Raw genomic sequence first — 144,179 nt, forward strand, 5'->3', positions numbered from 1 at the left:
CACATCCCTGTGGCTTCTTTCCACATATCGCATTCTTCAATCAGAATTGTAACAGGAAAAGTGATATTTGCCAGTGATCCAGGGTCTGAATTTACATACTTTGATAAAGAAGCAAGTTGTTGTTATCTCCAAATATTTTCATCATCCGCTTCAAAGAAACTTCCTGGCTGTTGTTTTCTTGCCCTTTTAAGTCCTTTTCCCACTCTGTGAAATGCCTTTTCTGCCATGGATTTATATACACAATAGTCATGAACTACAGATAGAAATCTCTGTTTGCACTAAACTCCAAGAACTCCTGGCTTGGCTCACACTTAACTCTCCTTACTCTCTTTGTTCTCCAACTAACGGAAGACATAGATGTTTGGATTGAAGTGATTTGGGCTCAAATTGCAACCAGTGCTTAAGATAAACAAGCAAACAGGAATGTGGTGCAAGTTAATGGCCAAAACAAACGTACAAACGATTTGCTCCATTGCAGAACTTTACAGTGCTTCTAATCTAACTTGGATAGCCCACTTCCCCCCTTCCCAATTTCCCGACTGATCATGCCCCAGTGGCATGGCGAATAACCGCTGAACGTTTTTTAAATTGATAATTGTTCAGATTAATTATAGACACTGTTCTCCTTGATTTGTGGGACTAATTTCTAATTGTATTTTCAGATGGGAGCTCTCTTATTTAGCATTTGCTGCGGAAACCTGGCATGAACTATCATGATTAATAAATTCCACTCCGTGGCCCGCAATTAGGATGGGAATTTCCTCGGAGCTGTTCCCATCGTTACCTTGCCGGACATAGCTTTCAGATACGTAAACAGGGTTTCTGCCCCACTTCTGATGGAGTCACGCTGATAGGACCTGGGCAGCCCTGAGGAAATTCCTGGTCACTGCCTCTCTGGAACTAGCTCATAAAGGAACCAATTTATGAATTTATGCTGTAAGTTGTAGAGTTTTACAGCATAAAAAGAGGCCCTTTGGCTCATCGTGTCAGTGCTGGTCATCAAGCACCTAGCTATTCTACTCCCATTTTCCAGCATTTGATCCTTAGCCTTGTATGCTTTGGCATTTCAAGTGCTCATCTAAATGTTTCCTAGATGTTGTGAGGGTTCCCATCTTCATCACCCTTTAAGGCAGTGAGTTCCAGATTCCCATCACCCTCTGGGTGAAAAGGCTTTCCTTCAAATTCCACTTAAATCTGCTGCCCCTTACCTTAACTCTATACTCCCTAGATTGACCCCACAACTAAGGGGAAATATTTCTTCCGATCTAGCCTATCTAAGCCCCTCATAATTTTGTACACCTCGATCAGATACTCTTCAGTCTTCTCTGCTCGAAGGAAAACAACCCCAGCCTAACAAGCCTCTCTTCATAGCTGAAACGCTCCAGCCCAGGCAACATCCGGGTGAATCTCCTCTGCACGCTTTCGAGTGCAATCACATCCTTCCTATAGTGAGGGAACCAGAACTGCACACAGTGCTCTAGCTGTGGCCTAATGAGCATTTCATACAGCTCCATCATATCCTTCCTGCTCTTAGATCCTATGCCTCGGCTATAATGGCAATCCCACATGCCTTCTTAACCACCTTATCTACCTGTCCTGCTGCCTTCAGGATTTCAACTACTAGGATTCACTAAAGGACGGCATGGTGGCACAGTGGTTAGCACTGCTGCCTCACAGCTCCTGGGACCTGGGTTTGATTCTCGGCTTGGGTCACTGTCTGAATGGAGTTTGCACGTTCTCCTTCGAGCAAAGACTGAAGGGTATCTTGAAGTGTACAAAATTATGTCTGCATGGGTTTCCTCCGGGTACCTTGGTTTCCTCCCACAGTCCAAAGGGCGTGCTGGTCAGGTGCATTGGCCGTGCTAGATTCTCCTTCAGTGTACCCGAATGGGCACCGGAGTGTGGCGACTAGGGGAGTTTCACAATAACTTCATTGCACTCTTGATGTAAGCTTACTTGTGACTCATAAATAAACTTTAATGACCAGTACAGGATACTGCAGGGCCTGGATAGAGTGGGCGTGGAGAGGATGTTTCCACTAGTAAGAAAAAATAGAACCAGAGGGCACAACCTCAGGCTAAAGGGACGATCCCTTAAAACAGAGATGAGGAGGAATTTCTTCAGCCAGAGAGTGATGAATCTGTGGAACTCTTTTCCGCAGAAGGCTGTGGAGCCCAGGTCATTGAGTGTCTTTAAGACAGAGATAGATAGGTTCTTGGTTAATAAGGGGATCAGGGGTTATGGAGAAAAGGCAGGATAATGGGGATGAGAAAAATATCAGCCATGATTGAAGGGCGGAGCAGACTCGATAGGCCGAGTGGCCTAATTCTGCTCCTATGTCTTATGGTCTTATGGACCCTTAAAGTGTCATGGATACCAGCAACTCCCTTGTAATGTCACCCATATTGTAATCCTGGGCAGAGGATGTTTGGAAGACTATTTGTTCAGGGTGACATACTCTAATGATGAGTCACCCATCACCCAATTTTCACCTGGAATCACTGAATAGAAACCAGGCATGGGGACCCCTGGTGAAATTTTCCCAGCTAAACATGTGAACACTAAACCCATGTCGCTCAGCTAGGCAAAAAATAAAATCAAGTAATGATCCTGGGACATCACCGGCCTGTAGACCTCAGGACCATATTGATGCACTGGATCCTTATTTTTCATCCTTAGCCTGTGTTTTGATCCTGTTCAATAATGAGCCAATGGTTCAGTACAGATCTCACCAAGTTAGAGTTATTGGAAATACAGATGGGGAGAGATACAAAACTGGCCCCACTCGCTCCCCATCCGTTATGCACTGTTATGCACGATCTAACCTCTGGATTCTTGACAAAAGTGGAGTTAGCTGTGATTCAAAAAATAAACAGTGTAACATGCTATTTATAGGACAGCTTAATTTTACCAATTGACGGGGGATTTTTGAATGAACTGCATAAACCTTTCAAATATTTCAACAGCCCACAGAACAATGAAAGCTTTTTTATCCGACAGATAACTACGTTTATGGCACTTTCATTCTGAATCGTAGCATTCATGTGAGATGTTACTGAAAAGATCAGTGGTCTAATTTATTACCATGTCGTATACGTCACTTGGCATTCGTGGACAAGATGGTGAATGTATTTGGGCAGTAAGATTATTACTGTGAGACAATGGCCCCATTTAAAATGAGCCCAGGCTCCCTCACGATAAACATTAATCAATTAGATCACTGAGTCATCGAGCACAAGGCACGTCTGTCAAAATACAAGCAACAAAATGTACTCAAATTTTATTAATGGCAGGAACAGCAGAATAAACTTGCCGCAGCAATTAGAATGAATTTGGTATGAGTTGACTTTTCAATGTCTTTAGCAGCTTTGATTATAGCATGGCCTGATAGAATTGACTAAAGTGCTTTCAAAGAGTACTGTCAACCGCAGTTAGGCTTTCTTGGTAGCTTCAGAGATAATGCTCTGGAGTGAATATCATCAGGTCTAGCAACCTGATCTGTATTAAGAGTCTATGTCCTAGCCAGGACCATTTCTGATTTGACTTCCACCATCCAATTTTAGTCGCACCTTGATTACTTCTGGATTTTCAGCATCATCCTCAGTACTGAGCCATATGTCAAGCACCTATTAAGACCTCTCCATACCAGAGGACTCCAGACAAACCTCCTTTCCAGTATATCTCAAAGGTCTTATGTACTCCCTTCAAGGCATTGAGGCCAACTGTAACTTTGATTTGATTTGATTTATTATTGTCACAATGTATTAACGTACAGTGAAAAGTATTGTTTCTTGCGTGCCAAACAGACAAAACATACCATTCATAGAGAAGGAAACGAGAGAGTGCAGAATGTAGTGTTACAGTCATAGCTAGGGTGTAGAGGAAGATCAACTTAATGCAAGGTAAGTCCATTCAAAAGTCTGACGGCAGCAGGGAAGAAGCTGTTCTTGAGTCGGTTGGTACGTGACCTCAGACTTTTGTATCTTTTTCCCGAAGGAAGAAGGTGGAAGAGAGAATGTCTGGGGTGCCTGGGGTCCTTAATTGTGCTGGCTGCTTTGCCGAGGCAACGGGAAGTGTAGACAGAGTCAATGGATGGGAGGCTGGTTTGCGTGATGGATTGGGCTACATTCACGACCTTTTGTAGTTCCTTGCGGTCTTGGGGCAGAGCAGGAGCCATACCAAGTTGTGATACAACCAGAAAGAATGCTTTCTATGGTGCATCTGTAAAAGTTGGTGAGAGTCATAGCTGACATGCCAAATTTCCTCAGTCTTCTGAGAAAGTAGGGGCATTGGTGGGCTTTCTTAACTATAGTGTCAGCATGGGGGGACCAGGACAGGTTGTTGGTGATCTGGACACCTAAAAACCTGAAGCCCTCGACCCTTTCTACTTCATTCCTATTGATGTAGACAGGGGCATGTTCTCCTTTACGCTTCCTGAAGTCGATGACAATCTCCTTCGTTTTGTTGACATTCAGGGAGAGATTATTGTTGCCACACTAGTTCACCAGATTCTCTATCTCATTCCTGTACTCTGTCTCATCATTATTTGAGATCCGGCCCACTATGGTGGTATCGTCAGCAAACTTGAAAATCGATTTGGAGGGAATTTGGCCACACAATCATAGGTGTATAAGGAGTATAGTAGGGGGCTGAGAACACAGCCTTGTGGGGCACCGGTGTTGAGGATTATCGTGGAGGAGGTGTTGTTGCCTATCCTTACTGATTGTGGTCTGTGAATTAGGAAGTTCAGGATCCAGTTGCAGAGGGAGCTGCCAAGGCCCAGGTCATGGAGTTTGGAGATGTGTTTCTTGGGAATAACAGTGTTGAAGGCTGAGCTGTGGTCAGTAAGTAGGAGTCTGACATAGGTGTCCTTGTTATCTAGGTATTCCAGGGTTGAGTGCGGGGCCAGGGAGATGGCGTCTGCTGTGGACCTGTTGCGGCAGTAACTCTTCGACTCTTCCCTTTAGTTGACTCAGCACAGATCCTAGGATCGAACGTGACCTTTGGAGAGCTACCAGTCACTTTCACAATTAAAAGGCTGGTACTTTGCCTCATCAGAGCTGTTGGGAAAATTACTTTCTTGTTCATTTCAAATTGTAGCTTGTAAAAGCCAGGAGAAAAGAATTATTTTGCTGGAAAATGATTGTGCCTCATGAACATATCTTATTAATGTGCAGATTGAACAGTAAATTGAGATGATTGAGAGATATGCCATGAATTAGTGATTATTTATTTGTGTCACAAGTAGGCTTACATTAATACTGCAATGAAGTTACTGTGAAAATCCCCTAGTCGCCACATTCTGGCACCTGTTCGGGTACACTGAGGGAGAATTTAGCACGGCCAATGCACCTAACCAGCACATCTTTCGCACTGTGGGAGGAAACCGGAGCACCCAGAGGAAACCCACGCAGACACGGGGAGAACATGCAGACTCCACACAGACAGTGACCCAAGCCAGGAATCGAACCCAGGTACCTGGCGCTGTGAGGCCATGCTGTGGAGATGCCGGCATTGGACTGGGGTAAACACAGTAAGAAGTCTCACAACACCAGGTTAAAGTCCAACAGGTTTATTTGGTAGCACAAGCCACTAGCTTTCGGAGCGCTGTGGGGCAGCAGTGCTAACCACTGTGCCACCGTACCACCATGAATTGTGGATCTTCAGAACTTGAGCATTGATTTATATTTCCTTGACACAAACAGCATCATGCTTACTTCTCCTATCTGCTCTTCTTCTCTTCTCAATTCAATCTTTCTTTTTGTCTGTTTCTCCTATACCTGATTGACCCTAATTCACTACTTTCTTCTTGTTGTTCCACGTTTTTGTTGGAAAGTTGTGTATGTTGCTTCATCAAGAGATCTAGAGATTTGTATTGTTGAAAAATAACTGTTGATTAATAACACATAACTATTACAGACATATGGATAGGATACAGTCTTGTCAAGGTGCTATCTTCATGCCAACTTCTGCCAGTCTCACTCCTGCCTCTGCTACTCCCATGTGATTCTCGACATCATAATGTGGGTGGTACTGTTTCCCCAGTCCCATATTAACCCTTATAGTCCCTAACACCCTAATATTACAGGGTCTTTTCTTAATTGATTTATTTCATTAGTTAAGGAAACCTGCCACTTGTATCATCATTCACTATGGCTCCAGCTGCCTTACTGCCCCTGAATGCCATTATCCAACCAGTCCCAGTGCGAAGAATATCAAGCTGAAGGAGAAACGTCTCAAAAACCGATTACGCCAGGAGATGCCCTGCTCCAGAAAGATCTGATTTATCATCGTAGTCAGTGTTGTACCTGTTAATTCTCAGATACTTTCAACCAGTTTACTTACTCCAAGGTTTTACCCCGGTGCCCTTATTTGCAAGATGGACAAAGGACAAACACAAGTAAAGGTTCAACAAGTTTATTAATAATAACACTATTAACCCTTAAATTACCCACATAAAACAAGAGGATACCCCAGCAGATTCAAATATACTACCCATAAAGATGGTTTGGTTGAACTGCAGGTCTGATACTCTGAGTCCCTCTGGTCCGTCGTCACGAAGGTGAGTCTCGATGGCAGCTTTTTCCTTCCCTCCTTCTTCGGTCAGTCTTCCGAATGGTCACGGCCGCCTCCCTTGTCGAGTCTTCGCTCCTGTATGACTCGAAGTGTGTCCCTTTATCCACCAGCCTGCTTGCCTTTCCAGAAACTTCTCTGGCTTCCGGCCAATGAGGTCCCAGGAGGGGGTTCCAATACCCAGTGGGTTTCTTGATGTCTGGCTGACAGGACACCAGGGTCCGTCCCCCAGGTGTCCATCTCCATGTTGTTGAACTTGTTATCAGATAAGGTATCTACAGGAACTCTTGGTGACAGAAAGTCTGGCTCGATCTGCACTTCTAACAATAGGCCGATGCATTTCAATGAGGTGCAATGATCTCCTGCTAAGTATCAGTAGAGTGTAACGACCTTTGATGGGTGGTTGATGGGTCAGGCCCAGACACATCTGTGTATTTGTATAATTGGCCTGCCTGAGGTTTGACTGTGTTTGATTTTAATATGCCCAATTCTTTAATTTACGATATCCAATTTTATCAGCCTTAAAATTAGGCCCAGTTTATATCACCACATCAGTTTAACATTTAAGCTGTTATCCAGGTTCAAGTCCCAGTCCAGGATTCGAGCACCAAAATCAACCTTTTACACCTAGCAAATGTTAAAGAGGCAAATATCTCTGGGTGCTTGAACTGACTTATTAATGTTCCTGTCACTTTTTGCTTTAATATTTACATTTTTCATGCAACAACATAATGAATAGAATTCAAAGAAATATAAATATGGGTAACTGAATACTAAAGTTTTCCATAGAGATCTCACGCAAGTACAAACCAATAGCCCAGTAATTGAGATACCGTAATGTCCTCTGCTGGGTAAATTGAAGGGTCGATAACGAGGGGGCATAATTTTAAGGTGAGGGGGCAGGAGGTTTAGAGGGGATCTGAGGAAAACCTTTTTCACCCAGAGGGTGGTGGGAGTCTGGAATGCGCTGCCTGGGAGGGTAGTAGAGGCAGGAAACCTCACAACCTTTAACAAGTACATGGATGAGCACTTGAAATGTCTCAATATTCAAGACTATGGGCCAAGTGCTGGAAAATTTGGTGCAGATTTGGTGTAGTTTTGTCGGTGCAAATTTGATCGGCCAAAGGACCTTATCTATGCTGTATGACTCTGTGACTATGTGATGAATGCATTTTCCTTATTCGAGTCATCTTAACGTGGGGTGGCACAGTGGCACAATGGTTAGCATTGCTGCCTCAAAGAGCCAGGGACCCGGGTTCAATTCTTGGCTTGGGTCACTGTGCCGAGTCTGCACATTCCCCCCGTGTCTGCGTGGGTTCCTTCGGGTGCTTTGGTTTCCTCCCACAGTCCGAACGATGTGTTGATTAGGTGTATTGGCAATGCTAAATTCTCCCTTGGTGTACTCAAACAGGCACCGGAGTGTGGCGACTTGGGGATTTTCACAGTAACTTCATCGCAGTGTTAATGTAAGCCTACTTGTGACTAATAAATACATTTTCAAATGTGGTATCTTTTTAAACCCACATGGCATAGCAAACCTGACAGTAAATTGGGACTTGCATGCTTCAGCACGAAGATAGAACAGGTGAGTTCCAGGTTCAGTGTGGATATCTGCTGTTGGCTGGTCTCAGTCAGTCACAAGGGTAAGCTCTACAACTGGCTTCAGTGTCACTAAAAACTAAGAAGGAAAAGAAACTAAATCCAAGGATCATATTTCTGATCACAGTCTGAGTTCTACGTTCTGAGCAAATATTTTAAAAAAGTAGGGGTGTTATCTTTCAGAGATTCATGGCAATTTAATAGAAATGTTCAAAATAATAAAAGGACAAAAAAATATAGAGTGTCTTTCAAGACAACCGGACATCTCAACGCACTTAACAGTCAATTATGTACTTATGATTATAATATCCTTGGTATTGTTCAACTGATAAAGTCTATTTATTGAGCCTGCAGAGGGATATAAAACACAAATTTTATTGGAACACATCTTACTGCCTTGGCTACATCTTCCATGAGGCTACGCAAGACAGCAAATCATATGATGTTACATCACTTCCTGTGATGATGTACACAGTGTCTGCTTAGCATATTAAACAGTTAAAATTAGAAACATAAAAAAATAGAAAATAGAAGCAGGAGTAGGCCATTCGGCCCCTTGAGCCTGCTCCGCCACTCATGATCATGGCTGATCAAAATTCAGTAACCTGATCCCGCCTTCCCCCATATCCCTTGATCCCTTTAGCCCAAGAGCTATATCTAATTTCTTCTTGAAATCCCACAACATTTTGACCTCAACTCTCTGGGTGAAGAAATTTCTCCTCACCTCAGTTCTAAAAGGTTTACCCCTTATCCTCAAACTATGACCCCTAGTTCTGGACTCCCCCACCATAGGGACCATTCTTTCTGAATCTACCCTCTCTAACCCTGTTAGAATTTTGTAAGTTTCCATGGGGTCCCCTCTCACTAATATAAACTCGAATGAATATAATCCTAACCGACTTAGTCTCACCTCATATGACAGTCCTACCATCCCAGGAATCAGCCTGGTAAACTTTCACTGCACTCCTTCTGTAGCAAGGACATCCTTCCTCAGATAAGGATGCCGCACTCAGCCCATGGGTTACGGCACCTCAAGAGATTATCCAAGTGTTTCTTAGAATGCAAATGAGAATTTCTGTATCTACCATCCTTTCAGACTTGGGTTCTGAAACCCACTACCCTCCTTGCAAAAAAAACTAGTGCTCAACTCTCCTCTAATCTTTCTACCAATTATTTAAATCTAACCCCCCTAGATATTGATCTCTTGGTGAACAGGATGGGTTCTTCTATCCACTCTATATCAGCCCCTCATAACTTTTATGAGGCTCAATCAAATCTTCCCTCAGCCACTTTTATTCCAACCCCTACTTATCAAATCTTTCTCGTTGCTAACATTCTCCATTCCTGGTCATTAATGTGCCTTCTGTAGTTCAGTCACGTCCTTCCTGTAATGTGGAGACCAGAACAATACTCTTGCTGTGGTCTAACTATTTTATCACACAGTTCTAGCATAACCGAGCTGCTTTTATGTGCTGAGCCTGTGCCAGTTAAAGAAAGTATCCTGTATGCCTTCGAGGCCACCTTACCTACCTATCCTGCTACCTTCAGGGTTCTATGGACATGCACTCCAAGGTCCCTTTGTTTTTCTACACATCTCAGAATTCTACCATTGATTTTCCATTGCCATGCCTTGTTAGTCCTCCCTATATTGAGGAGACCAGGGCAAAGGACGATAAGGTATAGGATGAAGAGGTAAGACACTTAGAACAAAGGGCTGGAGAAACCAGCATTGTTAGGCTCTGGAATTCACTTGTAGGATTAATGGTTGAGCCAGAAACAAGGAACAGGACTAGTTTTAACTTCAACATTTTTCTATTTAGGTAAAGGGTGAAATTGCTAGAATCTTTGTCATTCAAAGAGCAATAGGAATGTGGAATGCTTTGTCACAGGTGATAGCCATTCTAAATTGGTTAGAGCGTTCAAAAAGGTATTGGGTTACTTGAAGAATGTAGACATGTGGATGGAATGTAACAAAATGGGATTATTAGAGGAGAAAATAGCAAAAAAAAGGTTTTAGAACCATAGAACCATAGAAAATTACAGCTCAGAAACAGGCCTTTTGGCCCTTCTTGTCTGTGCCGAACCATTTTTTGCCTAGTCCCACTGACCTGCACTTGGACCATATCCCTTGACACCCCTCTCATCCATGAACCCGTCCAAGTTTTTCTTAAATGTTAAAAGTGACCATGCATTTACCACTTTATCCGGCAGCTCATTCCACACTCCCACCACTCTCTGCGTGAAGAGGCCCCCGCTAATATTCCCTTTAAACTTTTCTCCTTTCACCCTTAACCCATGCCCTCTGGTTTTTTTCTCCCCGAGCCTCAGCGGAAAAAACCTGCTTGCATTCACTCTATCTATACACATCAAAATCTTATACACCTCTATCAAATCTCCCCGCAATCTTCTACGCTCCAGGGAATAAAGTCCCAACCTATTCAATCTCTCTCTGTAACTCAGCTTCTCAAGTCCCGGCAACATCCTTGTGAACCTTCTCTGCACTCTTTCAACCTTATTTACATCCTTCCTGTAACTAGGTGACCAAGTCAGCATCTGAAACTGGCCTTAATTCAGTGCAGGCACAATCCTAAGACTCTTACAGTGCAAAAGGAGGCCATTTGGCCCATCAAGCTTGTACCAGCAACAAAACCCACCCAGGGTCTATCCCCATAACCCCACGTTTTTAACCCTGAGAGTCCCTGTGAAAGTAAAGGGCAATTTATCATGAGCAATCAACCTAATCTGCACAAACCGGAGCACAGTAAGAAGTCTCACAACACCAGGTTAAAGTCCAACAGGTTTATTTGGTAGCAAATACCATAAGCTTTCGGAGCGCTGCTCCTTCGTAGGACCAGAGCACCCAGAGGAAACCCACGCAGACATGGGGAGAATGTGTAAACTTCACATAGACAGTCACCAAAGGCTGGAATTGAACTTGGGACCCTGGCGTTGTGAGGCAGCAGTGCTAACCACTGTGCCACTGTGCCGCCCCCAAGGAGCTCAATGGTCGCGTCCTGGCCTGAAAAATATCTAGATTACCACATGAATCAGATGAGGACATGATCCTACATATTGTTAAATAACCCACCCACCATTCGCTAAGTAGAACCACTCAGGAATAGTACTGCAGAACTCCCTGCACTCACGGAATTGTACCCCTTTGTCAATCCACCTTCAGAATAGAAGAAAATCAGAAAAGAAGCAAATAACTAAGGTGTTAATGTTAATTCAGCTGTTGTTCTTGCAAAATAGTTCTCAATGGGACCTTGGTGTAATAATGTGCTCTAACGATTGATTGTGCTGCATTATTTCATTAAACTCCTGAATAGTAACTGCTTTCAAAAGAAACCCACAAATGGTTCAGGATATTTATAATTGAGAGATTCATGTGCTGAAAATCCAAGGAATTTAAATATTATTAATGGTTTGCTCTGAACCAGCTTTGAACATGTGCTGATTCCTCGACATACATCATGGCAATAAAATCAAAGGATTTATTAGTGTCACAGGTAGGCTTACGTTAACACTGCAATGAAGTTACTGTGAAAATCCCGGAGTTGCCACACTCCGGCGCCTGTTCGGGTACACAGGGAGAATTTAGCATGGCCAATTCACCTAATCAGCACACCTTTCGGACTGTGGGAGGAAACCGGAGCACCCAGAGGAAACCCACACAGACACGGGGAGAAATTGCAGACAGACAGTGACCCAAGCCGGGAATCGAACTCGGGCCCCTGGCGCTGTGAGGCAGCAGTGTCACCATGCCACCCAGACTCAATTTTAAAAAAATAAATCCACTGTGTGCTATTGATCAGTTAGTGGGCATTCGACACTCTCAGTGTCTTATTGAATCATAGAATAACACATTCAACCCTTCATGCCTGTCCCAGTTCTATGAAAGATCTATCCAATTTGTCCCATTCCCCTGACTTTACCTCATAACCCTACAAATTTCCTTTCAAGTATTTATCCAATTCCATTTTGGAAGTTGCCATTGAATCTGCTTTCATCACCTTTACAAGCAGTGCATTCCAGAGCACAACAACCCGCTGTGTTTAAAAAAAGTCTCCTCACCTTCCCTTTCGTCAAGTAAAATCTGCGTCCTCTGATTACATAGAACATAGAACATAGAACATTACAGCGCAGAACAGGCCCTTCGGCCCACGATGTTGCACCGACCAGTTAAAAAAAAACTGTGACCCTCCAACCTAAACCAATTTCTTTTCGTCCATGAACCTATCTACGGATCTCTTAAACGCCCCCAAACTAGGCGCATTTACTACTGATGCTGGCAGGGCATTCCAATCCCTCACCACCCTCTGGGTAAAGAACCTACCCCTGACATCGGTTCTATAACTACCCCCCCTCAATTTAAAGCCATGCCCCCTCGTGCTGGATTTCTCCATCAGAGGAAAAAGGCTATCACTATCCACCCTATCTAAACCTCTAATCATCTTATATGTTTCAATAAGATCCCCTCTTAGCCGCCGCCTTTCCAGCGAAAACAATCCCAAATCCCTCAGCCTCTCCTCATAGGATCTCCCCTCCATACCAGGCAACATCCTGGTAAACCTCCTCTGCACCCTCTCCAAAGCCTCCACATCCTTCCTGTAATGTGGGGACCAGAACTGCACACAGTACTCCAAGTGCGGCCGCACCAGAGTTGTGTACAGTTGCAACATAACGCTACGACTCCTAAATTCAATCCCCCTACCAATAAACGCCAAGACACCATATGCCTTCTTAACAACCTTATCTACTTGATTCCCAACTTTCAGGGATCTATGCACACATACACCTAGATCCCTCTGCTCCTCCACACTATTCAAAGTCCTCCCGTTAGCCCTATACTCAACACATCTGTTATTCCTACCAAAGTGAATTACCTCACACTTCTCCGCATTAAACTCCATCCGCCACCTCTCGGCCCAACTTTGCAACCTGTCTAAGTCTTCCTGCAAACTACGACACCCTTCCTCACTGTCTACCACACCACCGACTTTGGTGTCATCAGCAAATTTGCTAATCCACCCAACTATACCCTCATCCAGATCATTAATAAATATTACAAACAGCAGTGGCCCCAAAACAGATCCCTGAGGTACACCACTTGTAACCGCACTCCATGATGAATATTTACTATCAACCACCACCCTCTGTTTCCTATCCGCTAGCCAATTCCTGATCCAATTTCCTAGATCACCCCCAATCCCATACATCTGCATTTTCTGCAGAAGCCTACCATGGTGAACCTTATCAAACGCCTTACTAAAATCCATATATACCACGTCCACTGCCTTGCCCCCATCCACCTCCTTGGTCACTTTCTCAAAAAACTCAATAAGGTTAGTAAGGCACGACCTACCTGCCACAAAACCATGCTGACTATCACCTATCAATTCATTACTCTCCAAATAACTATAAATCCTATCCCTTATAATTTTTTCCAACATCTTGCCGACAACAGAAGTGAGACTCACCGGTCTATAATTCCCGGGGAAGTCTCTGTTCCCCTTCTTAAACAATGGGACAACATTCGCTAACCTCCAATCTTCTGGTACTATACCAGAGGCCAACGACGACCTGAAGATCAGAGCCAGAGGCTCTGCAATCACTTCTCTTGCCTCCCAGAGAATCCTTGGATAAATCCCATCCGGACCAGGGGATTTATCTATTTTCAGACCCTCCAGAATATCCTGCACATCCTCCTTATCAACTGTAATACTGTCTATTCTACTCCCTTGCAACCCAGTGTCCTCCTCAGCTATATTCATGTCCCCTTGCGTGAACACCGAAGAGAAATATTGGTTCAATGCTTCACCAATCTCCTCCGGTTCCACACATAACTTCCCTCTGCCATTTATAACTGGCCCTAAACTTGCCCTAACCAACCTTCTGTTCTTGACATACCTATAGAACGCCTTAGGATTCTCTTTAACCCTATCCGCCAAAGTCTTCTCATGTCCCCTTTTAGCCCTTCTAAGCTCGCTCTTCAACTCCCTCTTAGCCAATCTAAAGCTTTCTAGTGCACTACCCGAGTGCTCACGTCTCATCCGAACATAAGCCTCCTTTTTCTTTTTAACCAACAAAGAAACTTTTTTGGTGCACCACGGTTCCCTAGCCCTACCAATTCCTCCTTGCCTGACAGGGACATACCTATCACAGACTCGCAGTAGCTGCTCCTTGAAAAAACTCCACATGTCGGACGTTCCCAGTCCCTGTAATCTCCTAGTCCAACCTATGTTTCCTAATTCTCTCCTAATAGCCTCATAATTACCCTTCCCCCAGCTAAAACCACTGGCCCGAGGTTCATGCCTATCCCTTTCCATCACTAAGGTGAACGTAACCGAATTGTGGTCACTATCACCAAAATGCACACCAACTTCCAAGTCTAGCACCTGGTCTGGCTCATTTCCCAGCACCAGATCCAATATAGCCTCACCTCTAGTTGGCCTGTCTACATACTGAGTCAAAAAACCTTCCTGCACGCTTTGAACAAAAACTGACCCCTCTAACGAGCTAGAGCTATAACAATTCCAATCAATATTAGTCAAGTTAAAATCCCCCATAACAATTGCCCTATTACTTTCACTCCTAAGCAGGATTGACTCCGCAATCCTTTCCTCAACCTCTCTAGAACTTTTAGGAGGTCTATAAAAGACTCCCAACAGGGTGACCTCTCCTCTCCTATTTCTAATCTCCGCCCATACTACCTCAACAGATAAGTCCTCATCAAACCTCCTCTCTGACACTGTGATACAATCTCTGACCAATAATGCTACCCCTCCCCCTCTTCTACCTCCTTCCCTACTTCGACTAAAACATTTGAACCCCGGGACCTGCAGCATCCATTCCTGCCCCTGCTCTATCCATGTCTCTGAAATAGCCACAACATCGAAGTCCCAGGTACTGATCCACGCTGCAAGTTCACCCACTTTATTGCGAATACTCCTGGCATTGAAGTATACACATTTCAAACCCTGCTCCACCCCACCTCTGCAATGCCGTGCATTGCAGTCCCCATCCATGCATCCCTCACTTTCAGCCCCACTACTCAGGATCCCTCCCCCCCCCCGAATCAGTTTAAACCTCCCTGCATGGCCTTAGCAAATTTACCCCCCAGGATATTGGTCCCCTTCTGATTAAGGTGTAGACCATCCTTCTCATAGAGGTCACACCTTCCCCAGTACGAGCCCCAATTGCTTAAGTACCTGAACCCCTCCCTCCTGCACCATCCCCTCAGCCATGAATTCAAACCTTCCCTCTCCCTATTCCTCTCTAAACTATCCCGTGGTACAGGCAAGAGTCCAGAGATAACCACTCTGTCAGTCTTGGCCTTTAGTTTCCACCCCAACTCCATAAATCCCTGCCTAATATCCCCTTCCCCTATCCTCCCTATGTCGTGTGTCCCCACATGTACAATAACTTGTGGTTTATCTCCCTCCCCCCTAAGAGTCCTGAATACCCTGTCAGACACATCCCGGACCCCAGCCCCTGGTAGGCAACACACCAACCCTGAGTCCCTACCTTTAGTTCCGACCCTCCTATCTGTCCCCTTAATTGTGGAGTCCCCAATCACAAGGCCCAGTCTTTTACAGCCCCTAACCACCTGAGCTTTCTCACTCGGCTCACCCCCAGAGATCTGCTCTCTATGCTCAGTTGATTCCTCCTCAACTGTAGCCTCCAGCACCGAAAACCTATTATGGAGGGGAACCGCCCCAGGGGATTGTCTTCCCGATTGCTTCTTACCCCTCCTCCTGGCATTGACCCAAGCCTCATTTCTAGGAGTTACTATTTCTCTATAACTCCTATCAACTTCCACCTCCGCCTCCCGAATTATGCGGATTACAACCCTTCTGCCACTGGGAAAAGTTTCTCCTTATTTACTCTATCAAAACCTTCCTGACAGAATAATGACAGGCAAACCCTTGCAAAAACGTGTTGGCGTGAACGTGGGTACACGTTCTTCATTCTCACAACTGCAGCCTCAGCCTGGCGCATTGAAACTAATGTTTTTTTCCTTTGCCTGAATCAGAAGAATAAAGGTTCGCAGTTCGAATTCATTCTTTTCAGTTGTTCAAAAAAACATTTTTTCGTTTAACCAGTAAAGCATAGAATGGGCGTCGCTGGCTGGCCAGCATTTATTGCTCGTCCCTAGTAACCCGAGGGTAGTTAAGAATCGAACACATTGCTGTGGCTCTGGAGTCACATGTTGGCCAGAGCAGGTAAGAATGGCAGATTTCCTTCCCTAAAGGACATTAGCGAACCAGATGGGTTTTGACAATTGACAATGGTTTCATGGTCATCAGTAGATACTTAATTACAGATTATTTTTATTGAATTCAAATTCCACCATTTGCCTTGGCAGGATTCGAACCCAGATCCCAAGAACATTAGCTGAGTTTCTGGATTAATAGTCTAGAGATCATCTCCTCCTTCAAACCTTAATCACTTTCTCTTTGATCAGAAAACACCAAGCCCCTTGCAATAGTGCCATTAGTGGGTGAGCTGATTTATCTGATTAGTCAATTGTGCGTTAATGAAGGGGATGAAAGAGTTTTTTTTAAGTTTATTTATTAGTCACAAGTAAGGCTTGCATTAACACTGCAATGAAGTTACTGTGAAATTCCACGAGTCGTCACACTCCAGTGCCTGTTCCGGTCAATGCATCTAACCCGCACGTCTTTCAGACTGTGGGAGGAAACTGGAGCACCCGGAGGAAGCCCACGCAGACACGGGGAGAATGTGCAAACTCCACACGGACAGTGACCCAAGCCAGGAATTGAACCTGGATCCCTGGCGCTGTGAGGCAGCAGTGTTAACCACTGTGCCACCGTGCCGCCCCGGTGTGGAATGCAGACATAGTCAAGAAATACCAGGCCCATCATCTGTAGATCTTCCGAACAGCAAAAGCCTGCAAACTGGATAATGCTGGAGCTGTGAAGTGAGAAACTTGAAGAAATAAATAAGCTCTTGCCTGTAATATAAAAGCTGTTGAAATATTACATAGTGAAAGGTGCGACTTGAAGAAAGAGAGTGATTGGTTATGGCGATATTATTTTGGGTTTGTTATTGGAGGTTGGCAGAAAGTGAGCTTCCATACTTTAGTTTTAAATCGAAGGTGAGCCTATATACTAGGGATCTGCATCAGGTTTAATGACTCACCAAATTTTCCATCGCATGGCTGCGATTGCTGGAAATGTCAGTGAGACTAGGACCTGGATTTCGCTCCCGAGGCGATGGTGCAGAGTCAGGAAATCTCCCAGCAGGTCACATTCACCTCAGGAAAAAGTGCCTCAAATGGCAGGATCTTTGTTCTGTGGGTCGGGTGTGGGGTGAGTTCAGACCAGCCTCCGCCAGATGCAAAGACATGGAGATGGCAAAAGGGGCCACCGAGTGCAATGGCAGACTGGTTAAAAGGCTTACCTTAGTCCTCTGGGACTTGGCCCTAGTTGTTTTGTTAAATGTTAGGCCTTCCAGGCTTCACCCTTCACGCCCACTCACCCCATCCCCCATGCTCATACATGCCAACATACCAAGTCAAGACTCCTCACCCATCGCTCTTCCCCTTTTAGCTTCCGTGTCAAGTCATCCAACATCCACTATGGGCAGGCCTCAGGATCCATGCTGAGATGAAATAAAGTTCTAAACGTCTATTACCCTAATTTATGACAGCCCATTCAATACATTTAAATTCTCTAGAGCACTTAATCCTTTATAAAAACAAACCTATGCATTCATAACCCCACATTTTAGACAGCTAATCTTCTAACAACCTCTTTCAGCTGGGAATCAAATTGCAAACCGACTATGACAATGATAGATTGAGAAAATAAATTAAGCAGTAATAATGCGACAATGGATGGCACGTAGCATTATGTAAACAAACAGCTATTGGGACTGCGAGCACAGAATTCCAGGGATTTGGTGGATTTTATATCCTTGATTTAGAACATAGAACATAGAACAGTACAGCACAGAACAGGCCCTTCGGCCCACGATGTTGTGCCGACCTTCATCTGAAACCAAGATCAAGCTATCCCACTCCCTATCATCCTGGTGTGCTCCATGTGCCTATCCAATAACCGCTTAAATGTTCCTAAAGTGTCTGACTCCACTATCACTGCAGGCAGTCCATTCCACACCCCAACCACTCTCTGCGTAAAGAACCTACCTCTGATATTCTTCCTGTATCACCCACCACGAACCCTATAGTTATGCCCCCTTGTAATAGCTCCATCCACCCGAGGAAATAGTCTTTGAACGTTCACTCTATCTATCCCCTTCATCATTTTATAAACCTCTATTAAGTCTCCCCTCAGCCTCCTCCGCTCCAGAGAGAACAGCCCTAGCTCCCACAACCTTTCCTCATAAGACCTACCCTCCAAACCAGGCAGCATCCTGGTAAATCTCCTCTGCACTCTTTCCAGCGCTTCCACATCCTTCTTATAGTGAGGTGACCAGAACTGCACACAATATTCCAAATGTGGTCTCACCAAGGTCCTGTACAGTTGCAGCATAACCCCACGGCTCTTAAACTCCAACCCCCTGTTAATAAAAGCTAACACACTATAGGCCTTCTTCACAGCTCTATCCACTTGAGTGGCAACCTTTAGAGATCTGTGGATATGAACCCCAAGATCTCTCTGTTCCTCCACATTCTTCAGAACCCTACCTTTGACCCTGTAATCCACATTTAAATTAGTCCTACCAAAATGAATCACCTCACATTTATCAGGGTTAAACTCCATTTGCCATTTTTCAGCCCAGCTTTGCATCCTATCTATGTCTCTTTGCAGCCTACAACAGCCCTCCACCTCATCCACTACTCCACCAATCTTGGTGTCATCAGCAAATTTACTGATCCACCCTTCTGCCCCCTCCTCTAAGTCATTAATAAAAATCACAAAGAGCAGAGGACCAAGCACTGATCCCTGCGGCACTCCGCTAGCAACCTGCCTCCAATCCAAAAATTTTACATCCACCACCACCCTCTGTCTTCGATCAGACAGCCAGTTACCTATCCAATCGGCCAACTTTCCCTCTATCCCACACCTCCTCACTTTCATCATAAGCCGACCATGGGGGACCTTATCAAACGCCTTACTAAAATCCATGTATATGACATCAACTGCCCTACCTTCATCAACACACTTAGTTACCTCCTCAAAAAATTCTATCAAATTTGTGAGGCACGACTTGCCCTTCACGAATCCATGCTGACTATCCCGGATTAATCCGCATCTTTCTAAATGGTCGTAAATCCCATCTCTAAGGACCTTTTCCATCAATTTACCAACCACCGAAGTAAGACTAACCGGTCTATAATTACCAGGGTCATTTCTATTCCCTTTCTTAAACAGAGGAACAACATTCGCCATTCTCCAGTCCTCTGGCACCATCCCCGTGGACAGCGAGGACCCAAAGATCAAAGCCAAAGGCTCTGCAATCTCATCCCTTCCTCCCAAAGAATCCTAGGATACATTTCATCAGGCCCAGGGGACTTATCGACCTTCAGTTTATTCAAAACTGCCAGGACATCCTCCCTCCGAACATCTAGTTCCTCCAGCCTATTAGCCTGTAACACCTTTTCTTACTCAAAAACATGGCCCCTCTTCTTGGTGAACACTGAAGAAAAGTATTCATTCATCACCTCGCCTATCTCTACTGACTCCGTACACAAGTTCCCACTACTGTCCTTGGCCGGCCCTAACCTCACCCTGGTCATTCTTTTATTCCTCACATAAGAGTATCTCTTATATCTCCGATACTTTTTCCCTGCTATTGTTATGTTCCTCAATTTCCTCAATCTTCTTGGCTCCTAGGTTACCATCTGTTTTTGGTGTGAAGCTTGTGTCTTCTCCACTTTTTTTTCACACAGAGGGTGGTGAGTGTCTAGATCAGTGGTTCCCAAACCTTTTTCACTGGGCCGCACTTTCAGAATAAAAATTTGCTCGGGCCACACCGAATTTCTTATTGATAAGAAATACATTCAAAAACGAAAAGAAAACAACTCCTAGCAGTGCTTGATTCATAACATAGAACACAACTACTTTATAATATGATCATGGGACATCCAGAAAGTATAAAACAATCACTTTGGAAAAATATCTAGTCCATGTTTAAATGTTTCTTTGATTGTCCTTGAATCTTCCCGCCACACTTGCCATCCTCTTTATTTCCAACCATTATTCTGTAAATTGAGTTTGTGTCTTTATATGCCCTGTTTGTGAACAGAATTCTCACTCACCTGAAGAAAGGGCTTAAGGCTCTGAAAGCTTGTGTGGCTTTTGCTACCAAATAAACCTGTTGGACTTTAACCTGGTGTTGTTAAACTTTTACTGTGTTTACCTCAGTCCAACGCCAGCGTTTCCACATCTAGAACAAGCTGCCAGAGGTAGTAGTAGAGATGGGTACAGTTTTGTCTTTTTAAAATTGTTTACATGGGTAAGATGGCTATAGAGGGATGTGGGCCAAACGCGGACAACTGAGGTTAGCTTAGTGGTTTAAAAAAAGGGGCGGCATGGACAAGTTGGGCTGAAGGGCCTGTTTTCATGCTGTAAACCTCTATGACTCTATGACTCTGTACTGAAGGCTGGCATAAAATATTGGTGTGGAGATGCTGGTTTTGGATAAGAAGTCTCACAACACCAGGTTAAAGTCCAACAGGTTTATTTGGTAGCACAAGCTTTCAGAGCGTTGCTCCTTCTTCAGGTGAGTGAGGAGTTGTGTTCACAAACAGGGCATATATAGACACAAAGTCAATTTACAAGATAATGGTTGGAATGCGAGTCTTTACAGGTAATCAAGTCTTAAAGGTACAGACAATGTGAGTGGAGAGAGGGTTAAGCACAGGTTAAAGAGGTGTGTATTGTCTCCAGCCAGGACAGTTAGCGAGATTTTGCAAGCCCAGGCAAGTCGTGGGGGTTACAGATAGTGTGACATGAACCCAAGATCCCGGTTGAGGCCATCCTCATGTGTGCAGAACTTGGCTATCAGTTTCTGCTCAGCGATTCTGCGCTGTCGTGTGTCGTGAAGGCCGCCTTGGAGAACGCTTACCCGAAGATCAGAGGCTGAATGCCCGTGACTGCTGGAAGAAATAATGTAGGGAGGAGTTATACAATAAATGGCAGAGTCATCAGGAGTATAGAAACACAGAGGGACCTAGGTGTGCAAGTCCACAAATCCTTGAAGGTGGCAACACAGGTGGAGAAGATGGTGAAGAAGGCATATGGTATGCTTGCCTTTATAGGACGGGGTATAGAGTATAAAAGCTGGAGTCTGATGATGCAGCTGTATAGAACGCTAGTTAGGCCACATTTGGAGTACTGCGTCCAGTTCTGGTCGCCGCACTATCAGAAGGACGTGGAGGCGTTAGAGAGAGGGCAGAGAAGGTTTACCAGGATGTTGCCTGGTATGGAGGGTCTTAGCTATGAGGAGAGATTGGGTAAACTGGGGTTGTTCTCCCTAGAAAGACGGAGAATGAGGGGAGATCTAATAGAGGTGTACAAGATTATGAAGGGGATAGATAGGGTGAACGGTGGGAAGCTTTTTCCCAGATCAGAAGTGACGTCCACGAGGGGTCACGGGCTCAAGGTGAGAGGGGCGAAGTATAACTCAGATATTAGAGGGATGTTTTTTACACAGAGGGTTGTGGGGGCCTGGAATGCGCTGCCAAGTAGGGTGGTGGAGGCAGGCACGCTGACATCGTTTAAGACTTACCTGGATAGTCACATGAGCAGCCTGGGAATGGAGGGATACAAACGATTGGTCCAGTTGGACCAAGGAGCGGCACAGGCTTGGAGGGCCGAAGGGCCTGTTTCCTGTGCTGTACTGTTCTTTGTTCTTTGTGTTCCCCGGCAGGAAGAGAACACTTCTGCCTGGTGACTGTCGAGCAATGTTCATTTATCCATTGTCGTAGCGTCTGCATGGTTTCCCCAATGTACCAGGCCTCGGGACATCCTTTCCTGCAGCGCATCACGTAGACAACGTTGGCCGAGTCGCAAGAGTATGTACCGTGTACCTGGTGGATGGTGTTCTCATGTGAGATAATGGCATCCATGTCTATGATCCGGCACATCTTGCAGAGGTTGCTGTGGCAGGGTTGTGTGGTGTCATGGTCACTGTTCTCCTGAAGGCTGGGTAGTTTGCTGCGGACAATGGTCTGTTTGAGGTTGCACGGTTGTTTGAAGGCAAGTAGTAGGGGTGTGGGGATGGCCTTGGCGAGATGTCTGTCTTCATCGATGACATGTTGAAGGCTCCGGAGAAGATGTCGTAGTTTCTCCGCTCCGGGGACAACGAAGGGTACTCTGTCCGCCGTGTCCCGTGTTTGTCTTCTCAGGAGGTTGGTGCGGCTTTTCGCTGTGATATAAAATAAAATATAAAAATAAAGTATAAATAAAAAATTGATTCAATGCTTCCACCATTTCCTAATTCCAAATGCCAAGAGCCAGCAAAAGAAGACAATGCCTCCGGTGCATAGTTTAGAAAATGACTTCAAAGATGAATTTGAAGTTTACAGATTAAACAATATTGAATTAAGCAAGTCTGCCCAATTGTAATGTGTTAATGGTGAACGGTCGGCCACTACGAATGGAGGTGGGCACAGGAGCCTCTGCCACTGCCACAGGAGAGCAGGCATATCGGTATTTGGGTCCAGCCCGTGGAATTGAAAAGCACATTGGCCAGGCTGGGCACATACCCTGGAGAAGCCCAGAAGACATTTAGCACTGCAGCAGCACCAATAACCTACCAACATCAATCAGCCCAGTTTGCTGTCATAGTGATTAAGGGCCAAAGGCCAATCTCATGGGTGGAGATTGACCCCGTCAGGTCCGATTAAATTGGTTAGAGATCTTCAGCATGAATTAAGGCAATTTTCATGAAATATTAAGGAAATACCAAGACATGTTTTCAAAATGGACTTGGAAAGGTACAGCCTATCAAGGCAAGAATCTACACTGGTCCTGAGTCTATACTCAAGTTCGACAAAACTCATCCAGTGCCCTACACTTTACACAAGGAAGTAGAAACTGAGTTCAATCAGCTGGAGAATTTAGGAATGAAAAGCCTGTGCAGTTTTCTGAGTGGGCAACCCCATCGTCTCTGTTGTTAAGCCGGGCAGTGCTGTCAGGATATGTGGAAGTTATAATCTAACCATCAGCCAGGCAGCAAACCTGGATCGACACCCTATACCAAAAATCAAAGACCTGTATGCCAAGTTAGAATCATGGAATCCCTACAGTGCAGAAGGAGGTCAATTGGCCCATTGAGTCTGCACCGACCACAATCCCACCCAGGCCCTATTCCTGTAACCCCACATATTTACCTTGCTAATCCCCCTGACACGAGGGTCAATTTTAACATAGAGTCATCGAGTCATAGAGGTTTTCAGCATGGAAACAGGCCCTTCGGCCCAACTTGTTCCATGCTGCCCTTTTTTTTAAACCCGTAAGCTAGACCCAATTGCCCGCATTTGGCCCATATCCCTCTATACGCACCATATCCATGTAACTATCTAAATGCTTTTTAAAAGACAAAATTGTACCTTTCTCTACTACTACCTCTGGCAGTTTGTTCCAGACACTCACCACCCTCTGTGTGAAAAAATTGCCCCTCTGGACACTTTTGTATCTCTCCCCTCTCACCTTAAACCTATGCCCTCTAGTTTTAGACTCCCCTACCTTTGGGAAAAATTATTGATTATCTAAATGATCTGTACCCCTCATTATTTTATAGACAACAAAGAACAAAGAACAAAGAACAGTACAGCACAGGAAACAGGCCCTTCGGCCCTCCAAGCCTGTGCCGCTCCTTGGTCCAACTAGACCAATCGTTTGTATCCCTCCATTCCCAGGCTGCTCATGTGACTATCCAGGTAAGTCTTAAACGATGTCAGCGTGCCTGCCTCCACCACCCTACTTGGCAGCGCATTCCAGGCCCCCACCACCCTCTGTGTAAAAAACGTCCCTCTGATGTCTGAGTTATACTTCGCCCCTCTCAGCTTGAGCCCGTGACCCCTCGTGATCGTCACCTCCGACCTGGGAAAAAGCTTCCCACTGTTCACCCTATCTATACCCTTCATAATCTTGTACACCTCTATTAGATCTCCCCTCATTCTCCGTCTTTCCAAGGAGAACAACCCCAGTCTACCCAATCTCTCCTCATAGCGAAGACCCTCCATACCAAGCAACATCCTGGTAAACCTTCTCTGCACTCTCTCTAACGCCTCCACGTCCTTCTGGTAGTGCGGCGACCAGAACTGGACGCAGTACTCCAAATGTGGCCTAACCAGCGTTCTATACAGCTGCATCATCAGACTCCAGCTTTTATACTTTATACCCCGTCCTATAAAGGCAAGCATACCATATGCCTTCTTCACCACCTTCTCCACCTGTGTTGCCACCTTCAAGGATTTGTGGACTTGCACATCTAGGTCCCTCTGTGTTTCTATACTCCTGATGACTCTGCCATTTATTGTATAACTCCTCCCTACATTATTTCTTCCAAAATGCATCACTTCGCATTTATCCGGATTAAACTCCATCTGCCACCTCTCCACCCAATTTTCCAGCCTATTTATATCCTGCTGTATTGCCCGACAATGCTCTTCGCTATCCGCAAGTCCAGCCATCTTCGTGTCATCCGCAAACTTGCTGATTACACCACTTACACCTTCTTCCAAATCATTTATATATATCACAAATAGCAGAGGTCCCAGTACAGAGCCCTGCGGAACACCACTGGTCACAGACCTCCAGCCGGAAAAAGACCCTTCGACCACTACCCTCTGTCTCCTATGGCCAAGCCAGTTCTCCACCCATCTAGCCACTTCTCCTTGTATCCCATGAGCCTTAACCTTCTTAACCAACCTGCCATGTGGGACTTTGTCAAATGCCTTACTGAAATCCATATAGACGATATCCACGGCCCTTCCTTCATCAACCGTTTTTGTCACTTCCTCAAAAAACTCCACCAAATTTGTAAGGCACGACCTCCCTCTTACAAAACCTTGCTGTCTGTCACTAATGAGATTGTTCCGTTCTAAATGCACATACATCCTGTCTCTAAGAATCCTCTCGAACAACTTCCCTACCACGGACGTCAAGCTCACCGGCCTATAATTTCCTGGGTTATCCCTGCTACACTTCTTAAACAACGGGGCCACATTTGCTATTCTCCAATCCTCAGGGACCTCACCCGTGTCCAAAGAAGCGACAAAGATTTCTGTCAGAGGCCCAGCAATTTCATCTCTCGTCTATAAGATCTCCCTTCAGCCTCCTATGTTCCAGAGAAAAAGGTCCAGGAGGCTTATAAGGAGAGTTATAAGCCTCGCCTTATAACTCAATCCATCAAGTCCCGGTAGCATCCTAGTAAATCTTTTCTGCACTCTTTCTAGTTTAATAATATCCTTTCTATAATAGGGTGACCAGATTGCACACAGTATTCCACGTGTGGCCTTACCAATGTCTTGTACAACTTCAACAAGATGTTCCAACTCCTGTTTGCAATGTTCTGACTGATGAAACCAAGCATGCCAAATGCCTTCTTCACCACTCTGTCCACCTGTGACTCCACTTTCAAGGAGCTATGAACATGTACCCCGAGATCTCTTCTGTAACTCTCCCCAACACCCTACCATTAACTGAATAAGTCCTGCCCTGGTTCAATCTACCAAAATGCATCACCTCGCATTTGTCTAAATTAAACTCCATCTGCCATTCGTCAGCCCACTGGCCCAATTGATCAAGGCCCCGTTGCAATTGGAGATAACTTTCTTCACTGTCCACTAAGCCACCAATCTTGGTGTCATCAGCAAACTTACTCACCATGCCTCCTATATTCCAATCCAAATCCTTAATATAAATGACAAATAACAGTGAGCCCAGCACCGATCCCTGAGGCACACCACTGGTCACAGGCATGGCCAATCAACCTAACCCACACATCTTTGGACTGTGGGAGGAAACTGGAGCACCCAGAGGAAACCCACGCAGACACGGGGAAAACATGCAAATCCCACACAAACAGATGACCGAGGACGGAATTGAACACGAGTCCCTGGCTCTGTGGGGCAGCAATGCTAACCACTGTGCCACCATGCCACCCTTGGAGGTCTGGTGGAGGATTAACTTATACAAAAGTCGACCTGAGGCACACTTACGACCAGATGGAGTTAGATGATGTATCTAGGGAATTCGTAACAATCAACGCCCACAAAGGCTTATATCAATGTACCCACTGCCACTCAGAGTATCTTTGGTCTGTGCCACATTCCAATGTACTATGGAAAGCTTGTTACAGGAACTGCCCAAGGTGGTTGTTTTAAAAATCAGAGGTAAGGTTCAAGAGAGAAAAATGCACATTCCAAGTCCATGGCGTAACATTTTTGGGATTCAGGGTCGATGCTCAAGGACTGCATCCTACAGAGGGGAAGGTCTAGGAGATCTAGGGAGAACCAGCCCCCAAAACCACATCAGAACTAAAACCATTGTTGGGGTTGGTGAATTATGATGGACGATTTATTCCCAACGTGTCCACGTTGCTGGCACCTTTACATGCGCTTCTCAGGAAGTGCCAAAGGTGGCTGATGTTTGGAGTGAACAAGTTAAAATCACATTGCAGTCTTCAAGCCTCTTGATCAGTTTTGATCCTGCGAAAGAAATACTGGTGACCTGTGATGGCTTACCCTATGGAATAGGAGCAGCATTATCCCACAGACCTGAGGCTCATGTAGAAAGATCTATTGCTTTTGAGATCATAGATCATAGATCATAAATCCTACAGTGTAGGAGGAGGCCATTTGGCCCATCGAGTCTGCACCGACCACAATCCCACCCCAGCCCTATCCCCACCACCCCATGCGTTTACCCGAGCTAGATCCCCTGACACTAAGGGGTAATTTTAGCCAATCCACCTAACTCACACATCTTTGGACTGTGGGAGGAAACCAGAACACCCAGAGGAAACCCATGCAGACACGGGGATAATGTGCAAATTCCATGCTAACAGTGACCCAAGCTGGGAATCGAACCCAGGTCCCTGGCGCTGTGAGGCAGCAGTGCTAACCACTGTGCCACCATGCCGCCCAAGAATGCGCACAGACGCTGAGAGGGCCGATTCTCAGATCCAAAAGGAAAGTTTGGTTATTATTTATAGGGTGAAAAAGTTTCATCGGTACATTTATGGATGTCACTTTATGATAATTACTGACCATAACCCACTTGTAAGTTTGTTCAGAGGTCAAAAGCATTCCCCCATCGTTTCAGCAAGGGTTTAATGTTGGGCTCTACTGTTCGTGGCATATGACTATATATTCCAACATAAGTCACAATGCTTTAATCTGCCTTCCTTTGCCACCAAATATTCCACTGTCACCAGTGCCCCAAGAAATTGTACTCGCTTTTAACCTTCTGGACATGTTATTGATATCGGTATGACAAATCAAGTTGCGGACCCAAAGCGACCCTATATTATTGAAAGTCAGATGGATGGTACTTCATGGTTGGCATCACGACAAGTCCAAGTAATTTCAATCTTTCCAAATTCGAAAGAATGAGCTGAATTTGCTGGGCGGCATGATGGCACAGTGGTTAGCAGTGCTGCCTCACAGCGCCAGGGACCCGGGTTCAATTCTCGGCTTGGGTCACTGTCTGTGTGGAGTCTGCACCTTCTCCCCGTGTCTGCATGGGTTTCCTCCGGGTGCTCCGATTTCCTCCCACAGTCCAAAGGTGCACAGGTTAGGTGTATTGGTCATGATAAATTGTCCGTTAGTGTCAGGTAGGGTAAACACATGGGGTTATGGGGCTAGGACCTGGGTGGGATTGTGGTCAGTGCAGAGTCAATGAGCCCAATGGCCTCCTTCTGCACTGTAGGATTCTGTGATTCTATGAATTTTGAGGATGGAGTACTGTTTTGGGGAGCCAGGGTGATCGTTCCTGCTCCTGCTCGGACAACACCATTACAAGATTCTAAACAGGCGCCGGAGTGTGGCAACTGGGGGAATTTCACAGTAACTTCATTGCAGTGTTAATGTAAGCCTACTTGTGACTAATAAATAAATAAACTTTAACTTAACTTTAAGATTTGCAGTGTGCACATCCCGGTGGGATGAAAATGAAAATGTTAGCCTGGAGTTATGTGTGGTGGCCCGGTATCAATAAATACATTAAAGATCTCATTAGACACTGCGACCCGTATCAAATGCAGCAAAGATTACCACCCTCGGTTCCTCTGCACCCATGGGAATGGGAAGGTCAGCTGTGGGTGCGACTCCATGTTGATGTTGCAGGCCCCTTCATGGGTAGCATGTTTCTCCTCATTATTGATGCTCACTCAAATGGATGGTCAGTCATGAGATGAAGACCACGACCTCCTTCACCACAATTTATAAATACGGCAGATGTTTGTCACACGTGGATTGCCTGCAGTGCTGCTCTCTGACAACGTGGCAGCATTCACAAGTGAGGAGTTTCAACAATGCATGCAAACCAATGGAGTTCAGCGTGTTAGAACAGCCCCTTACCACTCACCCTCAAATGGGCTAGCTGAAAAGGTTGTCCAGATTTTAAATCTGCTATGAAATAAACGGCCTTCCGTTTACAACTTCGACTGGCCTGTTTTTTACCAAGGTACAGAACTCCTCATGCCCACCACAGGAGTTGCCCCTGCTGAATTGCTCATTCGAAGACATCTTCGGACAAGACCTGATTTAATTTTTCCAAATTTGGCGGGAGGGTGGAGGCTAAACTCTTACTACACGTAAGAGATATCATGACTCCACCAAGGTTGCGAGGGCTTTTCAGGCCCGTGGCTGACACAGGTTCAGTGCCATACATAGCTGACATAGAAAGGAAGAGAATGAAGAAGCATGTCACCCGCCTGAGAAGAGAACCATGCACAGTAGCAACTGACCAGTCTGTCCCTGCCACGCCTGTTGTGTGTCCCCAGCGACCGCAAGTCGAACTGAATCCATCGATCCTGAGGAGGGGCTGGGTGACGTTCCGGGGGGAGCTGGAGAGGTCAGCTGCACTCAAGTACCTTCGCAAAGTGAAGCCTTCCTGCTCTTGTTCAAAGAGAAGCTACTTTGACAGATGAAGCACCTGCTAAAGAATTACAATGCTCTCAAAGAGTTAAATAAGTCTCCAGACAGACTTACTTCATGGGGCTGTGTTAAGTTTCCCCTGTATAATATTGTTAATAGTGTTGTTTGTTATTGGAAAATATTAATTAAGGAATTAAAGGGGGAGGGATATGGTAGTGTGCCCCTTTAAGGGGTGGGTTATCAAGGATCACATGACCCATCGGATCAGAGAATTATAGAATTCCTACAGTGCACTAGGAGGCCATTCGGCCCATCGAGTCTACATTGACCAAAATCCCACCCAGCCCCTATTCCTGTACCTAACCCCCTGACACTAAGGGACAATTTAGCATGGCCAATCGACCTAACTCGCACATCTTTGGAGTGTGGGAGCAAACCGGAGCACTCAGAGGAAACCCACGCAGACACGGGGAGAATGTGCAAACTCCACGCAGACAGTGACCCGAGGCTGGAAACGAACCGGGGTCCCTGGCGCTGTGAGGCAGCAGTGCTAACCACTGTGCCACCGATCGCAATGAGGCGTGTAGTTTGAGAGTGGGAGCACAGGTTTCACGGCAGTTGGAGCTCGGGAGAGGTGAAGTTCTGAAGCATTCTGATCTCTGTCTTGCAAATAGTTACTTTCCCCCCAAATAAACCCCTGTTTGTTTATCTGCCTTGTTGGTTGTCAGCTCCCTGCAGCTATTACACTCATGAATAGGTCCAGTGGCTTGTCTAGTTAAACAATAACTGTTTATGAATGATACATAACTGTATACACACATATACAGGATGCAGTCCTGACCAGGAACAGTTTTCATACCAACCTCCACTCACTCCTACATTCTGCTACTCCCATGTGACCCTCTACATCATAATGGGTGGGTGCTACTGCTTTTCCCCAGTCTTACATTAACCCTTACAATCCGGAACAACCTACAGGGTCAGGAATTCTTTTCTCATGAGGATGCCAGCAAGGGATGAGGGTTCTGTTTTTGCGCTGCATGATCAAGCAGGATGCCAGGCTGAAGCTGCTTCCCAGATCATGGGGAGGGTTGGGTCCGGGGACACGCTTGCTCCTTTTAGTCAGAAATACGTTCAAAGTGAGCTCATGCTTTCGGACTTACCTGGGCCTTCTCTGGGCAGTCAGCTTCTCCCGCCAATTTCCTGCGGCACGGTGGCACAGTGGTTAGCACTGCTGCCTCACAGCGCCAGGGACCCGGGTTCAATTCCCAGCTTGGGTCACTGTCTGTGTGGGGTTTGCACCTTCTCCCTGTGTCTGCATGAGTTTCCCCCCGGTGCTCCGGTTTCCTCCCACAGTCCAAAGATGTGCAGGTTAGGACAATTGGCCATAGTAAATTGCCCCTTAGCGTCAGGGGGGATTGGCAGAGTAAATACGTGGGGTTAAGGGGATAGGGCCTGGATGGGATTGTGGTCAGTGCAGACTTGATGGGCCGAATGGCTTCCTTCTGCACTGTAGGATTCTATGATTCTACCTCAGTGCCAACGGTGTACTAAGGCTGTGACTCTTGAATCTTAAGTAGGCCACAGCCTGCGTTTAATAAGAGGCTCCCCCAGACATGAAGAACTGGCGCAAATAATAGAATAGTCGGGAACGTGGCAGGATTTCACTTTTTGGGAAAGGGTCAGGTGAAGGGTGGGGGTTGGATTAAAATCAAAGCCAGACAATTAGTGAGAGGAGAGAAATGAATTTCAGCACACCAACACATCCGAATGAAGAACTGTTTATTAAATTCTTTCTTACATTATGAATGATGAAAACTTTAAACTTCACCTTATCTCAGAATTATACTGTGATTGAAATGCAGTGGCTTTATCAGTACCTAAGGAAACAAGCCAAGGATTGGAAGAGTTAACATGAGAAGACTGGTTGCTCTGGGTGTTTTGTACCCATTATACACCGAGGGAAGTCAACGTTGACAGAAAGATGATGTCATTGACAGCGGGACTAATTAATACTTAGCTCATATAAAATGCTGCCAGAGTGAGCCGACAGCTGGAACACAAAGTTGCAAGAGTTTATTTTTCTTTGGGAGGAGTCGTAGACAGGGTGTATACTATATATGGATATATGAACATGTAAATATGTTGGTTCTGCAGAACATGGTCAATCTCCAAATGAATTCGCTCATGCGCTGGAAGACGATTGAACAACGCAATTGGCTAAATGGTTGCCTAAGTGACCGAGAGTTTTATGAAAGATTCAAAGCCAATCATTTACTTCATAACCTGAAAGTGACAAAGTTAGCAATTTTGTGTCCTTGGATTTACATTTTCTGAATGGAATTGTATTTTTAACAGCTCAGGCCTGTGTTGTGGGATGTCACTGGGCACTTAAGACATCAAGGGAACTCATATTTGCTGTGGCTGAAAAAAGAGACATGCTGTGGAAGCTTTTCATTTTGCACTCATCAGGATAGAGACAGGAATGTCAAATTTGAAAGGGAGTAACAATGTATACTGCATGGCAAAAGGGTGCTGAGCAACAAACCAGTATCCTTTTCTCATGCATTATAAATTGTTGCTCCCTTTGAAATTTGGTATTCTTGCATCTGTCCTGATCGGTACAAGATGAAAAGCTTCAACAGCATTTTTCAGCAATACTCAAGTTCGGAACCAACAAGCAACTGTTCATATTTGGTTCCTCTACAACATCAATCTAATTTAGAACTTCAACCTCATCATATTTCTGCACTTTATAAATATGTTACCAGGGAGTTCCTTGATAGCTTTCCTCTATAGATGTTTTCTTTATTGCTGTTGAAGGAGATTGTAATGAGATGCTACAGTCCATTGTCTTCACTCTTGATCAGCTTGAGTTCAATGTTTGATTTTGGAATTGGTTCCTATATGCTTCCACTTTTGTAACTACATTCCTGAGAGTTGAAAGCTATGCCTCTATCAGCAAAAGAATGGAAAGGACTGGATAATGAGTACACAAGGTCAAAAACAGAGAGAGAGAGAGAGAGAAGGCCTGGCTCTGGCAAGTCCCTGGATTGTCATAATAATTTCTCTAAATGAATCACTTACTTCAACACAGATGGAAGGATGAAGAGGAAATTAGACACCCATGGATGTAGATTTGGTGAGAGGGTGTGACATGATACTTTATTCAGGTTGTATAAATCCTGATCCTGTCATGGTTTGTTCAACAGATGCTCAGCAAAGTGTTTCGAAAGCGATTTGCAAAGGTGTTTGAGATAGGAAAACAGGTCAGTAGTGGCACAGCCAAGCTAATTAACAGAGAGAGTCCATCAGCTCAATGGTTTCAAGGTGATGTATAGTTTTACAGGCAACAATACTTCCCACAACATTCAAAATGGAAAGGCAGTAAGGCCCAATGGCTCCAATGGTAAGAGTAATAACCAGCATTGTTCGGGATAGCTGACCATTAGAAAACCTTCAGTTTAAAGTTTATGTATTCGTGTCACAAGTAGGCTTACATTAACACTGCAATGAAGTTACTGCAAAAATCCCCTAGTCGCCACACTCCGGGGCCTGTTCGGGTACACTGAGGGAGAATTTAGCATGGCCAATGCACCAAACCAGCACATCCCTCAAGACTGTGGGAGGAAACCGGAGCACCCGAAGGAAACCCACGCAGACACGGGGAGAACGTGCAGGCTCCGCACAGTGGGCAGAATTCTCTGGCCATGCTGGTCTAAAAGCCGGAAATTCCTGCCCACCTGTCAATGGCTACAAACCGTCTACATTGTCTATAGACTGCTCGCTAAAATTTCAGTGGCAGGCTGGATGAATTCCAGACAGTGACCCAAGTGGGGAATTGAACCCAGGTCCCTGGTGTTGTGAGGCAGCAGTGCCAACCATCATGCCACTGTACCTCCTCCTTCCAAGCGGTAGAAAAGATGAACTATATCAAACAGGTAATATGGTATAGTGCTAAGTTTTTTAAGATGACAGAAGGGAGTCTAGGAGGAACAGAAGCTTTGTGGTAGTCCAGAGAGAGAAGGATGCAAAGGCTTCGGAGTAGTAAAGTTTTCTTGTGAATGATCAGGTCAAACAAGAGGACCAATGGAAAGGTTCTTTTATTTCAACGAATTAAATTTACAGAAAAATAGAGGGAGTTTAAAAAATCTAGCTTTCTCTTGAAGACAATGAGTTTATTATCAGGATGGAGGGGGGCGGAAAGAAGGATTAAAATCATTTGACATCATTGCAAAGGAGTGACTACAGGGGCAGCTGGTTATGTTTCTTTTATAAAGGGTTGCTTTCAGACATTCCAGCAGTTCCAAGTCAGACAAAGAAATTAAGTTTATCCAGGTGCTTCAGATAGATCAAGATGCCAAGTGCAATAGCAAGTTGACCATAGACTTGATTGAACCAAGGTTCCCTACCAGATCAGGAAGAAGGTGAGGAAGGAGGAGTCTTCCAGACCATCATCGGAATATCATCAATTATCAACAATTGGACTGGAGACAGGGGGAAGCGTACTTGAAGTCCGCCCCATTTGGTTCGACTGGCTGCAGTGGGCAGATGATCTGTGATATCATTGATAACAATTATGCATCTGTTTGACATAGGGCGGCATGGTAGCACAGTGGTTATCACTGCTAACTCAGAGCACCAGGGACCCAGGTTCGATTCCCGGCTTGGGTCACTGTCTGTGCAGAGTCTGCACGTTCTCCCTGTGTCAGCGTGGGTCTCCACCAGGTGCTCCAGTTTCCTCCCACAGTCAGAGAGACATGCTGGTTAGGTGCATTGGTCATGCTAAAATCTCCTTCAGTGTACCTGAAGGGTGGCGACTAGGGGACTTTTACGGTAACTTCATTGCAGTGTTAATGTAAGCCTACTTGTGACAGTAATAAAATAAACTTTAAATCACCAAATTCATTTTATGAAGGTGCGGGTTATGGTTCCATGAGCCCTCATTCCCATCTGTACATCATTCAGTGGCAATTCTTCATGTTTGGGCTTGGGATGTCAGGGAATTTAAACTAGATTATTTTTCATGTACAGTGACAATTTTTGCTCTTTACTTTCAAAATAACTTGAAGACCAAACTGACAGAATTTCCAAACGTTTTTCTCCCTCGAAGAGTTGTTCCAGACCTTTAGCTGTATAAACTATGGTGCAAATTTGAAGCATGAATTTTCTCTAATGATTGCATTGATACTGGCAGTGTGAACTATAGCATGTCTAAGATAGCGGGAAATAGGAAGCATAAATTGAAAATAGATGACCCCGGAAGAAAAAGACAGAACAAATCTGGCAAACTGTCAGAGTTCCATGTTTTAGTTTCAAGTTTATTTATTAGTGTCACAAGTAGGCTTACATTACCATTGCAATGAAGTTACTGTGAAAATTCCCTAGTCGCCACACTCAGGCACTTGTTCGGGTACAACGATGGAGAATTTAGCAGGGCCGATGCATCTAACCAGCACATCTTTCAGACTGTGGGAGGAAACCAGAGCACCCGGAGGAAACCCACGCAGACACGGGGAGGACGTGCAGGCTCTGCACAGACAGTGACCCAAGCCGGGAATCAAAACCTGGTCCTCGGCGCTGTGAGGCAGCAGTGCTCGTCACCATGCCACCCTAAAGTAAGACTTACCTCTTGATACAAGACAAGGACTAGCTCCAGTAGTTGAGCATTAAGTTAAATGTAGGCTGTATGTTTACTTTGTTCAGAAACTTATTCTTAAGTGTATTACGATCTGCTAACTGAAAATCTATTAATCCTTATCTTCTGCTTTTTGTATTAGATGTTATAGGATGCTTACTATTTACATGCTGCAGACAAAACATATCTGATGATAGCATACAAAATAATTGACTTCTAAATACTGTGCCACAACTGTATTACTGTTATAAAATTTAAATTGCAAAGTCTGGGAGTTGAGACATGGCAAAAAACCCTGCTTAAGCAGAGTTGATGGCTTGTGTTTAAGCTCTTCAAGGCCAGGCTATAGACCTGACTTTATTTTTCAGAATTACCATTTAAACTAAAATTGTGTTTATTCCAAACATCTTTAACGTGACCAGCGGGTGATTTTATGTTTAGCTTTGTCAAGAGAATCAACTTGAGAATAGCTGCTGAGATTAAAAATGTTATTTGAAGTGATAGTACTCAAAGGATTAGACAAGAGATGTGTCACAAAGTCATGATCATGATGATTTCAGTGTACCCATGCTAAGTTGTGACTTGCACACAATCCTTCTGTTATTGATGCACATTTAGAGGGTGTGAAAGGAACGCTGAACATCAAAGCTACATTTCTGGTCTCTTCTGAGCTAACTAGCATCTCGGGTTGCCTCATTACCACAGAGCATTTGAATATGGTTTTGTTTCTACAATTTAACGCATTTAAAGCTGTCTCCCCGTAAGACAATGGGGTTGTTTGTAATTACATAAATGCAGAATATATTAATTTAATAGATACCACGTCAACTCCCCAGCCATAAATGACATGCTGAGTCGCAAAGGCTTAGATCTGACAGTCTGATTAAAAGTGTACTCATGTCACGATCTTTCAGAATAAAAGGCACTTATATGCCTGCTGTTTGGCTGTGCAGATTAGTTTTTACATTTATTTATTGGTAGGCTTACATTAACACTGCAATGAAGTTACTGTGAAAACCCTCTTGGTGCCACACCCCAGCGCCTGTTCGGGTACACTGAGGCAGAATTTTAGCATGGGGACAGTGGGGGGAAACAGGAGCACTCGGAGGAAATACACACAGACACAGGGAGATCGTGCAGACTCTACACAGACAGTGACCCAAGCCGGAAGTCGAACCCGGGTCCCTGGCGCTGTGAGGAAGCAGTGCTAACCATTGTGCCACCAATTAGGGAACATTCTGCAGTTGTATCTGTTTATGTTTCATATCATTGAAGTTTGCCCATTGCTTTTATTTATTTATTAGTCACAAGTAGGCTTACATTAACACTGCAATGAAGTTACTGTGAAAATCCCCTAGTGGCCACACTCCGGTGCCTGTTCAGGTACACTGAGGGAGAATTTAGCATGGCCAATGCACCCAACCATGCAGACACGGGGAGAACATACAAACTCCACACAGACAGTGACCCAAGTCAGGAATCGAACCCAGGTCCATGGCGCTGTGAGGCAGCAGTGCTTGCCACCGTGTCATCCCCTGGATAAAACCTTTTATAAACAAATCACTAGAATTAATTTTAACTACCAGACACTTTTTTTTTGAAAGAAATGCTATTTAAGAAAAATAGCAGGGATAAGAGATGAAGGTTCACATATCTGCCTCTTAATCAATAGCATTTTTGAAATAGATTTAACAGATTAGATTAAAGAAATGCTGTTATTAACCAGCGTGGCTTGATCAAAGAGAGAGTTTTGATTGGCAAAAAAAACAGACAAGTCTGTGCAGGCAAGAAAGGGCATTGCTTCTGTTGTTGACTTATGGTATGGTATGTGGAACTTCTCACTCACCAGCTATTGTTCCATACTGCTGTTGTGTTACTTTTTCCTACACTCCTTGCCAGGTTTGGGTCAGTTTGGGATTTTTTCACTCTTTTTTGCCAGTAACCTCTTATACCCTTGGCATGAATGACCACGGGCTGATTAATGAGTTCCAAGACTTCACCATAGCTGCGGCTCATGTGCCACGAGCACGTTTTTGAAAAGGTGGTCGAGGAGTAATAAACGCTTCCCAATCCGAAGGTAAAAAACATTTTCAATCAAATTCACCCACCACGAGCAGCACGGACTGAGTTCAGATTCCACAATAAAGTGCTGCTACTGGTGATTAGGCCAGGCTGTAAGTCTGGAATTGTTTTAGTTAGTTCCTTGTTAGTTTTTACAGTGTCTTACACTTACTTTAGTCTTCTAGTAATTTTCCATTGCAATTCAGGCTGATTAGCAATGTGTTTAAATATCTTTTAAGAGACTATAATTGCCACAAGAGGATAATCATAGAATCTTGCAGTGCAGAAAGAGACCATTCGGCCCATCGAGCCTGCACCAACGAGAATCCCACGCAGACCCTATTCCTGAATTTACCTGCCTGACACTAAGAGGCAATTTAACATGGCCAATCAACCTAACTCGCACATTTTTGGAGTGTGGGAGGAAACCGGAGCACCCGGAGGAAACCGGAGCACGCAGACACGGGGAGAACGTGCAGACTCCGCACAGAGAGCGACCCCAAGGTCAGAATGGAAGCCAGGTCCCTGAGCTGTGAGGCGACAGTGCTAACCACCGTGCCACCCACAATCTTTTAGGAAAATAGTGTTTCTCACGGCGTGCAATGACATTAGTCCTTAATGCCATAACATCATCTTCCTAATAAAAATAGCCCTATTTTGGAAATGTTAACAAAGGAATACAAGTCTGCTCAAAACACGACAAATACAAAAGGAAAAGCTGTCGGTAATGATGGGGCGGACTATACAGGATTGTCAATATAAAAATTACCACAAATTTGTCGATTTTGAATTGGGTTGAATATTACACACTGTCTCCCTGCACTTACCAACGGAGGACACGGGGCAATGAACGCTGTGTAGGGTCTCTGTAAAAACTCTGCAACAATTCAGTTTTTCCATTGATCAAATATATTTATCGAAACACCTGTTTTAGAGGAAAATATGATACACTTTTTTTTTCTCAACTTAACAAAATAAATTAAATATACATGACTTTCTGTTTAAAATCTATATAGCTTTACAGCAACAGGAAAAAGGCTTATATCTGTGGTTAGTGTCTCTAATCCACACAAGGCACTACCGAGGTCCTATTTGCTAAAATGTCATTGAAACACGATTGTACAGAACTGAACGGGTGCGATTGCAGGTAAGGGCGGGGTGCACACTGGAGTTGACCAGGAGGGCACTGGGGAGCGTTAGCTTCCTGGACTGTGATTACTTTAATGTTCCCTCTCGGTTATGATAGATGGTTCAATGTCTCCACTCTGGGCGATGGTGAAACAGAGCAGTCCGATCTTCCGCTCCAAGGGCTGAGTAAATATTTCACCAAGACAGTTCATATTAGTTCACATTAGAAGCCTTGCCCCGCTGTTCCTTTCCCTTGTACTGGCAGTGACTGGACAATTCCGCGGGGGTTCATTTCAAGGTCTCCACATTGCCGAGCAGATGTCCATTACAGCATAGACTACACAATTCCAAATATCAAGTCAGCCAGGAACTTAATGGAGACAGCATCTTCCTTTAATACATAAAAGTCAAACCTTTGATTTGGCACTGACCAGTGGTGAAGCCTTTATCAAGCAATGGGGGAATTTTTGTGTGTGTGTAAATGATTGTAAATATAATCTTTGTTTATCCCTGTTCAAGTTCCAGGTAATAGTAATTATTTTTGAAATATATATATATAATATATAAATATTATTTGATGTTGTCGATAAGGTTATCTTTATGTCAAGTGAATTTAACTGCATAGGCCAACTTGTTCTCACAGTATTCAAATATACCTCAAGTAGTTTACATTTTCTTAAAAATATAATTTATGGATACAAAGTAATTGCTCAGTACCTGGGAAATTAGTTTGCCTGGGGCCAAGATGCAATGAGTTGTGCCAAGGATGAGTTGCGTTGCATTTCAGGTTTTTCATTCGGGATTGGATTGTGAGATGATTTGAGTTATTGCAGTTTAAAATTTTTTTTATATAGGCTTGAAGTCAATCTTTTTGGTACGAATTGCTTCTCAGACATCACCGTGAATCACTCGCTGTAACCCAGGTTTTGCTCTGGCTTTCCGAGCGCATTCTCGTTTCCCAGGAATTTCTCGACCGGCTCCATGTGGTCTCCCAAATTCCTGGCCGGTTCCCTGCCAGGCAAGTCGGCCTCCAGTCAGTGCGCTCCTGGCACAGTGTGTGGTGTGGGGCTGACAAGATTGAGTTGCTGGAAGCTTCTTGATGCCACCCCCTGCTCCCCCTCCCTTCCCCTCCCCTTCCCCCACCCCGTTGGAAAATGGAGAACACCCGCGGGAACACCGGGCGGGGGGGCTAACACTGGTAGTGGATGTGCTGATGCTGGTGGACCTTGCCCTCAACGTGGGAGTGCGTGTGGGTGTGGATGTCCGTGTAAATCTTTGGGTACATTTTGGGGGCGGGCAGCGGCGGCGCCATTGGGGGGCCTTGCGCCAGCAGGTGCTGCTGAGCCACGTACTCCTCGTAGTTGATGGGCGTGATGCCCTCCTTGTCCGGCCCTTGCGGCACACAGCCCCGGTCCCTCTGCTGCTGCTGCTGCCGGTGCATCGCGGTTGTTGTCGCTGTGGTGGCCGCCGGGCTGGAGCACGGCTTCTTCTTGGCCTGGCACAGCCAAAGCAGGATGGTCCCGAAGATAAAGATGGCGCCGGCGGGGATGCCGATGATCACGGGCCAGGGCAGGCCGCTGCTGGGAGAGGTGGCCGTAGGTGCTTTCGGGGGCTTGGGGTCTGGCACATCAGGCATCCAGAAGACATCAGGGAAGATAAAAGAGAAAAAGGAAGGGGGGGAGGGAGAGAGAAAGAAAGACAAAACAAAATTAAAACCAAGTGACGAAAATCAGGAACAGATGTACCGCAAATTCTTTCTGTCTTCTCCGACTGCCCGTGTTCTTGTCATGAAACTTAATGTTGCCCGTCAAGGCATAAATCAACTGTTAAATTGTTTACAGGTTTTACATTGGGAATGGCTTGAAGAAATCAATGGCTCTTGTCTCTCAAGAGTATACAGGGAACCAACCAAAAAAGGAGGCTAATTACAGGAGGCCTACTTTTATTTCTGGCTTTAACCATGGATTAAAATAACAACAAGAGGGCTGGAAGTTGAATAACGTTCGCACTTGGGTTTTTAGCACATGTACTTTTCTGCAATAAGGCGCAATGTGAACATCATGCTGTCTAAACGTTTCAAAGGGTGGCCCAGTCAAGAAGATCAGCGTGCCCATTCAGTTCACAACCAAATTGAATAATGCCATGCCTATCTGGAGTGGCTCAATCTGTTTTAACTTATCACCAAATTCAACTAGCTTCTCATCAGAGTGGCATTAAAACTCAGTCTCAATCACTAATCACTGAATCTAATTTGGTCTCGTGACAGCAGAGCCTCAATGAAAATAGAAAGAACTCAAGAGGCCAGTATTAATTCTCTATCTGAACCACTTGGGCAGCACGGTGGCACAGTGGTTAGCACTGCTGCCTCACAGCACCCAGGGCCTGGGTTCGATTCCCAGCTTGGGTCACTGTCTGTGCGGAGTCTGCACGTTCTCCCCGTGTCTGCGTGGGTTTCCTCTGGGTGCTCCGGTTTCCTCCCACAGTCCAAAGATGTGCAGGTTAGGTGCATTGGCCATGCTAAATTCTCCCTCAGTGTACCTGAACAGGCGTGGAGTGTGGCGACAAGGGGATTTTCACAGTAACTTCATTGCAGTGTTAATGTAAGCCTACTTATGACACTAATAAATAAACTTAAATTTGAACAAAATAGGCTTGTGCAATAACTGCAGTCAAATTACTGTGAAAATCCCCTAGTTGCCACACTCCGGCACCTGTTAGAGTGGGAGATAATTAGATAATTATGTTTCTACTTTCTGTTGTCCCTACTAGGCTAGTAGATGCATAGATGGCCACCTTTCAAGATTCTACAGACTCTAGAATGGTTCCTGATGTCACCCCATTATTTAAGAAAGAGGAGAGAGAGAAAACAGGAAACTACAGACCTGTTGGCCTAGAAGTATTTGAGGCCAAAATGTTCTCTGATTTCAAGAAGAAATTAGATAGAGCTCTTGGGGTTAAAGGGATCACAGGATTTAGGGGTAAGGGGGGATTCAGGATATTGAATTCGATGATCAGCCATGGTCATAGAATCATAGAATTCTACAGTGCAGAAAGAGGCCATTCGGTCCATCGAGTCTGCACCAACCACAATCCCACCCAGGCCCTATCCACATATCCCTACATATTTACCCCACTAACCCCTTGAACCTGTGCATCCCAGGAAACTAAGGGGCAATTTAGAATGGCCACTCAACCTAGCCCGCACATCTTTGGACTGTGGGAGGAAACCGGAGCACCCGGAGGAAACCCACGCAGACACAGGGAGAATGTGCAAACTCCACACAGACAGCGACCCGAGTCGGGATTCGAACCCAGGTCCCTGGAGCTGTGAAGCAGCAGTGCTAACCACTGTGCTACCGTGCCGCCCCATAATGGTCATAATGGTCACAATGAATGGCAGAGCAGTCTCGAAGGGCCGAATGGCCTACTCCTGCTTCTAGTTTCTATGGTTCTAGGGAAATTGCTAGAATCAATACTGAATGATGTGATAACAGGACATGTGGAAAACAAAGGTTGGATTGGGCAGAGTCAACCTGGATCTATAAAAGGAAAATCATGTTCAACAAATCTATTGGAGTTGTTTTGAGAATGTAACTAGCAGAACTGATGAGGTGATACCTGTGAATGTGATATATTTAGATTTTTAGAAAGCTTTTGATGAGGTTCCACATAACAGGTTAAGATGCAAAATTAGAGCACACGGGATTGAGGGGAATATACTGGTGTGGATTGAAAACTGACAGAAAACAAGGGGTAGGAATAAATGGGGTGTTTTAAGGTTGGCAGACTGTGACTAGTGGGGTACGGCAAGGACCAATGCTTGGGCCCCAACTATTCACAAGCTATATCAATGACTTGGATGTGGGAATTAAATGTGGCATGAAATAACTTAGCCGCCCAAAAAGAGCTGTTGCAGAACCCAGTCTGGATTTCAGAAAAGCCACTGAAATAACCTCATCACTGGAGAACACAGATAAAGAGGCTCAGCTGCAGGGGGCTTCAGGCAGCAAAGTCCTCCAGCTAGGACGAAGGGCCTCGTGTAATCAGTCCTCAATGGAGAGCTTGTGTAAGCCAGGCGGTAAAGGGCCCCCCTCATAGAATCCCTACAGTGCAGAAGGAGGCCATTCAGCCCATCAAGTCTGCACCGACCACAATCCCATCCAGGCCCTATTCCCGTAACCCCATATATTTACGACTGTGGGAGGAAAACCGAGCACCCGGAGGAAACCCACGCAGACACGGGGAGAATGTGCAAACTCCACATGGACAGTGACCCAAGGCCGGAATTGAACTCGGGTCCCTGGCACTGTGAGGCAGCAGTGCTAACCACTGTGCCACCATGCCGTCCCAGCACTGCGTCACCGTGCTGCCCCATGATACTGAAGCTCTGATAACACCACCAGACTGTGAAGGAAAGGCAGTCACAGCCCCAAGAGTATCCAGAGAACATAATCCAGAAAGATGCGGATGCCAGCCAATAGATTGCTGCAAGTATTGTCAAAGGACAAAGCCAAGTTGAAATTTTAGGAACAGGTAAAACCTGTGCTGCCTAGTGAAGAAGCCAAGACCAGTACCTGAGCATACCATGCAGGTATCCCCTCTCCCAGAGATAGGGTTATTACAACTGAATCACATCATCATGACAAAAGTTGCCCCTATAACGGTAGAATTATTGTTAAATGGCCATCCCTTGAAGATGTAAGTGGACACAGGGGCTACTTTCTCAGAAGATTAAGGAAATTTGGCATGTCAGCTATGACTCTCACCAACTTTTACAGGTGCACTCATAGAAAGCATTCTTTCTGGTTGTATCACAGCTTGGTATAGCTCCTGCTCTGCCCAAGACCGCAAGGAACTACAAAAGGTTGTGAATGTAGCCCAATCCATCACACAAACCAGTCTCCCATCCATTGACTCTGTCTACACTTCCCGCTGCCTCGGCAAAGCAGCCAGCATAATCAAGGACCCCACACACCCTGAACATTCTCTCTTCCACCTTCTTCTGTCGGGAGAAAGATACAAAAGTCTGAGGTCACGTACCAACTGACTCAAGAACAGCTTCTTCCCTGCTGCTGTCCGACTTTTGAATGGACCTACCTTGCATTAAGTTGATCTTTCTCTACACCCTAGCTATGACTGTAACACTACATTCTGCACTCTCTCGTTTCCTTCTCTATGAATGATATGCTTTGTCTGTATAACACGCAAGAAACAATACTTTTCACTGTCTGTTAATACATGTGACAATAATAAATCAAATCAAATCAAATCAGTCTCCATTATTGGAAAACAGACATACAAGACCCAAACTGAAAATTCTCAAAATTGTACTTCAATCCTTTCACAGCCTCACTCCTCCCTCTCTCAGTAACATTGTACAGCCTACAACCCTCCAAGATCCCTGTGCCCCCCCCCCCCCCCCCCCAATTATGGCCTCTTGCACACGCACCCTAACCACCCCTAGGTGAGTCTCCCAATCAGGGAGAACCTCCCTCGGTTCCTTCAGGAATGTAGTCATAGCAACTGGATGAGTGGTGGAGGAAGTTGCAAAGGATGCTGGTTCAAATTTCAGTGTCAGTGGTGACCAGATCGGTTTACTTTCCTGCTCCTGGTTCGGATAGAATCCAACATAAATACACTTGCACAATATTGTGCAAACAATGAAGCTCATGCAGCCGTCAGCTATATGCAAGAATCAGAAGAGCTAGCCAGGGGTTGGAGGTCATCAACTGTCCTGGCTAATATTTATCCAGGTGTGTATTGGATCGGCACCTATTACAGAGTAAGTTTCTGCCTAAATTTCCACTAACTAGAGGGAGCTTGCTGCTGCAAATGGGGAAAATTCAGACCATATTATGGCAGGAACATCAGGCGAGGATTGTGTTTATGGGAAGGGCCGGAATTCCAAAGATCCGCTTTCTGAAAGGCTCGGTTGAGGTCTGAAATATACAGGTTGTCTTTATGTCAAGTGAATTTAACTGCATAGGCCAACTTGTTCTCACAGTATTCAAATATACCTCAAGTAGTTTACATTTTCTTAAAAATATAATTTATGGATACAAAGTAATTGCTCAGTACCTGGGAAATTAGTTTGCCTGGGGCCAAGATGCAATGAGGAAAGGGCAAGTGCCCCTTGCTGGTATCTACTTCCAAAAGTAGAACCAACAGACCTTTTCCTAACAGTCCCAGCGACCTCAACCACCCCACATCCCGTGGGAAGCAGGAGTGCCACTCAGTCCCACCTGAAAACCATCATTTGTATGTGGCGGTTGTTGAATGGAAAGCTGGCAGCATTCCTGCTCAGCCAGAGGGTGGAGAATCCAAATTCTGCGATGGGAAGTGGGGGCTCCCAGCTCTCAGGAAGAGCGATTTGATAATGACAGGATGATCTATGAGGTTGCTGATGTTGATTGAGGGATAAATATTAGCCAGGACAGTTGGTGACCTCCAATCCCTGGCTAGCTCTTCTGATTCTTGCATATAGCTGACGGCTGCATGAGCTTCATTGTTTGCACAATATTGTGCAAGTGTATTTATGTTGGATTCTATCCAAACCAGGAGCAGGAAAGTAAACCGATCTGGTCACCACTGACACTGAAATTCGAACCAGCATCCTTTGCAACTTCCTCCACCACTCATCCAGTTGCCATGACTACGTTCCTAAAGGAACTGAGGAGGTTGTCCCTGATTGGAAGATTCACCAGATCTATTAGGAGGCTTGGGGGGTGAGGGGGGGCGGGTGGGGGAGCGGTCACGTGTATGGCAAACTACCTCATTGGACATGAAGTGCTTTGGGACATCCTGAAGTCGTGAGAGGAAGGAAAACTTGCATCTGCTCTTTGATGGCCACCTGAGAAGGTAGACAAGGCCTCAGGTTAAAATCTCACCCATAAGACTACACAGCCCTCCCTTAGACACTGGAGTGTCAGCCGAGACTTTTGTGTTTATGTCCTGGAGTGGAGATGCTTTGGGAAAACCCACAGCCCTTGGTCAGGGGCAGGTGTGCTATCAACTGAGCCACCTAAAGAGGCATTCCTTCTTTCCTTCATGTTGTTAAGTTAGGTTTATTTATTAGTCACAAGTAGGCTTACATTAACACTGCAATGAAGTTATTGTGAAATTCCCCTAATCGCCACACTCTGGGGCCTGTTCGGGTCAATGCATCTAACCAGCACGTCTTTCAGACTGTGGGAGAAAACGGGAGCACCCGGAGGAAACCCACGCAGACAGGGGGAGAACGTGCAAACTCCACACAGAGAGTGACCCAAGCCGGGAAAGAACCCGGGTCCCTGGAGCTGTGGATAATTAATCCACAACTGGCAGTGCAGTGCCAGTTGTGGATTAATTATTCAAGATATGATTTATCACTTTCCTAAGATGCGGGAGGCAGCAATACATTCCAAAGTGATCTGGAGAGTTTGCTCCTCTTTCTGAGAATGGATGGATTTACCATCATGCTTCTACCATAGGTGGCACGGAGGCACAGTGGTTAGCACTGCTGCTTCACAGCGCCAGGGACCCGGGTTCGATTCCCGGCTTGGGTCACTGTCTGTGTGGAGTCTGCGCATTCTCCCCGTGTCTGCGTGGGTTTCCTCCGGGTGCTCCGGTTTCCTCCACAGTCCAAAAGACGTGCTGGTTAGGTGCATTGCACATGCTAAATTCTCCCTCAGTGTACCCAAACAGGTGCCGGAGTGTAGCAACTAGGGGATTTTCACAGTAACTTCATTGCAGTGTTAATGTAAGCCTACTTGTGACAACAATAAATAAATAATATAGGCCAAGTGTCGTGATGGTACATCAGACTGATTCCTGGGATGGTAGAGTTGTTGTATGAGGGGAGATTGGGTCGACTAGACCTGTATTTCCTGGGGGAGAGAAGAATGAGAGCGGATCTCATTCAAATATATAAAATTCTGACAGGGCTGGACAGAGTGAATGCAGCGATGACGTTTCTTCTGGCTGTTGGAGTGGGGCAGGGGTTCTAGAACAAGAGGTCACGGTCTCAGGATGCTGGGTAGGTCATTTAGGACTGAGATGTTCACTCCGAGGTGATGAACTTGTGGAATTCTCTACTACAGAAGGCTGTAGAGTCCAATGATGGGCAGGTTAGGTTGACTGGCTATGCTAAATTGACCGTAGTTTCAGGGGGATTAGCAGGGCAAATATGTGGGGTTACGGGGATAGAGCCTGGGTGAGGTTGTGGTTGGTACAGACTCGATAGGCTGAATGACCTTCTTATGCACTGTCGGAATTCTATGAAGTCACTGAATATACTTAAGAAAGAAATAGATAGATTTCTAGACACTAGAGCTATCAAGGGGAATGGGGAGAGAGCGGCTGTATGGCATTGAAATAAAGGGTCAGGCATTATCACATTGAATGGCAGAGCAGGCTCAATAGGCCAAATGGCCGACTCCTGCTCCTGAAGCAGCCTTTCTGCAGATTATCTGCTTTCCAGCTGATGAGTTGTCACTGTCTGAATGTGGAATTTAGACAGAAAATAAAGCATTGGACAAAGACAAATATGGTCAAACAGTTTTTTTATTGTGCCACGGGGTCCAGAAAATTTCTGTGTGCTTTTTATTTTATTTGCTAAAGTGGAAAAATTGCATTCCAAGGTTGTTTTCTCAGGACCGAATTTTGATTGTGTTGATGGATGATTATCACTGCGACTGAACCTGTGTTTGGTGTTGGCTGGATAGTTGAGGTGCGGCCCCTGTTTGCAAAGGGGGAAACTCCTGGACCACCAGATCCAGGGTGGGTGACATGGACCACACTACTTTGCCCATGCAGCTGGCCAAGCCAACCAGGGTGATTTATTACCTGGCGGTCCACCCATCACTGGTGGAACGTGCCGGAAGACAGTGTCTAACACCGTATCCAACCTTTGCACATCAGCATGCCTACGAGCTAGATTGTAAAACGCATCTGTCAAGCTACCAATTAACTTAGGCAAGCCGGACTGAATAATAGCAAAAGGCTTCTCATGTTCTTCCACTGAATCTGTGGGATGTGTCCCCTCTGTCTCTACTGATGACTGAAGCCTGGATCTATTGGATTGCACACTGCCTCTTGTTGCTGGCAGTTCCGCTGAGCCATCTGACAGGTTACTGTCGCCATTTGAGGTGTCAGGGTAAGTGCTGGGCCTAGTGTCATTGCTCACATCTGAGATATTGGCATGGGGATCAAGATTAAGACTGCCATCTGTGGGAAAGAACCAGCACACTATTAGGATTGCTGAGACAGTGTCTATGAAATGATTACGTTGACAGTGGATTGGTAGAATTTTACACGATAAACGGTGGCGATTCAGCCTCTCTGAAAACACTGACCCGTTTCAACCCATTCCCTTGTCCCAAAGCTCTCCATGTCTTCCTTCTTCAACTATTGCTCCACATCCCTCTTAAAATCTGTGTTAAATTCTGTTCCCACGATTGGCATTCCTGTGCAGAAACTGCTTCCAGTCCATTTCCAGACGCCAAATGCTACTCAATTGTCCATAGGCCTGATCACACAGCTACAAGTCACATCACTCATTCATTCAGATAACATGGATGTGTTGCCGGCACTTTCTGTACTATTGGTTGACAGCTTGCCTAAAGGGGGTGTCAATTTTGTGTGATCCTGATGCGACTTAAAGGTTGCCCGCACGTCTTAAAAGAGAGATGCATTTTGGCTGCAGGCGACAATCTGTGGGCAAAGACAGATACAAGAGAAGATACAAGGCAAACTGGTGTTTGAGGCTTTATTGGATGAGGTTGACACGATGAGGGACATCCCTACCCGCCAGCTGGCAAGAGGATTTATGATGTGGAGATGCCGGCGTTGGACTGGGGTAAACACAGTAAGAGGTTTAACAACACCAGGTTAAAGTCCAACAGGTTTATTTGGTAGCAAAAGCCACACAAGCTTTCGGAGCTCCAAGCCCCTTCTTCAGGTACCCCTTACTCACCTGAAGAAGGGGCTTGGAGCTCCGAAAGCTTGTGTGGCTTTTGCTACCAAATAAAGTTGGACTTTAACCTGGTGTTGTTAAAACTTCTTATTAAGGGGATTTATTATAGACAAGCTGCCCGGAAAAAGAATGGGTGGAGGTTGCAAAGTGTCAGTGTGAGGAGTATCTCTCCCCATACTTTGGAAAGTCTGTATGGACTACGATGTCCTTCACCTCTTCATACTTCTACCATGGGCGGCACGTTGGCACAGTGGTTAGCACTGCTGCCTCACAGTTCCAGGGACCCAAGTTTGATTCCAGCCACGGGCAACTGTCTGTGTGGAGTTTGCACATTCTCCCCGTGTCTGCATGGGTTTCATTCGGGTGCTCTGGTTTCCTCCCACACTCCAAAGATGTGCAGGTTAGGTGGATTGACCAGAGTAAATTGTCCCTTAGTGTCAGGGGGATTAGCAGAGTAAATCTAAGGGGTTATGAGGATAGGGCTTGGTGTAATTGTTGTCAGTGCAGGCTCAATGGGCTGAATGGCCTCCTTCTGCACTGTAGGGATTCTATGATTGGATACCACCATCTGGAAGTTTCCCTCCAAGCCACTCACCATCCTGACTTGGAAGTATATCGCCATTCCTTCACTGTCGCTGGGTCAAAGACCTGGAACACCCTCACTAACAGCACTGTGGGTGTACCTACACCAGAGGGACTGCAGCATTTCAAGAAGACAGCTCACCACCACTTTCTCATGGGCAGTTAGTGATGGGCAATAAATATTAGCCGAGACAGCAATGCCCGCACCCCAAAAGAGGAATTTTTAAAAAATGCATGTCGGGGTAGATTAGTGTCACTGGTGGATAAAAGATCAGCCCATCGAGTCTGAACCAACCACAATCCCACCCAGGCTCTATTCCCGTAACCCATCATATTTACCCCGCTAATTCCCCTGACACCAGGGTAATTTAGCATGGCCAATCAACCTAACTCGCACATCTTTGGACTGTGGGAGGAAACCCCACGCAGACACAGGGAGAACATGCAAACTCCACACAGACAGTGACCCAAGCCGGGAATCGAACCCGGGTCCCTGGCGCTGTGAGGCAGCAGTGCTAACCACTGCGCCACCGTGCTGTGGTGTTCCCACGTATCTGCTGCTCTTGTCCTTCCAGATGGTAGTTGTCGTGTGTATGGTCAGCCTGTGGAACTCACCACCACAGAAAGCAGTTGAGGCCAAAACATTGTATGTTTTCAAGAATGAGTTAGATATAGCACTTGGGAAGTAGGGGATCAAAGGATTTGGGGAAAGACGGGATCAGGCTATTGAATTGTACAATCAACCATGATCATAATGAATGGTGCAGCAGGCTCAAAGGGCCGAATGGCCTACTCCTGCTCCTATTTTCTATGTTTCTACATTTCTGCTGAAGAACAACAGATGCCAGCAACACCCACATCCCATGAGGATTTCCTAAAAATTCCAGACCTTTAGCTACTCGCTGTGTGAAAATGTTTTTCCTTGCATCACATTTGCTTCATTTGCGAATCACTTTAAATCTGTGCCCTCTTATTCTCCATCCTTCCATCAGTGGGAATAATTTCTTCCTCTCTGCTCTGTCCAGGCCTCTCATGGTTTTGGATGCCTCTGTCAGATCTCCCCTCAGCCTTCTCTTCTCCAAAGAAAAACTGTCCTAACTATTCCAATCTATCTTCATAACTAAAATATGTCGAGCTCCTGCGAAAATGCCTTTAAAAGGAATGGTTTTAAGATTTTGTTACACCTCCTGCACAGAGGAAAACTTACTGCTGCAGTTACGTACTAAATCATGTCTGTGTATCTTTACAATGTTCAAACCACATTGATTTCACCTCAAAAATAGTCACCTGACACCGTGACTGAAATTACCTCGATTTTTTGAGAATGGATTTAAAGATTATTTATTCATCACAATTAGGCTTTCATTAATGCTGCAATCAAGTTACTGTGAAAATCCCCTAGATGCCACACTCCGGCACCTGTTCGGGTACACTGAGGGAGAATTTAGCATGGCCAACGCACCTAACCAGCACATTTTTCGGACTGTGGAAGGAAACTGGAGCCCCCGGAGGAAACCCACGCAGACACAGGGAGAACGTGCAGACTCCGCACAGACAGTGACCCGAGCTGGGAATCGAACCCGGGTCCCTGGCGCTGTGAGGCAGCAGTTCTAACCACTGTGCCTCTGTGCCACCCCACATGTGATACAAGAAAGAAATTCTTACTGCTTGTTGATCTGCCGCAAACTAAATGGTGCATGTAGTTTGGATCATATCGAGGTGTTTTATTTATATGGCTGTGTTTGTTTTATGAAATCATTCATCTTTCTCCATCGAAAAAATTTGACATGGACTTGTGTGGAGTCAGGGTGACAGAAACAGCAGCATTTAAAAGTTTGTTCACGTGTGACAGAGAAACAAGCATTGCTGCAGATTGTATGGATTATATTTTAGAAACATAGAAACTAGAAGCAGGAGTAGGCCATTCAGCCCTTCGAGCCTGCTCCACCATTTATTTTGATCATGACTGATCATCGAATTCAATATCCCGATCCCCCCTTCCTCCCATATCCCTTGATCCCTTTAGCCCCAAGAGCGATATCTAATTTCTTCTTGAAATCAGACAACGTTTTGGCCTCAACGACTTTCTGTGGGAGCGAATTCCACACATTCACCAGCCTCTGGGTGAAGAAATTTCTCCTCACCCCAGTTCTAAAAGGTTTACCCCTTATCCTCAAACTATGATCCCTAGTTCTGGACTCCCCCCACCACATTCTTTCTGAATCTACCCTGTCTAACCCTTTTAGAATTTTATAAGTTTCTATGAGATCCCCTCTCGCTCTTCTAAACTCCAGTGAATATAATCCTATTTGCCACAAATTTGCCACAGCCATGCTCACAACCGGAGAACTTGTCACCTGGTAAGATGCAGTGATATACGAGATGCGTTGACACTTAGAAATGTTATAAGGAGTGTAAGCCATATGCTTATAGCAGTGAGATTTCACAGAGGGAGGAAGTGCCAGGAAGTCAATTTTAGGCCAAGGTTTTCCCACCTTTCCCTGGTTCATTTGTCTTGCAACAAGAGGGTGAGGAATTTCATGGGGAATGATCCTGTCAAGTCTGGAACAGGGTGGAACGGATTGAAGTAAATTGAGATTTTGTTACACTGAGGAGCAAGGAGGTTATTTTTCATAACCAACTAACAGCAGCCTTTGGAAAGAATAAAATTTGCAAAGTCTCAGAAAATCCCATCTCTTTTTTCACCTATACTTTATATTCGTCACATAAACACTATTACTGCCTTGTTCCCTCCTTCTTTGTTGAGAGATATTAATCGACATTTACCATTGATGGGAAGTTGGGAGAAAGTATGTGAAATGTCGTTACGGATGTATTTATACTCAGAATGTGAGCCAGATTTTCGCTACCAAGATGGGTAGCTTGAGTCAAGAAATTTGCAGTCTCGCCGGAGCTCCCTTGGTTAAAAAGTACCCTGAAACACCCTGTTTCCAGTTCGGGCAGAACGGGAATGAAATACAGTCGGGCCCACTGACCCTGGAAGTAGAGTGTAAACGGCCAAAGAGGCGAGTGCCGAGGCAGGTTAGAAGACCCACCTCAGTTCTCTGGTACTTTTTCCCGGTCCTTTTACAATCTCTTAGGCACTCTTGCCATCACCCCATAATCCCCAACCCCTCCCAGTGCCCCTCATACCCGCCATGCCAAATCAAAACCAACTCATGCCCCCACCCAAATCCTCAAGCCCCCCCCCGCCGATGTCCTCCACACATATCAACATAGAAATTAGAAGCAGGAGTAGGCCATTCGGCCCTTTGAGCCTGCTCCGCCTTTCATTATGATCATGGCTGATCATCATATTCAATATCCTGATCCCCCCTTCCTCCCATATCCCTTGATCCCTTTAACCCCAAGAGCTATATCTAATTTCTTCCTGAAACCAGACAACATTTTGGTCTCAACTACTTTCTGTGGTAGTGAATTCCACACATTCACCAGCCTCTGGGTGAAGAAATTTCTCCTCACCTCAGTTCTAAAAGGTTTAGCCCTTATCCTTAACCTATGGCACCTAGTTCTAGAATCCCCCACCATTGGGAACATTCTTTCTGAATCTTCTCTGTCTAACCCTGTTAGAATTCTATACGTTTCTATGAGTTCCCATCTCACTCTTCCAAACTCCAGTGAACATAATCCTAACTGACTTAGTCTCTCCTCATATGACAGACCTACCTCCTAGCCTGGTAAAGCTTCGCTGTATTCCCACTACAGCAAGGACATCCTGCCTCAGATAAGGACACCAAAACTGCACACAATACTCCAGGTGTGGCCTCACCAACGCCCTATACAATTGCAGCAAAACATCCCTATCCCTATATTCAAATCCTCTCGCTATGAAGGCCAACATACCAATTGCCTTCTTTATTGCCTGCTGTACCTGCACACTTACTTTCAGTGACTGATGCACGAGGACACCAAGGTCTCGTTGAGTATCCACCTCTCTCAATTTACACCCATTCAAGTAATAATCTGTCTTCCTCTTATTTCTACCAAAGTGGATAACCTCACATTTATCCATATTATACTGCATCTGCCATGCAGATGCCCACACTCAGCCTGTCCAAATCACGCTGAAGCATCTCTGCATCCTCCTCACAGCTCACCTTCCTTCCCAACTTTGTATCCTGTTCAAATACCTACTCAGTGCAACTATGCCTTCCACCCATGCTCCCATAGCCCCTCATACATTCCATGCAACCCCCATAAACACTCACCCTACCCACCTTGGGTAGACCGAGGAGCCATGTGCAGATAAAAAAGAATAAACTTTTAATCATCTAATACAGTTCTCACTCCTATACATTTGACAGTAAAAAGAACTACCATTCATAAAAATCCATTAAAAACCTTTGAATTTCAAATGGTTAAACTTATACAAAAAGCAAACCCCACATCAAAGATAATCCCTCAACAATGGTTACCATTAGATGAGCTTTTAACTCCAGACATTTTTATTAATTGAACTTAAATTCCACCAGCCACCATAGCGGGGTTTGGACCCGAGTCCCCAGAGCACTAGCCCAAGCCTTTGGATTAATTTGGATTTGAGGTCTGATGAAGGGTCATCTAGCCTCGAAAAGTTGGCCCTATTCACTCTCCACGACGCTGTCAGTCTTGCTGAGTTTTTCCAGCATTTTCTGCCTTTGGATTACTAGTTCAGTCACATCAGTACTCTGTCACTGCCTCCCCCTGTACTGCTGCAATCCTACCCAGCAAGAAGTTTAACAACACCAGGTTAAAGTCCAACAGGTTTATTTGGTAGCAAAAGCCACACAAGCTTTCGGAGCTCCAAGCCCCTTCTTCAGGTGAGTGGGAATTCTGTTCACAAACAGAGCTTATAAAGACACAGACTCAATTTACATGAATAATGGTTGGAATGCGAATACTTACAGCTAATCAAGTCTTTAAGAAACAAAACAACGTGAGTGGGTTTAATGCGAATACTTACAACTAATCAAGTCTTTAAGAAACAAAACAACGTGAGTTGCAAGTGGAGAGGATCTCCAAGAAGATCGTGCATATCGACACAGACATCAAGTTTCTACACTTTTGCTACCAAATAAACCTGTTGGACTTTAACCTGGTGTTGTTAAACTTCTTACTGTGTTTACCCCAGTCCAACGCCGGCATCTCCACATCATCCTACCCAGCACCATACATTCCACACGTTCACACTGGGGAAGAGCAGAAGAGTTCGGCCAGTGTCAAGACCAAATTTATTTCTTACCCAGTGTCACGGAAACGTTATCTAGACATTTACAGTCCAAAAGACGTGCTGGTTAGATGCATTGGCCGTGCTAAATTCTCTCTCAGTGTATCCGAACAGGCGCCGGAGTGTGGCAACGAGGAGATTTTCACAGTAACTTAATTGTAGTGTTAATGTAAACCTACTTGTGACACTAATAAATAAACTTAAACACTTATTGTTTGCTTGTGAGATCCCGAGTGAAAACTGGTTACTGTGTATGCCTGTGTTACAACAGTGACTTTGATTTAGAGTCCATAGAATTCCTACAGTGCAGAAGGAGGCCATTCGGCCCATCGAGTCTGCACAGACCACAATCCCACCCATGCCCTATCCTCATAACCCCATGGCATTTACCCTAGCTAGTCCCCCTAACACTAAGAGGCAATTTAGCCCAGCCAATCCACCTAACCTGCACATCTTTGGACTGTGGGAGGAAACCGGAGCACCCGGAGGAAACCCACGCAGACACGGGGAGAACGTGCAGACTCCACACAGATAGTCACCCAAGCCAGGAATCGAATCTGGTTCCCTGGTGCTGTGAGTATGTTTCAAAAGTACTTAATTAGACACTGAGGCATCAGGAGGATATGAAATATTCTCTAACAATGTGAACTTTTCTTACTTACACTTCGAATCATCAACGTTTGGAAAGCTGTCTTTCTATTGCCAGATTGGAATCATTGATGTACGCTGTAACCAGCACTCTGCTAATCACTTCCTTCCACATAGATGTGGCTCCACTGGAATTTTTCTATGTTGTTTTAATTCAAGTTTTGAATCCATTTCAGAAGTCCTCCCCTCCTCCCCCCTAAAAAAACTTTATCCTGTACCATCCAACTGTGTTGGCTAATTTCCTGTCACGATATTCCATCAAATTCATTATTCTTTCAACAGAAAAATTCACCATGAAAGCATTAAGAATGGGAAAAGCTAATTCCTATTAAATGTAAATTCCTTTAATGAGCTAATTGTGGAAGGTAATTTTATTCTGAGCAAACCAACTGTTTACATCTTATATGGAAACATAGGTCGAAACTAAAAGCAGGAGTAGGCCATTCAGCCCTTCAACCCTGTTAAACCATTAATTATGATCATTGCTAATCATCGAATTCAATACCCTGATCCTGCCTTCCCCCCCCCAATATCCCTTGATTCCTTTAGCCCCAAGAGCTATTACTAATTCCTTCTTGAAATACACAATGTTTTGGCCTCAAATACTTTCTGTGGGAGTTCGTTCCACACATTCACCACTCTCTGGGTGAAGAAATTTCACCTCACAGTCCTAAAAGGTTGACCCCTTACCCTCAAACAATGTTCTGGACTCCCCACCATTGGGAACATTCTTTCTGAATCTTCCCTGTCTAATCCTATTAGAATTTTATAAGTTTCTATGAGATCCCCTCTCACTCTTCTAAATTCCAATTAATATAATCATAGATCATAGATCATAGAACCAACTTAGTCCTAACCAACTTAGTCTCTCCTCATGTGACAGACCCACCGCCATCCCAGGAATCAGCCTGGTAAACCTTCGCTGTACTCCCTCTATAGCAAGGACATCCTTCCTCAGATAAGGACACCAAAACTGCACACAATACTCCAGGTGTGGCCTCACCAACGCCCTATACAATTGCAGTAAAACATCCCTATCCCGATACTCAAATCCTCTCACTAGAAAGGTCAACATACCATTTGCCTTCTTTGCTGTCTGCTGTACCTGTGCGCTTATTTTCAGTGACTGATGCACAAGGACACCAAAGTCTCGGTGAGTATCCACTTCTCTCAATTTGCACCCAATCGGTAGGAACCAGTCCAGAGTCCAAAGAATTTTTGAAAATGACCATCAATGGATCCACTATTTCTCGGACCACTTCCTTAAAAACTCTGGGATGAAGATTATCAGGCCCTGCTATCTTTTTAGCAATACATCCTTTATTATAAAGTAGTCACAACAAGTAACATTCACGCCTCACAAATGACCATCAACAATAAGAGACAATCTAACCACCGCCCCTTGACATTCAATAGTGTTGCCATACTAAATCCCTCACTATCAACATCCTTGAGATTATTATTGACCAGAAACTCTACTGGATTCACCACAGAAACACAGTAGCTACAAGAGTAGGTCAGGCTAGGAATACTGCGGCGAGTAACTCACCGCCTGACTCCCCAGAACCTGTCCACCATCTACAAGGCACAAGTCAGCAGTGCGATGGAATAGTCCCCACTTGCCTGGATGGGTGCAGCTCCAACAATGTTCCAGAAGCTTGACAACATCCAGGACAAAGCAGCCCGCTTGATTGGCACCACATCCACAAACATCCACTCCCTCCACCACCGACACTCAGTAGCAGCAGTGTGTACTATTTACAAGATGCACTGCAGCAATTCACCAAAGATCCTTAGACAGCACCTTCCAAACCCTCGACCACTTCCATCTAGAAGGACAAGGGCAGCAGATACATGGGAACACCACCACCTGCAAGTTCCTCTCCAAGCCACTCAACATCCTGACTTGGAAATATATCACTGTTCCTTCGCAGTTGCTGGGTCAAAATCCTGGGATTCCCTCCCTAATGACATTGTGGGTCAACCCACAGCACATGCACTGCAGCAGTTCAAGAAGGCAGCTCATCACCACCTTCTGAAGGGCAACTAGGGATGGGCAATAAATGCAGGCCAGCCAGCAATGCCCATGTCCCATGAATGAGTTCATAGAAAGAATCATAGAAACCCTACAGTGCAGAAGGAGGCCATTCGGCCCATCGAGTGTGCACCGACCACAATCCCACCCAGGCCCCACATATTTACCCGCTAATCCCTCTAACCTACGCATCTCAGGACTCTAAGGGGCAATTTTTAACCTGGCCAATCAACCTAACCCGCACATCTTTGGACTGTGGGAGGAAACCGGAGCACCCGGAGGAAACCCACGCAGACACGAGGAGAATGTGCAAACTCCACACAGACAGTGACCCAAGCCGGGAAGCGAACCCAGGTCCCTGGAGCTGTGAAGCAGCAGTGCTAACCACTGTGCCATTTGACCCATGTCAGTATTTATGCCCCTCCATTCTAAATTTGATATATTAGAATTTTACTTTTATTTCCCACATTAAGTTCAACTATTTGTAAAAAGTTTTTTTTTTCATCTATGGGATGTGGGTGTACACCCACAATGCTGTTAGAGAGGAAGTTCCAAGATTTTGACCCAATGTCAGTGAAGAAATGGCAATATTTTCCAAGTCAGGATGGTGAGTGTCTTAGAGGGGAATCTCCAGGCAGCAATGTGACCAGGTATCTGTTGCTTTTGTCCTTCTCAATGGTAGTGGTTATAGGTTTTGGAAGGTGCTGCCTAAGGAGCCTTGATGGATGCCCAGTTTTGAGCTGCTACACCTGTTCGAAGTCTATCCCATTACCTCGGTGGTAAGTGCCACACAACACAATGGAAGGTATCCTCAATCTGAAGACAGATCTTCGTTTCCACAAAGACTGTGCGGTGGTTACTCCTACCAATACCGTCATGGACAGATGCATCTACGGCAGGCAGGTTGGTGAGGCTGAGGTCAAGTATGTTTTTTCCTCTTGTTAGTTCCCTCACTGTATGATTCCTTTAGTAAGACTACATCAAGCTGCTGCTTGACTAGTCTATGAGACAACTACCCCAATTTTGGCGCTAGCCCCACATGTTAGTAAGGAGGACTTTGCAGGGTGAGCAGGGCTGGGTTTGCTGTTGTCATTTTAGGAGCCTAGGTCGATGCCAGGTGGTCTATCCGATTTCATTCCTTTTTGTTCCTGGCTGAATACAACTGAGTGATTTGCCAGGCCATTTCAGAGGGCACTTAAGAATCAACCACATTGCTGTGGGTCTGGAGTCACATGTAAGGATGGCAGGTTTCCTTCTCTAAAGGACAGGAGTGAATCAGATGGGTTTTTAATGATACGAGGCAATGGTCTTATGGTCATCATTAGACTTTTAATTCCAGATATTTTATTGAGTTTTTTTAAAATTCCACTATTTGTCATGATGGGATTCGAACATGGGTCCTTAGAGTATTACAGAGTATTAATCTCTGGATTACTAGTCAGGCAGCAATTCCACTGTGTCACCGCCTCCCTTTCATTGCAAATGAAATATAAATGAAGCGCAGAAGTACAACCAATATTATTTTGTTAAAATGATAGAACCATATCCAAACCATATTTTCCTGTGAGTTCAGAGTTTCTTGCCATATGTCTGTTCTAAATTAACTTTTCACTCATATCCATTTATTCCTTCTGTTCCTACCTTCTTGGCATACTTTAACATAATAATCTGAATTCGCCCATTTTATATTTTTTTGATGGGTACTTTTTCTGGAGTGTAACATTTAAGCTCCTCCAGATTTTCTTCATGGTTGATGTCCCTTACATTTGGAAGTGACCTTGTTTTCTTCATATATTCTTTCTGATCTCAGTGCGGCAATGGTCAAAACTCTAAACTGATCATTAATGCTTCGTAAAATTTTATCTCATTGCCTTTAGATTATAATTGTCATGTTCCAATAAAAGTCCATTCAAAGTCTGGCCAAAGTTTCTTCCTCAACCGGCACGACCAAAATAAACCAGTCTTCCATCTCATTGCTGTTTCTGACATCTTGGTGCATGTAAATTGCTGAAGCAATGCTGAGATGTTTCACAGGGATGTGAAAACGTGCAGTAGGAGTGAGCTTGCCACAGATTGTTTGAATGATTCTAAATGCTGCTTTTGTGGAATAGAAAGATGACTTGCATGTATATAGTGCCTTTCAAAACCTCAGGAAGTCACAAAGTGCTTTAAATCCACTGAAGTGTTTATCAAGTGTAGTCACTGATGAAATGACTGGGCTCGATTCACAGCTTGGGTCACTGTCTGTGTGGAGTCTGCACATTCTCCCTGTGTCTGCGTGGGTTTCCTCCGGTTGCTCCGGTTTCCTCCCACAGTCTGAAAGACGTGCCAGTTAGGTGCATTAGCCATGCTAAATTCTCCCTCAGTGTAACCGAACAGGCACCGGAGTGTGGCGACTAGGGGATTTTCACAGTAACTTCATTGCAGTGTTAATGTAAGCCTACTTGTGACACTAATAAATAAACTTAAACTTTAATGTAAGACACATTTGTGCATAGCAAGCTCCCACAAACAGCAATGTGCTAATGACCAGATGATTATTTTAATAATGTTGAGGTATAAATATTAGCCAGGACAGGGGGGATAAAACCCTTGCTCTTCTTCATCAAATAGTGCCATGGAATCTTTAAGGTCTGCCTCAAAGAGTAAGCAAGGCCTTGGTTTGATGTCCAATCTAAAAGACGTCGAAGCGAACAAAACATCAAAGACACTTCGAGGGAGATTTTCCACCCCCATTTTTGGCGGACAGTAATGGTGCCGGGGGCGGAGAATCGAGGGGGAGAGTCCCAAGATGCCTTTCATGCCAGGACGATTTCCCCACTTGATTGTCCCCGCTCCCTGCCAATGACATTTCCCGCTATGAAAAGTCAGGAACCCCATTGTCATACATGACCATACGCTTAGCCTTCCCGCTGCAGAGATTCCCACATAGGGATTTCCCTCCTCCCCCTCCCCCAAAGCCATAATGTCATGTTGGCGGGGTTTACAACAGGTTTCACAAAACGGGAACCTGACACAGGTAAGTACAGCCCCGAGGGAGGAGAAAATCATGCCCAGGCAGTACCTTGGCACTGCTGAGGGGCACTGCCAGGGGGCAGGGGCCATATGGGGTCTTCAATTGGGATGGTCCCTGCTTGGGTGTCTGTGGGAAAGGTGGGTGGGGTACTTGGAATGGATACCCTGTGGTGTGTGGGAGAATGGGGATACCCCATGTATGTGGGAGAGAGAGCTACCTGCGTGTGTGGAAGGAGAGAGGTTCCCTGTGGTGGGCGGTGGTTGGAATGGTCTCTGTGTCCATGAGGAGATCCTTGTTTTCATTTTTATTTTTGTTTTTGATGAGATGCCCTTCAAATACTGGGGGGTGGGGGGGAAGGGCACCGTGGGACCCGCCTCAAGTATTTCAGCTGAGGGTGGAATTTTCCCGTCATGTCCATCACGGGAATCATAGTGGGTGGGACACGGACTATACAAATCTCGGGCAGGATTTTCCGGCACTGGGGCGGGCGTGACCAGAAAATCCCACCCTAAATTTCAAAGAAAGTAACACTTTTCCCACCTGTGTTGGCACTTAGTTAAAATTGAGAAAATTCCTCCCTGTGTATTGTGAAATAGCTGAAGCAATGCTGAGATGTTTCACAGGTCTATGAAAATGTACAGTAGGAGTGAGGTTGCCACAGATTGTTTGACGCATTCTAAATCCATCACGCAAACCAGCCTCCCATCCATTGACTCTGACAACACTTCCCGCTGCCTCGGCAAAGCAGCCAGCATAATTAAGGACCCCACTCACCCCGGACATTCTCTCTTCCACCTTCTTCCTTCGGGAAAAAGGTACAAAAGTCTGAGGTCACGTACCAACTGACTCAATAACAGCTTCTTCCCTGCTGCTGTCAGACTTTTGAATGGACTTACCTTGCATTAAGTTGATCTTTCTCTACACCCTAGCTATGACTGTAACACTACTGCACTCTCTCGTTTCCTTCTCTATGAACGGTATGTTTTGTCTGTATAGCATGCAAGAAACAATACTTTTCACTGTATGTTAATACATGTGACAATAATAAATCAAATCAAATCAAATCTAATCAAATCAAATGTTGTGTGCATGCGAGGAGAGGGGGTTCCGTTTGGTGGGGTGAGGGGATGGGGGGGGGCTGGTGGTCTCTGTGTCCATGAGGGGGTCCTTGTTTTCATTTTTATTTGATGGGATGCTCTTTAAATAAGGGGGGCGGATTGGTTTGGAGTAGGTTTGGGGTAATATTGCACCTTTGGGATCCACGAGTTATTATTGTAAAGCTGTAGTTCACTCTTTCTCTAGTAGCAGAAAGCTAGCAGAGCAACGTTTCAATGTGCGTCATGGGCCTTACAAACTCGATAACTAACATGGTTACATTTTGTTTAACCAGACCGTCCACGTTCCATCCCAAGCACTCAGCACTGCAGGCCCACGACCTCAGAACTGCCGAAATTTCAGCTTTTGCTGGAGGGGGAAGGAAGGTACGGTCAAATAGTTCCAAAACAGAAGAGCAAAGTGGTCTCTGCCAGGATGCGTAACACTATTTGCTCAACAACGCAAGCATTGGCGATCAAAGGATTAGAGTCTTCCAGTTGTGATCCTTGTTGAGATCTTGCAACTTGTGCAAAGACCTCACACAGCTTGGCTTTTAACGCAGCACAGAAATATTGGATTAATTTGGAAGCCTCGTGCAGGATTTTACCTCAACACTGATTACTGCCATTAGAGGAAAATCAACCAGCAATCTTTTTTCTTGGATATCCTCCACTGTAAACATTCAGCTTTGATTGGTTCTGTTGAATATAATATCTCGCCATGTGCAGGCATGACTAAGATGGCAGATTGACAGTTTCACATATAATCAACACTATTAATCGCGTTTCAGCTCTTTACATCTGGAAAGTGCAGATGCTGGCGCTAATTCCATACTGAGTATGTTTGTATAAAATTCTGCGAGAAAACCATCATAGTATCAATGCACTTAATCCTTCCATTATGCTTCTTGTAAAGTCATTTGTTAAAGCATTAAGCTTTTCATGCTTTGGGTACGTAGATTTGTAGCTTCTTGCATCAAAGCAGCCTGAATGATGTATGCTAAGTGCACTGACAAATTACTTCCTACAATATCCTAAACATTTGAAAACAAACCAGCAAAGCTCTGTTTGTTCAGCACCATTTATTTAGAAGTGAAGTTTCCTGTGAATGGACAAACTGAATAGTTTTCCATCGAAATCAACCTGCGTTCTGAGGCTCAGTACAGTTTGGGCCGCTACAATAAAGCTCTCTCTAGCCTTCTCCAACAATGTAGTCCTGAATGAAAGTCAGGAGGAATGTATAATGTTTATAAGTTTATTTATTAGTCACAAGTAGACTTACGTTAACACTGCAATGAAGTTACTGTGAAAATCCCCTTTCGGGTGGCACAGTAACTCAGTGGTTAGCACTGCTGCTTCACAGCGTCAGGGACCCGGGTTCAATTCCCAGCTTGGGTCACTGTCTGTGTGGAGCCTGCACGTTCTCCCCGTGTCTGCGTGGGTTTCCTCAGTGTGCTCCGGTTTCCTCCCACAGTCTGAAAGACGAGCTGGTTAGGTGCATTGACCTGAACAGGCGCCGGAGTGTGGTGACTAGGGAAATTTCATAGTAACTTCATTGCAGTGTTAATGTAAGCCTTACTTGTGACTAATAAATAGTTGCCACACCTCGGCGCCTGTTCGGGTACAGTGAGGGAGAATATTGCATGGCCAATGCACCTAACTAGCACGTCTTTAGACTGTGGGAGGAAACCAGAGCAGCCGGAAGAAACCCGCGCAGACATGGGGAGAACGTGCAGACTCCACACTGACAGTGACCCAAGTCGGGAATCGAACCCGGGTCCCTGGTGCTGTGAGGCAGCAGTGCTAACCACTGTGCCACCCTGCCGGGTGGCTGCATCTATATTGCCGGCTTTACACTCGCCCCCAAAAGCAAAATCACCTCCACACCAAACACAAAAGCCAAATCCTGCAGGTGCTGGGAGTCTGAAATACAAACAGAAAGTGCTGGAAACACTCATCAGGCCTGGCAGCATCTGTGAAGAGAAACAAAGCAGGTCGATGACCCTTCATTGACCTGAAACTCTGGGTAAGATTTTATGGTCTCTGCCAGGCGGCTGTTAAAAACTCAGTGGGTTTTCTTTCTGCTGCTTACCTGCCTGCCGTAGGCAACAGGCAGTGATTTCACGGGGGAAGGGCAAAGATTAGGGCAGCCCTCCCACCAGCCCACCCGCCCTCCTCCTAGTTGAGCCTTCAGGTGGCCAATTAGTGGCTACTTCCCACTTGGCTGTCAAGTTTAGGTTGCAGGGGGAGGTCAGAGGTGACAGACAAGAAGTCCGCCTAGTTAGCCTGCTCAGGCATCAGGAAGGAAGGAAGGGGTGATGTGTCTCCCTCACGGACCCTCTTTCCCAATCGGAAGTAACCCACCAAGGTTTTCCCCCCACACTGGATGTCCAATTTCCCCATGACCTTTGCAACCATGACCCCATCCTCTTGTCCTCCCTCTCCCCAGGTCTCCACTCCACCCCTGGAAGACCGCCAGACGTACTGGCATTCTGGGCACCCAGAACCTTGTCCTGTGAGACTTTCTGTAGTCCAGGCATTGGCAATTAATCCCTGTGGCACTGTTTGCAGTGGACAGCTGCAGGCAAAGACTTCCTCACCCAATAGGGGCAGAAGGCCTGCATCCAGCCAAGAATAGGCTCCATAGTGGGTTAAAAGGCTGCAAGGCAGCTATCAGGAGTTGGGGTGCATTCCCCACTGACATAGGGATCTTGGGGTACTTATTCGCAGATCCCTATAAGGAGAAACTGGATAGGCTTGGATTGTTTTCTGTAAAGCAGAGAAGGCTGAGGGGGGGACCTGATTGAGGTGTGTAAGACTATGAGGGGTATGGACAGGGTGAGTAAGAAGAAGCTGTTCCCCTTGGTTGAGGGGTCAATCACAGGGGGTGTAGTTTTAGGTTCAGGGGCAGGAGATTCAGAGTGGATTTGAGAAAAGGCTTTTTCACTCAGAGGGTGGTGGGAATCTGGGATGCACGGCATGGGAAGGCATTTGAGGCCGGAAACATTGCAACCTTTAAAAAATATTTGGATGAACACTTCAGTTAAAACAGCACAAATCCACTTTATATTTACTTAGTTCAACATGGATGCAGTCAAATACTTCTTCACCCATCTCCTCCTAATCTTGCTATTTAAAAAAAATATCCTTTCTCCTTGTTCTGTTTAGATTACTGGCTGAGAGAGAACACTTGGGCAAGAACAGCAAGTGACTGAAAAAATGTCTGTCTGGCAGAGGAAGCATAGAAATTAGGAGCAGGAGTAGGCCATTCCGCCATTCGAGCCTGTTCCGCCATTCAATATGATCATGACTGATCCTTGATCTCAATGCCATATTCCTGTTTTATTCCCATACCTCTTGATGCCAATAAATGTAAAAAATCATCTATCTCTTTCTTGAATATATTCAAGAAATATCCGCGGTCTTCTGTGGTAGAGAATTCCACAGGTTCACTATCCTCTGAGTGAAGAAATCTTTGCTCATCTCAATCCTCAATGGTCTACCCGTATCCATGGACTGTGTCTATGGGCACCTTGGATACCCATTAATGTGCCTAATTCAGACTCATCTCGAAATGAGCGTCCAACACTCTTCTCCAAAACAGGCAGGAGGCTCTTACAAAATATGAAAATTGGGTCCTACACCAAGGACTTCCCTGCTGGGGCGGCATGGTAGATCAGTGGTTAGCACTGCTTCCTCACAGTGCCAGGGACCCGGGTTCGATTCCAGCCACGGGTCTCTGTCTGTGTGGAGTTTGCACGTTCTCCCTGTGTCTGCGTGGGTTTCCTCCGGGTGCTCCGGTTTTCCTCCCACAGCCCAAAGATGTGCGGGTTAGGTTGATTGGACATACTAAATTAACTCTAGTGTCAAGGGGACTAGCAGAGTAAATATGAGGGGTTATAGGGATAGGGCCTGGGTGGGATTGTGGTCAGTGCAGACTTGATGGGCCAAATGGCCTCCTTCTGCATTGTAGGGATTCTATGATTCTACTGCTACCCTGATAGGCACATGATCCAACAATCATGGAGTTGCCCAATTAACTGTATATTTTCCACATAATTTACATGGAGGTTCTGTCAACTGATTGCTGAGAGTTTGCCCAATTATCCAACCCCGAGTGCAGTCATGGTGTAACAGGTGGGAAGTCTGTGCATTGTGGATATTCCCCCATGTCCCAGCCACCCCCAGCGCCTTGCCACTACCTGTCAGCTGGTCCTTGCAGAAACCGGACAACTTGATGTCCTTAATCTTTTGCCCTGATTGCTACGTAACAGACTTCTGGTTGTGCAAATTTGACATTTAATCAATGCATCGCCTTTTGAATCAAAATGAGAACAGAGGTGGGCTTTTCTGTCCGCGAGTGCCCCAAGACCAGAAATTCCCTCCCGAGGTCAATGGACCTTTAAATGGTCCACTGGACTTTCCCGCCCGTTACCAGTGGGCGACAGGGGAAAGTTCTAACCCAGGTTTTTGCCAGTCTTATGTCTAATTCACAGCAGTCAGTTGACTCAACCCGCTTATAAATTCTGTGCAAAAGGTGCAGTTAATAACTCCATTATTGTTAGATCATGTGCCTACCAGGATGGCAATAAGCGAAGTAGATAGTCTTTGTCTTTTCTCTTCTGGCCTTTCCTAACTGCCTATATGACTGGGCGGCATGGTAGCACAGTGGTTAGCACTGCTGTTTCACAGCTCCAGGGACCTGGGTTTGATTCCCGGCTTGGGTCACTGTCTGTGTGGAGTTTGCACATTGTCTGCGTGGGTTTCCTCCGGGTGCTCTGGTTTCCTCCCACACTCCAAAGATGTGCGGGTTAGGTTGATAGGCCATGCTAAAATTGCCCCTTAGTGTCCTGAGATGCGTAGGTTAGAGGGATTAACGGGTAAATGTGTAGGGATATGGGGGTAGGGCCTGGGTGGGATTGTGGTCGGTGCAGACTTGGATGGGCCGAATGGCCTCTTTCTGTACTGTAGGCTTTCTATGATTCTATGATGCTGTATTATCATGACACCATGAAATCCTTTGCTATGCTATGCCCTAAGATCTCTTCTCATTTTGACTCCTATATCATACTGATCGCTCATCAACCTTAAGATAGGGATCGCTCATCAAACCTTAAGATAGGAATTCCAAATAGACTACCTTATTAGAAGGGTTCTTCAATCTCTCTGAATCTTCACCGTGGTAAATCAAGGTCCATTCATGACAGCATCTCCTCCTCCAACTCATTCAAGGCAAGGGTTATGGGAAAGTGGAATTGAGACCACAGCCTGATCAGCTATGATCTTATTCAATGGTGAAGCAGGCATGGAGGGTTGAATGACCTACTCCTGTTCCTAGCCCTATTTGACTTTGTTAGTGGGCTCTTCACACCTCAAAGCTGTCAAACTCCTTAGTCTTCCCCCTCTCCCCTATAAAATTGTCAAGCATGACTGTGCCATTGGATGGCACAGTGGTTAGCACTGCTGCCTCACAGCGCCAGGGGCCTGGGTTCAATTCTGGCCTCAGGTGGCCATCGGTGTGGAATCTGCACATTCTCCCTGTGTCTGCAGGTGTTTCGGTTTCCTCCCACACTCCAAAGAAGCGCACGTTGGGTGGATTGAACATGCTAAATTGCCCCTTAGTGTCAGGGGGACGAGCTAGGATAAATACGTTGGGTTAGGGGATAGGGTTGGGTGGGACTTTTGTTGGTGCAGGCTCGATGGGCTGAATGGCCTCCTTCTGCACTGTAGGGATTCTATTCTATTCCAAAACCAAAGCTTAGCATCAATAACCAGGCACTGTGTCATTTTATCTTATTCTCTGTACCACACGTTTGAACATTGGTCCTTCACCTCGATTTCTCGATTTAAAGTCCAAACAATTACATAAGGCTTTTCCCTGGAACTTACTTATCATTATTTTATTTATTAGTCACAGGTAGGTTTACATTAACACTGCAATGAAGTTACTGTGAAAATCCCCTAGTCGCCGCACTCCGGTACCTGTTCAGGTACACTGAAGGAGAATTTAGCATGGCCAATGCACCTAACCAGCTCGTCTTGCTGTACGGAGGTTGGGGGTTTACCAATAGTAAAGAGAAGAAGGGAGATGTTTTGTCACACCTCCTGATGGTCTCGAAAACTTACTGGGCGGAATTTTACCATCACGTCCGCCCAAGTTTCGTACGATCCCACCCGAGGCCAAGGGAGAATGCCGTTCTCCGAGCCTCGCCCGCCCCGATTCTGGGGTTGGAAAATTTCGGCCAGCTGGGCTGGACCAAGCTCACGATCTCCGGGTTTGGGAGCCGCGCAACCTCTGGCACTGCTGAAACCTAGAAAGAGTGTAATTTTTATTCCCAGTACACGAGCAGCGAGAGAAGGAACCTGCCTACCTGGCAGCACAGTCAGGAAGGCACTGCGGAAGCTGTATCCCATGGTGTTTGCGCCCAAGCAGATGTACATCCCAGCATCCTCCTCCTTTGCCCTGGAGATCATCAGTTTGTTCAGGTAAGAGCCGTCGGGCCGAGACCACACCTCTCCTGTCGGCAGCACCACAAACTTCTGCCCACCAACGTCAATGGTGGAGTTGTATTTGTTCTCGCTGCCGTATTCAACTCTCTTCAGCCATTGGATGACAGGTTTAACGTCACTGCGGACCTTACACTGGAAGGAGGTTGTGCCTCCATAATCGACAGTGGTGTTTACAGGGTGCGTTCCAGTCAGGATGGGCTTGGACCTGGTGGTCTCTGCAAACGACAAGCGAAATGATTCATTGTTAACATTAATTTATTTATTAGTGTCACAAGTAGGCTCGCATTAACACTGCAATGAAGTTACTGTGAAAATCCCCGAGTCGACACACTCCGGTGCCTGTTCGGGTATACCGAGGGAGAATTTACCATGGCCAATGAACCTAACCAGAACATCTTTGAGACTGTGGGAGGAAACCGGAGCACCCGGAGGAAACCCATGCAGACACGGGGAGAATGTGCAAACTCCACCTGGACAGTGACCCATGCCGGGAATTGAACTGGCGCTGTGAAGCAGCAGTGCTAACCACTGTGCCACCGAGCCATATACCGCAGAAAACTATTCACTGCAGAAAACTCAAGCCAGCTAGCCTAACATCTGTCATAGAGAAATTACTGGAATCCATTATTAAGGAGGTTTTAGCAGGATACATAAAGGACAAAAGAGTAACAAGGGAGACAGTAGGGCCTCTTAAGGGTCAGCAAGGTCATCTATGTGCGGATCCACAAGTGATGGGTGAGATCCTAAATGAATATTTCTCATAGTATTTACTGTTGAGAAAAGCATGGATGTTAGGGAACTTGGGGAAATAAATAGTGATGTCTTGAGGAGTGTACATATTACAGAGGAGGTGGTGCTGGAAGTCTTAAAGCGCATCAAGGTAGATAAATCCCCAGGACCTGATGAAGTATATCCCAGGACATTGTGAGAGGCTAGGGAGGAAATTGCAGGTCCCCTAGCCGAGATATTTGAATCATCGATAGTCACGGGTGAGATGCCTGAAGATTGGAGAGTGGCAAATGTTGTACCTTTGTTTAAAAAGGACTGCAGGGAAAAGCCTGGGAACTACAGGCCAGTGAACCTCACACCTGTGGTGGGTAAGTTGTTGGAAGATATTTTGAGAGACAGGATCTACAGGCATTTAGAGATGCAAAGATTGATTAGGGACAGTCAGCATGGCTTTGTGAGTGGAAAATCATGTCTCACAAATTTAATTGAGTTTTTTGAAGGGGTAATCAAGAAGGTAGATGAGGGCAGTGCAGTTGATGTTGTCTACATGGACTAGCAAGGCCTTTGACAAGGTATCGCATGGTAGGCTGTTGCATAAAGTTAAATCTCATGGGATCCAGGATGAGATATCTAAATGGATACAAAATTGGCTTCTGTCGGGTGGTTGTAGAGAGTTATTTTTCAAACTGGAGGCCTGTGACCAGCGGTGTGCCTCAGGGATCAGTGCTGGGCCCACTGTTATTTGTCATTTATATTAATGATTTGGATGAGAATATAGGAGGCATGGTTAGTAAATTTGCTGATGACACCAAGATTGGGGGCGTAGTGGACAGTGAAGAAAGTTATCTCCAATTGCAACAGGATCTTGATCAATTAGGCCAGTGGGCTGACGAATGGCAGATGGAGTTTAATTTAGATAAATGCGAGGTGATGCATTTTGGGAGATTGAACCGCGGCAGGATTTACTCAGTTAATGGTAGGGCGTTGGGGAGAGTTACAGAACAAAGAGATCTAGGGGTACATGTTCATAGCTCCTTGAAAGTGGAGTCACAGGTGGACAGAGTGGTGAAGAAGGCATTCGGCATGCTTGGTTTCATCGGTCAGAACATTGAATACAGGAGTTGGAATGTCTTGTTGAAGTTGTACAAGACATTGGTACGGCCACACTTGGAATACTGTGTACAATTCTGGTCATCCTATTATAGAAAAGATATTATTAAATTAGAACGAGTGCAGAAAAGATTTACTAGGATGCTACCGGGACTTGATGGATTGAGTTATAAGGAGAGGCTGAATAGACTGGGACTTTTTTCTCTGGAGCGTAGGAGGCTGAGGAGTGACCTTATAGAGGTCTATAAAATAATGAGGGGCACAGATCAGCTAGATGGTCAATATCTTTTCCCAAAGGTAGGGATGTCTAAAACTAGAGGGCATAGGTTTAAGGTGAGAGGGGAGATACAAAAGTGTCCAGAGGGGCAATTTTTTCACACAGAGGGTGGTGAGTGTCTGGAACAAGCTGCCAGAGGTAGTAGTAGAGGCGGGTACAATTTTATCTTTTAAAAAGCATTTAGATAGTTACATGGGTAAGATGGGTATAGAGGGATATGGGTCAAATGCGGGCAATTGGGATTAGCTTAGGGGTTTTTTTTTTAAAAAGGGAGGCATGGACAAGTTGGGCCGAAGGGCCTGTTTCCATGCTGTAAACCTCTATGACTCTATCTAGAAAATCTAGAAATGGGATCAGGGAGTCAACATTATTTTGTGAACGGACAATTGTGTTTAACTAACTTATTGGAGTTCTTTGAGGAAGAAACACGCAAGGTGAATAAAGGGGAATCTGTAGATGTGAGTGTAACTGGATTTCCAAAAGACATTAGATAAGGTCACCACACCAGGCCAGTGGGCTGACGAATGGCAGATGGAGTTTAATTTAGATAAATGCAAGGTGATGCATTTTGGGAGATTGAACCGGGGCAGGATTTACTCAGTTAATGGTAGGGCATTGGGGAGAGTTATAGAACAAAGAGATCTAGGGGTACAAATTCATAGCTCCTTGAAAGTTATGAACCTGCACCCCTAGATACAGGAGTCACAGGTGGACAGAGTGGTGAAGAAAGCATTCAGCATGCTTGGTTTCATTGGTCAGAACATTGAATACAGGAGTTGGGACATCTTGTTGAAGTTGTACAAAACATTGGTAAGGCCACACTTGGAACGCTGTGTACAGTTCTGGTCACTCTATTATAGAAAGGATATTATTAAACTAGAAAGAGTGCAGAAAAGATTTACTAGGATGCTACCGGAATTTGATGTTTTGAGTTATAAGGAGAGCTGGATGGACTGGGACTTTTTTTCTCTGGAGCGTAGGAGGCTTAGGGCTGATCTTATAGAGGTCTACAAAATAATGAGGAGCATAGATCAGGTAGATAGTTAACATCTTTTCCCAAAGGTTTTAGACTAGAGGGCATAGGTTTAAGGTGAGAGGGGAGAGTTACAAAAGGGACCAGAGGGGCAATTGTTTCACACAAAGAGTGGTGAGTGTCTGGAACAAGCTGCCAGAGGTAGGAGTAGAGGTGGCTACAATCTTGTCTTTTAAAAAGCATTTAGACAGTTACATGCGTAAGATGGGTATGGAGGGATATGGGCCAAACACGGGCAATTGGGACTAGCTTAGTGGTTAAAAAAAGGGTCGGCATGGACAAGTTGGGTCAAAGGGCCTGCTTCCATGCTGTAAACCTCTATGACTCCATGACTCTATAAGATGAGAGTTCATGGTATAGGTCTAACATATTAGCATGAATAAAGGATTGATTAGCTAAAAGGAAGCAGAGAGTAGTAATAAGTGGAGTGTCGCAGAGAACAGAGCTGGGGCCTCACCTCGATCAATGACTTAGATGAAGATAAATTTGCCAATGATACCAAGGTAGGCAGGAAAGTACATTGTCAAGAGTGGGTGAAGAGCCTACAAAGGGACGTAAATAGGTTAAGTGAGTTGGCAAATATTTGGCTGATGGAGTTTAATGTGGAAAAACGTAAACTTGTCCACTTTGGCGGGAAGAATGGAAAGGTAGCGTATGATTTAAATGGAGAGAGATTGCAGAACTCAGTAGTACAGAGGGATCTGGGTGTCCTGCTTCATGGATCACAAAAAGTCATGCAGGTACAGCAAGTGGCAACTAGAATCTGGGGGCATTTATTGGAAGGGGGAAGAAATATAAAAGTTGGAAAGTTTCGCTGCAGCTGTACAGGACCTTAGAGAAATCACATCTGGAGAGGGATGCACAGTTTTCGTCCACTTAATTGAAAACAAATTTAATTACATTCAAAGCAGTTCACAGAAAGTTAATTCAACTCATCCTTGAGATGAAGAAATGTTGAACAGGTTGGGCCTGTATCCATTGGGCTTTGAAGGGGCAGTCACTGATGTCATAGTAATGTCTAGTAATGGACTAGCATTCTAAAGGCTCAGGGCACCTAATGGAATTTAAATTCAATTAATAAATCTGGTATTATAAATCTCCTCTCAATGACAGTGCCATGAAACTACCCCCAATTGTCTAAAAACCATCTGGTTCACTAAAGCCCTTAAGAGAACTTGCCATCCTTATCTGGCCAGGCAAACATGTGACTCCAGACCCACACCGATGTGGTGGATTACTTTGAAATAGCCAAGCAAGCTGATGGGCATCAAATGTTGGCATTGCCAGCGACTACTGTATCCCGTGAAAGAATGAATTTCAAAGAAAGAATGAAGGGTGATCTTATTGAAACATACAACACACTGAGAGGACTTGATGGAGTGGATACCGGGATTTCCTCTTGTGGGGGAGACTAGAACTAGGGGACACGGCTTAAAAATAAGAGGTCTCCATTTTAAAACGTAGACGAGGAGAATTTTTATTTCCTCAGAGGGTCATTGGTCTGTGGAATTCTCCTCCCCAGATAGTAGTGGCGGCTGGGTCACTGAATTTATTCCAGGTGTATTGGAATAGATTTCTGATAGGGAAGGGAATCTAGGGTCACGGGAGGGTGGAGGATGGGTGGGGTTGAGACTACAATGAGATCAGCTGTGATCCTTTTGAGCAGAGCAGGCTTGAAGTACTTTATGGTTTGTTTCTGCTCCGACATTTTATGCTCCTATGTTAATTGGCCACTTCAGAGTCTTAGTTGGCTAGGTTGGTAGTCTAGACACTGGACTTTCTGTCCCAGACTTAATTTTGGCAGAGGTGGAAAGACAGCAGGGGGTGCTCACAAGCCCAATTAAGTATCCTCCCTGCCTCCAAACACGCCAAGGGAGAACGTATATAATTCCACCCCCCCCCCCCCCCCGCCCCCCCCCCTCCCTCCCCCCGCCCGGCCCACCGCCCGGCCCACCGCATTGCGCTTTCACTACCATTTGAGAAGAGGCCAAGCAGAATTGCAATATCCTCTTAAACATGTTTCAATTTTTTCAGAAGATGTAAGTTGGGAGATTGGAGGAAGGAAATAGAAGTCCGAAAATTATCATCAACGTCTCTCTGCTGCCTTAAATAATACTGATCGAGAAGGTGTCAGAAACTGTCAGGATCATTATATGTGCCAAAACCCGATCTTTTTTGGTGCTTTATTTAACTCTCAAAATGGATATTAAAACTTAAAAGTGAATAGCACAAATTTAATAAAGCCACCATAGTCAACCATCGGCTCAAAGGGGAGAGCTGACTGGTGGCAATTTAACCTAAGACTCACCACACCTCAGGCAAGGTTGAGAAAGCGAGGCCTTCATGAATAACCTCAGCTGGTACAGGAATTGAACCCACACTGTAATTGTCACTCTACATCCCAAACCAGCCGTCCAACCAACTGAGCTAACCAACTCCCCAACAAATCTAACAAATAAATAAGACAATAGACTTGAGCAATGAAGCAGAAGACGTGAGGAGGGGATGGAGAATCACTCCCCTTAATGCTCATTGCGAAATTATTCTGTTGCCTCAGCCACTAATGATGCTGGCAGAGGGAAAAGCACCAACGCATTTTCAATTACTTTCACTTTGTTAATTCACCAATTAAATATCCTTTTCTGGGTTTTGTTTCTAATTTTATTCATTTTTTTAATTAGTGTCACAAAGTCGGCTTACATTCACACTTCAATGAAGTTACTGCGAAAATCCCCCAGTCGCCACACCCCAGAGTCTGTTCGGGTACACTGAGGGAGAATCTAGCATGGCCAATGTACCTAACCAGCATTCCTTTTGGAGTGTGTGATGAAACCAGAGCACCCGGAGGAAACCCACATAGACACAGGGAGAACGTGCAGACTCCACACAGACACGGGCAGAATGTGCAAACTCTGCACAGAGAGTAACCCAAGCCGGGAATCAAACCCGGCCCCTGGCACTGTGAGGCAACAGTGCTAACCACCATGCCACCATTAGATATTGCAATAATTACCAGCTTGCCGCAAGAAGAGCTATCTCTGTGTCATATGAGGAAGTTGAAAGGCTTTTGCTGATTTGATGGGTTGTTAGCTGGAATCAGTAAAGACTCTAAAATATAAGTCCTGAGGAATTCACACAGACTCGAAGTCACACTATTTTCTCTCTCCGCAGATGCTGCCAGACTTGCTGAGTTTTTCCAGCATTTTCTGTTTATTGTTAAAGTGAAGGCTTGTTGAACTTGTGGAGCATGGCTTGAACATTTATTGTAAGAGGCTGTTTTTGTGAGGGGACAGAGAGGTACAGGACTGAATGCATCACTGGCATCACTTATAGGAGGAGTCAGTGGCCTAGTGGTATTATCAGTAAGAAGTTTAACAACACCAGGTTAAAGTCCAACAGGTTTATTTGGTAGCAAAAGCCACACAAGCTTTCGGAGCTGCAAGCCCCCTCCCACTCACCTGAAGAAGGGGCTTGCAGCTCCGAAAGCTTGTGTGGCTTTTGCTACCAAATAAACCTGTTGGACTTTAACCTGGTGTTGTTAAACTTCTTACTGTGTTTACCCCAGTCCAACGCCGGCATCTCCACATCATGACTAGTGGTATTATCACCAGACTATTAATCCAGAAACTCAGCTAATGTTCTGGGGACCCGGATTCGAATCCTGCCATGGCTGTGATGGATTTGAATTCAATAAAAAATATCTGGAATTAAGAATCCATTGATGACCATGAAACCATTGTCGATTGTTGGAAAAACCTATCTGGTTCACTAATGTCCTTTAGGGAAGGAAATCTGCTGTCCTTACTTGGAAAAATGTTTTTACCCAGAGGGTGGTGATGGTCTGGAATGCACTGCCTGAGAGAAAGCATCTGGGATGAGCACTTGGTACGCCATAACAGTCAGGGCCACGGGCCAAGTGTTCGCAGGTGGGATTAGGGAGTTCAGGGGTTTCTCATGTGTTGTGTGGACTCGATGGGCCAAAGGGCCTCTTCCGCGTTGTATGATTCGATGATTCTACTATCTGGCCTACATGTGACTCCAGAGCCACAGCAATGTGGCTGACTCTCAACTGCCCTCTGAAATGACCTAGCAAGACACTCAATTCAAGGGCAACTAGGGATGGGCAACAAATGCTGGCCCAGCGATGCCCATGTCCCACAAATGAATAAAAACAAGTTGTGGGGCTGGGCTGCTAATTAGCTCTGGCAATGTCATTCGAATGCACAGGTGAAGGAGTGAATGACTGCAGCAGAGTCGCATGCAAAAAGCAATCAATCCACTACAGTGCACTTCCTGAGAAAACGAAACCTCCCAGAGACAACTTCCCAGCAAAATAACGTTTCTCCTGTTTGTGTTACTGCAAATATTTCTGTTGGATCCTACTGGACTCTTCAGCCAATTCGCAGCCAACAGGGGGAACAGCAGATTGTGGAATCCAGCTACTTTAAACAAGGTTCTGCTGGATTTTAGCTGTCTGCACATCACCATTTTAAAATGAGTTTCAAGGTTCTGGCAGAAACCCTGGACACACAGAGAAAAACAGAATCTCTCCCCAGTGACTCTGAATTCCATACGGTTTCACTAACAGGATCGAAAAAAAGACCAACATGGGCCTGTTCTGTTCAATTTTTCATGAATGAACTCCCATTATTACCAGCTGGCAGTGAGGTAACTGTAACTTAAGGTCTAAAAAAACAGCCTAATTAACTTCCAGACTCCTAAATCATGATTGCCTGTAGGATTTCCTTGATAGTGGATAGGTTGAAACACAGACAAGGCAGGAGTCTCAGCATGGGGCTAAACTATTAATGTGTACAGCCATTATCCTGGTCTCGAGCAGGTTTTGGGCTGATTGTAGGTATCATTTGTTAACATCCATGAACATGAGTAACTGTGCCATAATCTACCACACTAAAAGAACCATTTTCATTATGTTGTTAGCGAGTGTCAGTGGCCCAGTGGAAAATATAATTGTTAAGCCTCATCCGATACATAGGGCTGGATTTCACTAGGCTCCAGAAATTCGCTGGGAGATGGGGGAAGATGGCGCTACTAAAGGTGCAGGGCAAGACAGTGGGGTGGAGTGCCCTTGCTTCCCACCCCCTCCACCCCCTTGGCATTTTAACCGTGGTGAGGAAGAGCGAGGACAGCCCTTGCACCCAGAGGCCAATTGAGCCACTTAAATGGCCAATTAAGGGCATTCTAGACTGGTAACCTTGACCGTTTTTTATTTTAACTCCGTGGGCGGCACGGTGGCACAGTGGTTAGCACTGCTGCCTCACAGTGCCAGGGACCTGGGTTCGATCCCTGCCTTGGGTCACTGTCTGTGGGGTGTCTGCACATTTTCATTGTGTCTGCATGGGTTTCCTCCGCGTGCTCCGGTTTCCTCCCACAGTCTGAAAGACGTGCTGGTTAGGGTGCATTGGCCATGCTAAATTCTCCCTCAGTGTACCCGAACAGGCGCCGGAGTGTGGCGACTAGGGGATTTTCACAGTAACTTCATTGCAGCATTAATGTAAGCCTATTTGTCACACTAATAAATAAACTTTAAACGTTAATAAGTCAGGGGTACTGAGTGTCACTCAGCAGCAGCATTCTGAACTCTGGGACACTAAGTTGTGGGTTCAAGTCCCAACCCAGCGATTGGAGTTTATAATCTAACATGACACCTCAGTGCAGGATGGAGGGAGTGCTGCGCAGTCAGAGGTACTGTCTTTATTTATGAGGCATTAAACAAAGGACAGTACTACCTTTTAAAATAAAAGGGCCCACGGGAACCATTCAAAGAAGAGCAGGAGGTGAATATTAATCCTCCAGTAAACATCGTTAGAACAGATTATCTGGTGAGTATCTCAGGCTGCTTGTGGGACCTTGCTGCACATAAACTGGCTGTCTTGTTTCCTAAATTACAATAGTGACTAAGATTCCAGAGCACCTCATCGGTTAGAAAGTGTTTTGGGTTGGTCTGACTTTATGCAAGGTGCTATATAAATGCAGAGTCTTTCCTGTATGAAAGACACCATTGAAATCAACTAATTTAACACAGAATGGGAACTTAGTCTGCGTGGCTCATACATACTAAACAAGGCTGTGCACTTCAACTGAGCCATGTGGGGGAGCTACCTTATACATTCTTATTTGAACAGAATGCTCTTAATACCATTTAAAATTAATTTCAAGGCATCAATTGCAATATGAGGAATGCCTTGTGAGCTTCCCAATAGCCTAAAGGGATAGACCATGCAGCCCAGAAGGACTTAACATGAAACTTGGTCTGTACTGAGTTAATCAACCAAGGCAGCGGTTAGGGAGATGCAGCTTGTTCCTGGGAGCTGGAAAGAACATTGGCAATGGTTCCTGTTTGTGTTTGGTGAGGTCGACTGGATCTTGGGTCAAGGAGGATAGGATTGGACTTGGCTGTCTGAGTTCCATGGTCCAATGATCTGAAACCCCTCCCTTGTGGTCCAGTGCTTGCTTATGTGAACTGATTGAGGCAGGTAAGAGAGGGCTGTCAATACCTGTGGATCACACTATAATACAGGTTAGTGCCTTAAATGAGCATGAGAGAGAGAGAGAGATGAGCTATTGGATATAAATGTCTGCCTCAATGGTCAAAGTGTCCCATAACAATGCTGATGCAGAAGTTTGTTGGGCAGCACGGTGCCATAGTGGTTAGCACTGCTGCCTCACAACGCAGGGACCCGGGTTCAATTCCTGGCTTGGGCCACTGTCTGTACGGAGTCTGCACATTCTCCCTGTGTCTGCGTGGGTTTCCTCCAGTTGCTTCGGTTTCCTCTCACAGTTCGAAAGACATGCTGGTTAGCTGCATTGGCCATGCTAAATTCTCCTACAGGTGCCGGAGTGTGGCAACTAGGGGATTTTCACAGTAACTTCATTGAAGTGTTAATGTAATGTAAATAAATAAGAACTGCATACAGTCCCTGCTATCTTCAAATTTTTCCTGACACACTTTGCAAATCAAAAAAAACAAGCTTTTCTCGACTTTTGCCCTGTACGTTGTACTCTGAACCTGGAACTCAACAAGTCAGAATTGCCCAGCCTTGAGGGGAGGGAGAGGGAGGCAGGAGAGGAAGGAATGAATCCAGTAAACCTTTAATCAGTCCCTGAAAATCAACTGCTTTTCAATTAAACCATCATTAAATGGAATATTTAATGCACCTATTCTTTTGAGGAAAAGCAAAAGGCTCTGAGCAGTGAATCTTAGCTGACAGTAAAACGTAAGAAGAACTATTTGTTTGCAATGTTGAACGGCATACTAAATAAAATGCTGCCTTTAGTTTTTGCTTCTGTCTGATTCAGATTTTCGAAATAAAGCCACCACATCTGACAGTGGGATGAGGTCTGATTTGAGTCTTGTGTCTTGCTCCTGTGTTTAGAATGAAAACACATTTAGCATCCGTGCACAGCTGCACAACCTTATCGCTACCAGATGTGCAGCGCACTCCAGGTTGGACTCTCCCAGAGCAGAGCACAGACTTGGGCCATGTGTTTCTCATTGCAAACATAAAGACCGCTTGCAACTGTCTTCAAATAGACCATTATTTTAATCCCTCCTTAAATCCAGTGCAGTACTTACGGATTACTTCAACCTTGTACGTTGCATTGATTTCGCCCGCTCTGCTAAAGACGCGGCACGTGTACTTCCCACTGTCTCCGGGCCTTAAGCCTTTCAGGGTCAGAGTCCACTTCTTTTTCTTGGTGTCTCCCATGTCCTGAGGCGCCAGAGGCTTGTTGTCCTTCAGCCAGGTGATATCGGGCTGGGGGTACCCATTGGCAGCGCACTTCAGCCGGACCGAGCTGCCCACCGGACGGGCTATCACTCTGCGACGCATTTTGGTGGGTTGAGTAAACCGGGGCCTGACTACAATCACCAAAGAAAAGCTGTTACCACTGTGTCGTTGAATAAGTGTACATTTGCCTCATGAAAAATAACTGCTTGACTTAAACAGGAAAAGAGTCTATCGCTTCCATTTGGCGGGGGCGAGCCATCTGCAAGGAAGATCCAACAGAATTATTTGGCCATCCTGTTTCAGACAGCTGTCCCATGAGATGGTGAATGTATTCAGATAAAAATGTTTTATTAAGAGAAGTTACAGAACAGATATAGTTCATTCAACGCAACAGATGTTCGCACTCCCAAAATCACTCCTCCCACCTTACTTCCTGTTGCCATATCATTCTGTTCCTTTGTCCACCATCTTGCCTCCCCTTTGTAATGTAACCATTATTATAAAATATTTAAATGAATTAGACTCCATTAAAGATCATGCAAAGAAATTTGACACAAGTCAGTTTTTAAAATTCTTTCATTAGATGTGGGTGTCGTTGATAAGGCCAACATTTGTTCCCCATCCCTAAATGTCCTTCAACTGAGTGGTTTGCCGCCATTCCACAGGGTAGTTCACAATCAATCACATTACTGTGGGTCAGGAGTCACACGTAGGCCAGGCCATGTAACAATGGCAGATTTCCTAGCCTGAAGGGCATCAGTGAGCCCAATTACAAAAATGTAAGGTAGTTTCATAGTCGCCATTACTGAGACTGGGAGGGTGGGGGTAGTTTTCCTGTCCCAACCACCACAGGAATCGGAGCGGGTGGTGGGGTGGACCATGCAAAGGTCTGTTGACCTCAGGCGGGATTTTCCGGTTTTGGGACGAGCGTGGCCGGAAAATCTTGCCCCAGTTTTCAATTCCAGGCTTTTTTTTAATGGAATTTGTCATGGTGGGATTTGAACCCATGTTCTCAAAGCCTGGGCCTTCTGGATTATTAGTCCAGTGATATTACCACTACAACACGGTCTCCCCTTAGATTCGCTATTGAACTGCCAAAAGGATTTGAACCCCTTAATATTTTAAGACCAGATTGAGTCCCTCATCACACAGACCCTGACTTTTGTTTTACTAATTATGCTTTGATATCACAGAATCATAGAATCCCTACAGTGCAGAGAGGTCATTCGGCCCATCGAGTCTGTACTGACATTTTGATAGAGTATCTTACCCAGGCCCTCTTCCCCGCCCTATCCCACACATTTAACATGGCTAATCCATCTAACCTACACATCAGACAATCCTTGTTCTCAGTTCTTACTATATATGCTTATGTTCCAGAGCTCCAAATCTTGCCATTTATGTTCATGTGTGATGGCTTTGAAATATCTTAAAGGAATCTGAAATTCTGAACGACCGGTGTATATTTCTCTTTCTGTTGACCTAGTCGAGTAGACTTGCTTAAATGGTGAGCTTCAGAAGATTAAAAAGAGAAAAGAAAGTTAAAATGTGTAATATAGTCAGAAATTCCTGGAAATACACAAGGGCGTGTCAGTGTCTCAACAAGAGGTCTGTCCACCATTCGTGTAAAGGTCAGAACTTTGATTCTGGCTGGCATGCTGTGTAAAGTTCCTGAGCCTGACAGAGTGAAAGTGCTGATACAAGCAGGTAAACCTGAAGAAGACACTTTGTGGTTAACTCACATATGTGACATTTGCTCACTTTCAGCATCAGTGCCTCCAACCCAATCCCTGTGATCAGAACCCTGCATTTAAAGAATCATCTTGAGAGCAAGTCAACATGGGGAAATTATAGTATATTGGGGCCGCATGGTGGCACAGTGGTTAGCACTGCTGCCTCACAGCACCCCCAGTCCAGGTTCGATTCCTGGCTTGGGTCACTATCAGTCTGGAGTTTGCACGTTCTCCCCGTGTCTGCATGGGTTTCCTCCGGGTGCTCTGGTTTCCTCCCGCAGCCTGAAAGATGTTCTGGTTAGGTGCATTGGCCATGCTAAATTCTCCCTCAGTGTACCTGAACAGGCGCTGGAGTGTGGTGACTAGGGAATTTTCACAGTAACTTAATTGCAGTGTTAATGTAAGCCAACTTGTGACACTAATAAATAAACTTAAACTAAAGACATTGGGCTTGTAATCCAAGGACATGGGTTGAAATCCCATTCTGGTAGCTGATGCAATTTAATTAATAAATCTGGAGTATAAAGATGATGATCATTGTAGCTATTGTTTATTGCTGTACAAACCTATTTGATTCACTAATGCCCTTAAGGGAAGAAATCTGCCATCCTGACCTGGTCTGGGTTACATGTGATTCCTAACCCACAGTAACGTACTTGACTGTTAACTTCCCTCTGAAATGACTGAGCAAGTCAATTAACTTGTAAAGACAAGTTGGGGCGGCACGGTAGCATAGTGGTTAGCACTGCTGCCTCACAGCGCCAGGGACCCACGTTCGATTCCCGGCATTGGGTCACTGTCTGTGTGGAATCTGCACATTCTCCCCGTGTCTGCGTGGGTTTCCTCCGGCTTCCTCCCACAATCTGAAAGACGTGCTGACTACGTGCATTGACCCAAATAGGTGTTGGAGTTTTACGACTAGGGAAATTTCACAGTAACTTCATTGCAGTGTTAATGTAAGTTAAAGTTAAAATAAACTTTAACTTTAACTTTAGGGATGGGCATTAAATGTTAGCCTTGCCAGTGATCCCAACATCCCACGTTAGAATAAAAGGGGTATAAAAAACAATTCCTTGTAGTTGGCATTTCTCAGGTATCCAAATGTAACCAAAAAATGTAAAAGTTAAAAGATAGAATTGCATTTAGGAATTAATTAGTACTGCCAGTACTCCGACAACATACTGATTTTGATTTGGTTTGATTTATTATTATCACATGTATTAGTACACAGTGAAAAGTATTGTTTCTTGCGCTAAATAGATAAAGCATAGGGTGGCACAGTGGTTAGCACTGCTGCCTCACAGTGCCAGGTACCCAGGTTTGATTCCAGCCTTGGGTCACTGTCTGTGTGGAGTTTGCACGTTCTCCCCGTGTCTGCGTGGGTTTCCTCCGGGTGCTCCGGGGTTCCTCCCACAGTCCAAAGTTGGGCAGGTTAGGTTGATTGGCCACGATAAATTACCCCTTAGTGTCAGGGGGACTAGGAGGGTAAATATGCAGAGTTACGGGGATAGGACCTGGGTGGGATTGTTGTCAGTGCTGGCCCGATGGGCCAAATGGCCTCCTTCTGCACTGTAGATTCTATGATGATTCATACCGTACATAGGGAAGGAAAGGAGAGAGTGCAGATTGTAGTGTTAAAGTATTATCAGAGAATTTAAAAGAGTTAGAATGAAGTTTTCGAAGCATAGAATGAGAATAAAAGATAGAATTAGGAAGTATGTGGGCACAGCTTGCAAGAAGTCGCCACGCTCTGGTGCCATCTTGATGAATCAATTGGAAAATCACTGTCATGTTGCCAGCAATGTTTTGACATGTAAGAAGTTCCCTTCTTCCAATGCAAAACTGCAATAAGACCCGGTAAATGATATGAGTGAATTACATGATGGTTATGCCCTTTTTTAATGCGTACATTTCTTCATGGAAAGTTGAGGTAACAGCATGAAGAACAACAACATTCAGGTGGTGGTGTTCCCGTGCACCTGCCTGCCCTTGTCCTTCTCAGTGGTAGAGCTCGAGGGTTTGGAAGTTGCTGTTGAAGGAACCTTGGTGAGTTCCTGCAGTGCATCTTGTCAATGGTACACACAGCTAACACACTACGTCGGTGGTGGGGCTCCAGACAAGTGGAGAGCATTCCATCACAATCCACAAAATGTTTCGGGAATGTGAAAGGAAAATGGATTGCGAGCCAAAGACAATAAATTAGGAGGAGAGAGTGGAGGTGGCTTTTAGGAAAAGCCTTGAAAGGAGAAGGAGATGCAGAGGCAGAACTGCTTAAGGAGTCAGTTCCAACAATGGCACATTGAAAATGGATGTGGATACTTGCATTTTCTTTAAATAATTACAACTACACTTCCCAACCTAGCTCTTGAATAGATTTTCCAATTATTCTTGCCCAACTATACTGATAGTAAAGTTCTAGGGAAGGAACTTCTCTGGTTGCTGTTTATTGAAATTGTAAATATGTGTTGATGACCTTACTGCACAACCAGAGAAATCCTTTGCTTCTCTTGGATGCATGGTAGTTATGAATATTTATGCAACTAATGGTATCTGCCGTAGTAGTGGGAACTTGTGCATGGAGTCAGAAGAGATAGGAGGGGCGATGAATGAATACTTTTCTTCAGTGTTCACCAAGGAGATGGGCCATGTTTTTGAGGATGAGAGTGTGGTACAGGCTGATAGGCTGGAGGAGGTAGATGTTCTGAGGGAAGATGTATTAGCAATTTTGAAAAACCTGAAGGTCGATAAGTCCCCTGGGCCTGATGAAATGTATCCTAGGATTCTTTGGGAGGCAAGGGATGAGATTGCAGAGCATTTGGCTTTGATCTTTGGGTCCTCACTGTCCACGGGGATAGTGCCAGAGGATTGGAGAGTGGCGAATGTTGTTCCTCTGTTCAAGAAAGGAAATAGGAATGACCCTCGTAATTATAGGCCAGTTAGTCTTACTTCAGTGGTCGGTAAGTTAATGGAAAAGGTCCTGAGGGATAGGATTTATGACCATTTGGAAACATGCAGCTTAATCCGGGATAGTCAACATGGATTCGTGAAGGGTAAATGTTGCCTCACAAATTTGATTGAATTCTTTGAGGAGGTAACTAAGTGTGTAGATGAAGGTAGAGCAGTTGATGTTGTATACATGGATTTTAGTAAGGCATTTGATAAGGTTCCCCATGGTCGGCTCATGAAGAAAGTAAGGAGGTGTGGGATAGAGGGAAATTTGGCCAATTGAATAAGTAACTGGCTATCTCATAGAAGACAGAGGGTGGTGGTGGATGGAAAATTTTCAGACTGGAGACCAGTTACCAGCGGTGTACCACAGGGATCAGTGCTGGGTCCTCTGCTATTTGTAATTTTTCTAAATGATTTGGAGGAGGGGGCTGAAGGGTGGGTCAGTAAATTTGCTGATGACACCAAGATTGGTGGAGTAGTGGATGAGGTGGAGGGCTGTTGTAGGATGCAAAGAGACATTGATAGGATGCAGAGCTGGGCCGCAAAATGGCAGATGGAGTTTAACCCTGATAAGTGCGAGGTGATTCATTTTGGTAGGACAAATTTGAATGCGGATTACAGGGTCAACGGTAGGGTTCTGAGGAATGTGGAGGAACAGAGAGGTCTTGGGGTTCATATCCACAGATCTCTGAAGGTTGCCACTCAAGTGGATAGAGCCGTGAAGAAGGCCTATAGTGTGTTAGCGGATATTAACAGGGGGTTTGAGTTTAAGAGCCATGGGGTTATGCTGCAACTGTACAAGACCTTGGTGAGACCTTGGTGAGAATATTGTGTGCAGTTCTGGTCACTATAAAAAGGGTGCCAGTACAGAGCGAGACTGCGGATAGTTGGGAACCTGTCTCGGGGGCAGGGAATTCATATGGTGTTCGTGGAAGTGGAAATGACTAGGGTTGGGAAGCATTTTCCGATCAGGGCCATTGTGATCTCCTGGACTCGTTTCGATCGCCTCAGGGGGTCGGAGAGGAATTTCCCAGATTTTTTTTCCCCATATTGGCCCTGGGGTTTTTCACTCTGGGTTTTCGCCTCTCCCTGGAGATCACATGGTCTGGAATGGGGGGGTGGGGGTGAGTTAATAGGTTGTAATGAACAAAGCATCGTAGCTGTGAGGGACAGCTCGGTGGATAGGATATTAGGATGTAGATAGGCTGGAAAATTGGGCGGGGATCCTGGATTCAGGATTCAATCCTGGACCGGGGAGCGGCGCGGGCTTGGAGGGCCGAAGGGCCTGTTCCTGTGCTGTGTTGTTCTTTGTTCTTTGTTCTTTGGTGTGGAAGCATTGGAGAGAGTGCAGAGGAGATTTACCAGGATGTTGCCTGGTTTGGAGGGTAGGTCTTATGAGGAAAGGTTGAGGGAGCTAGGGCTTTTCTCTTTAGAGCGAAGGAGGATGAGAGGCGACTTAATAGAGGTTTATAAGATGATGAGGGGGATAGATAGAGTGGACGTTCAGAGACTATTTCCTCGGGTGGATGTAGCTGTTACTAGGGGGCATAACTATAATGTTCATGGTGGGAGATATAGGAGGGATGTCCGAGGTAGGTTCTTTGCTCAGAGAGTGGTTGGGGTGTGGAATGGACTGCCTGCTGTGATAGTGGAGTCGGACACTTTAGGAACTTTCAAGCGGTTATTGGATAGGCACATGGAGCACACCAGAATGATATGGAGTGGGATAGCTTGATGTTGGTTTCGGACAAAGCTCGGTACAACATCGAGGGCCGAAGGGCCTGTTCTGTGCTGTACTGTTCTATGTTCTATAAAAATCATTGAACATTTACCACACAGAAGGAGGCCATTTGGCCCACACCATCTGTACCAGTCGATGAAGAGCTATCCAGCATAATCCCACCTTCCTGCACGAGGCCCATACCTCTGAAATTCCTGCCTCTTCAAGTGTCAGCAGTTCACAGACATATGACACAACTGGAAGTCGCACCATCAATCAAAATGTCTTAAGATTTCCCAGAGGAACAATGGTAAAAATGGGGGATTGATTCCGTCAGTGGGGAAATGCAGCATTTTTACCAACAAATTGGGACCTCATTTCCCGTGGTTTTAGACATTCATCCTGATGCTTTCAGGCCCCTGCCAGCAGGTCACAGCAACTGTTCTCCATAGCTGGACAAGCAAAAGGCTTCAGACCACAAACACGAAAGATCCCACTGTCATCAATGGGAGATCAGGTCTGTCACATATGAGGAGAGACTAAGTCAGTTAGGATTATATTCTCTGGGGTTTAGAAGAGTGAGAGGGTGATGCGCGATAAATCACACGAGAGGAGGGATGTACTCGGGAAATAAAGGCTTTTATTACCAACAATAACGGAGCTACTATATACAATATACAATCCCAGACTAAAGGGTCACCAGGCAGAGCAGTGACCTTTATACCTCTCCCGGAAGGCTGAGCCAACTGGAGTGTACCATAGGACCATATTAACAGGTAGAACAGCCCAACCCTAACCCCAACAGTAACATATCTACAGACTCATAGTACTGGCCAGACCATGGCTCAGCACTCCTGGTGATAACCAACAATGGTTCACCACGGAGGGAATCTCATAAAAACTTATAAAGTTCTAACAGGGTTAGACAGGGTAGATTCAGAAAGAATGTTCCCAATGGTGGGGGAGTCCAGAACTAGGGGTCATAGTTTGAGGATAAGAGGTAAACCTTTTAGAACTGAGGTGAGGAGAAATTTCTTCACCCAGCAGGTGGTGGATGTGTGGAATTCGCTGTCACCGAATGTAGTTGAGGCCAAAACATTGTCTGATTTCAAGAAGAATTTAGATATAGCTCTTGGGGCTAAAGGGATCAAAGGATATGTGGGGGGTCGGGGGGAGGTGGCAGGAGAAGGGGGATCAGGATATTGAATTAGATGATCAGCCATGATCAAAATGAATGGTGCAGCAGGCTCGAAGGGCTGAATGGCCTACTCCTGCTCCTAGTTTCTATGTTTCTATCAACCAGTAGGACATACCAGGAATTACAACCACATTTCCTGGTTTTCCGGTTTCTGGCTCTCGCTCGGCCAAGGCAGTACACTGCTGGCAGGCCACAGAGACCGTTCTCCATAGCAACCATCCAGCCTGGAGATATGGTCTGGGGGCTGAAGGGTGCAGAGGGCCCGATGTTTCAGCGGGAGGTTTCGCAACTTGCACATTCGAAACATATCAAATTCATAAATCGTATTCCTAAAAAAAAAAGATGGACTGGCATGGCATCATAGAATCAGAGAATCCCTACAGTGCAGAAGGAGGCCATTCAGCCCATCAAGCCTGCACCAACAACAATCCCACCCAGGCCCTATCCCCGTAACCCCACGTATTTACTCTGCTAATCCCCCTGACACTAAGAGGCAATTTAGCATGGCCAATCAACCTAACCCACACATTGTAAAGTTAAAACCAATGTCTTAAATGAGAAAGCAAAAGAGAAAATGCTGGAAAATCTCAGCAGGTCTGGCAGCACCTGTAAGGACAGAAAAGAGTTGACGTTTCGAGTCCAGGTGACCCGTTGTCAAAGCTGGTCATCTGGACTCAAAACGTCAGCTCTTTTCTCTCCTTACAGATGCTGCCAGACCCGCTGAGATTTTCCAGCATTTTCTCTTTTGGTTTCAGATTCCAGCATCCGCAATAATTTGCTTTTATCCAGTCTTAAATGAGAAACCGGGTATCAATTTTTATGCGTCGCAAGTGTCGTTTGTCGCAACTCAAACATTGTAAAGTCAAGGACTGCCTGTAGATATGTCAACTGCCCTCCAAGGGCAACTAGGGATGGGCAATAAATGCTGGCCAGCCAGTGATGCCCGTGGCCTATGAATGAATAAAAAATAACGACTTTTTATCCTCTGTTCTCCAACCCACAGTCCCTGCGAGAGCAGCAAGAGGGAGCATTAATAAAATATATGCAGCAGAGTGTGCTTTAGAAGTCGGCTAAGTCCTTTAAAGGAGAGAAATAATGTGGAAGATCGGGAAATGGCAGACACATTTCAATGAATTCTTTCCAAAGACAGTCGACTAATTCCCAATCCACACATTTTTAGTCAGAAAACTGTAACATATGCAGACTTAATACAATGCGGATCATTGAAGTAACCCAAGGGATGAGTCCAGTAGCCTCCCTGGCCAAGCAAAATAAACCCGAGCATCCAGGAGGAAATGAAAGAGGAAAGAGGGAATACTTCTGGTTAAGATATTAAAGAGTGGAAGAAATATAGGAGTTCTACCTGACAACCAAAGGACAGTGTACTTATCCTGAGATTTCAAAAAAAAAGCTTGGGACGTGAATGCTGAATCGTGAGCTAGGCAACACCGCGTGTCGTGTGCTAGAAGCTCAGGAACATTTACAAATGGGGCCAGTTTTCATTGAAAGAAGACCAAGAGTGAAAGGCACAGTCAGTGTGAATTTAGAAGAAATGATTCAGGAGAGATAAAGGTTCTCTTTAAATCTTTGCGGAGATATTAATGAATAAGAAATATCCGGTGGGCAAATATACTCCTGCATTTATCAAAGATCTAATAAAGAGTTATAATGAAAGCAGGTATATGATTCCATATTTCTCTGGATAAAAACATTGCTATCCTGTTCAACACAGTTGGATAAATTGGTGAATATGATACAGGATTTTGGTTCTGCTACATTATTGTTAGTAACCCTTTTCTTCAACACTAAAGGTTAACTCAATTTCTCTGTTGCATTCTTCCACTTTTTTCAATTATTTTCCATTTCTTTTGTTTACTGACCGTAATGTTATTCTTCACGTGTGACTGCAGCAGTGATACACGCGTACGCACACACACACACACACACAGATACAGACATGCACACATGCTCTTACACATGTGCACATATACATGCACATACACACACGTGTGCACACACATATAGTCACACACCCACATACAGATGCACATAGGTATACACATAGATGAACACACAGGCAGACACACATACATACAAACACGCGCATAGACACACACACAAGTGCACACACATATGCACATACATAGATACATATATACAGGCACACACAGGCACGCACTCACATAGACACAAATATACACATACATGCCCACACATATACAGGCACACATAGATACACACACGTACACACACATGCATACAAGTGTGCACACACATACATGTGCACACACACACAGATATACAAACATGTACACACACACATACAAACACACATACAGACACACACAGATACACACACATACACATGCGCCCACACACAGATAGAGACACAAACACATACGGAAACGCACACATATGCGCGCATGCACACATACAGACACACACACATGTTTACAGCCACACACTTATAGACCCACACATGCATGCATGCAGACACATACACACACATGACGGGAGGGTGGGGGAGTGGCCAGAAAACCAGCAGGAAACCACATTATCAGTTCCAAAGGGATTGCCCAATCACAGGGCAGCAGCTCCTCACTGTAACCAGTGGGTGCATTGGCAGCTGGCAACAATGCAGCCTCCAGGGGTCCAGGATCATTGTGGGACCAGAGGGCAAAGGTGAGTGAGAGCAAGATGGGGATCACAAAGCGGGTGGGGTGGGGGGAGGAGTAGTATCAGGGGGGTCAGAGACGAGTGCTGCAGGGTGGCTTTCAGCATTCCCCTCCCCTTTCCTGATGCCAGGTCTCCTGATCAGACACTGAGTACCTTTGTACAAGGGACACGTCCCAGAAACTGAAAGGAAACCAGGTAGGGTTTTGCTGCTCCCCGCATGGTGTCTGCCCCCACCTGCAGCAGGTTGAATACCAGCAGCTGCGCAATAAGATCCTGAAAAGGGCATTAATTGCCATCCACAAGCCTCCCTGCCTCAGACTGAATCGGGTGGAGGGAGAAAGGTGGAGAGGTTCCCATCCTGCAGCCTTCCATACAATTAAATGCACCCCCCATCCCCCCCCACCTCCAAACTCGTTCCCAGGCAAGCATTAACTCCTGCCCTATGTCTCCTCTGGGTATCTAGGGATTGGAAATAAAGAATGTCTTGGCATTATTAACCCACATCCCAATGAATGAAATAGAAAAGTAAAGGTCTGACTGCGATGCCAATTGAAATTGGGCAAATAAATTTGGAGCAGTGTTTGAACCAGTCTATGATTCAGCATCGCACTACATAATGTATTTAACCAGATACAGCTGCCTACTCCCCATGGGGAGGCGATGGCCTACAAACAAAACAAAGAACAAAGAACAATACAGCACAGGAACAGGCCCTTCGGCCCTCCAAGCCCGCGCCGCTCCCCGGTCCAGGATTGAATCCTGAATCCAGGATCCCCGCCCAATTTTCCAGCCTATCTACATACCAATATCCTATCCACCGAGCTGACCCTCACAGCTACGATGCTTTGTTCATTACAACCTATTAACTCACCCCCACCCCCCCATTCCAGACCATGTGATCTCCAGGGAGAGGCGAAAACCCAGAGTGAAAAACCCCAGGGCCAATATGGGGAAAAAAAATCTGGGAAATTCCTCTCCGACCCCCTGAGGCGATCGAAACGAGTCCAGGAGATCACAATGGCCCCGATCGGAAAATGCTTCCCAACCCTAGTCATTTCCACTTCCACGAACACCATATGAATTCCCTGCCCCCGAGACAGGTTCCCAACTATCCGCAGTCTCGCTCTGTACTGGCACCAGCAAGATGATCATAGAATGAAGCCTTGAAACGAGAAACAAGGAACAATTAGCCCGCGCCACTCCCTGGTCCAAACTAGACCACTCTTTTGTATCCCTCCATTCCCACTCCGTTCATATAGCTGTCTAGATAAGTCTTAAACGTTCCCAGTGTGTCCGCCTCCACCACCTTGCCCGGCAACACATTCCAGGCCCCCACGACCCTCTGTGTGAAATATGTCCTTCTGATATCTGTGTTAAACCTCCCCCCCTTCACCTTGAACCTATGACCCCTCGTGAACGTCACCACCGACCCGGGGAAAAGCTTCCCACCGTTCACCCTATCTATGCCTTTCATAATTTTATACACCTCTATTAAGTCTCCCCTCATCCTCCGTCTTTCCAAGGAGAACAACCCCAGTTTCCCCAATCTCTCCTCATAACCAAGCCCCTCCATACCAGGCAACATCCTGGTAAACCTCCTCTGTACTCTCTCCAAAGCCTCCACGTCCTTCTGGTAGTGTGGCGACCAGAACTGGACGCAGTATTCCAAATGCGGCCGAACCAACGTTCTATACATCTGCAACATCAGACCCCAACTTTTATACTCTATGCCCCGTCCTATAAAGGCCTAGTGGTATTATCACTCGACTATTAATCCAGAAACTCAGCTACTGTTCTGGGGACTTGGGTTTGAATCCCGCCACGGCAAATGGTGGAACTTGAATTCAATTTTGAAAAAAAATCTGGAATTAAGAATCTACTGATGACCATGAAACCATTGTCGATTGTGGCAAAAACCCATCTGGTTCATGAATGTCCTTTAGAGAAGGAAATCTGCCGTCCTTACCTGGTCTGGCCTACATGTGACTCCAGAGCCACAGCAATGTAGTTGACTCTCAACTGTCCTTGGGCAGCTAGGGATGGGCAATAAATGCTGGCCAGCCAGCGACGCCCATGTCCCATGAATAAGTTTTTAAAAAGATTAACTCCTTGTTTGCCGGTGGATGCAATGTGATTGAAGGAGGGAAGGAGATGAGAGAAGATGACTGGTTTCCATTGCTAACCAATAAGTACTTCACTCTGAACATATTCCACAGGCAACTGTATTTCCTGCTTAAGCTCCACTCACTTGGCTGTGCTGTCACTTACAGCATCCACAGGCACAATCTCATCAAACACCATCTGTACAATAACTGTTGCCTAATCAGAGTAGCCAACAATGTAGAATACGACTCATTCCAACTCAAAGATAATGATAGAAAGAAGAAAGAAAGTTCCTGGATGCAATTGTGATCCGGGACAAACACGTCTGCAGTAAGTGCTTGTGGCTTGAGGAGCTTTGGTTTAGACCCATTGAGCTGGAGGCTGAGCTGCAGACACTGTGACACATCAGAGAGGGGAGTGTTACCTGGTCGCTTTGCTTTAGGAGATGGTCACACCGCTTAGGATAGGGTCTTCAGGTTTAGGGACGGGGGAATGTGGCTGCAGCTGAGACAGGTGCGGAGGCCCAGAGGGGAGAAGTGCAGGAGTGTTAGCCTCTGCAATTGTCCATCAGGTTTGAGGTTTGCTCAGCTTGAGAGTGGGGGCTGCAGGGTGGATGAGCTGACTGGCTATGGCACAGTGGTACAGGAAGCCATTCAAGTGGAGGGGGGGTGGAGTGCACATAAGAACATAGTGGTAGTAGGGGACAGTATAGTTATGGGAATTGACACTGTTTCCTGCAGCAAAAAGCCAGCATCCAGACGGTTGTGTTGCCTGCCCAGGTGCCAGGGTTCAGAACACCTGCGCTGGGCTGGAGAGGAACTTGCAGTGGGAGGGAGAGGACCGCATTGTCATGGTCCATTACTGCCAGCGACATAGGTAGAATGAGGAAAGAGGTTTCGTATACAGCGTTTGAGGAGCTAGGCCCTAAATTAAACCACAGAACTTCCAAGGTTATAATCTCTGAATTATTACTTGAGCCGTGTGCAAATTGGCATCGGGTAATTCTCAAAGGCTGGTGTGGGAGAAGTAGGTTTTGGCTGGTGGGGCACTGGCAGCAGTACTGGGAAAATGGGGGCTGCAGCATTGGCATGGTCTACATCTGAACTGAACTAGAACCAGTGTTCTTGCAAACCGCATAACTAGGGAAGTAGAGGGGGCTTTAAACTAATTAGAGAGTGGGATGGTTCTGGGAAGGGGATATGTAGGCTTACAAAGCAAAAGGATATGGCAACATTACAAGGCAGCTATTTAGGTAATGATACCCAGAGTGTGACAGGAAGGGACAGAGTATACAAACTTAAAAAAGACAACAGGGTCAAAAAAAAAGCAAAATTAATGGCTCGTTACTCAAATCCCATAGTATTCAGCACAAAAGAATTTAACTGCACACATTGAGGTTAATGGGTATGAGCTTCTAGCCAATACAGAGGCTTGGTTACAAGGAGATCAAAGCTGGGAATTAAATATTCAGGGGTATGTAACTTTTTGTAAGAACAGGCAGGAAGGAAAGGGTGGTGGGATTTTTTTTTCAATGTATTCATTCGTGGGAATCACTTGTTGGCGAGCATTTATTGCCCATCCCTAGTTGCCCTTGAGAAGGTGGTGGTGAGTTGCCTTCTTGAACCACTGATACAACTGAATGGCTTGCTAAGCCATTTCAGAGGGACATTGCGTGTCAACCCCATTGCTTTGTTAATATGAGATGGAATAAGTACAATAGCAAGAAATGATTTTGGATCGGATGATGGAGAATCCATATGAGTGGAGGTAGGAAATAACAAGGGGAAGAAGACACTAGTGGGAGTAGTCTATAGGCCCCCTAACTGTAGCTATACTATAGGACAGGGCATAAATCAGACGATAATAAGGCCATGTAAAAAGGCAGTACATTAATCATGGGAGACTTTAATCTTCATGCGGATTGGGAAAGTCAAATTGGCAAAGATAGCCATGAGGAAGAATTCATAGAGTGTATTCAGGATAGTTTCCTAGAGCAATATGTTGTGGATCCAACCAGAGATCAGACTATTTTGGATCCGGTAATGTGTAATGAGGCAGGTTAATGTCAGAGTAAAAGATACCCTAGGAAACAGTGACCATAACATGGTAGAGTATAGCACTCAGTTTGAGAGTGAGAAACCTATTTCAGAAACAACTGTGCCTAACACACAATTAGGACTGAGGGCAGAGTTGATTGGAGTGGATGGGGAAAGGAGTTTAAAAGACTAGACAGCTGATCAGCAATGACAGACGTTTATGAAAATAGTTCATGACTCACAACAAGAATATATCTCAGTTTGGAAGAAGATTCTAGGAAGGGGATAAGTCAACCATGGTTAACCAAGAAGTTAAGTATTAAGTGTCCTTCCAGTAATAAACTGAAAGAAAAAACATACAACAAAGATTAGTGATAAGCCAGAGGATTGGGAAAGCTTTAAAAACCAGCAAAAGATCATCAAAAAATAACAAAGAGGGAGAGGATAAAATATGAGGGTAAACTTGCAAGCGATATAAAAATGGAAAGCAAGAGCTTCTTCAAATATATAAAAAAGAAGAGAGAGGCCACAGTGAGTGTAGGCTCCTTAGAGAATGAGACGGGGAAATAATAATGGGGAATCAGGAAATACAGTAAGAAGTCTCACAACACCAGGTTAAAGTCCAACAGGTTTATTTGGTAGCAAAAGCCACTAGCTTTTGGAGCGCTCCCTGCTCTTTCGTCAGGTGAGTGGGATTTCAATTCACAAACAGGGCATATAAAGACACAAACTCAATTTACAAAATAATGGTTGGAATGCGAGTCTTTACAGGTAATCAAGTCTTAAAGGTACAGACAATGTGAGTGGAGAGAGGGTTAAGCACAGGTTAAAGAGATGTGTATTGTCTCCAGCCGGGACAGTTAGTGAGATTTTGCAAGCCCAGGCAAGTCGTGAGGGTTACAGATAGTGTGACATGAACCCAAGATCCCAGTTGAGGCCGTCCTCATGTGTGCAGAACTTGGCTATCAGTCTCAGCTCAGCGATTCTGCGCTGTCGTATGTCGTGAGACTTCTTACTGTGTTTACCCCAGTCCAACGCCAGCATCTCCGAATCAGGAAATGGCAGAGGAGTTAAATAATATGTCAGTATTCACAGTAGAAGACACCTTAGCATTCCAAAAATGCTAATGAGTCAAGAGGAAAGTGGGAGGAAATATATACAATATATATTCTCAAAGGGAAAGGTGTATAAAAATAGGGAAGTCTTGCTAAAACTATATAAGATACTAGTTAAGCCACACCTGGAATACTGAGAACAGTTTTGGTCCCCTTATAAAAGGAAAGATATACCAGCATTGGAGGCAGCCCAGAGAAGGTTCACTAGGTTGATCCCAGGTATTAAGGGATTTTCTTATGAGGATAGGTTGAGCGGATTGGGCCTGTAGTCAATGAGTTTAGAAGAATGCGAGGTGACTTTACTGAGACACATAAAATTCTCAGGGGGTTTGACAGGGTACATTTTGAGAGGTTGTTTCCACTTGTGGGAGAGTTTTGGATCAAATGTCATAATCGCAGAGAGAGGGATCGCCCATTTAAGACACAGATGAAGAGGAATTTCTTCTCTCAGAGGGTAGTGAATCTGTGGAATTCTTTCTGCAGAGGGCAGTGGAGGCTGGGTCATTAAGTATGTTCAAGGCTGAGATAGACAAGTTTTTAATCAGTAAGGGAATCAAGGATTATGGGGGTAAGGTGGGAAAGTGGAGTTGAGGATTATCATTTCAGATCAGTCATGATCTCATCGAATGGGAGAACAGACTCGAAGGGCTGAATGGCCTATTTCAGCTCCTATGTCTGATGGTCTTCTGGTCTTACAGAAATAATTGGTTGTTAGTGCTTCAGCATTTTGAAAATTTAAGGTATCATACCCCATTGTTTTCCTGTGGGATCTTCATTTGTATATTCCCCATTTGATCCTTGAGGCAGCTTTTGTCCATTCCGTCCTGTGCTTGAATCATCTGCAGATAAATGGAGCAAGAAACTAATTAGCAAATACTGGGTGGCAGGCAGACAATGTTTCAAACATCTCAAAACACATTCCAGTTGACTTAGCACCTCTTTTTTAATATTCTGATTGTATGGACGGCACAGTGGCACAGTGGTTAGCACTACTGCCTCACACCGCCAGGGACCTGGGTTCGATTCCCACCTTGGGTCACAGTCTGTGGGAGTTTGCACTTTTTCTCTGCCTGAGTGGGTTTCCTCCGGGTGCTCCGGTTTCCTCCCGCAGTCCAAAGGCGTACCAGTTAGGTGCATGGGTCATGCTAAATTCTCCCTCAGTGTACCCGAACAGGTGCCGGAGTTTGGTGACTAGGGGATTTTCACAGTAACTTCATTGTGGTGTCAATGTAAGCCTACTTGTAACATTAATAAGTAAATATCAGTAAAATTAAACAGCAAAGATCTTTTTGTTGTGCCAAGCAACATTCGCACCTCACAAATGCCAGGCAATGACCATCACCAATAAGAGGCACTCTAACCACCACCCCTTGACATTCAATAGTGTGATCATCACTGAATCCCCCACTGTCAACATCCTTGTGGTTACCATTGACCAGAAACTCAACTGGACTCACCACATAAACACAGTGGCTACAAGAGCAGGTCAGAGGCTAGGAATACTGCCTGGGGGGGCGGTGGGGGTGGTTGGGGGAATATTGAGTTTATTCTTTGCAATGATATGGTATAGACTGGAAAGTGCTTAGGGCTGGCGGTCTGGACGGGGAGGAATTTGTAAAATGCGTACTGGAAGGTTCTTTGGAACAGTATGTAGATAGCCCAACTAGAGAGGGGGCTATACTGGATCTAGTTCTAGGAAATGAGCCCGGTCAGGTCGTCAAAGTTTCGGTAGGGGAACATGTGGCAAATAGTGACCACAACTCTGTTAACTTTAGGATAGTAATGGACAAGGACAAGTGTTGTCCTAAGGGTAGGGTGCTAAATTGGGGGAAGGCTAACTATAGCCGGATTAGGCAGGAATTGGTGGCCGTTGATTGGGAGAGACTGTTCGGGGGTAAGTCCACGTCTGGCATGTGGGAGTCTTTTAAGGAACAGTTGATAAGGCTGCAGGACAGGCATATAAATGATTTGGAAGAAGGTGTGACTGGTGTTATCAGCAAGTTTGCGGATGACACTAAGATGGCTGGACTTGCGGAAAGCGATGAACATTGTCGGACAATACAGCAGGATATAGATAGGCTGGAAAGTTGGGCGGAGAAATGGCAGATGGAATTTAATCCAGATAAATGCGAAGTGATGCATTTTGGAAGGAATAGTGTAGGGAGGAGTTATACAATAAATGGCAGAGCCATCAAGAGTATAGAAACACAGAGGGACCTAGGTGTGCAAGTCCACAAATCCTTGAAGGTGGCAGCACAGGTGGAGAAGGTGGTGAAGAAGGCATATGATATGCTTGCCTTTATAGGACGGGGTATAGAGTATAAAAGCTGGAGTCTGATGTTGCAGCTGTATAGAATGCTGGTTAGGCCACATTTGGAGTACTGCGTCCAGTTCTGGTCGCCGCACTACCAGAAGGACGTGGAGGCTTTAGAGAGAGAGTGCAGAGAAGGTTTACCAGGATGTTGCCTGCTATGGAGGGTCTTAGCTATGAGGAGAGATTGGGTAAACTGGGCTTGTTCTCCCTGGAAAGACTGAGGGGAGACCTAATAGAGGTGTACAAAATTATGAAGGGTATAGATAGGGTGAACAGTGGGAAGCTTTTTCCCAGGTCAGAGGTGACAATCACGAGGGGTCACGGGCTCAAGGTGAGAGGGGCGAGGTATAACTCAGATATCAGAGGGACGATTTTTACACAGAGAGTGGTGGGGGCCTGGAATGCGCTGCCAAGTAGGGTGGTGGAGGCAGACATGCTGGCATCGTTTAAGACTTACCTGGATAGTCACATGAGCAGTCTGGGAATGGAGGGATACAAACGAATGGTCTAGTTGGACCAATGAGCGGCACAGGCTTGGAGGGCCGAAGGGCCTGTTTCCTGTGCTGTACTGTTCTTAGTTCTATGTTCCTTGATCATGTTAAAAACATTTAAAATCCTCAATCTGTGCTTTGAATTTTACTTCTTTTGCAAATCACTTTAAATCCGTGCCCTTTCAATCTTGATCCTTTTACGAGAAGGAACAGGTTCTCCCTGTCTACTCTTTCCAAAAAGGTGAAAGGTTTAAGATTCAGAACTTTGAAATGTTAATAGGGAGGTTGAAGCAACATAGGAATTATCCATCGATGGATCCAAGGTGGTAGGCACGTCAAAGCATAAAACTGCAGGATCTTGACTAAGGGACTGTGAGTAATGGGCTTTTAGGGAGTTGGTGAGTGATATCAAAGAGGCTGGAGAGGGTGCTGGATGCTGGGTGCCCCCCCTACTGCCTCCCCCAAAAAGAGAGAAAAGAATGCCCCACTCAATGGCCGCTTATGTCAGTGAACTGCTTGTTCGAGATGAAAAGAACAATCTCCAACTAATATTTGGGATCCAGGACTTAATCGCAGCCTCTAAACCCTCAGGTAACCCATGTCGGTCCAGACTATTGGTGCTATACTCTTGTGCCCATAGTCTTTAAAGAGCATGCAGTGACTCCACACCTACAGGACCACACAGGTGCCAGCCAGTATGCAAAATATGTCGATCCTAGAATCATAGAATCATTACAGCGCAGAAGCAGGCCATTCGGTCCATCAAGCCTGCAACAACAACAATCCCACCCAGGCCCTATCCCCGTAACCCCACATATTTACCGTGCCAATCCCCCCATGACACTCAGGGACAATTTTTCATGGTAAATCAATCTAACCTGCACATCTTTGGACTGTGAGAGGAAACCCAAACAGACACGGGAAGAACATGCAAACTCCACACAGACAGTTATCCAAGACCGGAATTGAACCCGGGTTCCTGGCGCTCTGGGGCTTCAGTGCTAACCACTGAGCCACCCTGGGTAGAGGTACCCTGATAGAGTATGCAGCTGTTCCACTTATTCGTATTGATATTATAGCAGGAACTTGCAGGAATAACCATCAATTTAAGTCCTCAAAAAGCTACATTAACATTCTTAATTTTACTTTTGGCAATTAAGGGCTAATTGTAATTACTTTGTTTGTCAGTGACTTTTCATTAAATCCGGAGTAAAATGCCAAATATATTTCTGGGAGTTCATATTATGATGACATTTATTTTGTTAATGCAGTGTTTGCTTTAGAAATCAACGGCAAAGCAATGCCAGGTTTTAGTAAACCACATTTCACAATTAGCTAATCTGCAGCAAAAATCACAAGTCTTTCATTTTTGTAAATAATTTATCAGATCATTTTGAAGTCTGCATTGAAAAAATGTGCTTTTTCTGAATCATTTCACTGTGCAGTATTATTTGACTTATATTGCAGTGATTGTTTTACTGAGTTCTAGCCCTTCATTTGATTGCGGGGGTGCAGTCACTGTAACGTGCTCATTTAGAATTGGAGGAAAAATATGGAGGATGTTGTCAGGACTAGTGGGCCTGAGTTATGGGGAATGGTTGGCCAGGCGAGGGCTTTATTCCTTGGAACGTCGGAGAATGAGGGGTGACCTTATTGAGATGCCTAAAATCATGAGGGGCACAGATAGGATTAACAGACATGGAACTTTTCTCATAAAATTCCGCCCTAAGTGTCCAGCTAGCATGAAAAGGGGATAGTTGCAGATCCGGTTTTTGGGTGAGTTTTTACTCCAATCTTGTGCACATAGTGCATGAAAAATGGGCTAGACTGTTTCTAGCTACGACAGGCAGTGGGCGGGGCTTAACTCACAAGCAGCAGAGACAATAAGACCATAAGACATAGGAGCAGAATTAGGCCATTCGGCCCATCAAACCTGCTCTGTCATTCAATCATGGCTGATATTTTTCTCATCCCCATTCCCCTGCCTTTTCCCCATAACCCCTGATCCCCTTATCAATCAAGAACCTATCTATCTCTATCTTAAAGACACTCAATGACCTGGCCTCCACAGCCTTCTGCGGCAAAGAGTTCCACAGATTCACCACTCTCTGGCTGAAGAAATTTCTCCTCATCTCTGTTTTAAAGGATCGTCCCTTTAGTCTGAGGTTGTGCCCATTAGTTCTAGTGGAAACATCCTCTCCACATCCACTCTATCCAGGCCTCGCAATATCCTGTGAGTTTCAATAAGATCCCCCCCTCATCCTTCTAAAGTCCAATGAGTACAGACCCAGAGTCCTCAACCATTCCTCATATGACAAGCTGATTGTGAACCTCCTCTGGACTCTTTCCAAGGCCAGCACATGCTCCGTTAGGTACGGGGCCATAAAGTGCTCAGAGCTGTTGCACACATGCAGCTCCTGTGGCTGCACATGTGTAATTCCAACAGCAGAGGCCTGACAGAGAGAGAGGGACTGATCTGTCAAACCTCGGCTGCTGGAGCAGCCTGAACCAATCCCGCTACTGCAATACTCGCAGGGGCCCGCAGCCAATCACGAACCCCACACCACCCGAAAATGTAGCCCCCACCGCACCCCCCCCCATTGCTCAGACCGATTGCCCCCCTCCCTCCCTGCCCCCCACCAATCCAGGTTCGATTCCCAGCTCGGGTCACTGTCTGTGCAGAGTCTGCACGTTCTCGTGTCTGCATGGGTTTCCTCCGGGTGCTCCAGTTTCCTCCCACAGTCCGAAAGACGTGCTGGTTATGTGCACTGGCCATGCTAAATCCTCACTCAGTGTACCCGAACAGGCGCCGGAGTGTGGCGACTAGGGGATTTTCACGGTAACTTCATTGCAGTGTTAATGTAAGCCTACTTTGTGACACTAATAAATGAATTTTAAACTTTAACCAGTTTCAAAATGAATTTTTCTCCTTTCTTTTTTGCCTGTATCTTATTTTCTTTCAGTCTCTTTAGCGGTTCTCCAACTGTGCTCCAATGCCCTTCTGTCTTGTTTAATCTAAAATCATGACACAGGTGGGGTAATGGCAGGGGTGGGACTGAGGCTAAACCTCTGGGGTTTGATTTGCTCCTGATGAAAGCTCATGTTCGTTACAAGTGTCTCCATATCATAAGATGCAGAAACTGAAAGTTTGGACAAACAGAATTTTGATAAGAAATTTCCTGGCAGCTCATTCAAAAGCTGGGTTCAAATCCAGTCAGTGGTAGCCTTATCAACATTTGCACCATCTCTTGCTTAAGTGGGCAACTAACTGGGAACTCCTGCCCGATTCAAGCCATGTTTCAGTGGTGGCACTTCTGCTTGAAATAACTCCCCCCAAGGCCAGTGTCCCTTCACCAATTCTAGCTTCATTTACAGTAGTTAGTAAAACTCAAGGCAGGTACTTCCCAGTAGAGTATACACCCTGAGTGTTGGTAAGCTGGACATTCCACATTTTATACCTCTGCAGGACTCTCGGATTGCAGAACATTAACTGCCTCAATCAGGGAGCTCATATTCTAACATGCTCATCTCGTGGACCTCGTCTTTACACTACCTCTCAGAGTGGGAAAGCTTTAGATACTCGCCTCACCCCAGAGACCTGAGCACAAAATCTTCAGACTTTCCAAGGGAGTACTGCACTGTTGGATGTGCTACTTTTCAGATGCAACTTTAAACCAAGGCCCAGTATGTCCTCTTAAATGGATATGAAAGATTTTGTGCGGGATTTTCCAGCCACCCTTGCCCTGAAACCGAAAAATCCTGCCCAAGGTCAACAGACATTTGCATGGTCTGCCCCTCGCCCGCTATGATTCCCGTGGTGGGCGGAACGGGTAAATTCACCCCTTAATATTGATACTTCTTCAAAGAAGGGCAGGAGGAGTTCTCGCCAGTGTCCAGGCCACTATTTATCCCCAACCAACATTACTTCAAAACAGAACACACTACCTGGTGATTACCTAGATGTTACTGTGTGCAAACTGGCCACCATGTTTCCCTAGATTACAGCGTTAACTGTGAAAGATTTAAGTGTCAAGCATATAGGGACATCTTGAAGTTGTGAAAGGTGGTTTATAAATGCAAATCTTTCTTTAATAGTAAGAACACAGCTTTAAATTCTCAAAACTTCTGAAGCAAAATCATGTTCATACTCTAACATAAAAGCAAATTACTGCAGACACTGAAAGAGTCCTCCAGACTCAAAATCACAGAAATGATAGAATCCCTACAGTGCAGAACGAGGCCAATCGGCCCATCGAGTCTGCACCGACCACAATCCCACCCAGGCCCTATCCCCGTAACTCCACATATTTACCCCACTAATCCCTCTAACCTATGCATCTCAGGACACTAAGGGGCAATTTTAGCACGGCCAATACACCTAACCCGCACATCTTTGGACTGTGGGAGGAAACCAGAGCACCCGAAGGAAACCCGCTCAGACACGGGGAGAACGTGCAAACTCCACACAGTGACCCAAGCCGAGAATCAAACCCGGTTCCCTGGCGCTGTGAGGCAGCAGTGCTAACCACTGTGCCACTGTGCCACCCCATAAACGTTGGCTCTATTCTCTCCCCACGGATGCTGTCAGACCTGTTCAGATTTTCCAGCGTTTCTATTTACGCTCCGACATTTTGTTAAGAGGACATAAATATTGTTGGTTCCCTTTCATGCCACAGACCAAAGGCAGGATTTACCTCGCAAACTGCCACGCGTTTCACGGTGACGGGACCATTGGCCGGAGACGAGATCTTCTGCTCCCGCCAAAGTCAACGGGGTTACCCATTAAATGCCCCCTTACTGTTGTGATACCCACGGCGGGGGTGCACCACGATCAGAGCAGAAGATCCCACTGGCATGAACAGCTGGAAAATTCCAGCCACAATGTTCATTTTTAGCCGAGCGTGTTCCCATTACATAAACATTGTTATATATTCAAGGCTCACGGTTTTTAAAGAAATGCAGCACAGCACTTGGATGTTCTGCATCTTTAGATTATCATCTGCTTTTATCTTCACACAACAATGGGAACTATTTCACCCGAAAACAAATCCTTTGTGTTCGACCCTACAAAAAAGGCCGACTTGTTTATGAACAGTGGAAGAACCAAACTGTTTGCCTCCCTGTCTGATTCTTCGTTAACTCCCAGCGCTGGCCCAACCGCCTGGATTTTCAACACAACTTGATTTGCAGCCAAGGCTTTGATGTGCACTGAATTGCTGCAGTTGCTTTGATCTTCTAAAGATCCAACTTTTTGCGCGCAATTCGCCCGAAGACCCCTCCCCGATAGAAACCTGTGCAGACTTTTGATGCTGCAGACCCCCAGAATGAGATGCAGAACGTAGAAAAACAGGGATGAGCTCATCCTGAGTGACTGATAATTTAACACCGAACTCTTCAAAAGCACATGAGCCAATCATTGGTGCTATTACCACTTAATTCAATTAGGCCTGACGTGATTTTGATACCAATTAAAGATGTTATTTCATAACTGAAATGACCCATATCAAGCCACAGAGCCACCAACTTTCCTTTAATATTTTAACGCAAGATCAGTCTCTGCTTTGACTCTGCTAGGCCAGATTCGAACCCTTTGAAGTCAGGGGGCCTGCTAAGCCCCATTTCACAGATGATCCAGCTTTGCATAAATAAACACGTCGACCTTTGACCTCTAACTGGAGACCTGAGCGCACTTCAAAGCACTGGATGAGATGATCAACAGGCATCATTAAGGCAACTCCTGCTCAATGAGTGAAGGGTGCTGAGTAAAGGGGGTGGGAGCTGGGGGGGGGATGGGGAACTAAAAGTAAAAACACTGAAATTAGGGGGAGGCAATGGGGCTTGAACAATCAAGCCAAGAGGCATTGTATTCCTAACAATCGAATCAGCTCCTGCGAGGCATCAAAACTCAATGCTGCAATTAGCTTTGACAGACATGGACAAGGGAAACTATAAAAAACAAAGGACTAGATGTGGTCACTACATTGTTCACAATGATTCCTTGATTGGTTCCACTCTCTTAACCAGCAGTTTAGCAAGTAAATCGAAAAGAACATACGCACACAAATCAGGTACAGTTTCTGCGCGAACGTATCCAAGTTCTGGTGGCTTCAACAGTGATTGCTCATGCAGCTCCCATGATTACCTATGCAGTTGGAACGGTGGTACGTCCTCTGTACACCTCCTGCAGAACATTCTGTTTGTTTCGAAACCCCAACGCAATCATGACCAGTAAATAGTATTTCCAGAGAGCACTGAGTTTCACAGTGAGGTAAAAGTGAAGAGGCAGGAGCGGAAGATCATTTTAATATGTGTGATGTTGACCAGATGAAAATCAGGCGGGTTTTACAGAAGGTGATCCAGTCCCACAAGTTGCAAGCAAGACAGCAAAACTGAAAATTATCGTCAGATCTTTGCTCTATTAATAAAATCACAATTTAAACATGGATGACGAAGGATATTCTTCTTCTTTTAAGTATAGCCCCTTACTTTACTCCTTATACACCTCCGACTGTGTGGTCAAATTCCCCTCCAACTCGATTCTCAAGTTGATGACGCCACTGTAGTGGGTCGGATCTCAAACAATGATGAGACGGAGTACAGGAAAGAGATAGAGAATCTGGTGAACTGATGCGACAACAATAATCTCTCCCTCAATGTCAGCAAAACGAAGGAGATTGTCATTGACTTCAAACAGCATCGTGGAGGACATCTACTTCAATGGGGATGAAGTGGAAATGCTCGAGAGCCTCAAGTTTCTAGGTGTCCAGATCACCAACAACCAGTCCTGGTCCCTCCATGATGACGCAATAGTTAAGAATGCCCACCATCGCCTCTACTTTCTCAGGAGGCTAAGGAACTTCGGCATGTCCACTATGACTCTCACCAACATTTACAGTTGCACCATAGAAAGCATTATTTCTGGTTGTATCAGATCGTGGTATGGCTCCTGTTCTGTCCAAGACCACAAAAAACTACACAGGGTTGTAAACGAAGCCCAGTCCATCACGTAAACCAATCTCCCAACCATTGACTCTGTCTACACTTCCCGCTGCCTCGGCAAAGCAGCCAGCATAATCAAAGACCCGACGCACCCTGGACATACATATTGGGTTTCCTCCCACAATCCGAAAGGTTAGGTGCATTGGCCATGCTAAATTCTCCCTCAGTTTTACCCGAACAGGTGCCTGAGTGTAATACTAATAAATAATCTTAAACTTAAAGATAGACAAATCCCGTTTTGGCTGATACATCTCGAGAGAGGACCATAACGGATGGCGCCGCTGGCGAGATCTCAGGTTTGAGATCATTCCTGCCCACTGTAGTGACCTAATCAGGTTCACGCCTCTTTTACATCAATTTAACTATTATTAAAAGGCTCAACCTTGTATCATCTGACCCCGTGGAATGCACCCTCCTCCCCCCCCCCCCCCCCCACCCCTACCCCGGCAGCTGGATGCAATGCCAGTGCGATTCCATAACACCATAAGATATAGGAGCAGAATTAGGCCATTCGGCCCATTGAGTCTGCTCCGCCATTCAATCCTGGCTGATATGATTCTCATCCCCATTCTCCTGCCTTTTCCCCATAACCCTTCATCCCTTTATTGATCAAGAACCTATCTATCTCTCTCTTAAATACACTCAATAACCTGGCCTCCTTGGCCCTCTGTGGCAATGAGGTCCAAAGATTCAGTACTCTCTGGCTGAAGAAATTCCTCCTCACCTCAGTTTTAAAGGAGCATCCCTTCACTCTGAGGTTGTGCCCTCGAGTTCTAGTTCACTGCTGGTTTTCGAAAGTGAAGAGGAGGGTCATGGAGTACCAGCAACACCATTGTTGCAGTAGCAGCCACTGCAATGGGGAACGCCTTTGTGGGTTATGGTGTGGCCATAAAGGAAGCCCCCCCACCCAGCCCCAACCTCTGGAATACCCTGGAACGGTGCCAGGGTCAGCCATGATTGTACTGAATGGCACAGCGGGTTCCAAGGGGCTTCTCCTATTTCTTATGTTTTCATGTCTGCGAAACAGCCACACACACACTTCCAACAGTGACACGATGAAGCAGTAGTTGGATTACACTGCAGTTGGCCATTGAGTACATCGCAAAATTAGAGCCCTCTGACTTGTGCTGCCACCAGTGTAGCAAGAGCATTTCTCATGAGTATTCCACACATTGCGATGACTTGCAGGCAGGCCAAGATGCAATTCCCTGTCTCGGTAACACAGGATGTATGTACTGAATCCATTCTAGAGACTTTTTTGAGCACAGAAATCTCCAGTGCCATGCTCAGAGGTGCCGTTTGTTGCATGGAACATTAAACTGAACCTCTGTCATAGAGTCATAGAGGTTTACATCATGGAAACAGGCCCTTCGGCCCAACTTGTCCATGCCGCCCTTTTTTTTAACTACTAAGTTAGTGCCAATTGCCTGTGTTTGGCCCATATCCCTCGATACCCATCGTACCCATGTAACTGTCTAAATGCTTCTTAAAAGACAAAATTTTACCTGCCTCTACTACTACCTCTGGCAGCTTGTTCCAGACACTCACCACCCTCTGTGTGAAAGAATTGCCCCTCTGGACACTTTTGTATCTCTCCCCTCTTACCTTAAACCCTCCAGTTTTAGACTCCCCTACCTTTGGGAAATGATGTTGACTATCTAGCTGATCTGTGCCCCTCATCATTTTATAGACCTGCCACCATAAAGCGATTATCCTGTCATTACCACTTTGCTTTTTGTGGGAGTTTGCTGTGCGCAAACTGGCTGCCATATTTCCATTACAATAGTGACTATATTACAAGACGACTTGAACTGCTGTAAACTGGAACACCCTGACATCATTAAAGGCGCTATACCTTATATATCTTTCCATTCTGTGCTGTTGAGCTAAACAGCTGCTGAGGCCAGGTCACACGTTGCCACAACAATGTGGAAAATTACTTTGGAAATTTTCAATAACTTTTCTCGCAAACGAATACACTACATAATTACACTAATGTTGTGGAAATAGAATTTGTAATCGTTTGTGACACAACTTATTAAGATTGACAACAGTGATATTATCCAAAGTATTTTATCCTGAACCTATCAACAGGAGCATTTGGATCTTTGTGAGGTCTTAAACATTGTGCACTTTTAGAGTTAGAATCTCCGAGCCATCTTAAGGAGGTAACACAGGAATACATCTTAGGATTTTCAATGAACCTCAATGGTGCAGTAATTTGAAGGCCTCACTCATATTTCAGCTTCTGCCAGTGCCTGGAATGCACTGCAGTGGAGGTGGTGGAAGCAGGCACATTAGTAATGTGCAAGGTGTATCTTGATAGACACTAATGTTGTGGCGGCACAGTAGCACAGTGGTTAGCACTGCTGCTTCACAGCTCCAGGGTCCTGGGTTCGATTCCCGGCTCGGGTCACTGTCTGTGTGGAGTTTTCACATTCTCCTCGTGTCTGCGTGGGTTTCCTCCGGGTGCTCCGGTTTCCTCCCACAGTCCAAAGATGTGCGGGTTAGGTTGATTGGCCAGGTTAAAAATTGCCCCTTAGAGTCCTGAGATGCGTAGGTTAGAGGGATTAGTGGGCAAAATATGTGGGAGTAGGGCCTGGGTGGGATTGTGATCGGTGCAGACTCGATGGGCCGAATGGCCTCCTTCTGCACTGTAGGGATTCTATTCTATTCTATAAAGGGAGGTGAACAGAGGGGCAGAAACTGCGCCTCGGTGCAGATTTGGTGGGCTGAAGGGTCTGTTCCTGTACTGTATTGTTCTTTCTTCTTTTGCTCTTTGTTCTAAATTATTACATAAGCCTTCAATGTGACAGTCTGGATACGGGCACTCATTACAAGCTGCAAGTGCAATGGCTGCCTTATTGACATAAACCAAAAGAAAGCAGCCCAGGGTCCATATCTGGAACAGATGCTAAGACTTTGCATTTCCAAATAACAGGCACAACAAGCGCACAGGGCCCCCTATACAAATTAGTGTTTGCCATGTGGCCGCGCGAGCAGGATGCTTCATGGAAAACTACATTCACATGCAGCCTAACAGGTTGTCCTTGGAAAGGTGAAGGCGGAACATCTATTTCAGGCACGGGCTCCGGAAACATGGCAGTTGGTGCACTGCCAGTGTGTTATAAGCACCCGCATCTTGCCTGTATATTGAAGGCTCAGGCAGCCCAAAGACTACCACAGGTTGTCAGCATGAAGGTAAGTTTTGAAAAAATACGAACTAATGTGGAGTTGGGAGGAGGAGGAGTGCTTCTCTCAACTCTACATTAATACTATGTAGGGTACTGTGTACATCGCCTACTACTGCTCACATTCCAACTGTGAATCAATTCACCTGCTGTTGTAACCACCCCCCCCCCCCCCCCCCCCCAGGCACCTCCAGCCTCTCCCCATCGCTGTGGCTGTCGGCCTCCCCAATCATAACTGCTACTCTCCCCATCGAGTCAATGTTACTAACACTGAGCCTGCTTATTGTACCTTTTTGCATCCTGATTGCTGCTACCCTCTCTCCCACAACCCCATCTCCCAGTCTCTCCTCCCCCAGCCCCAACTTTCCCACTCACCCTCCTAACTTCCATGTCACCCAGTACCAAAAAACAATCTTTTCATTCCTTAACCAAATCAGATTAACTGTTTTTTTTATTTATTAGTGTCACAAGTAGGCTTACATTAACACTGCAATGAAGTTATTGTGAAAACCCCCTAGTCGACACACTCCGGTGCCTGTTCGGGTACACTGAGGGAGAATTTTAACACAGCCAATGCACCTAACCAGCTCGTCTTTGGGACTGTGGGAGGAAACCAGAGCACCCGGAGGAAATCCCACAGACACGGGGAGAACGTGCAGACTCCCCACAGACAGTGACCCGAACCGGGAATTGAACCTGGGTCCCTGGTGCTGTGAGGCAGCAGTGCTAACCACTGTGCCACCGAGCGTATCATGGGATTTCTATCAAATTGGTTGCTGCATTTTCTACATTTCAACAATAACAACACTTTCAGAGGCAACCCATTGGTAGTGGGGCACTTTGGAATATCTGATGAATTGTAAGATGCTACGTAAAGGCAAGTCCTCCTTTATTTGAACAAAGAACAAAGAACAGGCCCTTCGGCCCTCCAAGCCTGCGCCGCTCCCTGGTCCAAACTAGACCATTCTTTTGTATCCCTCCATTCCCACTCTGTTCAGGTGGCTATCTAGATAAGTCTTAAACGTTCCCAGTGTGTCCGCCTCCACCACCTTGCCCGGCAGCGCATTCCAGGCCCCCACCACCCTCTGTGTAAAATACGTCCTTCTGATATCCATGTTAAACCTCCCCCCCTGTACTGGGTGACACCATGATGCTGCTCAGTAATCAGTTACTTTGGCTCCTCTCCTCTTCTTTGCTTGAATCCCTCACACGGGTGAGGTTCCAGAGGCAGCAGACATCCTCCAGTATTTCACCAAAGTGGACTTGACAGAGTCAAGCCGTAAAGACAGTGAAGGTGATAGAATTACAAAGCTGAACAGGAATCAGCTGCGGGAGGAATTGCATTTGATTTGGGAATTGAGCAGACAGAAGGAACTTGAAATTTAACGTCAAGAAATGCAGAGCGCTTCACATGGAATAGGACTAGCACTTGAATCATAGAATCCCTACAGTGCAGAGAGAGGCCATGCAACCCATCGAGCCTGCACCAGCAACAATCCCAATCCCCGTAATCCCACGTATATCTCCCTGACACTAAGGGGAAATTTAGCACAGCCAATCAACCGCGCATCTTTGGACTGTGGGAGGAAACCGGAGCACCCGGAGGAAACCACGCGGACACGAGGAGAGCATGCAGACTCCGCACAGACAGCGACCTAAGCCGGGATTCGAAGCCGGATCCCTGGTGCTGTGAAGCAGCAGTGCTAACCACTGTGCTACCACGGAACAGAAGGAAACAAATGTGAAGAGGAAATTAAAATACTGGGGGATCCTGGTAGGCAATAAATTGGAGCCAATATGAGCATAGCCAATCAGATGCTGGGATGTATTTAGAAGTTGTCGGAGAGCCAAAATAGTGAGGTCATCCTGTCACATTATAAATCATTGGTGCAGCCACATTCAGTCATACTGTGTACAGTTCTAGTCAATGCAGCACAAAAAGGATAACGGAAAGATTTTAGTGGGCAGCAACCATTCTGACTAAGGGAATGGAGAGATTGGATTATGAGACATTATATAAATTCGGCATCTTCCCACTGGAAATGAGAAAATTGACAGGTTTGTGCATCCTATTTTGAGAATCCAAAAAGAAATATGGGGAGGTGATAGCCCAGTGGTATTATCACTGGGCTATTCATCCAGAAACTCAGCTAATGTTCTGTGGACCCAGGTTCGAATCCCGCCACCGCAGATGGTCGAATTTGAATTCAATATTTAAAAAATCTGGAATTAAGAATCTTCTGATGACCGTGAAACCATTGTTGGGAAAAACCCGTCTGGTTCACTGATACCCTTCAGGGAAGGAAATCTGCCATCCTTACCTGGTCTGGCCTACATGTGACTCCAGAGCCACAGCAATGTAGTTGACTCTTAACTGCCCTCAGGCACCTAGGGATGGGCAATAAATGCTGGCCAGCCAGTGACGCCCATGTCCCACGAATGAATAAAAGAAAATAGATAGCAGTAAACGCAGAGGACACAGCCTGTGCTTGAATAGGATCAACTGGACAGATAATTGTTTGTGGGAGAGAATAATAGAGTAACTAGAACATAATGGCTTTCATCAGCGTCGAGAGGCAATCATGGTTGTTCCTTCAAGCAATATTTTTGGGCACCACTGACCTCAAGCTTTGATTCAGAGTTTCTTGACGGGGGATCTCATAGAGACTTATAAAATTTTAACAGGTCTAGACAGGGTTGATGCAAGGAGGATGTTGCCGATGGTGGGGGAGTCGAGAACCAGGGGTCACAGTCTGTGGATTCAGGGTAGACCATTTAAGATGGAGATTAGGAGACATTTCTTCACCCAAAGAGTGGTGAGCCTGTGGAATTCATTACCACAGGAAGTAGTTGATGCCAAAACATTCAATGTATTCAAGAGGCAGCTGGATATAACACTTGGGGCAAATGGGATCAAAGGTTATGGGGAGAAAGCAGGATTAGGCTAATGAGTTGTATGATGAGCCATGACCGTGATGAATGGTGGAGCAGGCTCGAAGGGCCAAATGGCCTCCTCCTGCTTCTATCTTCTGTGTTTTTTATGTTTCCAGTTTTATAAGCCTCTGAAAAGCCAGCAGGTTGGGACTGGAATTTCATGTGAGGACTGTCCACTGACTGCTGGGCCACCTGAGAATAAATGAGAGGTTTTACTGTGCAGCACGTTCTGTGTTGTATTTGAGCCAGGATGTAACCACAACTGAAACCGCATCGTGATCCCTGATGGTCACCAGTAAACTGCTACAGCTGTCCAACCAGACATTTTAGCATTCCAACTGCAACATCTATCACAAGCCTTGTCTTCACCCGTGACTTTCTGAAACTCAGATCGGTCTTGTTTACCTTAAGCGTTGTGTATTCTGATTGTCTATTAAGTCTGAAGACTGGCAGGCAGGGAAGCCCTGTAGACCTGCCTGGCATTCAGGCACCCCTGCCTGTGGCTGAGTGCTGGCCTCCAGACAGTTACCCTGCACCCCTATCACGTTGGCAAACTGGGCGCCGGCATTTTTAGTGAGCCCATCATCTCGTGCCGAAAGGCCCTCTGCAGTGGACGGAAGCTCATGCCCCATTGCATCAGAGTAGAATTGCTTTATCATTGCGTCAACTAGCAACTGCAAGACTCTTCTGTTTTTTCTAAATTCTTACATGGGATGTGGGTATCACTGGCATTTATTGCCCATCCCTAATTGCTCTTGAGAAGGTGGTGGCGAGCTGCCTTCTTGACCCTTCGGCAATCATATGTTGTAGGAACATCCACAGAGCGGTTTCACTCCAATTGGATCCTTACCCACAGTATTTTGGCTCGATTTGAACAAAGCTGTCAGAGGTAAATAGATGCATGTGACTCCCACTGAACTCTTAACAGTATTGTCAACCAATCCTCATCCTTCACCATGATCACAACACTCCCAAATTCAAACTTAACTTTGCTTCTGTAAATAAACTATATTCCATCCTTGCATGTGAGGTTATTAATCTCTATTAGACACCGTTAAGACCTCACCAGATCATATTCCCGTCTACGAGAATGACCAAGGATTACAAATAATATGAGCTGAGTGATATGTCGCGTTGTCCGTACTGAGGTAACTTTTCAAACCAAAATCTTTATTTAATATGGGAACATTAAGAAGAGGAATAGATAATTCAACTCCTTGAGTACATCATGACTGATATATGTACCTCAACTCAACTTTAGGGCGGCACGGTGGCACAGTGGTTAGCACTGCTGCCTCACGGCGCCAGGGACCCGGGTTTGATTCCGGCCTTGGGTCACTGTCTGTGCAGAGTTTGCACATTCTCCCCATGTCTGCGTGGGTTTCCTCTGGGTGTTCCGGTTTCCTCCCACAGTCCAAAGATATGTGGGTTAGGTTGATTGGCCATACTAAATTGCCCCTTAGTGTCAGGGGGATTAACAGGTTAAATACGTGGGGTTACAGATGGGAGCTGGTTGGGATTGTTGTCAGTGCAGGCTCGATGGGCCGAATGGCCTCCTTCTGGACTGTAGGGATTCTATAATTCTATGAACTCCATATTATTTGATACCTTAACTAACAAAACCTATCCCTTTCTGTCATGGAAGTTCCAACTGACCCAGCATCCACTGCCTTTTGATGGAAAGAACTCCAGATTTCTAATACCCTTTGTGTGAGAAAGCGCTTCCCACATTCCGTCCTAACCAACATACCTCTAAGTTTAAGATTTCGCCCCCTTGTCTCCTGGTTGAGGAACTCATTTCTCTTCCTTTAACATATTAAACACCTTGATTAGTTAACCACTCGATCTTCTATCCTCAAGGGAATACAGGGAACTGTTGCGCAAACTGCCCTTATAATTTAACCCTGTAAGCGCCAGTATTACCAAGCCCTCCACAGCCAATTACATCTCTCCTGAATAATGGGCCCAGATCTGAATGCTGTACACTATACTCATTGGAATTCAGAAGAATGAGGGGCGATCTTATAGAAACATATAAGATTATGAAAGGAATAGATAAGATAGAAGCAGGGAAGTTGTTTCCACTGGCGGCTGAAACTAGAACTAGGGGGCATGGCCTCAAAATAAGGGGGAGCAGATTTAATCATAGAAATCATAGAAACCCTACAGTGCAGAAGGAGGCCATTCGGCCCATCGAGTCTGCACCGACCACAATCCCACCCAGGTCCTACCCCCACATATTTACCCGCTAATCCCTCTAACCTACGCATCTCAGGACTCGAAGGGGCAATTTTTAACCTGGCCAATCAACCTAACCCGCACATCTTTGGACTGTGGGAGGAAACCGGAGCACCCGGAGGAAACCCACGCAAACACGAGGAGAATGTGCAAACTCCACACAGACAGTGACCCGAGCCGGGAATCGAACCTGGGACCCTGGAGCTGTGAAGCAGCAGTGCTAACCACTGTGCTACCGTGCCGCCCAGGACTGAGTTGAGCAGGACTGAGTTGAGCAGGAACTTCTTCACACAAAGGGTTGTGAATCTGTGGAATTCCCTGCTCTGTAAAGCAGTTGAGGCTACCTCATTGAATGTTTCTAAGACAAGAATAGATAGTTCTTTGAACAGTGAAGGAATTAAGGGTTATGGTGAGCGGACGGGAGCTGAGTCCACGAAATGATCAGCCATGATCTTATTGAATGGGGGAGCAGGCTCGAGGGGCCAGATGGCCTACTCCTGCTCCTTGTTCTTATGTTCTTATCATCAACCTCTCCAAAGCCAATTAAAGTTAAAGTTTATTTATTAGTCACGAGTAAGGTTTACATTAACACTGCAATAAAATTACTGTGAAATTCCCCTAGTCGCCACAGACGTGCACCTGTTCGGATCAATGCATCTAACCAGCACGTCTTTCAGACTGTGGGAGGAAAGCGGAGCACCCGGAGGAAATCCACGCAGACTCTGGGGAGAACATGCAAACTCCACACAGACAGTGACCCAAGCTGGGAATCGAACTCGGGTCCCTGGCGCTGTGAAGCAGCAGTGCTACCATGCCGCCCCATCTCTCTTGAGTAATGGGCCCAGATCTGAATGCTATGTGCTAGATGGAGTCTGAGCAACTGAAGCAAAGCATCCTCCCCTTTGTCATCCAGCAACCCCACCTTATGACAACATGAAAATTACACAGACTGATCACTAGACACAGATACGGAGAGACCTAGCAACAACTCCTTTCAAGCCTCGCTGAAACTGACTTCTTATTCAAGCATCAGCCACAACGTGATTGATAAGTCCAGTGCAGAGAGTAGGGATTTATAAACTGGCACGATAATCCGGTTTTGTTTGTGAATACATGACGATTCTTGTTGAATGAAATCATTAACCAGCAAATCTCCTTTCAGAACTTTGCTGGCTCTTTCATGAAGCATGTTGGTCTCTCATACCTCATTGTGTTTGAGGTTAGATTATCATTAGCACCTTGATATAGCGGACAGAGCTGGCGCCAACAAGGTTTGGTTACGCTCGAGTGAACACAATAAAAGTACACCTGAGTTATATCATTAGCATCGCAGATAAATACATCAAACAAAAGGAAATGTCACTTTAAAAATAACTTTGTTCTGTCATGCAAACATTTCGCAAAAAGTCTTCTGAAAGCCGCTTTCACCCATCTATAATTTTGAGTGTACGAAATGTCCACTAATGTCCTTTAGGGAAGGAAATCTGCCGTCCTTACTTGGTCTGACTCCAGAACCATAGCAATGTTACATAGAAACTAGAAGCAGGAGTCGGCCATTCGGCCCTTCGAGTCTGCTCCAACATTCATTTTGATCATGGCTGATTTCAATATCCTGATTCCTCCCTTTCCCCCCCATATCCCTTGATCCCTTTAGCCCCAAGAGCTATATCTAATTTCTTCTTGAAATCAGGCAACGTTTTGGACTCAACTACATTTTGTGGTAGTTAATTCCACACCTTTACCATCCTCTGGGTGAAGAAATTTCTCCTCACCTCAGTTCGAAAAGGTTTACCCCCTTATCCTCAAACTATGACCCCTAGTTCTGGGCTCCCCCACCATTGGGAACATTCTTTCTGAATCTACCCTGTCTAACCCTGTTAGAATTTTATAAGTTTCTATGAGATCCCGTCACACTTTTCTAAACTTCAGTGAATATAATCCGAATTGACTATGGGCCTGATTTTACTATTTTGAGTCTAAGTGCCGAATCCGGACATCAAATAGATCCGCGCCTGGAATCGTCTTTCCTGCGCGCCCATACGCGTTTTGCCAGCTCTGGTCCGATTCGCGCTGTGGGCGGGGCTTAGCGCTGGCGGGCCAATCGGAGCTCTGAACTGCGCATGCGCAGTTTGAAAAAAGTCTGACAGAGCGCACCCAGGAGGGGAGAAAAAAGCAGAGAGAGCGGCTCTCTGACCCAGATCATCGAGGGGGTGGGGGGGTGGGGGGGGGGGGGGGGAGTCGGAGGAGGAGGAGGAGGGGAGGGGAAGAGGGGGCGGGACCCAGGTCACCCTCTGGGGGTGGGGGAAGGAGAGGGGGTGTGATGGGTCCATCTGGCTCACCAAGTCAGTTACAATACTGCGTTCAGCATCTACTGAACCATTTTGGATACAAAGGATAAGGCCATTAGGGTTCTGCACGTAAGCCTTGCTTCTGCTAAAAATTATATCCTGGGTGTCGGCAACCATTCCTGATGATACAGTACTGATAGCAGCAGGAAGATCGACCAGTACCATTCATTATCCTTTGTATCCAAGATGGTTCAGTAGATGCTGAACGCAGTATTGTAACTGACTTGGTGAGCCAGATGGACCCACAAGGCAGAAGGACCATCTTTGTGTTGACCAAAGTGGATCTAGCTGAGGAACATACAGCTTATCTTGCTAACGGAAGGATGATGGAGGGAGAGCAGTGATCGAGGTAGGTTGGGGTGTGCTCTGCCGAGGGGGCCTGCCTCCCAAGGGGGTCTGATCCGGGGGGTGGGGGAGGGGGGGGTCTGCCAGGATGTTTAGCAGGGGAGTCTGTGGAGGATAGTCGAGGAGGATGGTGACTTCACAAGGGCAGAGAGGGCTTCGGAGGTTCCTCTGCAGAATAGAAATCCGCTTCGGACTTTTATTCTGCAGGTCGCTAAAAGCACAGATTCGGAATGGGCCAGAAGATGGTAAAGTGGGATTTGGCGGTAAGGTTGGGCGCGCAGTTCATTAAGTCGATTTAAATGCATGCTAATACATTTAAATCGTCGGGCCGCTCGATTCGGGCGCAGGCCGGACCCGCGCCCGAATCAGGTGTCGGTAAAGCTGCGATCTGCTCGGAATCGGGTGCAGATCGCGGTATAGGCCCGACGCCCAACTTTACCGTGATTTCGCGCCCGTTTTCGGGCACGAAGGTTTGGTAAAATCGGGCCCTTAGTCTCTCCTCACCAGGGATCACAGTAAGAAGTCTAACAACACCAGGTTAAAGTCCAACAGGTTTACTGTGTTTACCCCAGTCCAACGCCAGCATCTCCACATCATCCCAGGGTTCAGCCAGGTAAATCTTTGCTGAACACAATGTGGTTGACTCTCAATGGACAATCAATGCTGGCCAGCCAGTGACGCCCATGTTCCATGAATGAATATATATAAACAAATAATACTCAGCTGTGTTGCCCTCTACCAGCAGGCAGCTACTAATGTCCATGAAAGGTAGCAGCTTGTAGTGAAAGAAAAGCAGAGAACACAACTGGTAAACTATATCCAGTTTGCTGCAGACATGTCCGAAGAGTGTCCTCCTGAATACTCATCACTTTGCCTTCCTGCGTGGTTCCTTTTCCACCTGCGCCAGCTGTTTGTCATCTCAGCTTAAGCTCATCTCTCAACACCTCCGTTTAAGGTTTCAACAGAATTTTAAAAATGTGAGTCAAATGTAGCCTGACATAACCCTCAAAACTATTTCCTGCTTCTTTTAAGCAAATGTATCATTTTTCATTGATTTATGTCCCCAGTTTGTTTTACAGGAAAGTGAAGGGCACAATCAAAGCATGTACGCTTAGGCTCACGAAGCTCCACATGGTACAGAGTGATGGATGTCACACAGCAAATCTTCCATCACTCAGTGGATTTGGAGTACGTTACAGCTGTGGACACAAAACACTCAGGCAATGTGAGTCATCCAATGCGAATCAACATGCTTGGGTAACACAACGCATCTTTAAGGAACGTTTATCAAAGAACAAAGAACAGTACAGCACAGGAACAGGCCCTTCAGCCCACCAAGTCTGTGCCGACACAGATGCCTCCCTAATCTAATATTTTCTTGCCTCTACATGGTCCATATCTCTCTATTTCCTGCCTATTCATGTATCTGTCCAGATGCCACTGGAACATTGTTATAGAATCTGCTTCCACCACCTCCATCGGCAGTGCGTTCCAGGCATCCAACACCATCTGTGTGAAAAACTTGCCCCTTACATCTCTTTTAAATTTTCCCCCTCTCACTTTCAACCTATGCCCCCAAGCAATTGACCCTTCGACCCTGGGAAAAAGACTCAGACTATCCACTCTATCCAAGCCTCTCATAATCTTGTAAACCTCTATCAGGTCCCCTCTCGTCCTCCGACGCTCCAATGAAAACAATCCAAATTTGTTCAACCTTTTTTCATAGTCCATATCCTCCAAACAAGGCAACATCCTGGTAAATCTCTTCTGCACCCTTTCCAATGCATCAACATCCTTCCGGTAGTGTGTCAACCATCATTGTACGCAGTACTCCAAATGTGGCCTAACCAAAGTCTTGTACAGCTGCAACATGATTTTCCAATTCCTACACTCAACACCCTGACCAATGAAGGCCAGGATGCCATACGCTTTCTTGACTACCTTGTCCACTTGAGTTGACATCTTCAGGGAACCTTCTGAGGGGCAACTAGGAATGGGCACGCCTAGATCCCTCTGTATGCTAATATTTCTAAGGGCTCTACCATTTATTGTACTCTTTCCTTCTGCAGTAGACCTTCCAAATCGCATCACCTCACACTTGTCCAAGTTAAATTCCATCTGCCATCTTTCAGCCCAGGTCTCCAGCTGATTTATATCCTGCTGTATCCTCTGACAATCCTCCTCACTATCCCCTACTCCCCCAATTTTTGTATCATCTGCAAATTTACTAATCAGACCGCCTACATTTTCCTCCAAATCATTTATGTATCTTACAAACAACAGAGGCCGCTGCGCTGATCCCCTCTGCATCACGAAATGCCAATGTTTGCGAACTCTTTTGCGTTTTCTGATGTGATGATTCCAGTAGGGTAAATAATGGGGTATATCTTTCAGCAAAGTAAATGGGAAAAGTCGTCACAGCTATTACTTAGAAACATAAATAATAAGTCTTTAGAGAATCTGCTGTGTCCTTTCATAGAATCCTGACAGTGCAGAATGAGGCCATTCGGCCCATTGAGCCTACACTGACAACAATCCCACCCAGGTCCCATCCCTATAATGCCATGTAGTTACTCTGCTAATCCCCCTGCCACTAAGTGGCAATTTAGCATGGCCAATCCATCTAACCCGCACATCTTTGGAGTGTGGGAGGAAACCGGAGCACCGGAGGAAACCCACACAGACTCGGAGAGAATGTGCAAACTCCACACAGACAGTCACCCGAGGCCGGAATTGAACCCGAGTCCCTGCCGCTGTGAGGCAACAGTGCTAACCATTGTCTCACCGTGCTGCCCATTTCAGTGCCATTTTTTCTGAGTATATTTACTGCAGTACTTATGAAGTTTGGAATCAGTGCTGGTTATTTTTTAGCCCATCCAAATGACATTTCTTTGTCCACAGGTTAGTAGAGGCATGAACTCATTTAAAGTAAAGTGAATGCCTCCGTCAAAATGGCCAACAGATTGGCATGCCATCCTTGCCCAAGGACCATGCCAATCTTCTCTGTGTTATTCCAACATCAGTATGTGTGCTGCCAAAGTGAGCGCAGGCATCTCCAAAGAGACCTTTGGCATGCCAAAGTAGTTGGCAGAGGGGGATGGCAGGAATGGGTTGAGTATCTATCTGCTAACACCACCACTGGTAACTTCTATCCTACTCAAGATGGTGGAGTGAACTATTTACTAAAAATGCGGGCACTCCGCAAGTGTCCCGCCATCCCTGCAAAAATACTAAAGTTGTCATTCTATTAAACAGCAGCTAAAATTACCTCTGAAAAATCCTGTTCCTCGTGCTATCTATTTTAAAATGACTGACACTTATTTGTGAGGATGGATTTCCATGGTTGTTAGAGTCTTCGTACCGCTGACCTCGAGTGGAATTCTAGCATTGTGAGTGGCGGAGACAGCTGCTGGGTGTCAGTGACGTGAGAACATAAGACATCTCAGCAGTAAAGCTGAACGTGCCATGACAACGTAAATAACCCAAGGATGGAAGGCAGAACAAGCTCCCCCCCGCAGGAGCTGGATGGATTTGGCTGTGTTTTGAAGTCTTTACGGTTTCTGGAATCAAACCATCTTGTCCCACTCCTTCTCGTAGCACCTCACCATCGGGAATGACATTGAGGCACTGACACATTTGCTTCATGCCCATAACCAGGTGGGAATCTACTTTCAAGACATTTCCATTTTTCACACTGAAGTGCACTCTGAATTGTCAGCGAACCAACTTTAGCCCTTGTCCGAGCAGCGACCTTCAATACCCATTCTCTATTAATCTCCACTTACTTGAAGCAGGTTATCTCATTTGATAGGCTTCCAAACCTAATTTATTGAACAATCAATCATGTGGCAATTGATCATGGGGTGGCACGGTGGCACAGTGATTTGCACTGCTGCCTCACAGCGCCAGGGACCCGGGTTCGACTCCCGGCTTGGGTCACTGTCTGTGCGGAGTCTGCACATTCTCCCTGTGTCTGCGTGGGTTTCCTCCGGGTGCTCCGGTTTCCTCTCGCAATCCAAAAGACGTGTTGGTTAGGTGCATTGGCCATGCTAAATTCTCCCTCAGTGTTACCCGAACAGGCACCGGAGTGTGGTGACTAGGGGATTTTCACAGTAACTTCATTGCAGTGTTAATGTAAGCCTACTTGTGACAATAAACAGACTTTAAACTTTATTGTAGTGCAGTTAATGAACCAAATTAATGCAAGAACAATGGTCCATCAAAAACAAGTCCTTTAGAAAATCCAAATACCAATATTACAGAAGCAAAGATAATCTATTAGTAGCAAAATAAAACTGTCTACAATCCAATCTGCTGAGTTTCTAGAGTTGTGCGTGTGTGAAGATTCTAGTCATGAGAACCCCATACTTGTACAAGCAGCCAGGGTTAGGTGGAAACAACAGGGTCAAGACTGGAGCTGTGGCATATTTGCGTCCTTCCTTGATCAGTGCGAGTGGGACTCTGGGTTTGCAATGGGAATATGATGTAACTGAACTGCCTGGGCCTGTAGTCTTCTCACGAATCAGAGTTAAAATAATTTGTTAAAGATATGAAACAAGCAAGGCACATCAAACAGAAAGCGTTTGACATCTGTCCCCGTGCTTGAGAAAAATTACTGGATCTGAAAGCATTAAATGCTGCAATGTCATGGGCTTCTTTGGTCTCTTCTCCCATGTACTTGTCCGCAGCTGCTCAATGTAACTTTAGCAAACATCAAGGAGAGAAATGGGACTTACCGAATTAAAATGTTTTACATACTTTCTGCTCTCCTTTCTCTTTGAAACGTGTACCACCCTGCAGAAAACCGTGGTGCTGTTTCCTTTTGGTCTTTCGTTTAGTGAGTGGCACTGAACACCCCTAACTTTTCCAGTACTCCAGCAGAAAGGTGGCTGAAAGGTACCAATGTGCAGGAAAATCTGGCTCATTAAAAACTTGGAACCAGGAAAGCAACCACAAATTACCATTAAAAGGGTATTTATTGCATGGATGGGTACAAACCAACCCTGGTAGAGACCAACCGCTTCATCAAACCAGTTGATGAATAGAAAGTGAACATGTTATTGAAAAGTCATGCCCACATGAAAAGTGTCCCCTTTGATTTAGTTTTTCTTTCTTGTAAGAACCCGCAGCATTCTCCTTTCAACCAGATGGGTGTTCAAACCTACACTTTCAAAGTGATTATTTGTGTATGCGTGTGTATATGTGTGTGTGTGTTTGTGTGTCAATGTGAGTATGTGTCTGTGTGTCTGCGTGTGTGTGCATGTGTGTGTGTGCGCGTGTATGCGTGTGCGTGTGTCTGTGCATGTACGTGTGTGTGCGTACGTGTTTGTGCGTGCGTGTGTGTGTGTGTGCCTGTGCATGTGTGTGCGTGTGTGCACGTTTGTGTGCGTGCATGCGTGCATGTGTGTGCGTGCGTGCCTGTGTGTGCCTGTGCGTGTGTGTCTATGTATGTGTGTTTTAGATTTGGTTGAGTTCACTGGGAAGGGGCAGGGATATCTTTAGATTGAATTTAGGCCGAACCTACTTTGCTCCTCTGAGTGTTGAGTTTCATCCATTTTCTGGTCACCACATGAGCTGTCACCATCTTCAGGAGGAACTGAGTCTCATTTCAGCCTTGCAATGAAAACCTGTTTTTGACCACCTCGTCCCAGGCCAATGCGAGCACTGTCAGCGTGTACAACATTCTCCTGTTCACTCATTTGCCATGGCAATCTAGATTTAATGTGAACAATTTCCCCCAGAGGGGCAAAACAATACCACTGTGGATATCCAGAAAAATGGAGATTGTGCATCGTCCAATCTGAATTTATTTTGGGAAAAGAACTGCTCGGAGTGGCAATGAGCGGCAGTGGAGAACTGCTGGCCTCTGATTGGTCAACAGCTCTCAGCCAGTGAGATTTTTGCCTGTGGGGTGCTAAGTGCTGGGGAAGGCCCAACACACTGGCCAGTCTGGTGCCTGGTGGGTATTTAATTCCACCAGGCCTTCCCCAACAGAGACACCAGGGGCTCCCCCTGGTGATCCACTCACAAACATTACATTCTGCCCATCGTGTGCACTGGAGCAGAGAGACTGGATTGTTCCAGACTGACCCAACACACAGGTTCTCTCTGTCCTGCCACACAATCAGAGGACGGTTGTAAGCCAAGGGCGGAAGAGGGGTGGACTCTACGAGCATGTGAACGACACACATGTACCTGTTGCTAACCTACTGTCTTCCTGCTGCTACACGAGCCGGTTTGTAGAGATGATGTCATTAATAAAAGTTTAAGACCCAAGCTTTGCTTCACAACATACTGACGAACAGATGGAAAGATAGAAAAGATTGTGCAGAAGGGGAAAATATCAAAAAAGTAACCAAAACAAATAAAACAGTTTTTAGTTACAACCATCATTGTGAAGCCTTCATTTTAATGGCTTACTTGCTTTCGTCACAATTATAGTGTTCTTCATGATCTTTTCTTTCCTTCATGGTATATGGACATCACTGGCAAACCCGGCATTTGCATCCATCTCTAATTGTCATTGGGAAGATGTTGCTGAGCTACCTTCTTGAATCGTTGGTTGGGCCTAGGACACTCCCCTGAGGAACTCCTGCAGTGATCTCCCGTGATTGAGATGGTTGGTCTCCAAAACCAACAGCCACTTTCCCTTGTGTTAGATGTGACTCCAGCCAGTGGAAAGTTTTCCTCCTGATTCCCCATGACTTCAATTTCACTTGGTCCCTTAGATGCCACTCTGTCAAATGCTCCATTTTTTACAGTAATGTAAGTAACCAAACTTACTGGACATTACAAACATTCAATCCCTCCGCCACCGATGAACAGGGGCAACCATGTGTACCGTCTACAAAATGTACTGCAGGAACTCAGCAAGGTTCCTTCCGCACCACCTTCCAAACCCACAACCACTACCATCTGGAAGGACAAGAGCAGCAGATACCTCGTTACACCACCACCTCGAGGTTCCCTCTGAACCCCTCACCATCCTGACTTGGAAATATATCGCCGTTCCTTCACTGTCACTGGGTCAAAATCCTGGAACTCCCTCCCTAACAGCATGCTGGGTGTACCTACACCTCAGGCACTGCAGCAGTTCAAGAAGGCTGTTCACCACCACCTTCTGAGGGGCAACTAGGGATGGGCAATAAATACTGGCCCAGCCAGCGACACCCACATCCCATTAATGACAGGGTGTTTTCAAGTAGAAATTTCTCTCGCAGCAATGTTATCGCAAAAAGTCTCATCATCCTCAAATCAATCTCATAATCCTCAAATCAATTTCATTTCTCTAGTACTTTAACCTTAGCATTATTTTTATTTCAAATAGGTTGACACTTTTGTTAAAATAGCAGAAATTGGAGTTGGATTCATTAGTTCTAAGAGCTTGCATCTATAGTAGTCATTTCTCTCATTTTTTTCTTGTACTTTGAATGACTAAGATATGTATTGTATCTGGAAGCATGTGGTTTTACATGCAATGTAACTTCCCAAATTAGCTTCCAACATTTCTTTGGTATGTATACTGGTATTTCAGAATTATGTCCATTACTGACACTCTTCCAATCCAATGGTCTTTTAAGTTGTGCTATAATAAAATGGATGCCACTTTCCACTCAAAGAATCCCTACAGTGCAGAAAGAGCCCATTCAGCCCATTTGAGTCTGCATCCACTCTCCGACAGAGCATTCAAACCAGGCCCTACCCCCATAACCCCACACATTTACCCCTCTAATCTCCCTAACCTACACATTTTAAGGGACAATTTAGCATGGCCAATCCAAATAACTTGCTCATCTTTGGGGGAAACCGGAGCACCCGGAGGAAACCCATGCAGTCACGGGGAGAATGTCCAAACTCCACACAGACAGTGACCCGAGGCTGGAATTGAATTCGGTCCCGGGCGCTGTGAGGCAGAAGTGCTAACAACCATGCCACTTGTCATGAACTTGCTTTCTCAAGGTCTTGTGCTCTTTGACCTTGAATAATTCTGCACTCGTTTGTCATCTGTTAATGCTGCATTTCACAATTCATTCTCACCTCTTGGATGTTGTGCTGCATAAAAGGAACACTTTCGCAGCCTACCAGCAGGTTGTAAGTATTCACAGTGATACAACTTCAGCACCAACTCTATAACAAGGCAGCAGCTGCCATTGCAGTAAATGGAAGATTTATTGTGCAGTGATTTTGCTGCAACGTGAGGCCAACATTGAATTCTTCCCTGAGGAATATAACATCTTATTGGAGGCATCCAGTTATCATCATTTCATGCTTCCTGTCACTTTATTGACTTGATGTGGAGATGCCGGCGTTGGACTGGGGTAAGCACAGTAAGAAGTCTCACAACACCAGGTTAAAGTCCAACAGGTTTATTTGGTAGCAAATACCAATGAAAGCTTATGGTATTTGCTACCAAATAAACCTGTTGGAATTTAACCTGGTGTTGTGAGACTTCTTACTTTATTGACTGACAAGCGTAGTGACGACAAAGGAAGTCAGGGCTGGATTTTCCCATTTCATGAGGAAAATTGGAGAAATGTCCTTTTCCATTATAAATTACACTGGGGATAAAATCACGGTAAGGCGCTCGTGTTAAAATATGTGATTCCTGAAAAGTGACAAAAGAACTGACAGTTGTTCATGACTTACATTATAAATGTCACAGTGTTTCTTAATGCTGTGGAATTTTTGCAAGCCTTTACATATGTCAAGCTCACCTCCTGAACACTCGCCACCATCTGCATGATTCATGCCAGGACTGTTCATCTGGATGGACACTTGTGATAATATTCAAGGAAGTCAACAGCCTCCAGGACAGAGCAAGTCACTGGATTGGTATCCTTGCCGTGAGACATGTGCCATAGCTAGTCACGCACCAGCCTGAATTGGGACATACATTACCTGGGGGCAGAATCCTGCAAATCCTCATCTAACCAACATTTTGGGAGCACTATAAGACCATAAGACCATAAGATATAGGAGCAGAATTTCGGCCATTCAGCCCATCTCTTCCACCTTCTTCCTTCAGAGAAAAGATACAAAAGTCTGAGGTCACGTACCAACCAACTCAAGAACTTCCCTGCTGCCATCAGACTTTTGAATGGACCTACCTTGGATGAAGTGGGTCTTTCTCTCCACCTTAGCTATGACTGTAACACTACATTCTGCACTCTCTCGTTTCCTTCTCTATGAACATAAGAACATAAGAAATAGGAGCAGGAGTAGGCCATCTGGCCCCTCGAGCCTGCCCCGCCATTCAATAAGATCATGGCTGATCTGACGTGGATCAGTACCACTTACCCGCCTGATCCCCATAACCCTTAATTCCCTTACCGATCAGGAATCCATCCATCCGCGCTTTAAACATATTCAGCGAGGTAGCCTCCACCACCTCAGTGGGCAGAGAATTCCAGAGATTCACCACCCTCTGGGAGAAGAAGTTCCTCCTCAACTCTGTCTTAAACCGACCCTCCTTTATTTTGAGGCTGTGTCCTCTAGTTTTAACTTCCTTACTAAGTGGAAAGAATCTCTCCGCCTCCACCCTATCCAGCCCCCGCATTATCTTATAAGTCTCCATAAGATCCCCCCTCATCCTCCTAAACTCCAACGAGTACAAACCCAATCTCCTCAGCCTCTCCTCATAATCCAAACCCCTCATCTCCGGTATCAACCTGGTGAACCTTCTCTGCACTCCCTCCAATGCCAATATATCCTTCCTCATATAAGGGGACCAATACTGCACACAGTATTCCAGCTGCGGCCTCACCAATGCCCTGTACAGGTGCATCAAGACATCCCTGCTTTTATATTCTATCCCCCTCGCGATATAGGCCAACATCCCATTTGCCTTCTTGATCACCTGTTGTACCTGCAGACTGGGCTTTTGCGTCTCATGCACAAGGACCCCCAGGTCCCTTTGCACGGTAGCATGTTTTAATTTGTTTCCATTGAGATAGTAATCCCATTTGTTATTATTTCCTCCAAAGTGTATAACCTCGCATTTATCAACGTTATACTCCATTTGCCATATCCTCGCCCACTCACTCAGCCTGTCCAAATCTCTCTGCAGATCTTCTCTGTCCTCCACACGATTCACTTTTCCACTTATCTTTGTGTCGTCTGCAAACTTCGTTACCCTACATTCCGTCCCCTCCTCCAGATCATCTATATAAATGGTAAATAGTTGCGGCCCGAGTACCGATCCCTGCGGCACGCCACTAGTCACCTTCCTCCAACCGGAAAAACACCCATTTATTCCGACTCTTTGCTTCCTGTCGGATAGCCAGTCCCCAATCCACTTTAACACACTACCCCCAACTCCGTGTGCCCTAATCTTCTTCAGCAGCCTTTTATGGGGCACCTTATCAAACGCCTTTTGGAAATCCAAAAACACCGCATCCACCGGTTCTCCTCCATCAACCGCCCTAGTCACATCTTCATAAAAATCCAACATGTTCGTCAAGCACGACTTTCCCCTCATGAACCCATGCTGCGTCTGATTGATCGAACCATTTCTATCCAGATGCCCTGCTATCTCCTCTTTAATAATGGATTCCAGCATTTTCCCTACTACAGACGTTAAGCTGACCGGCCTATAGTTACCCGCCTTTTGTCTCCTTCCTTTTTTAAACAGCGGCGTAACATTAGCCGTTTTCCAATCAACCGGCACTACCCCAGAATGCAACAAGTTTTGATAAATAATCACTAACGCATCCATTATTACCTCTGACATTTCTTTCAATACCCTGGGATGCATTCCATCCGGACCCGGGGACTTATCCACCTTCAGTCCCATTAGTCTACCCAGCACTGCCTCTCTGGTAACATTAATTGTATTAAGTATTTCTCCTGCTGCCAACCCTCTATCGTTAATATTTGGCAAACTATTTGTGTCCTCCACCGTGAAGACCGACACAAAAAACTTATTTAAAGACTCAGCCATATCCTCATTTCCCACTATTAACTCCCCCCTCTCGTCCTCCAAGGGTCCAACATTCACTCTAGCCACTCTATTCCTTTTTATATATTTATAAAAACTTTTACTATCATTTTTTATATTAATTGCTAGCCTAGCTTCATAGTCTATCCTTCCTTTCTTTATCGCTTTCTTAGTCTCTCTTTGTTGTTTCTTAAATTTTTCCCAATCACTTGTTTCTCCACTATTTTTGGCCACTCTGTACGCAGCTGTTTTTATTTTAATACTCTCCTTTATTTCCTTCGTTATCCACGGCTGGTTCTCCCTTTTCTTACAATCCTTGTTTTTTGCTGGAATATATTTTTGCTGAGAACTGAAAAGGATCTCCTTAAAAATCCTCCACTGTTCCTCAGCTATCCTACCTGCCAGCCTGCTCTCCCAGTCTACCTTAGCCAATTCATCCCTCATCCTATCATATTTCCCTCTGTTCAAACAGAGGACACTGGTTTGGGACCAAACTTTCTCCTCTTCCATCTGAATCAGAAATTCGACCATATTGTGGTCACTAGACCCAAGAGGGTCCTTCACAATAAGATCCTTAATTCTACCTACCTCGTTACACAATACCAGATCCAAAATAGCTCGTTCCCTCGTCGGTTCCGTAACATGCTGTTCAAGGAAACTATCCCGACAGCATTCTAAGAACTCTTCCTCCATTCCACCCTTACCGACTTGAGTCTGCCAGTCAATGTGCACGTTGAAATCCCCCATGATTATTGCCGTTCCGTTTTTACACGCATCCCTTATCTGCTTGTTTATAGCCCTCCCTACCTCAACATTATTATTTGGGGGCCTATATACCACACCTACTAGTGTCTTTCTCCCTCTACTATTCCTCATCTCTACCCATAATGATTCCACGTTTTGTTCCTCAGAATGGTATGCTTTGTCTGTATAGCATGCAAGAAACAATACTTTTCACTGTATACTAATACATGTGACAATAATAAATCAAATCAGAAACCAAAATCCAGTCTGCTCCGCCATTCGACTATGGCTGATAATTTTCTCAATCCCATTCTCCCACCTTTTCCCCTAACCTTTGATCTCCTTACCAATCAGGAACCTATCTATCTCTGTCTTAAATACACTCAATGATCTGGCCTCCACATCTTCTGCAGCAATGAATTCCACAGATTCACCACCCTCTGGCTGAAGAAATTCCTCCTCATCTCAGTTCTAAAGGGTCGTCCCTTTACTCTGAGGCTGTGCCCTCAGATTCTAGTCTCTCCTACTAATGGAAACATCTTCCCTACGTCCACTCTATTCAGGCTTTCAATATTCTGTAAATTCCAGTGAGGTTCCCCCCTCTAAACTCCATCGAGTACAGACCCAGAGTTCTCAGACGTTCCTCATATGTCAAGCTTTTCATTCCTGGGATTGTTCTCGTGAACCTCCTTTGGAATCACTCCAAGGCCAACATGTCCTTCCTTAGATACGGGGCTCAAAATTGCTCACGGTATTCCAATTGTGATCTGACCAGAGCCTTATACAGCCTCAGAATATGCATCCCTGCTCTTGTACTCTAGCCCTCTCAAAATGAATGCTAACATTGCACTTGCCTTTCTAACTACCAACTCAACCTGCAGGTTAACCTTAAGAGAATCCTGCACGAGGACTCCCAAGTCCCTTTGCACTTCCAATTTCTGATTTTGAGCACTAGTTTGAAGAAAGGGTCCAGCCCAATTTTCTCAGAATGCGCAATAAATGTAGCCTGGCCAATATTGTCTATATCCCAGGAGAACACTTTATAAAATCACTGCGTCTGTACATTTGGATTACATCTAACGGCTGTAAAAAGACTCGAATGAATAAAGCAGACTGGTTTACCTGTAATATCTCATCTGTTTTCAAGCATGCAGAAAAGAAAGTCTGATGGTCAAAAGCCAAGCAAATGGTTGACACATGTGCTGTCCCCTGTGGTTGCCTCAAATGACCCCAAACCAGAAGCGTGACCTTCGCTGCTACTGGTAATGCATGGCAGATGGTTGCAGGTCTTTGCGACCCAGGTAGCGCACTCCAGTTCCAGCCTGCCTGCTGTATCTGAGCAACTGAGCAGACACATTGGAACGCCACCACTCGGACGTTCCCCTTCAGGCAACTCACTGTCCTGACCTGGGAATATATTGTCGTTCCTTCACTGTCGTGGGGTCAAAATCGTAGAGTCATACAGTACAGAAGAGACCCTTCAGCCAATCCGAGTCAATACCGACAAAGCTACACTAAATCTACACTAATTATACTTTCCAGCACTTGGCCTATGCCCTTCAAATGTTCATCCACATACTTCTTAATGTACCCTCCCAGGCAGTGCATTCCAGACTCCCACCACCCTCTGGATGAAAAGATTTTTTCCTCAAATCCCCTCTAAACATCCTGCCCTTCACCTTAAAATTATGCTCCCTCATTATTGACACTTCCTATCCACCCTGCCCATACCCCTCATTATTTAATACACCTCAATCAGGCTCCACTCAGCCTTCTCTGTTCTAAAGGAAACAACCTGAGCCTATCCAGCCTCTCTGCATAGCTCAAATGCTCCATCCCAGGCAACGTCCTGGTGAGTCTCCTCTGCACCCTCTCCAGTGTAATCACATCGTTCCTATAATGAGGTGACCTGAACTGCACACAGTGCTCCAGCTATGGCCTCACCACAGCTCCAATATAACCTCCCTGCTCTTATAATCTATATAAGAAGTCTTACAACACCAGGTTAAAGCCCAACAGGTTTATTTGGTAGCACAAGCCACAATAATCTATGCCATGACTGATAAAGGCATGTATCACTATAACTTCCTAATTAACTTATCCTGCTGCCTTCAGGGATCTGTGGACAAGCACTCCAAGATGCCCCTGTCGCTCTGAGCTTCCTCGGGTTCTGTCATTCATTGGGTACTCCCTTGTCTTGTTACCCCTTCCGAAGTGCATTACCTCACACTTTTTGAATGTCCCCCACTGCTCTACTGTAGATTTTCCCAACAAGAAGCTGTTCCCAGTCTACTTTGGCCTGATCTTGCTTTATTTTAATAAAATCTGCCTTCCCCCAATTCAAAACCATTTTTGGCAGACCATCATTTTACTTTTCCATTACAAACTTAAATCACACTGTATTATGGTCACTATCACTAAAATGCTCCCCCATTGCCACCTCGAACACCTGTCTGACTTTGTTCCCCAGAATTAGATCCAGCACTGCACTGTCTCTAGCTGGACTTCTACATATTGACATAAAAAGCTCTTCTAAACACACAAGAAATCTGCCTCCTCTCAATCCCTTATACTATGATGATCCCAATTAATGTTGGGGAAGTTGAAATCCCCTAAAACAATTACCCTCATCATTATTTTTACAGACCTCTGTGAATTGTTTACATATCTGCTCCTGTATTGCCCACTGACTGTTTGGGGGCCTATAATACACTCCCAGTAATGTGACTGCCCCCTTGTTATTCTTAAGCTCTACCTATAAAGCCTCATTTGAAGACCCTTCCAAGATATTGACCCTCCTTACTGCAGTGACTGACTCTTTAATTAACAACGCAATACGACCTCCTCATTTGCATCCTCCTTTGTCACGCCTGAAGATCCTTTACCCTGGAATGTTGAGCCGCCAGTTCTGCCCCTCCCTCAACCACGTCTCTGTGATGGCAACAATATCACAATTCCACATGTCAATCCATGCCCTTAACTCATCAGTCTTACCTATAATATTCCTAGCATTAAAGTAGAGGCCAATCAGTCTCGCCTTACTCCCTTAGAACTCAACATCGCTGAACTCCCTGTGTCTTGGTTCCTTTACGTTAGCATGGGGTGTTCCTGTTGTAGCAATGCTCTGTGTCCCCTCCACCTGCCGAACTAATTTAAACTCTGCCCAACAGCACCACCAAACCTACCCACAAGGATGTTGGGACCCATTCTGGTTCAGGTTTCAGATTCCATTCCAGAACCCATTCTGGTTGAGGTGCAGACCGTCCCACGTGTACATGTCCCACCAGAAACTGCCCCAGTGATCCAGGAATCTAAAACCCTCCTTCCAGCACCAACTCTTGAGCCACTCATTTATTTGCTCTATTCTCCTATTTCTGAATTCGCTAGCACATTACACTGGGAATAATCCAGAGATTACAACCTTTGATGTCCTGCATTTTAATCTGCTGCCTGGCTCTCTGAAATCTTGATGCAAGACCTCATCCTTCATTCTACCTATATCACTGGTACCAGTACATACTACGACCTCTGACTTCACCCTCCCCCTATAGAGACGTTGAGCGTCTTCAAGACAGAAATTGATAAATTCTTGATTTCTCGAGGAATTAAGGGCTATGGGGAGAGAGCGGGTAAATGGAGTTGAAATCACCATGATTGAATGGTGGAGTGGACTCGATGGGCCGAATGGCCTTACTTCCGCTCCTATGTCTTATGGTCTTATAGGATGCCCTGCCGCGTTCAGTGACATTACTGACCCTGGCCCGGGGAGGCAACGCACCATCCCGGTGTCACACCTGTGGCCACAGAAATGCCTGCCTGCTCCCCTAACTAATAAATCCCCTATCACTATTACTTTTCCTTCCTTCTTCCCCCCCTCCTGTACAGTCACACCACTTGTGCTGCCAGAAGCTTGGCTCTAACTGCACTCCCTTGAGGAACCAGCAGCCAAAATGGAAAACTGATTTGAGAGCGGGACCCCAGAGGACTCCAGCACTACCTGCCTGTTTCTCTTGGACTGACTGGTGGTCACCCTTCTGTCCTCTAGCCCCTTGAGCTGCAATGTGACGGCCTCTTTAAATGGGCTATCCATGTAACTTTCAGTCATAACCAGGTTTCTACTTGGCAAAGGGCTGCATGGGTTTGCCTTTGCCTTCTACAGTATGGCTAACCAGGAAACCCTCCCACTCTGCCATCAGGTGTATTGGAAGGATTTAAGGGTTGATAACCAGCATGTTTGGCCGCATCTTTCACAACCATCAAATCCTGAAGTGGAATTTGAACCTGGACCATGTGGCCCAGCAGTAAGTGTGCATCACAAGATCTCCCAACATAATCAGTATGTTATCATAACCGACAAAACAGGAGGATAATGGCGTTGCAGTGTCAATAAATGTATGAAACTCAATTCAACCTCTTATCAAACTTATGTCTCTATGTAGTAAAGCAAGCCAACTGAAAAGCAAAAGTATGACAAATGCTGGAAATCTAAAACAAATACAGAAGGTGCAGGTCAGTCCATTTTTAACAAGCCGCCCTTGATCAGAACAGGAAGCGTGTTAGAATGTTATCTCTGTATTACCATGATGCCAGCCAGGTTAGTGTTCTGCAGCAAACTTGCCAGAAGCATTCAGGATCATATTGCATTTTCGGAAGAGAGAAGTTCTAATTTAGCCCTAAATTGAGATTCCGGAACAGATATCAGATATCAGGCGGCACGGTAGCACAGTGGTTAGCACTGCTGCTTCACAGCTCCAGGGTCCTGGGTTTGATTCCCAGCTCGGGTCATTGTCTGTGTGGAGTTTGCACATTCTCCTCGTGTCTGCGTGGGTTTCCTCCGGGTGCTCCGGTTTCCTCCCACAGTCTAAAGATGTGCGGGTTAGGTTGATTGGCCAGGTTAAAAATTGCCCCTTCGAGTCCTGAGATGTGTAGGTTAGAGGGATTAGTGGGTAAATATGTGGGGGTAGGGCCTGGGTGGGATTGTGGTCGGTGCAGACTCGATGGGCTGAATGGCCTCCTTCTGCACTGTAGGGTTTCTATGATTCTATGAATGGTGGCTGTGTTCATCTTAAATTGGGTTTCAGGCACTTCAACATTCGATGGTCTGGATGTTCTTGCACAGAGGGTGGTGGGGGCCCGGACTGCACTGCCAAGTGGAGTGGTTGAGGCAGACACACTGGTGATGTTTAAGACTTATCTGGATAGACACATGAACAGGTGGGGAATAGAGGGATGCGGGCGGTTGGTCTAGATAGGACAATGTGATCGGCGCAGGCTTGGTGTGGAGAAGGGCCTGTTCCTGTGCTGTACTGTTCTTCGTTCTCTGTTGTATTGCATACATTAGCTTACTTGATAATGTTTGAAACCAAACACTAAATGGGAAAATGCCCCATCTCCTACACTCTCACCTTGATGCTCAAAAGCATCAGAAAATAGATCAGGAACATTGCTGAAGTATAAATCTGAGTACGTGAACTCGCGAGGAGGCAGCTATGGACCGAGACCTCCCAATAGAGTTCTCTTTCACCATTTTTTTTCCTGCTGATGTCTCGGTTAATTTTATTAATAACGAGTAATTGAAGGCAACATTCCACACAGTAGCTTGTATTACATTCCCATGAAAACATACTGGAAGCCAGTTATCACAGACGTCAAAATAAAGCTACCGCAAACATTGGGCTGTGGAATGAAATAAAGGAGAGCAGCTGTTCCTTCTCAAAGGAAAATCCATAAGCAGTGAAGCAGGAGACAGTGACGCCACCAATCAGTTTATGAATGTCTGCTAAAACAAAAGACCGCAGCCCAGTACCTCACAAACCTTCCGAGAAGTCTACAGATTGAGCCATACAGAGAAACACAGACCACAGCCTGACAGGCAAACACAACTCATGTCCAACCCTTCAAATTTCACACTATCACTGCAGTCTTACAGTGTTTTAATGGACCTTATCATCAAAGCTGCTGAAGAGTGTTGCCAGCTAACCACCTCAGCATGCGTCTCCACATTAACATAGAACATTAAGAGGGTCTTTGTTCCTGGGCTAATGCACAGTAAGAAGCCCCACAGCAACAGGTTAAAGTCCAACAGGTTTATGTGGTAGCAAAATCCACTAGCTTTGCTACCAAATAAACCTGTTGGACTTTAACCTGGTGTTGTGAGGCTTCTTATTGTGTTTACCGCGGTCCAACGCCGGCATCTCCACATCACCTGGACTAATAGTCAGGGAAAGGAAACACTGCAAGCAAGAGGCACACGCCAAAACCACCCCCCCCCCACCCCCCCACCCCTGGACAAAGGACACAATGGACTGGAGCCTTGCAGTAAGTGGTCAGCACTGCTGCCTCATAGCCAATCATACACCAACTCTACAGCAAACACCGCAGCCTGGAAACCAAGATCGAATCCATAGTCCCTCAAACGCCTCATAGCGCCAGGGATCCAGGTTCAGTTCCAACCTTGGTCACTGTCTGTGTGGAATGTGCACATCCTCCCCGTGCCTGTGTGGGTTTCCTCCGGGTGCTCCGGTTTCCACCCACAGTCCAAAGATGTGCGGGTTAGGTTGATTGGCCATGCTAAATTGCCCATAAGTGTCAGGGCGATTAGTAGGGTAAATATGTGGGATTACGGGGATAGGGCCTGCGTGGGATTGTGGTTGGTACAGACTCGACGGGCTGAATGGTCTCCTTCTGTACTGTCGGGATTCTGTGACATCACCAAAGTCAGCATCAAATCAAGGGCACATCACACAGAAATAGGTGAGGATAGGGCTGGAAATGTGAAGGTGGTGCTCTTAACTGTTTCCTTACAGAAAATCGAGACAAGAAGAGAAAACAGTTAAAAAATGAGGAAAAAACAGCAAGAGGAACACTTCTCTCTTTATCCTTAAAAAGGGTCCGTCTATCCTCTCTGTTCATATGGACTTGACTTGCAGTTCTGATTTACTACCTTTCATTTTACAAGCTTGGGTGTAGCAACTGAATCACTTCAGCAGCAGATTAGCTTCTAAGTGGCAAATTCTCACCCGAAAGTATAAATTGCACTTGATTAGCTGGGGGGGGGGTAGGAGGCTGAAGTGTCAAAAGGCATAAAGCAAATTTGCGTCCAGCTGGCTAAATCGATGACAAATTTGGGCAATGGGATAAGATTTGGTTTACTCTAAGAAAGAGGCAACATAGACTTAATGACCGGAATTTTACCGGCACGCCCACCCAGATTCTGGGGCGGGCAAGGCTCAGAGAACGGTATTCTCCGTTGGCCTTGAGTGGGATTGTGCGAACCTCGGGCGGATGTGCCAATAAAATTCCGCCAATATGTTTAAAGTTTACTTATTAGTGTCACAAGTGGGCTTACATTAACACCGCAATGAAGTTACGATGAAAATCCCCTAGTTGCCACATTCCTGCGGCTGTTCGGCTACACTGAGGGAGAATTTAGCATGGCCAATGCATCGAACCAACACGCCTTTCGGGCTGTGGGAGGAAACCCACACAGATAGGGGGGGAGAACGTGCAGACTCCACACAGACAGTGACCCAAGCCGGGAATCAAGCACGGGTCTCTGGCGGTGTGAGGCAGCAGTGCTAACCACTGTGCCACCATGCTACCCTTAAGTCGGCTCCTTACGCACAAATGCATTTTAACTGGGGTCTGAGTGCGAACCTGTCTATCCCTCAATCTTGCAACGGACAAAATATTCTTCATGTCTCAAACTCAGGAAGAGGGGGACAAAATATGCGGGTACGTGTGTGGGAAAAAGCTGTGAAATTTCTAAAGAATGTTACTTTCAAAAATATCTTTAGTGGAAATGTATTTGATTAACTAAATTCAGTGATTAATTGTCAAATCACTGACATTGTTCTTTTATTGACCAGGAGAACTGAACATGGTCGCTCTGAAATAATTGAATGTGAAAGCAAGGGTCAGTTCCATTTAACAATGAATAACAGAAATAACACAATTGGGCTTGAAGGGTCAAATAAATGAGAAGTTATTCTGTGGGAGGGCTTTTTTACCAAACAAATTGGGGAACTTTCAAAACTAATTTTCTGAGAATGCAGCCGACTGTTATAGCAAGCACTTGTTCAAAGCCTATATTGTTCAACTTCTGTGTTCCTCAAAGTAACTTAAAAGCAAGTCTTGAGAGGCCTACATTCTTGCGACTCAATGCTTCTAATTTAATTGGTGAACCTATTCTGTGTTTTTCTGTCTTTGCTTCTCCCCCCCTCTCTCCTCCTCCCCCCCCCCCCCCCCCCCCCGCCACCCCCCACTCTGCTCACCCCCTTTGTTTCATTCCTGGTCTAGGTTGGGCTTGCATTCGTGAGGTTTATAGGAAGATCGCAATTGAATCATCATAATGAACTAGCAAAGCCACAAAGACTGGCCCGAATAAGTAGCTAATGAGAAAGGATTCCTCCATTTACAAGACAACCCACCACAGGCAAGATCATTAAAGAGATTCAGAATAGAGGTGAATGAGGTGGGGGGGAGGGGTGGGGGCGGGGGGGGGGGGGGGGGGGCGGGGAGGGGGGAATTCTTCCAGCAAAAACCCCACCCTTCATGGCACAGCACTAATACCTTTTCAGAGCACAATACACAACATGGCAAATCCCTCAAAACTTAATGAGCTACAAGCTTTCCTTTCACAGGGACAAAGGTTTAGCCCCTTTCTTATAACTAATCATGAACAATTGGCATCTCCAAGACGTCAATTAAATAGTCGATTCTTCTAATGCTGAGAACTAACTGAAATGCAGTGGAGAGTGGCAGGCAGGAATGTAGGTATACTTCAGCCTGGTTCCTATTACATTCTGCAACCTGAGTACTCCACGACATGAGAGAACTCAGAGAAAATTCCATCAATCGGTTGCATGTGTTGTTGCTGTCAAGACACTTGTCTCTTTGCGTGCACCTGTCAGGCTCTGGCCTGCCACCATTGCAAGTAGTTTTGTGAGGCTCATGCAAGAGTGGGAACTGTCCAAAACTCATGGACAGATATTCCGCATCATTGTCAGCTACTTTCCATCTCCCAATCAGGCCCTGAAGCTGATAAAGTGACTTTTCTTTCTATGTTATGTTAAAATGTGATTTCTCAGGTTCCCTCTCCGGGTTCCAAGCAGTTAGTTCACATAGCTGAGGTGTGGTGATCCTCAGGTTAAATCACCACCAGTCAGCTCTCCCCGTCAAAGGGAAAGCAGCCTATGGTCATCTGGGACTACGGCGACTTAATCTTTATCTTACAGTGTACAACCATTGTGCCCTCCTATGATTAGTATCAGTACAGTATCATCCACCAGGATCTGTATCAGTAAAGTATCACCCACTATGATCAGTATCAGTACAATATCATCCACCAGGATCTGTATCAGCACAGTATCACCCACTATGATCAGTATCAGTACAATATCATCCACCAGGATCTGTATCAGCACAGTATCACCCACTATGATCAGTATCAGTACAGTACCATCCACTATGATTAATATCAGTACAGTATAATCCACTATGATCAGTATCAGTACAGTATCATTCACTACGATCAGAAATAGTGCAGTATCATCCACCAGGATCTGTACTAGTACAGTATCATCCACTATGATCTGTATCAGTACAGTATCATCCACCAGGATCTGTATCAGTACAGTATCATCCACTATGATCAGTATCAGTATAGTATCATTCACTATGATCTGTATCAGTACAGTATCATTCACTATGATCTGTATCAGTACAGTATCATCCACCAGGATCTGTATCAGTACAGTATCATTCACTATGATCTGTATCAGTACAGTATCATCCACCAGGATCTGTATCAGTACAGTATCATTCACTATGATCAGTATCAGTACAGTATCATCCACCAGGATCTGTATCAGTACAGTATCATTCACTATGATCTGTATCAGTACAGTATCATTCACTATGATCTGTATCAGTACAGTATCATCCACTATGATCTGTATCAGTACAGTATCATTCACTATGATCAGTATCAGTGCAGTATCATTCACTATGATCAGTATCAGTACAGTATCATTCACTATGATCAGTAACAGTGCAGTATCATCCACCAGGATCTGTATCAGTACAGTATCATGCACTATGATTAGTATCAGTACAGTATCATTCACTATGATCAGTAACAGTGCAGTATCATCCACCAGGATGTGTATGAGTACAGTATCATTCACTATGATCTGTATCAGCACAGTATCACCCACTATGATCAGTATCAGTACAGTATTATTCACTATGATCAGTATCAGCACAGTATCATCCACTATGATCAGTATCAGTACAGTATCATGCACTATGATTAGTATCAGTACAGTATCATTCACTATGATCAGTAACAGTGCAGTATCATCCACCAGGATGTGTATGAGTACAGTATCATTCACTATGATCTGTATCAGCACAGTATCACCCACTATGATCAGTATCAGTACAGTATTATTCACTATGATCTGTATCAGTACAGTATTATTCACTATGATCTGTATCCGTACAGTATCATTCACTATGATCAGTATCAGTACAGTATTATTCACTATGATCTGTATCAGTACAGTATCATTCACTATGATCAGTATCAGTACAGTATTATTCACTATGATCTGTATCAGCACAGTATCACCCACTATGATCAGTATCAGTACAGTATCATTCACTATGATCAGTATCGGTACAGTATCATTCACTATGATCTGTATCCGTACAGTATCATTCACTATGATCAGTATCAGTACAGTATTATTCACTATGATCTGTATCAGTACAGTATTATTCACTATGATCAGTATCAGTGCAGTATCATTCACTATGATCAGTATCGGTACAGTATCATTCACTATGATCTGTATCAGTACAGTATCATCCACCAGGATCAGAATGCTTGCATCCTGTCAGTAACCTGTTGGTTCTGCACAACTCTCCTTTTTATTTTGCAATATAGATTTCACAGTGGCCGGAATAAAATTTAAAACACTTGAACATGTACTAATACCCGTGCCTGTGATTACTAAGCTGCAGTTTATATCATCTCTTCATCATCCCCAAGCACTGGTGAAGATCTGGTTAAGTCCAGCAGATGCAAAACTTTCGTATTAACGAATCTTTGAGGAATATTTTAAAATATTTTTGTGCTGTGAAACTGGAATCCAATCCAATGAGTACTCTCAGCCAGTCCGCTTTCATCCTCTCCCAAATCTGATTTATGTTTTACATGAAACACAATAGTTTATCTCTTACAACCTTTCCTGTCTCTGTTTCATTCACTGGCTTTCCTGAACCTCTGAACTTTCTTCTCCTGTTCCTCAGACACATTGCTTCACTTGTTCTCATATCGAAATCCAGGGCTATCAAACTGCGCTGCCTTCACTTACTCTTCCAGATCTTCACATTGGCGGCAATATTGAGTGGGCAGTTGGACGGTGGCACAATGGTTAACGTTGCTGCTTCACAGCACCTGGGACCTGGGTTCAATTCCAGCCTTGGATGACTGTCTGTGCGGAGTCTGCATGTTCTCCCTGTGTCTGCGTGGGCTTCCTCCTGGTGCTCCGGTTTCCTCCCACAGTCTGAAAGACGTGCTGGTTAGATGCATTGGCCATGCTAAATTCTCCCTCAGTGTACCCGAACAGGCGCCAGAGTAAGGCGACTAGGGGATTTTCACGGTAACTTCATTGCCGTGTTAATGTTAGCCTACTTGTGAGACTAATACTTAAACTTAAACAAAACAGTTTCCCTTGTTGTGAGTTCAAGTCCCATTCCAAAGAGTCCCTCAGGGCAGCACCGAGGGAGTATTGCACTGTCACAGAGTGAGATGTTAATCTGAACCTTTGTCTGCCCTATTTAATGGGCACTAAAAACCCCATTACCCTATTTCAGAGAATTCCACAGGAACTATCACTGGCTAATATTCATCATTCCATTAACAGCATTAAATTTACTGGGGTTTTTAAATTCATTCATGGGTCATGGACATCCCTGGCTGGTCAGCATTTATTGCCCATCCCTAGCTGCCCTTGAACTGAGTGGCTTGCTCGGCCATTTCAACCACATTGCTGTGGCTCCAGCGTCAAATGTAGGCCAGACCAGGTAAGGACGGCAGATTTCCTTCCCTAAAGGACATCAGTGAACCAGATGGGGTTTTCCAACAATTGACAGTGGTTTTTCATGGTCATCAGTAGATTCTTAATTCCAGATTTTAAAGAAATTTCAAATTCCACCAACTGCCGTGGCAGGATTCGAACCTGGGTCCCCAGAACATTGGGTGAGTTTCTGGATTAATGGTCTAGCGATAATACCACGAGGCCATCACCTCCCCAAGAAGGTGTTGCTGTTTGTGGGATCTTGCAGTGCGGAAATTGCCTGCCGGGTCCCCGACTATTAGATTGATTGACAACACTTCAAAAGTACTTCATTAGCAGAGTGGTGAAAGGTAATGCTTAAAAAGCAAGTTCTCTCTTTATTGTTGAGATACTGGATTACTGGAATTTCATTTACCGCTAATTTTATTTTGTAAAATGTGGCTGCAAATGCCCACTGCTGGCAGTGCTCAGTGGCAGAGGAGGGCCACTCTTGCATGGACTGGGTTGTGGGCACTGTCACTGTATGCACGGATGCCCCTCTGCTGCCATCTGATGGTGAATGGGGCAGAGTGGAACATTGTGAGAGCTACTGGGGCAGAGTTCTTCTTAAAGACCGCATGGCAACAAAAAAATAACACTGATTCTCCCTTCCCCCCTCCAAGTTATAGGCTTCTAGGTGTCACCTGACTACTGATTTATGCCACCTCTCCGACTCCCTTTGACTTTGGTTCCTGAAACTTCCAGGCCTTCTGTGATGACATTCCTTAAATCACGACGCTTGGGTCACAGTGAGGTTACTCCAATATCTCATCAATATTAAACAGCTAGCTAACAGGTCATCCTCCAAAGCAGAGGAAAATGAATTCCCATTTTTTTGTTGCCTTTGAATGAAGTCCACCTACCCTCAACTTTTATCACAGTTGAAATCTTTTTGAGGGCGCATCATTTCCACTGCCTTTGACTAGCGCCTTTGCCTATTTAGCTGTGGAAAGAAATTGAATCCTCAGTCCTAAAAACTGTAAGCTTTAAAAAATAACCTTCTCTTTGCCTCTCAATTCCCTTCCTCCCATTCGCAGCATTTTTTTGCCCTATTGGGGAACTTTGAACTGAATCCTGCGGCGCCCTCATCACAGCTCAGCTCTTAATAGTTAACTTATAAAGGTTTGCCTTGGGATTCTCTGAGGATTTCTCCCCCCTTATTTTGCTGAATTTAACCATCTTGCAATGGAACAGTTTAAAAAAATAAAATAATATCGAGGGCCTCTTTTCTTTTAATCAAGTCAGGAGAATCAACTTTCTTGTGATGGATTATGGAAAACTGCAAATCTTGAAAGCTGCTGCGGTGAACATGTTAACACAATCTATCTTATCCTTCCTCACGGACACCCGATCCTTCATACGGCCAGGCTGAACAGCTAAGGACATTAGCTGTTGCTCCACATCATGCCCCAGAGAAAGCCAGATATATTTAAAACATTTGCCTTTTACTTTTAAAGCCCGTTGCGCTTTAAGTTTGGCATCTTACGGGGACAGCGGACCGCACGCCGTCGGAATAACTCTTAATCAGTTTAGGAGACGTTCCACTGCTGAATAACATTGAAAGGGCTTTTTTTAAAACACGAACCACAAGTGGCAGCTAAGCCCTCAGTGGGGGACACCAGAACCTGCCATGAAACACAATGACAACACTGCATACAGAACGCAGGAACAATTAACAAACACAAATTAACAGGCTAAGTCACCGCAGGGATGGATATTTGTTGAGTTGGCAGCTTGGGGGAGGACTTCAACTGAAGAAGCGCATTCTTTTATTCAACCCAAAGGTTGAATCTGTGGACAGGATTTAATGGAGATTGATTAGTGCCTTTCGGGATGTCCAAACGAAAGCAATTTTAAAATTCAGAAGGTGGAACGGTAGCTGGCTTTTAAAAGCTTTAGAAATGCTACGTACGGTGAATTTAACCGGCGCACCCACCCCGGAATCGGAGCGGGCGAGGCTCGCGGAGCGGAATTCTCCATTGGCCTCGGGCGGGATTTCACGAGCCTCCCCCGAGCGAGGTGGTAAAATACCGGATATGTTCGTTAATGGCCACACTAAAATTAAGAATGAATTTCAGATCACCACTAAAGGAATGAAGAAGTTTCCTTGATTTGATTTATTATTGTCACATGTATTATCATACAGTGAAAAGTATTATTTCTTGTGCATTATACAGACAAAACATACCGTTCATTGAGAAGCAAAGGAGAGAGTGCAGAATGTAGTCTTATTTTCATAGCTAGGGGTGTAGAGAAAGATCAACTTAATGCGAGGTAGGTCCATTCAAAAGTCTGACAGCAGCAGTGGAAGAAGCTGTTCTTGAGTCGGTTGGTACGTGACCTCAGACTTTTGTATCTTTTTCCCGATGAAAGAAAGTGGAAGTTTATGGATTGCTCTACCAGAACTAAAATGGAAGTAGAATCCTTACAGGCTTTTGAAATGGCAATAAATGGAGATAAAATTTAAAAGGGTACAAAAAAAACAAGGTGGGATTAATTCAATGGCTCTTTGAGAGACATGACACAGCCACAAGTGTCCAGATTTGGCAGTCAGCGGGGAAGCAAGGATGTCCGCCAGTGATCTTGAGGAAAGCTTCCCACAAAGGTCGAATGATCTCAGTGGCACGATTTTCCCTTTTCCCAAAGGCAGTTTTAGCATCAAGTTGAGGGAATGCCTTAATGTGTAGCAGCAGCAACGATGCTCGCAAGCAGACAAGGAGCACATTGCAGTGTTCACGTTCGGAAAACCAGGAAGGTAAAGCACTTCGGACAGGATTTTCCAGTCCCGTCCGCCCCGGGATCAGAAATTCCTGTCTGAGGTCAACAGACCTTTCGCAGGCCTGTCAAATTATCCATCCCTCCCATGACGATTCCCGTAGCGGGCAGGATTGGAAAATTTAGACCGTCATATCCTTCATCTTTATTTTACATTTACTGATAACAAAAAAGAAGGATTCAAATTGGATTAATATAGGGACTAAAAGATGTCCAAAGGTGTGCAGGTTAGGAGGATTGACCAGGCTAAATTTCTCCATTGTGTCCAAAGATGTGTAGGTTAGGGGGATTAGCATGGTAAATGCATGGGGTTATGGGGTAAGGGCAGGGTGGTGGGCATGGGTAAGATGCTCTATCAATAGTTGGCGCAGACGCGATGGGCCAAATGGCCTCCTTCTGCACTGTAGGGATTCCATGATTCAATGAAAATAAAGATGATCAAACGTTTTAGGAAAGATATTTAATCACTGAAATCAAGTTCAGAATTTTTGTGTTTCTCTGTAAATGTGTGGACTCCCAAATTTCTAGTGGAGCAATGATGGAGAACACTTGACACTTTCACTGTCATTTACACAGCAAAATCCTGTTCATTGGCCAGAACTGTCTTTTCCTATGCTGTAAACCTCTACGTTAGAAACTTAGAAACCCTACAGTGCAGAAAGAGGCCATCTGGCCCATCGAGTCTGCACCGACCACAATCCCACCCAGGCCCTACCCCAATATCCCTACATATTTACCCGCTAATCTCTCTAACTTACGCATCTCAGGACACTAAGGGGCAATTTTAGCATGCCAATCAACCTAACCCGCATATCTTTGGACTGTGGGAGGAAACCGGAGCACCCGGAGGAAACCCACGCAGACACGGGGAGAATGTGCAAACTCCACACAGGCAGTGACCCAAGCCGGGAATCGAACCCAGGTCCCTGGAGCTGTGAAGCAGCAGTGCTAACCACTGTGCTACCGTGCCGCCCGGTGCATGAGTGAAGCACTTTTCAAATTATTTTCACATTATACTGTTCTGATGAAAGACCATCTATTCTCTCTCCACCAGTTCTGACAGACCTGTCGAACATTTCAATCTCTCTGCACTGGAATGCAGTTCCTGACGATTTGGTGGTGGCCGATACAATCCTGATTTTCAAAAGGATTCTGGATGATTATCCGAAGAGAAAAGAATTTGCTTTGGAGAATGGGCTGGGTGGGGGAAGAGAAAAAATTTGCACGGCTTTGCATGGGGAGTGGGACTAGCTGAGTTGCTCTGGCAGAGAAGCAACATGGACACGACGGGCAGAATGCCTGCTTCGGTGCTGTAATCATTGTATGTTTCTCTGACTGGATAGTTTACTCAAAAACATCAAAGTATCTTGACAGATGGCAGCATTGCGGTATATCCTGCAAGCATCACCTAAACGCTATTTCATTGAATAATGCGCCACACCTGGGTATGGGTCGCAAATTTGCACGAAGATGTAATTATGTATGATTTGACACACTTTGGTGTTGGGCCACATGTAGGGGAAATTAGGGCCTTAAACACCTTAAGCTCTTGCCATGGAGCTTAGGTAGGCCAAAGCCTTTGTTTTGATCAACGAGCGACTCGCTTTAAAGTTTTAATAGTTGCTTCATAATTTCAGTAATGAATAACAGATACACGGAGAATGTTCAGCTTCATTCCAAAGGAAAATATGGTGCAGAACCGTCTGAACCGGCAGCGAAAGCAAAATGGATTCTTCACCGTATCTGCCTTCTCACGGCATAATTCCAAATGCTTCCTCCACCATGAAATCACTGCTTGCGGCACAAACCAAAATGCATTAAAATGACTTTCCTCGCGCTTCCCAAGGATTACAAAGGAAACAGCACAAAGGCTTTCATTCCAAATGGGACTTAGTTACTGGCCCTGCAAGCTAAGAAACAAAATATTTCAAAATCTGAGTTTTATGGTGGATAATTTTCATTGAACATGCCTCGAGATTGATTTAATTTGTTAAAGGTGCAGTCAATTGTACATTTCTTTGATGCCCTGGAATACCGAGAAAATGAGTGTTAATCGCTTTGCTTGTAAAACTCTGTATCCTTTACATTAAGAATCACGCAATGGCTAATAAACATGGAAAATGCTGTTGTTAGAAATCCGGGTCGGGATGCAAACTCTGACCCTTGTTTAAAGATATGATAATATTAAACAGCAAGTACTGGGAGTTCAGCTACTCTCCCGATCAATTTGTGCAGCAGTATCAAGTCAACTGCACTTACTAAAAATCAGCCAATCTGTTTACAAGGATAATTCCATTGTCAATGGCAGGTAATGTTGAGCTGCCGCAGTAAAGCCCATAGCGCAAAGCTCAGTGTCCACACGGAGGTAAAAGGAGTAATGTTTTCAGTGTGAGTAACTCTGGTGGTGCAACGCTGCCGAGTTTTCAGGGAGACTCAGTGTCTGGGCAGGCTGCGCTGTTCCACAAGCTCTGTTTCAGCGTGCTTTTCAGAATTTCAGCACTTTAATCTTAGGGCACCGTTAATGAATAAATACCATTGAGTCTATAGGTGAAAGCTCAACACACACACTTGGGGCCGGATCCTTTGGCCGCGCTCGCCCCAAAAACCGGAAAAACCCACACGAGGTCAATGGGCCTTTGCATGTCCCCCCGCCCCCCCTCCCTCCACCCCCCCGCCCCTCCGCCCCACCCCCCTCCCTCCACCCCGCTACAATCCCTGTGGTGGGCGGGACGGGAAAATTCCCCCATGGTGTTGATTACTTTAAGTCTAAATGCATCCCGACCCGGATTTCTCGGTATTCCAGGGCATCAAAGAAATAATGAATCAAAGAACATGAGATCAAAACTCGCTATGGCTGATTGGAAATTTGAATTCAGATTCAAACAATAATCGGTAAAGATGATCTCAAAGCTCTCAGGTTGCCATGGATAACCGACTAGTTTATAAATGGGCCTTTTAAGGAAGGAAGGAAGACTGCTGCCTTTACCCAGGCCTGGGTCTATATGTGACTCCAGGTGCACACACCCCCATGGTTGACTATTAACTGCCCACCACAGTATGAATATTCATAGTGATGGCATCTGATCTGCAGAGACTCTTTGATTTGATTTATTATTGTCACATGTATTGGGATACAGTGAAAAGTATTGTCGCTGGTGCACTACACAGACAAAGCACATCGAGTACATAGGGGAGAAGGAAAG

General features: G+C 45.3%; 1 protein-coding gene and 1 pseudogene across 1 annotated transcript; both read right to left on the reverse strand.

The window, feature by feature from the left end:
- Positions 1–35,864: 35,864 nt before the first annotated feature.
- Positions 35,865–94,370, reverse strand: LOC144500426 (fibroblast growth factor receptor-like 1). The gene is made up of 4 exons (XM_078223319.1): positions 94,286–94,370; positions 77,853–78,137; positions 66,968–67,321; positions 35,865–39,662 (listed from the first exon to the last, which is right to left on the reverse strand). Exons 2-4 carry the CDS (start codon positions 78,106–78,108, stop codon positions 39,232–39,234), a joined length of 1,041 nt encoding a protein of 346 aa, XP_078079445.1. The 5' UTR covers positions 78,109–78,137; positions 94,286–94,370; the 3' UTR covers positions 35,865–39,231.
- A 22,973-nt stretch (positions 94,371–117,343) lies between these two features.
- Positions 117,344–117,443, reverse strand: LOC144501738 (U6 spliceosomal RNA; annotated as a pseudogene).
- Between the last annotated feature and the right edge of the window lie 26,736 nt (positions 117,444–144,179).

This window comes from Mustelus asterias, chromosome 1 (assembly GCF_964213995.1).
Source record: "Mustelus asterias chromosome 1, sMusAst1.hap1.1, whole genome shotgun sequence".
Lineage (NCBI taxonomy): Eukaryota > Metazoa > Chordata > Chondrichthyes > Carcharhiniformes > Triakidae > Mustelus > Mustelus asterias.

Bases quoted from the DNA above. Each gene is read 5' to 3' on its own strand.
- LOC144500426 (XM_078223319.1), bottom strand. From the start codon at position 78,108: ATGCGTCGCAGAGTGATAGCCCGTCCGGTGGGCAGCTCGGTCCGGCTG. The intron at 67,322-77,852 runs GTAAGTACTGCA...TGTCGTTTGCAG, and splicing joins GTACAAGGTTGAAGTAATCC to AGACCACCAGGTCCAAGCCC. The intron at 39,663-66,967 runs GTAGGCAGGTTC...CTGATGTGCCAG, and splicing joins CTTCCTGACTGTGCTGCCAG to ACCCCAAGCCCCCGAAAGCA.